The sequence below is a fragment of the Trifolium pratense genome, linkage group LG2 (genome assembly GCF_020283565.1).
Source record: "Trifolium pratense cultivar HEN17-A07 linkage group LG2, ARS_RC_1.1, whole genome shotgun sequence".
Lineage (NCBI taxonomy): Eukaryota > Viridiplantae > Streptophyta > Magnoliopsida > Fabales > Fabaceae > Trifolium > Trifolium pratense.
Genome location: NC_060060.1, coordinates 63946218 through 64050207, shown reverse-complemented (window position 1 = coordinate 64050207; position 103990 = coordinate 63946218). Strand labels below are relative to the sequence as shown.

The following is a 103990-nucleotide window of genomic DNA, read 5'->3' as shown; positions in this document are numbered from 1 at the left end:
AACTCCTCCTTTCCATTCTCATCACAATTTCAAATTTTTCTCATCCCATGATTTCATACCAATAACTTTTTATCATACCCATTTAATTTTTTCTTCAACCCATTTTCAAATTAGTATATTTTCCTTGTATTTTCCTTCCTTTTGTTTACAATTTCTGAAACACACTATTGGTTCAATATTCTTCAACTATTGTGTGTTTGCTTGAAGCTTGAGAGTCTATTATGATTTGTTTGCTTGAAGCTTTGAGAGAGAAAGAGATCAGCAGAAGAGAGAACACTGTAGAAGCTGTCGGATTTGAGATTCTAAACAATTTTTGTGTTTATTTTGTAAGCAATGTGAAAAGGGATATGGGTTTTGAAAAACTGTAGATTTAAGATATGGGTTTAAGATCTTCATGAAGAAGATGGAGAAGGAGACGGAAGAAGGTGAATGAACCTAAAATAAACTAGGTGTTGATGGTTCACCGTAAGATACAATAGTCTTGCAAGATCCAATGAGTTTCTTTCTAACAAAAAAAAATCAATGGTCAAAATTTTAAAAATTAATAAGACATTTGGTGCCCCACTTACACTGTATGACATTCCCAATTTAGTCAACAAAGACTAACGTTTTTTAACGGAAAGGACTTTTTGGCTAACGAAGATGTCTTTAAGGGACTAAATCGGACCTTTTTTTCTTTAAGGGACCATTGTGAAATCTAAAATGTCTTTAAGGGACCATTTAAGTAATTTAGCCAATATTAAAAGTGCTTATAATTTGATGCTAACAACTACATGGAAGGGCGATGAAGGCATATAACAAGAGAATTGGAATTATCTTTAGAAGATACAACAAGCGGGTTTTCACAATGAACCAAATACAACAAGCGCTGGGTGGTGTCTACGTGATCACCGGGGACAGTTTGTGACGGCTGGATCTTCTTGGAGTCAAGAAAAGTGTTCCATAATTGAAGGTAAAGCTATTGCCTTACTTGAAGCTATGAAAGAAATGAAACATAGAAGTATCAATCATGTCATATTTGAGACCGACTCGAAGAATGTAGTATATGCTATTCACAACTTACGTGTTGGCAATTCTGAATTTAGTTCCACCATTTGTATTATTAAGAATGTAATGTCCTCAAATTCAAACTTTGTGGTGAAATTCATAAAGCGACAAGCAAACATGATTGCCCACTCGATTGCTAGGGCGACCATTTCTTTGCTTCATCGTCGTAATTTGGATATGTTATCTCCTTGTATTACCTCTTTATTAATTAATGAGATGAGTTAAGCTTTTGGTGGAAAGTAGAAACAAGTGTTAGTGTAGGACCAAGATTCAGTGCGGTAATAAATTCACACGCGTGTTTAGTTTTATTTTCTTATAGCTTTGGCTAACGTGAATAAGTGTGGTAAGTGTTGCACAATGCACAAACTCTATGAATCGTCAGATTGAGCGGAATCAGAGATCTTACTGTAGATACGTGTGCATAGGATTATCCCTTCCCATTGTTAGCTTCAATTTCTTTTTTCGTTGTTTTTTTTTTCAGCTTCAATTTTGTTTCTTTGTCCCACCTTCACTACTGCACAATCGTCGGAGCACACCCTTCCACACCACCCTTAAATTCTCCGATCAAAGTCACAAACATAACACAAACACTAATTATAATCAACAACCACATGCTCTGTGAAATTCTCTAGTATACTGAATCTTCTTCATCTCAATATATATCATAAATCAAAACATTATAAAGTAATGTTAATTGTTAATATTGCATGTTAATGTTATGTTAGTTTTTCCTCCTTTGCCAAGACTTGAACCTGGACCTCCCGCTCTTTAACCCTCAGCTCAACTAGTTGAACTACTCATCCCACCCAGACCAAAACATTGGTTAATCTAACATAGTTTTATCCAGAAAATTGTCGGAATCAAAGCGATAATATTTGGTGCAGATTTTTGGGTCAAGAACCCTAAAAATATTAACTTTCATTCCTCCCTATTGGATGCTGTAATAAAAATTGATGGAGGGTTTGGAATATGTAGTTGTGTTGTCAGAGTTTGTTTGAAGTTTCACATTGCTTGGATTTCCGGGCTGTTGAGTGTATAAATATGCAAGGGCAACCTCACCTTATGAGTTAGCTTTTGAGGATGAGATCTAAGCATATTTAACATGGTATCAGAGTCGGTTTAAGGACTCCAATGTGGACATTTGAGTCAGGACCACGCTAGGCGTGATGGTAGGTGTTGGAATATGTAGTTGTGTTGTCGGAGTTTGTTTGAAGTCCCACATTAATTAGGTTCCCGTGTTGTTGAGTGTATAAATATGTGAGGGCAACCTCACCCTAAGAGTTAGCTTTTGGGGCTTGAGATTCAAGCATATTTAACACGTTCAATCTCTGCTCCATTGACATCCCTAAACACATGCACTATCTACTTCATTGTTCAAACTTCAAAACCAAACATTTATTTGGTGTTGAAATTCAGAACTGCACAAAACAAAATAGAAGGTGTTGATCATTTGGCTTTCGAGAGGAACAAAGCACAATTCGATGTGAACGATACGAAGATCGTTTGGGCTGGTTCTCATCAAGAATTTGTACTTTCCGATCAGATTTCTCGTCTTGTTGCTAGGGATCCGGTGAAATCAACTGTTTTTTAACTATAAATTTTTATTTTATTTTCTTCTGCTTCATTTCGATATATTTTTTAAACAAGTAATGATATGTTCATAAATATTTTTGCACAAAAGGTAGTGTTTTGCTTTTGGAACTATGTGAAAATGATATTACTCATAATTTATCTGCAAAAGGTTGAATTTATTTATTTATTTATTTATTTTTTCTAGTTATGCATTAGGAGATTTCAGTGCTTAGGTGACTAGTTCATGTTTTGCAGGTCACTGTTCAGCTTTAACATGTAATGTAGCTAGCTTCTGTTTCCCATATCTTACATTTTAGTTTTTTGGTGATAATGATGACTGCGGCTTCTATAAAAATTTGTAACCTTGCTTTGGCTGTTTCTCATTTCTAGGTATTCCAAAAGGATAACAGAACCGCGCTTGATAGAAAGGAGTTATTTAAGAAAACTTTGAGAAAAGCAGCTCATGCATGGAAAAGGATCATCGAGCTTCGTCTTAATGGTGACACTTCTGGCATTAGTGTTGTTTGCATTCGGTTTTTTGTTATTTTCTTCTATGGGACACAATTAGTTGCCTATTACATTTAATATCTTTCACTATTTATAATCTTACGTGTTGTATTCTTACAGAACAGGAAGCTTCTAAGGTTAGAACCTTTGTGGATCAGCCTGCTTTTACAGATATTCATTGGGTATAATTCAAATTTTTGTCCTGTTTTCTTAATCGCGAAGATATATGTAGATTGCAAAAAGAGACAAACAAACAAATAAATATGTGGATGAATCGGATATATCTTTTGTGTGCATATTATCAGGTTGTGTTAAATTTTAGTTATTCATATATTTTTTGCAGGTAATGTTTGTGCCTACTATCAAAGGACAAGGAACGGATGAGCAGCAGGAAAAGTGGTTGCCTCTGGCTAATAATATGCAAATAATTGGTTGTTATGCCCAAACCGAACTTGGTCATGGATCCAATGTTCAAGGCCTAGAAACAACTGCAACATTTGATCCAAAAACAGACGAGTTCATTATTCACAGCCCCACATTGACTTCCAGCAAAGTGAGTGAAATGGGTGATGTCCCCCGGAAACTTTTACTATTATTTTACTGTTTGGCGAGCGCAATCAGGGAAAGCAGTTGTGTTTCTCTCATCTAGCTTATTTGTCTGTATTTTGGATCTATCATCATCATGTTTTATTGTTGATTTGAAACAGTGGTGGACTGGTGGGTTGGGTAAAATATCAACGCATGCTATTGTTTATGCCCGTCTTATTACTGTTGGTCATGACCATGGAGTGCACAGTAATTACCAAATTTAATCATCCAAATTTCTTGTGTTAGACTCAAACGTAAATTTATTGACTACTATATGTCCTATTTGAAGGTTTCATTGTCTAGCTCCGGAGCTTGGATGATCACTTGCCTCTTCCAGGCATAACTGTTGGAGATATTGGAATGAAATTTGGAAATGCAGCATATAACTCCATGGATAATGGACTTCTAAGTTTTGACCACGTACGAATTCCAAGGAATCAAATGTTAATGAGGTAGTTCAGTTTTACATAATTTACCTTTCTATAGCCTCACCAACCAAAATTCCAACCATCTTAGTTGGAGGTTTAATGGTGTATAATTTGTAGTACATAAATGACCTGTGAGGGCAAAGTTACTATCAGTATGCTTTTTAGTTTTTGTCAATAGAATAATGTGATGATTCCTCTGTTTTTTCAATCTACCAGGGTTTCACAGGTCACCAGAGAAGGAAAATTTATACATTCCGGTGTTCCAAGACAGTTAATTTATGGAACTATGTTATATGTGAGGCAGGCAACTGTAGCTGATGCATCAACTGCTTTGTCACGAGCAGTTTGTATTGCTACCAGATATAGTGCTGTTCGAAGACAGTTTGGATCTCAAAAGGGTGGTCCTGAAACACAGGTAAGGTTTAAAGCTCATTGATGCAAGTATGTTGCATGTCGGAGAATTCATAGTTATTAGAAATACACTAAGGAGATATTTTTCATTAAGTAAATTCTATGAAAGGATTGAAAGCTATAAAAAAAGGTTGGACCCAAAATTACAAAACACAGCATCTTCACTGGTGCCTCTTTCTTCACAGAACCATTATAGTTTAGGTTCTGACAATGCCGATGTTGTTAGGCTGAGCATCTTTCTTCACAATAATCCAATCCATTTTAATTAAGTTGTTATTGGTTGTGTAAATTGATGGGATAGAATTGTCTTTTTATATGTTTAATGTGTGTTTTACTTTGTGCTCTCTACTTCATTTTAGGTGATTGATTACAAAACACAGCAGGCTAGACTCTTCCCATTGCTAGCTTCTGCATATGCTTTCAGATTTGTTAGTGTGTGGCTGAAATGGCTTTACACGAATGTGACTCAAAAATTACAAGCTAATGATTTTTCAACAATGCCCGAGGCCCATGCATGCATTGCAGGGTTGAAATCCTTGACTACTTCCGTAACTGCTGTATGTTAGCTGTTTAATTTAATTGTTTCTTTAGCTTCTTCAGATTGCATTTAAAACACGGTTATACGGTTTACTCATATTTGGGATTTTCTTTCTGTTGTTCTATCCTTTAGTGAGGACTTAGGGGTGATCGTATCCGAACCAATCCAAAAGTAAAACCGCAAATCGAACCAAACCAAACCGAAAACCGCAAAAACCGCATTTGGTTTGGATGTATTTGGATGGCTTTCTTACTGAACCGCAAACCGCAAAACCGCAAACCGCAAAAACCGCAAAAACCGCGGATAACCGCAAAAACCGCATTAAGTTACTATTATATATTTATATTCCAATATCGTAAAAGAAAATATATTTATATTCCAATATACATGCCCAATTACCAAGTCAGTCGACCAAATTAATCGAACTTCAAGTTGTTTTTATTTTTTGTACTGAAATTTTATTTTGGTGTTGTAATGTTATTTTAAATAAACAAATTTTATCGGTACCGTGATGTTATTTTGAAAATTCAATTTTTTTATATATTTAAAATTGTAAGTTACTATAATGTTATTTTGGATAAATAATTTTTGTTGGTACTACAATGTTATTTTGGAACTTCAATTTTTTATTTTTTTTTTTATGCTTAAAATTGTTCGGTACAATCGTTATGTTTTAAACCGCACCAACCGAACCGATCCAAACCGCATTGGTTTGGTTTGGATGACTTTTTAAAAATCAACCGAACCAAATCGAACCGCATGCATTTTTATCTCGCGGTTAGGATGAATTTTATGCTCAAAACCGAACCAAACCGCACCGCGATCACCCCTAAGTGAGGTTCCATAAGTTTTATGATAGGTCTCCTCCCTTAATCTATTTCTAAATGTTGAAACTCATATCCTCATTTCTATAGTGCTACCTTATGCGGTTCATTTTGTTAATTGAAACATGTGAATATCTATAGTGTGTTACTATACATGCATATTGTTAAGAAATCTCACATTGGTTTGCGAGATGGCCTGAACATTATGTTTATAAGTGAGGGCAATCCTCACCATCAAAGTCAGTTTTGTAGGGTTAAGTTAGGCCCAACTCCCAATTCTAAGAAGGTATCAAAGCCTCCTCCACGATCTGTTGGACCGCTTGCTATCAGGTTTCTGATCGGGCCATCCGTCATTTATATTTGTGCCCCAACCCTAGTAGTATATAGGGCGCGAGGGTGTTTGTTAAGAAGTCTGACATCAGTTGCGAGATGACTTGAATATATGTTTATAAGTGAGGATAGTCCTTACCTTACAAGCCGGTTTTGTAGAGTTGAATTAGGCCCAACTCTCAATTCTAAAACATATAATCCTTCATCCTCCTTATTATCAGTTTGGAATTTAAAGTAAAAATTAAAACTACAGGTCAGAGCATATTGTGATTTATATATTTTGCAAGAACAATTATATAATTATTCTAATAGTCTGGATTTCCATCTCAAAAAGATTCGTGTCGTGAAGTGCTGGTTATTATAATTTGTTGGTTGTTACCATTAATTTATTATTCATGCTATCTATTTGTATGAAGGATAACTAACCGGACGAGTAACCTTCTCTACTTTTAAATGATTAAAATGTTTTTGTTGCTGTCAATGTGTTATTACCCTTTAATTGTACCATGTCATATATGTGTTATTCACTTTGTAATTGTAAGCTTTTTAAGTTCAAATAAAATAAATTAACTTCCATTTGTAGAGTGGAATAGAAGAATGCCGTAAACTTTGTGGCGGTCAAGGTTATCTCTGTAGCAGTGGTCTACCTGAGTTGTTTGCAGTTTATGTTCCTGCCTGCACATATGAAGGAGACAATACTGTCCTACTTTTACAGGTTTGTTAATTTTTAAATATCTTATACATCATTCGGTTTCCCATTGTGTAATAATCTCTCTCAATTTTCTTATCTGTTTCCACGTGGGCGCGTCTAAAATCTTCAAGTTTTATATACGCCTCTTGGCATCCTTATTAGCTGTCTGATTTATGATGTTTTTAGGAAGTATCTTGGGATTTTTTTTTTTGTGAAAACATTGGGATGTTTTTGACAAATAGAAAATCTCATGTAGGTGGCAAGGTATCTTATCAAGACTATATCTCAGTTGGGTTCTGGAAATCAACCTGTTGGTACCACGGCTTATTTGGCTCACGTGGAACAATTGATGCAATATCAGTCTGATGTTAAAAGAGGTATAATGAAATTGTAATCTTTTGATATTAGTCAAATATGTTTTCATTTAATATCACGAAGCATTCCTGTGTCCTATGATTTGTGATTTTATACTCTTTTTTATTCCTTTCAGCTGAGGATTGGTTGAAGCCTAATGTAGTGATTGAAGCATTTGAAGCTAGGGCTGCCAGGATGTCTGTTGCTGTTGCTCAAAATCTCAGCAAGTTCACTGATCCTGAAGAGGGTAAATGATTCAATGTATTGTTTGAATCACAAGCTATACTGATATGTCTATGTAGTTGATTTGTTATTGTAATTTGTGCAACAAGATTGAATATTATTGTATGCTAATGATTTTTCTGATGGTAGGTTTTCAAGAACTCTCAACTGATTTAGTTGAGGCAGCAACTGCTCATTGCCAATTAATTGTTGTTTCCAAGTAAGTTTCTACTGAATTTACACATAATTTGTTTGTAATTAATGTGTCGGTGATTGTTATTCTCATGAGCTTCCTGATTGCATCTATAGATTTACAGTTACTGAATTGTCTCCAGAAAGATCAAGTCTAATTATATTCTAGAGAAACACATAATATTTGTCCCCTTTTCTCAATTACTTTTCATTTATGAGTCTAAATTTGAATTTATGGTTTGGTAGGTTGTCTTCAAGGTGAAGACAACCACAGTGGAAGTAGTCCGAAAGAAGTGCAGAATGTAGTTTAGTAAATTTGAGAATACTTGAATATATTATACATTTAAGTTGATCAAAGCCTTGTGCTGTTTAGATTTATAGAGAAGCTGCAGCAAGATATACCTGGAAATGGTGTAAAACGGCAACTAGAGGTTCTTTGCGGTGTTTATGCTTTATTTCTTCTTCATAATCATCTGGGAGATTTTCTTTCCACTGGCTGCATCACTCAAAAACAAGGATCACTTGCGAATGAGCAGTTGAGATCCTTGTATTCACAGGTTTGTCTGATACGATTTCTAGTTAATAGCATTTTCTGCTTTTTATAACTGTAATAATATAAGAAAGCTAATGATTTTGTGTGTGGTTAGGTTCGTCCTAATGCAATTGCGCTTGTTGATGCGTTTAATTACACTGATCACTTGCTTGGTTCGGTTCTTGGGCGCTATGATGGAAATGTGTACCCTAAGTTGTATGAAGAGGCTTGGAAAGATCCTTTGAACGATTCAGTTGTTCCTGATGGCTTTAAAGAACATGTTCAACCAATACTTAGGCAACAACTACGTAACGCTAGACTCTAGATTATTTTTATTGAAAATCGTCAATAAGGTTGCATGAAATTTGGATAAATAAATGTAGATGAATACATACCAGTTGAACATTCATGACAGGAAGTAGCAATTAGGTGTATCTGGAATGGAACTAGAACATCATTATTTATTTATGCATGCTTGATGACTCTTGTTTCATCGATCTTGTTTTTGTGGCATGCATGTACATTTCTTGGGACAATCCAATCATAGGCTTATGAGCTGTGATTGCAAGTTTATTTGAAGACTCTTCTGACGAGTCACTTCGGGGCACTCTTTAAGCATTCCATTTAAAGTAACTTTTTATTCAAAAAATTAAATACTACAATTTTCAAAACATTGACTTTACATATTCCCATAAAAATTCTATAAAATTTACTATTTAAGGTCTTAAAGAGTGCCCCGGAGACACTCGTCAGTCTTTGCTATTTTAAATTGTAGGTATTGCAGTTGCATTTTTCGTACAGTTGTGCATTCACTTAGAGATTAAATTAATAGTTTTTCTTGTGTAAATTTATTTTTTAAATTAATGATCACTTAGAGAATAAATTATTTTATTTTATTTTTGTAAAAAAAAAAATTAGGACCAAAGAAAAAAGCAAGATGCAGACAGGCACCTAATATCTCACATAAACATCAATCAATTTTGAATGAATTGTTAAATAGTGACATTTCATTTAATTGCAATCCAAGAGTCAGACGGACGAGCAAGCTACTACCATTGCTTTTGGATGGGCATGCAAATTTGCATAACACCAAGAAATAATGTATTAGTACAAAAATACTACTAGCACGATTAAATGGAGTAATTCAGTTTTTTTTTTTTATAAAAAAATAGTAATTCAGTTGATAACAATATTATATATGATATATAAAGAGTATAGTCCAAATCTCAGTATAGCTACTACTACTATATACTTGAAAGAAAGAAAAAAAAAAAGAATGTTTTTAATTTTAATTCAGTGTTAACGTAAAATGTTCTGTCAGCAAAATACAATTAATTATATGTATTTGCTCTTGGTTTAAATGTAAGTCAAAAGGTATTTAGTCAAATTTTGAGTAAAATTTACTCTTTTTTAGTGTCGGGTCTCAAACTAAGTATCTCTTGGTTGAAGAACAAATCCTTAACCAAGTGATCTCAGGAAACATGCTACTCTTTACTTATTGAGTTACTATGGTTTTAGCCGTTGATATTCCTTAAAACAAACATTTTTTACTACAATACAAATGATTTAATTTACATACATCATCAATATAAAATAGATCTTCAAATTATTATTATTTTGGGTGCAACATCTGCATAATTTCTATTTATTTATTTTTTTGGTACATTACATAATTTCTATTTAACATTGATTTGATGATTGAATGCACGTATAAAAAATATATATAGCAGGAGTGCATAAAAATTGATTTGAATATTTACAACTATGGCAATAAGGTTGCTAAAAAAGTAGTGTAAATTGTGTATAGAATATAGATTCTCTCAATTTCATAAGATAAATGATAATTTCTATTACTATAGTTTTTTTATAAGTATTTACTCAATGTCATCAATTTTACAAACATGTGCATTTATATATTTTGAGAATTGAAGAGGATGTTATCCAAGTAAACTAGTATAAATTACTAGGGTAAAATATCATTGGGTGTGAGGTGGTTGGGGGTGCAACAAAAAGAAAAGAAGTGGTCGAGCATGGAAGGGAGACAAAAAAAATGGAGTATATATAAAGCAATATCAAAGATCTCATATATCCATATATTTCCACGATTGCTTCTCTTTATGTCCCATTTTTTTTTTAGGCTCCTTTAGCGCGGAAAAAAATTGATTTCTAGAAATCAAAAAAAAAATTAGTGTAAAATTTACACTAAAAAACTTCGATTTTTAGAAACTGAATTTTTTACGCACTAAGAAAGTGAGAAAAAAAAAACATGGAACGAGAAGAGAAACCATCTATTTCCATATTTCAGGTTTTTATATAGGGGGCTAAAAGGTTTGGGGCCACGACATTTCTAGAAGGGAGAGAGAGGATTTGGAGGAGGAAAGAAGATAATGGTTTTTGTTCACAAGAACTAATCTAATGGTTAAAACTATATACATATTATTCCACGTGTATATTTCATTAATTCCCAACTTTTACTACTTCATCGTCCCAATTTGATTAACACAGTTGACTGTTTCACGTATGTCGATGCATAACTTTGAAGAGTAATATTTTTAATTGTATAATAGTAAAAATTATAAAAATTATATATTTTAAAAATACTCATCGAGACGAATCAAACAACATCTTATATGTTAATATTTATTTTTGTTTATTACTCACTCTGTCACAAAATTTTAGTCCTCTTGGAGTTTTGCACGGAGATTAAGAAATGATAAGTAAAATTATTTTACCCTTACTTTATTAAGAAAAAGAAAGTATATTTAATTAATGTTTTAACTTTAGTAAGGGTACAAATAGTAAAATATCATTAAATGTGCATTGGTATCTTAAAAGGACTAAAGTTTTAGGACAAAACTAAAAGGTAAAAAGACTAAAAATTTGGGACGGAGGGAGTAGTAGAAAAATAAGGTACAAGCAACATATGTGAATAGTGCACAACAGTCAACTGCATAAATCAAATTGGGACGAAGAAAATATCATTTAGAGGTCGTTCTCTGGACTTAAGATATTTATGTCTCGATTTTGTGTTTGATGAGACAATATAATATATTAAATTAATTTTAAATATGTCTCATGAGTATAACTCAGTTAGTAAAGATATTATATTATGTATGTAGGGAGTCAGAATTTGAATCACAATCAACTCACTTATTTGGTAAAATTTCTAACCAATAACTAATTGACAAAAAAAAAATTCTTTTTTTGACCAATGGTATCATATTTCTGAATAAGTTGATTAGAGAACAGTAAAATAGGATAAAAAACTAAGTTACTAATTTGTCTCTATAAAATAGAAACTTAAAATATAATAAATATAGATATAAAAAATTATATTAAATTAAAATATTAGTAAACATGACAAAAATAGATATTTTTTTTTACAAATTAAATATGATTTTTTTGTAGGGTAATTTATTCATTTATATATATATATATATATATATATATATATATATATATATATATATATATATATATATATATATATATATATATATATATATATATATAGGAGGGTTATATTGACTCCAAGAGTAAGTTTTATAACTTACTCCAAATCTTGACCTTTGATTTTAATTCCAATTAATGGCTAAGATGGATTGATAATAATTGTTAAGGTGAGACTTATTCCTTTGTTGCACTTGAAAATCAAGATTATCAAAACATACTTTAAATAGAATATATTAACTCTAGCAATTAATTGTAAGTACACAATTATTTTTTTTACGAATAAACCATTTTTTTTTGGACACTTTAATACAACATTTCTATTTCTTTTTTTTTTTTGTTGACAATACACCATTTATTTCATGTGTGCTCTTTTCTTCTCTTTGCCTATACACCTAATTTTATGTTTGTTCAATCCGCGTTTATGATGATGGTTGGACCATAGTGATGATTTTTTTGGATTTTTATATCTTTTGCTTTTGAACTTTTAGCTCTTATTATTATGCTTATGGCAAGAGTTAATGTTGGTTATTTAATTTATTTGTTTGGTACATAATATTGGTTATTTATTTGTGTTATGTGTTTTATTCATGTGTTTCTTTGCCGTTGTTATGTTGAACTATTTTAAATGGAGTTGATTATTTTATTGTATATTTTTTATAAGAAAATGTACCAATTATTGTTATTTTTATGCAATCATTTGTTTACCTTTTTTTTTGGTTTAAAATATGTTTTCTTTTTTTGTTGGTACAAATGTTATCATTTGTATTTTTATACTTTTTTTTTTGTAGAGTATTTTTATCCTTTCTACTATGCAATTTATTATGCGTATAAAAAATTAACAAAGGCGAAGAATCATTATTTTGATAATTTTGATTTTTGATAATTAATGGTTTAATTTCTTCTTTTTTTATGGTAGAAGAATTCATTAATTCATTCTATTTGAGGTATGTTTTGATCATCCTTATTTTCCAGTGCAACAAAGAAATAAGTCTCACCTTAATAATTATTATCAATCAATCTTAGCCATTAATTGGAATTAAAATTAAAGGTCAAGATTTGGAGTAAGTTATAAAACTTACTCTTGGAGTCAATATAACCCTCCTCATATATATATATATATATATATATATATATATATATATATATATATATATATATATATATATATATATATATATATATATATATATATATATATATATATATGGGGGCTGCTAATTTAGACCCAGTTGAGTCTAAATTAGCAAAGTGCACCTTTTCAGTTGGACCAAAATACCCATTCTTTTTAATTAATTAACCAAATTACCATCAATGGACGCAGATCCAGTGTAGCGCGCGTACCGCAGGACCATGGTTATAGGCCGTTGATTTTCATCAGACAGCCAAGATCTGATCTCATCAAGACTGTCTGATCAATCAGACAGCCCAGATCATCCGAATCCATCAGATTCCAGCGCGTGCACCACACTGGATTACACCCTGGAGAGAGAAGAATCTACTTTTTAAAAGCAGGACACGTGTCGCTGTCTGATTGGCTGGGCGTGATTTTTTTCCATTTAATACTTTGAACTCAATTATTTCGTTGTAAATTAATTTTTTTTTTTTATACCAAAATTCATAATTTTTTTTTCTCTACAAATAGAGACTTGGTTCGTTTGATTTGGACACAGAAAAAAAACCCAATTTTTCACTACCTTAATCTCATTTTTAACTACCTTACATCAACTCACTGAAACCATTCTACCAGGAAAATGGTTTCAGAGTACAAATCTCTGAAACCATTCTACCAGCTAAATGGTTTCAGAAGTAAATAACTAAGAATCAACTTACTGAAACCATTCTACCAGCAAAATGGTTTCAGAAGCAAACACAATTAATAAATTACTCACTGAAACCATTCTACCAGTAAAATAGTTTCAGAGTACAACTATGTGCAACCATTCTACAAGCTAAATGGTTTCAGAAGCAAATAACTAATAATCAACTTACTGAAACCATTCTACCAGCAAAATGGTTTCAGATTACAACTCTCTGAAACCATTGTACCAGATAAATGGTTTCAGAAGCAAACACAATTAATAAATTACTCATTGAAACCATTCTACCAGTAAAATGGTTTCAGAATACAACTATGTGCAACCATTCTACCAGTAAAATGGTTTCAGAAGCAAACATTAGTTTTTAATTACCGTTTTATCTCATTTAATTAACTAAAAATAGTTTCAGGTCTCCAAAAATTTCATAAAATATACCAAAAGTTCCAGAATATTATCTACTATTTTCCTGGTATAATGGTTTCAGTGAGTTGGTTGAGTGGTGCGTGTTAAATTACAACACACAAGTAACGTATTTAGTAGACAAAAAATGAGATTAAGGTAGTGAAAAATTGCATTTTTTTTTCGGTGTCCAAATCAAACGAACCAAGTCTCTATTTGTAGAAAAAAAAAATTATGAATTTTGGTATAAAAAAATAAAAATAAAAAATTAATTTACAACGAAATAATTGAGTTCAAAGTATTAAATGAACAAAAATCACGTCCAGCCAACCATTGTGTGACACGCGTCCTACTTTTAAAAAGCAAATTTTTCTCTCTCCAGCGTGTAATCCAGTGTGGCGCACGCGCTGGAATCTGATGGATCAGGATGATCTGGGCTGTCAGATTGATCAGACAGTCTTGATGAGATCAGATCTTGGCTGTCTGGTGGAAATCAACGGTCTGTAACCATGGTCCTTCGGTACGCGCGCGACACTGGATCCGCGTCTATTAATGGGTATTTTGGTTAATTAATTAAAAAGAATGGGTATTTTGGTCCAATTGAAAAGGTGCACCTTGCTAACTTAGACCTAACTAGGGTCTAAGTTAGAAAACCCCTATATATATATATATATAATGTATATTATATTTTTATTTGGCTTATTAAAGATATATAATGGAATTATTTATCTACTGATAATTTTTATAAAAAAAATAATAAGATTCTTCATTATAGTAGTGTTAAAGAGATTTTTAAAAATTATATAAATAAATATTTATTTATTTTATTACTTTATTTAATTTATAAAATTTTAAAACATTAAAACACAATTTCAAAAAGATATCTATTATTTATATGTTTAGGAGTTTCTCTCTCATAGTCTTATTTCTATATGGCACCATTTCATTGATCCATGTCTTATGTGGCATTCTAATATTTCTCCAATTCCTATGTGGCTAACTATGAAGGCCTTTGCAATTTCTCTAATACATGATGATATCATTTTACTTAGAATCTTTAGCTAATTTGGAAATTCAATCATTTCTTAATTATTGTTTATAAATCGTATTTAATGCACCTATTAAAAATAATTTTAAAAGGAAATAACTCAAATTCAAATATAAATAATTATATCTCATTAATATATATATATATATATATATATATATATATATATATATATATATATATATATATATATTAATATAATACATAATATTATACATTAATTTTTTTTTGTGAAAGTATTATATATGAAATTTTATATATACCAAACAATGGAGTTTTTTTTACGTAATATTTCTTTTATATATCCCACAAGAGTTTTTTTTATAGAAATTGCTCAATCAGGTTTTATGAACAAATGTCTATATATTAATATTTTGATACAATTGAAATTTTACGTATGGAAACTTTTGATTATTGACCAACTCATTTTTGGAATATATATTGATTAAATTAAATCAATGCTGAAATTGATGGAAATTTCAAAAAATCTACTATAGTTTCTATATATACGGGTCAACATGTAAGAGTGAGAGTCATTGAGTGTCTCAGCGCCCCTTCTCTATTTTCTCTTCTCTTCTCACCTTCACTACTCTTCTTTTTTTTTTTTGTTGACAGAATCACTACTTTTTTTTTTCTATCTATTGCTATTGTTGGTTTTTTTTTTTTAAATAAAAAATCTATTGCTATTGTTGGTTATTTCTTATTTATTTGTTCAATATAATTTTTGTTGCTCTCAAGTGGAATGAAATCTAAATTTTATTTGTTTTTCTTTGCAGGTATTTTGTTTACTTGTGTTAGACTGTTAGGCTACAATAAGAGGATTCAACATAAAAAAGAGAAATAATTTTCTTCTCTAAAGTCAATAATATTTTGTAAACTTTTTTTTTTAGTAGAAATTGTAAACTTCTTTTTAAGAAGCCAAAATATTATTCATCTATCTTTGTAACTTTTATTTACTATTTGGATTCTTGCAGAGACTGATGAAGATGACTACGAGGGATAAATAACATCTGGATTGTGAACATATGAGTGGATAAAATATTCAAGTTTAATTCTACAATCAGAAAATTGTACTAATTTTGAGTTATAAATCTTTATTTGCAGATCCATATACGGAAGAACAACATTGTTTGTTATTCAAATTAAGATTAAGTATTATCAATTGATGTTAGAGTTTTAAGTATTTATTTATATTTTTTATATTTTATTGTCATTTTTTTAATCATATGTTTACTTATTAAAAAAGAATTGTTGTTCATATTATTTTTTATTGGATTTAAATCATGCTTATAAATGTTTTTTTACTATTATTTATAAATAAATGTTGTACTGTATTTTTTTACTCATTATTTTTTTATTTGTCTAATTTTTCATGTGATATTTAACAAATACACTGATAAAATAATAGAAACTCCTCAAATGACTATTCTATAGAATGAATTGGAAAAATGTGGAATTGAGAAATTGATATGCTTAAAAAAAATTATTCTTAAACTTCATACTTATCAAGTAGAGAAAAATGTGTCATTGTCTGAAAAATAAAAGGAATGAAGTAATTGACTTCATAGATTATTTTTCTATTTCATTTTATTATTCTATTAATTATGGTTTACCTTAACGTGATTTTTCTAATAAAAAAAATACATAGTGATTTGTACCAAACAAAATATTAAAATACGAGGGTATTGATAAAAAAAAATAACCTACATGGAGGTATTAAGCAAAAAATAACTTACACGGGATGAGACATACATTTGTAGATTTTATTATATAAAAAATACGATATCAATTGAAAGCAGGGAAAGTAACAATGATCACTGTAAAATAAACAAATAAAAATAAAAACAAATAGATACAATTTTTTAAAATTTGCACATTAACAAATGAGATATGCTTAAAAAAATTATATAATTTTTTTTTGTCAAGCAAATGACAAACAATTCTACTGTTCATTACTTTTAAATAAATAATATTAAAACTAAAATCGCCCCATTTTGCTTCTCAAATGTGAAATTTTTTCACACGGGGACATGAGATAAAATACTCCTGAAGAAAATAAATGTCTAAAGGAGAGAGATGACGATTAAGAACAAATATATTAACCGTTAGATTAGTTTTTGCATAATGACATTTTTTTTTTATGAAAATAAAAGAACAAATATATGAACATGTGAGTTGGGAACGGGGAATGGAGTATCACTCTCCATTATGCCATTTAATTTCTCCTTAAAATCTCCAAAATTTGGATCTTTTATCATATTTAAATAAACTATTACATAAATATAAAATTAATTTTACAAATAATTAAAAAAATCACAATATTAAAATTTTAATAATCTATATTTTTCATGTGTGAAAAAAAATGATCTATATTTCTCATAGAACATTAATCCGGGCGATATCACGGGTAAATTATACTAGTATGTATGTGTTTTAGAAGGTTAACCTCATTATTTAACTACGACACATATCTTATCATGTCATAGTTAAAAATTAAAAACGTTACATAAACTTAAAAAATAATAAATAATATTATCGTGTTTTTTTGCTATGTGTGCACCAAACATATATTTTGTCACTATCGTATTATGGTGTAGCTTCTTATAATATTTTGTCTCTATCTTTTATATTCATTCATATAAAAGGAACCTTAATATATTTCTTTCCCTTTTGGATTGAACCAATAACTCATTTCCTTCGCATTAAAAAAAAAAACAAAAACTCATTTCCTTATATAAAATATATTTTCTTTCCCTTTTGAATTGGACGAAAATAACCCATTTAATTTCCTTATATAAAATACAAGCATTGATAAATTTTTTTACTTATTCAATAATACATAAACACCCATTTTTATACATTCAATTCGCACGATATTAGATTAATCACGTACAAAAATAGAATTATGGTTTGTAAAAAAAAAATTAACCATAATTAAAATGAACAATAATTTTAATAGCGCGATATTAAATTAATCACGTATAAAAATAGAATTAATTTAGTGAAGTAAATGATTAATTCAATTTACAACCATAATTAAAATGAACAACAATTTTAACAGAAAACGCGACATTAAATTAATCACGTACAAAAATAGAATTAATTTAGTGAAATAGGAGTAAATGATTAATTCAATTTCAATCTACAACCATAATTAAAATGAACAACAAGTTTAATGGTAAATCATGCACGTAAAATCATACACAACTGTATAAAAAAGTGGATCTACATCAAATCAAATATATATATATATATTTTTATATACACGTAAATTAAATTCCCAGTCACAATCACAACTTAAATCACCACTATATAAATAGTATCCACCACATTTTTTTCTTTGCTCCATTCCACACCACTCTCTCTTTCTCTGTCTATATCTAATATCTATTCTCTTGTCTTTTCTCCAAAAAACATGGAACAAGTTTCTGTCTCAATGGACAATGAAATTGAACTAACCACTTCAATTTCTTCTTCCATTGAAAATAACAAAACCAAACCAAAAAGTGATAATAATGGGAAACACCCTTTGTATCGTGGAGTAAGAATGCGTCATTGGGGTAAATGGGTTTCTGAAATTAGAGAGCCCAAGAAAAAATCAAGAATTTGGCTAGGTAGTTTTCCGACACCCGAAATGGCAGCTATAGCCCATGATGTTGCGGCCCAAGCCATCAAAGGAAGCTCGGCTTACCTTAATTTCCCCGAATTAGCCGAACACCTCCCACGCCCCGCCACCAATTCTCCGAAGGACATTCAAGCCGCCGCCAAAGCAGCTTCAATGGACTTTCGTCATGAAGCCCAGGCCCAAGCCCATGACTTACAAGAATCGTCAAATTCATCTTTAACTGACGAGGATGACATGTTCTATGACTTGCCGGATCTCTTACTCGATACAAATAACAATTCAACAACTGAATTATATTATTCTTCAATGCCGTGGCTCGCGGCTGGAGCTGAATATTCAAACTCAGGTTTTGGGCTGGATGAGCCTTTACCGTGGGAGCCTTAATTATTAATTTGTTCAAAGGTCAAAGGTTAAATTATTTATTTCCTTTCGTTTAGTATCTTCACAATTTGGTATCTAAATTATTTACTTCCTTTAATAAGAGACCTATCATCAATCAATATGTATATTATATTGTTACCATTTATTAAAAATAAAAGATCTTCAAAATGGGTGAAATTCTCAAAGGATTATACCTTCGAAGAAGGCTACTATGAAACAAATAATCAAAATCATGGTTAAGTATTTGGTGCATTTTTTTGGAGTTTGGCAATATTGAACCTCCATTTTTTATGTAAAATTAAGTTTATAACCTCCTTTTCTTTGTTAGTGTAGATTTAATGCTGTTTACAAAAATGAAAGAAATCAATAAAAAAATTGTCTTAACATGAAACCATTTGTTTTTTCTGTGATATTTTAATATCGACCGTCATTGTATCAATTTCATTCTCTCTTTTTTTTTTAAGGAATTTTCATTCTCTCTATTGTACCAAAAAAATGTATATTATTTCTCTATAATAAATATTTGGGCTGTTATTGGTAAAAAAATAAGTAATGTAATATTCAGCTTTGATCATTGATGAAAAATAAATAATAACATTTTTAAAATAAAAACATTTTTTTAGATCATGCTAACTAGTGTCCCGGACACTTTTTAAGATACCAAAAATAGCAATCTGGGGTTCGAAACTATATATTTTCTTTAAAATAAATTATTTTCAATAATTTTAGAATGGTCATTAATCTCCTTAGATAAAAAGGAGGAACTCTATTTTTTAAGGAACTTTTTTTATCTGATTTTATATACCAATATGAGGAATCTTGGGGCAAAGATTAATCCCTACATGTGAATTTTTCACTTGAGAGTGTGAGATCAACTTCCCCCTCTAGTTAGGTACGTAGCTTTATGAGCACAAGATCATCATATTCAATTGGCCATAAAAAAAGAAAAACAAGAAACATACAACTTTTTTATGGCTTGTTGTAAGTACAGAGCACCCAATGTACGTCTACCTATAATTGAAACTCCTATTCTTTTTGAACGATTCATTCTTAAGTAAAGTTTATTAACTATTTAAATCTAATTAATCACTTTTAATTATTAGCACATGAACTTTTTTATTTATTTATTACAAATAATCATGTTAACAAATACTTGACAAAAAAATAGTCATGTTGGCGTAGAGTAGAGGTTTGGCATTTTCGTAGATATAATAGACATGGACCATTAATGAGAGAAACAACTCAGAGTAAACATACAATACATACATCAACTTCATGCTTTAATTCTTTTGGTCAAAATAAATTTTATTCAGTTGGCAATGAAAACTACACATAAAGTGATAAAGATATCATGGCATGGTTATAGATGTTTTCTCTTTAGGCTCCATGGTTCTTTTCTTCCTTGGAATTTACTTTTTTGCCCTTCAATAAAAACTTCAGTTGCTACGAACCAATTTTTTTTTGCCTTGAATTTTAACCGAATTTTCCCTGAATTTGAACTAGAAAAAACTTTGATTTCTGCGAATCGAAGTTTTTAGCAAGGGTAAAATTGGAATTTTGGGTATAAAAGATACATGAAAGGCCTAGAGAGAAAACATCATGATCAATAAAAAGAAATATATCATATTATCATGGCATGGGAAATAGTGGAACTCAATGTTACTCACTCAATCTTACCACCACTCATTTCACCATTTTATATGAAATAAGAAAAATGTATAAGTAATTGAAAAAAGTTATGATATTTGTACTAAAATTCAGCTATAAAAATGCAATAGTATTTTCTTGAGGAAGAGTTTTGTCAATCTTTTTAATGCTACTCGAGCTGAGAGATTAATTTCTGTAGTTATTGTGTGTAGGAATATCTAGTGCATATAAAAAAAATATGACTTTTTTTTTCTTTCAAGTCTAACTTGGTTGTCTTTGGTTGAATGCATTTGGTTGAAGATAACTTGCTCAATGGAAAAGTGACAAATATCCATTGGAGGTGGTGAATTGCATAAAACGATTGTTGTGGTCAGTACATAAATATATATCAAACGTACGAATAAAAGTCTCCAATGTATTTGAGACAAATTCTTTGTAGTGAGATTTGACTACTTTTTTTTAATGGGTTTTGAGTACATTTTGTACTCATTTTTAATAAATGATGATTATCTGACGAAAAAATAAACCTTAGACAAGAATTATTAAACTCAAATAATTCTTAAACTCAAAAAAATACTTTGATTAAAATTTCACATTTGTTTTTTGAGAATATCACATAAGTGGCATTCAATTAATTAATTATTAAACTCAAATAATTTTAATGACAACTCAATCAAGAATATTCAAATTCTTTTTGTCAAGTGGATATTCAAACTTAAACTTTGACCAAAATAATGTTTTATTAGATTTATTAATCGTTTGACTCTACTTATTTTTTATTTTTTTTTCATCTCCTTAAAACTAGTAAATAGTTACTTATCAATTGAACTCCAAATTACAATGATAATTCTTTTCATAGAAATTAAAGTGGAAATAGGAGTTTACATTAGAGATTATCAAACAAATTTTGTTCTTGTAAAGACAAAATAATTCTCACCTATTATGTCGACGTCGGTTAAGCTTTGGGTCTTCTCGGTGCATTAACATGGGTTCAGGAGCTTCAACTAGATACTGTTGATTTCGAGCTTGATTCCAAAATTGTTGTTTCTAAATTCATAATACTAAAATTGATGTGTCAGAGTAGTTCTCACCTATTATAGAGACATTAGAGATGATCAAACAAGTTTTGTTCTTGCAAGGACATAGTAGTTCTCACCTATTATTCATGTCGACGTCGGTTAAGCTTTAGGTCGTCTCAATGCATTAACATGGGTTCAGAAGTTTCAAGTAGGTGCCGTTGATTTCGAGCTTGATTCTAAAACTGTTTCTAAATTTCATAATACTAGATTTGATATGTTAGAGATGGGAGACATCATTAGAGATTGTAAGCGTGTTTATAACTCTTATTTTAGGAACTCTTAGATAGAGTTTATCATAAAACAAGCTAATGTAATTGCTCATTAATTGCTCATGCTTTTGTAAGGGTGACCATGTCTTTTTCTAATTTCCATATTTTTACTTATGTATCTAATTGTATCAATAACATTATCATGAATAGAATGCTGTGAATTCTTTACCATAAAAAAGAAAAGAAACTAAAGCGTTAAGATGAAAAGTATAAGTAACACAATAGTGGAAGCGTGAGTGTCTCATCAAAACTAAAAAGAAACACGTGATAAAAGAACAAAAAAAAAAAAAAATTGTGAATGCATGATTTGGATGGATGGGTGATAATTATTGGCTTCACTTTATTTGGAAAGATTACAGAGACAGTTTAACTAGAAAAAAGTTGTGGGCACATCCCAAATTTGGCTTCATGCCCTTATGTGATGTGAGATCCTTCTTATATTTATTGCCATTGTCGTTCGTGCCACAAACTAACCGCCACACAGTGGCCACCATGCCAAATGCAATCCCATGTTGGTCTCCTCTATCATCTCAAATACCGACAACTTTTTAATTTTCGTTATGCTATCTTCTACTGAGTTCTACCGCCTCCGTTCTTACTGACAAAAATATATCATTTGTTTATCTTGTTTTGACCGTGTTTTTCTAATAATATATAAATAAATATAAATATTAGCATATAAGATCTTGTTCAATTTGTTTTGATAAGTATTTTCAAAATATTAAATTTTTACTAATAAAGAATTAAAGATATTAGTGATCAAAATTGTGCATTGGCGTACGTGATGTGGTCAATCAGGATGTTATAGTTACGGACGAAGGTAGTAATTGACTAACAATAACCTATGTTAAGATATCTAAATAAAATAAGTTTTGTATTTAATAATACAAAGAATTTAATATTTAAAAAATAAAATGTATAATTTTAAAAGAATATTTTTATATTAGTATCTTTTTAACACGTGTATTAAGAACATACGGTAATATTTTGCATTTTAAATTAATGAGAGAAAAAAGAATTTTTTTTTTTTTACTAAAAAGAGAAAAGAAGTTAAGTCCCAACAATATCATTCATTTCTGTTCCCTACTCCAAATTAATTGGTGCATAAGCATAACGTCATAAGTGAATCACGGATTCATGTGGCTTCTTAACATGTGCCTTAAGGGCACAAGTTAACCTTCTCATTTTTTTATTGGAAAATGCTAAACGGTGCCCCCGGGGCACTGTTTAAGGAACCAAATATAGTAATATCATATTGAAGTTTGTGCAGTCAATGCCTTGAAAGTCTAAAAAGTGTTATTTTCAATTTTAAAATTTCCTTTTTTGGTTTCCTTAACCGGTGCCCCGGGGCACCGGTTAGCCTGACCCTTTTTTATTTATCTTTGAACTTGTTTAAACCTTAGGACAAATTTTGTGACCGCGTAAAAGTTTTCCGCTTTATACAACATTTTTCATCTATAGTTATTCTGCTCGTTGATATACTATTTTCGTCAAGGTACTATATTATTAAATTTTGAAACAAACTCATTTCGAGTTAGTATCCAGCTATTTCTAGAAGAAAAAGAAATCATTTGTGCATCAAGTTAACAAAATTATCTCGTGTGATATTGGTGAAACTGTCACTATAATTCTATGTATTTTTTGAAAGAAAATTTTTATTTTAAAATTCTCTGTTAATCAAAATTCATTAACAAATTAATTGATAGTAGAAAAAAATTAGAAAGAAAATAATAATGAATGACCAATAGAAATTTGATTGCTAACAGCATTTGACGATTTAGCATGAAAATAAGTTTTAATTAGGAACTCCCTTTTAATTAAACGCCTTAACCATTTTTCCTCCATCAATCGTTGACCTTTGGTTCTTTAGAAATTTATAACTCATGCTAGTTCTTATACAAAGGATGGTTAGAAAAGTTTTCTTATCAGTAATCCCTGGTACCTGGACAATCAAAATGTTATAGAAAAAAGTTGACTATTAGTCAGTTTTAGCACTACTGCACGAGGGAAATTCTCAATGTATAACATTTATCTATCAATGTGAAGTTTTTTGATTAACCATTGTTTTCTTAGTCATACTAAGTTGAATATTTAATCACAAAAACTACTTTAAGTTTTAGCACATTGAATAGATCAATCTTTTTTTTGTCCTGAAAAAAGAACATTACCCTTAAACTCTAGTAAACTTCTAAGTTCTAATAGTGATGCAATGTAGTCCAGTTTTTTCCAAAATTATTCAATCTAAGGACAGTTGCATATATTGACACGAATCAGCCCATTGAAAATATTGTCCGAATGCAATTTTTAAAGCCTTTGCTTGATGCAGTATTCCTTGAGATTCCGCAAAGCTTGCCGGATTGTATCCTCATCTTGATTGGAATATTTCAGGCATAACAACCTTTGTGCAACATGATAAGCACTCTGTATTGAGTGATTCTGCAAACAGTTGACTTCCATCCTTTTCTTTTCCTGATGACAGAGTGATTCAATACGTTAGTGTCAGTGCCTGTTTATGTTTAACACTTGCCCGTTGTCCACTGCATACTTAACATGTCAATTGATATGAAAATAAAAAAGCAGCACTCAATTTCGTGCAATTTAGATGTTTTCATTGATGGCACAATCATAGTGATGACAGCTTAATGAAATTAAAATGCTAATTAACCTGTTCAGACAACGGTTTGTATGAAACTAGTAGAAGTGAACATGTTATTTAGGAATGATCTTGCCAGTGTGTTTGACTACAAACTTTATATGCATTCATGTGTGAGTTTTCACATAAAAATTTAAGCACTTGATTCTGCTGTTTGCACTGAAATTTCCTCAATGAGTATTTATAATTTAAGGAATCAAACTTGATTATCTTTTCTTTCATGGAGATTTAAAGTGTGCCTCATTTAAAATAACATCTTATTTTTGCAAGCATGATATATCACCTTTTCTGAAATTCTTGATGTGATCATTCTGGCAGTCTCAACAACCGAACTTGGTAATCCTGCCACTTCTGCTAAGAGAAGACCATAATGGGGGATGTGTTTCGGTCCTTCCTTAAGTTGAAACTAAGTAAAAAACAAGAGTATTAGTTTGCAGATATTCATCCAATGCAAGAGAAAAAACATAGAGATACCACCTTGAACTCCAAATGGTTGTTTTTTAATTCGACATGAAAGTGAAGAATTTTGACATTGGGATAGATTGTTGCTAATTCCGATATATTCTCCATATGAGTGGCAAATATGGTATACCTGAAGGAAGATTAAAAATATGGCTCAGAAGACAGGAAGGTCAGTTATATAAATATGTTCCTTTGATGTGGAAAACTTTTGCAGTCTCCAGTTGTCTTTAAAAAAAATACCAAAGCAGTCAAGAAAATTTAAGCTCCAAGTTTTTGAGTGTTTTAGTGTCTGCTATTTTTTATCCATTTATCTTCCACTGAGATAATGGGAAATCGAAAAGCTAACCAAGACCTTTGATTTATTAGTTATCAGAAACCCATGCCATTAAAGTTCGCTAAAAATGGCTATGATAAAAAAATAAGCAACACTTACGCTCTAAGTGACAAAAGATGCTCGCAGCAACTCCATGCAATTGCAAATCCATCAGATGAAGAAGTAGCCCTACCAAGTTCATCCATAACAATCAGACTCCTGCATCAAACAAAGCATTTAAAGCTGTCATGCATGCCAAGAAGAGTGAAGAAAATCAAAAGGTAGTGTTACCTCTGTGAAACATTCTGCATGATAAAAGCTGTCTCTTTCATCTCTGTCATGAACTACACTTCCAGATAACTTCATATATAATTAAAAACCATGTGATCATAGTCAAATAGCTAAAAACACATGCATCAAGAAATTTTACCGTGCTAGAGTTTGATTCAAGATTATCAACTGCACCCATCCTTGTGAAAACACGATCAACTACCCTCAGAGTTGAGAAGCGAGCAGGAACGTAACACCCAACTTGAGCAAGAATAACTATGAGACACACTTGTTGAAGGTAAGTACTCTTTCCGCTCCTGAGGAAAAGGAATATAGAAATAAATATCGAGATTATACTCTTCATCTAAACGGATAGCCATACAAAAAATAAAATTAGTTGTAGTCCACGAATAATTCATATTTAAAATGTTAAGTGACACATAATAATTTTAAAGACCGATGTTGGGTTTTAAAGCATTGTTTGCTTACATCACCTAATTAAGTCTAGTTTCTACATATAATGTTTATTGGATTTTTAAAAGCGACAACCTCGTCTAAAAAATTGTTTTATACACTCTGTGCTATGTTTTCTTATCACTAATAAGCCTATAAGCGCTTCCGCATTCTTACTAAAAGCATTTAGTCGTGACTGATGGATAGTAATTGTCTAGGTCAGTTAAAGTTCATCTAAAGTTTCACTGCCACCAATCCTATTTTCTTACATATTAGGGCCTGTCACAATCACCATGTTTGAGGCTTCAGACAGAAATATATTGTTGGCCTGCAACGCGAAAGATTAATTTACTCAATAAGAAAAGTGCAGAGATCCTTGAACATGAAAAGTGTCACTATGTTAGGGGAAATTACAGTGTTTACCGGATATGCTCATTACTTACAACAAAATCATTGTGTATGCTCTCCAAGATTGGGTGCCTACCAGAATCAATTGCCATTGGCCCACTCTCTAGTAAATAAAATAAAATATCAATAAAGAGTTTTCTCCATCGCAGTTCAAAAATGTTACAGAAATTACAAATTTTCATACCCGTAAATTCTGGTCTTGTATATTGATCGACAGGCTTAGTTGAGATCATATGAGCAAAAGAGTTCACAATCATATCTAACAAGCACAAGATCTCAGCTAGCAGTGTCAATGCAGAGACATTCTCACGAATCGCATCCATTAGTTCTGTCAAAAATTTCTATTATAATAGATACATTTATACCAAGGAAATACAATACCTGAAAGTATGAGATATTGCAAATGCAAGGAATTAAATATATAGGACCTGTATCTACATATCAGTTTGTTAATAATTAAATTTACGGTTTTAATATTTACTGAAGACAAAATCCATTTGATGTACAATTGTTGCAAGTTAAACTTGCTTAATTTAACCTTGTAAGCTTACATTAGGTAGTACCCCTGAAAGTTAGTCGGATAATACTAATAAAAGATCGCCACATCCCACCCTAAAAAAATACTTAGTTGAGAAGATGAAACAAGAAAATGGAAAGCAAAAAGGGATGGAGGGAAGAAAAGAAAAATAATGGATTGTTTTTACTATCTTCTCTTCAAAATGTTTTTTTATTGGTCCATGAGGTGTCAGCTAAGTGGTAAGACCTTGACGTTTTAATCTCGAGGGAAGGAGTTTAAATCTCCTCAGAGACAGAACCAATGTTATTTTATAATGGGAAACACTGCCAGTTAACATAACCAATATTTCTTTGAAATATGTCAACTCTTTTGTCAAAATCTTATATCAAATGCTGGAGCTAAGACCATAATATAATCCTTTCCAGGAAAACAATTCATTAAACAAACAGGTTAACACAGATAATATATTATAGTTATGGTGACTTGAGTCTCTCATTATTTCTCACGAAGACCTTCATTCTAACTTACATTTCAAGTTCAAATCCCATGGCCAAGAATGAATATAGACTATTTCAAGAAAAGTTTATTGCTCACATGGAGTAACCTGAATTTTCCAACTCAAATTGATCTTTCAATAGTTTCCTTTCTTGGAATTGCCAAAGTCAATGCAAGTTGTGTAATTCATGCACAAATGAACAAAAAAGAAAACATGCCCAAGCGGGCCCATGCAAGTTTGTATTGGAAGGTGGCACTTGGAAGTACATTAAGTACTAGTACCTTCCAGACAAAACTCTGTTCTTGTATAGCATTCTGCAGCTGCAGATTTATTCCTAGCATTCAACTGCAAGTTTCATTAAAATAAAATAAAATTGGAGTTTTCAGGAGACTAAACAAGCTTCTAAAAAACATCTTATAGTGTGGTGACATATCAAACAAATGAAGCTGCATTTATGCATTATATTTTAAAGGCTTAACTACATATTTGGTCCCTTACATTTATTTTAGGTTTCAATTTGGTCTCTTACGTTTAAAAAGTATCAATTTGGTCCCTTACGTTTATTTTAGGTTTCAAGTTAGTCCTTTCCGTTAGTTTTGTCACTAACACAGTTTGAACAGTACACATGTCACTGTGTTCAAGTGCCACGTGTCAGTCCACATATGCAAATTGGCTGCCACATGTGACAAAATTGACGGAAAGGACTAACTTGAAACCTAAAATAAACGTAAGGGACCAAATTGATACTTTTTAAACGTAAGGGACTAAATTAAAATCTAAAATAAACGTAAGGGACCAAATGTATAGTTAAGCCTATTTTAAATCAGAAGCTAGCTTGGATCATGCGTACCATTTTGTGAGTTAAAAAAATTCTTGGGCCAACCATATACAAAACAAAGATGATTTCACCAGTGAAAAGCTTAAATGTCTATTCAAATCTGACACTTATAAATTATAATTTATAAATGTCATTAGGATATGAGCCATTTATACATAATAAAGAATCTCCATTACTAGCCGGAAGTAGATGGAACAGAGGGATCATATCCTTCTGTGGTATATATCCATCAAACGTCATTATTGGGAACAATGCGGTTAGCTTGACCAAGATCTTATTCAAATTTAATGACCCACATTTAAAGCCATTTACATTTGTAGACTCCAACCAGTCATCAAACAAGTATACTCCATATTAATGCATTATGCATTTGAATAGGCCATTTTTATCTAGATATTATAATTGTAAGTCGAATAGAATTCATATGTCAATGAAATTCAAATGATCAAATTACTCACAGATGCTAGTTCCAAAGTTGAGCAATGAATGTTGTTCCCGTGTTTTACAACCTAGTACAGGTAGGGGGGAAAAATACTAGGATCAGGGAAAAGAGGCATTTAAAAGGATATTCTTAAAAATATAGCAACAAAAATTCAACCCCTAACCTGAATGAACTTGCTTGGAAGCTTTCCTTGAATATTCTTTTGTGGTATAACAAAATGAAATCCCTGCCTGTTTTTGAATGTAAGCTTTAAATTTGGCAACTTGAAATCCTCTCGATAAGTGTTTGCAAGATTGTGGATAGCTGTGCAAGAAACACCAGATGCTTTAGGATATCCTCAAATGGTGAGTTGCATTCAAAGAAATATTACACTGTTGACAGGAAAGAAAACTTAAGCAACCATATTTATAAACCTTCACTGGTTTCACAAAATGATCTTCGTGAAATATCCAAGAGACCATCAATTCCAGCCTTAACAGCAAAGCATTGCTGAGTGCAGGCAACAAAAGGAACCCGCGCATGAAGCACATCTTCGTCAATAATCTCCTCTATCCTATAACAAAATTCTCAAAGATGTGAACTGATTGGTCCTATTATTTTTTTTAAGTTGGAATTAAATGTAAATACACAGTAAAAAGCACTACTTTTTTTGGATCAATTAGTATATTGTATATTACTCATTAAATAGTTTACATTGCAGTGGGATGTTGCCATCTAGAGTATGAAGCTTTCTATCAAACATCCAAGATTTAAAAAGCAATGGGTAGAAAACAATTTTTTTGATCCAATCAACAGGGTTTAACTTATTGTGCACTGTGTGCAAAAAATTCGCTAGGATGGAGCAATTCATATTTATCAGGAACTCCGTCGCATATATTAATTTTGTCATGCAGTCGTAAACAAATCTTTGTTGAATATTGATTTAGCAATATTTTTCTCTGAATTTTCTAGTCAGTCTTTTCCCCTCATTATAGCTTCAGAACTATACTAAGTCAAGGAATAATGTTTTCATCATCTAACATGTAACAGTTGCATGTACACTTTGGCATATAAGAAAACTTTAGCATACCTTTTTTTAATGAGTTCGTATTTTTCATTTTCACAAACAGATGTGTAGATATTTGAGAGAAGGGAACTTTTAGCATCCTTAAGCGCCTGTTATGTTTATTAGAAGAAAAGATCTGTAACATCAGTTAATTATGTTTATTAGGAGTACCTAACTCTAATTAGGGTGTGTGTGTGTGTGTGTGTGTGTGTGAGAGAGAGAGAGAGAGAGAGAGAGAGAGAGAGAGAGAGAGAGTGAGAGTGAGAGAGAGAGAGAGAGAGAGGGAGGGAGAGGTACCTTAGACAATAATGGAAGGGCATCTAAAGCAGTTTTAAGGAGTATTACACTTGATACTAGCACTTGACTCTTTTTAGCACGATCAACTGACATGGCCTCAATTGTAACTTTCTTCGGCTTAAAGCAGAAGTGGCATAATACTCTATCTGAAATCATACAGTCTGTATGTATTACTATAAAAAATGCATAAACTTCATAAAGCCTAATGTCAGTTAACTATTTAGTTACCAGTCTCTTTTGGAAATTTACGCAAAACCTGACAGAGAGCAAAAAATAGCTGTTCGTTGTTCATCAGCTCATCCTAAAAAATGAAATATAAAAGGACATGCCATAATAAATAACCATGAATGAATAATGTAAAACCTCTGTCAGGCAGTTTTCAAGCTTAAAAAATTCAAATCAGACCACAGTTATGAATGGAGTTTCAGACTAGAGCACTAAAGTTTACACCAGGACTGTGATAGATAGTAACTAGTAAGGGTAGACTTGCAAAAAAAGGTGAAAATGGTAAAATTGAAAAGTTAACAGACAAAGAAACATATAGTTAAATTTGAGTAAATGTGAGTGACACTGACTAGGCAATCAAGACGAGCATTGATTGTTTTAATGTCTTTTAGAGGCTGCAACAAATTGGCGCGAAGGAGCCTAGTCCTGCAGGAAACAAATATAAAGTTAGTCAACCAATGCTGCGCCTGGAAACTTGTGTAAATCGTCACATACCCTCCAATAGTTTTAGTTGTCTTGAGCATGTGAAAAAGACTTCTCTTTTTGTTGCTTGTTCCCAGTAGGGCAGAATGAAATGGATCAATAATTTCCAAATTTTGGACGCTGCATTTAAATTTGAACCACGAAATCCATTATTCGAGACTGAACAGATATATAATGTATAATGGACGTTTTATCCAAATTTTATTACTGAGAATATATGACAAAAGTAAGGTTAGGGAATCAAGAGAGATCAAATCAGTAGAATATTATTTTAGGGAAAGCTAATGTATGTAGTTTATACTAACCCGTCACCAGTAAAGAATGGCTACAGCTCAAAAGAGCAGGCAAGCTTACCTGGTTGCATCAATATTCATGTGATCAAATGATCCATTAAAGGTGACCTGAAATAGAGAAATGCGTCACAAAAATGGGGAATTCAATCCTCCTCACACTAAGTGCAGATTGATATACATATAGAGTTGATGTGAGAGATTTGTAAACAAGAACTTAAAAGTATAGAGTTCGGGCATTGTCCAATAAAGATTTGTACTGAAAATTTTAAAGATATAGCAACAGGCTGACAGAGTATACTTCCTGCGAACATTGTATACTACTAAGCACCCTAAAGCTTATTGATTTGTATAATGAATCATGCAAAATAAATAAATAAAACAGAACTTCTTTTCTAGCTTGCATATGGGTTTTGCACATCCAAAAAAAATATAATGCATTTTCTGATATAGCATCGCAGTATGTTAGTGTCATAAGTAATCTGCAATATCCAAGAAAGAGATTTATTCATTTATTATTTTAAATGTGAATTTGTATCCATACAAATGTGTGGATGCATGCATGATGCGCCAGCATAAAATCCTATTATGCTACTTGCATGATTTTTACACATAAGATAGCATAACTTTAAAATAGGCTGCCACACTTAAAGGTCAAAAGGATCAACATATATTATTTTTGCAGGAAATGTTGACAAGATAAGCAATAGTTTTTTAACATTCCAGCTAACTAATGTAACTTCAAAAAACATCAATGAAGGAAAAATTATGCAACACATACCGACAATGAGTGATTGGTAACAACAATCCCTTTTTCTGCTTCTGTCCTGTCAAGCCGTCAAAAATGAATTTCAGTCCTGTCAAACCTCTAGTCCCATAAGGATATTTTAGTCAAAAAGGATTATTTATCCTACGGAAAGAGCATAGCATAACTAATGATTTTCTTAAGAAAGTACAAATAAATTGAGACGGCTGTAGTACCACTTTAAAGCAGCGGCAGCGGCAGCCAAGCACAGATAATACTGCTTGTAATAAGTGTCCAAACCAAGTGCTGAAGGATCCTTAGAAGCTAGGTTTTTTATTAAGATAGCGCCCTAAAACACAAAACTTCAGTGCATTTCTGAGGGAAAAAATGTTATAGCACCCTATATCTTGAAATCAATTGAAAGACAAAAAGTATGTGATAAAACCTTTGTGTCATCAAAACAACCACGGGACAACACTGCCTGCATATAAGAGGACTCCAAATGAAATGTACTTCGCAGACAGACATATAATGCACAAGAGTTTTGCATTGAAAAACACAACCACGAGAAGGGATGTAAAGACAAAGAGACATGGTCACATTACCTTCTTAACCGAACCATAATATCTATCAACCAATTCTGTAACTGTACTTGTAGAACTGTACTTGTTTGGAGGAACAATGATCACAATGGGATCATAAAAATGCAGCAACGTCTTCGTGTTTTGATATGAACTGCTTGTTTCAATATATTGTGAAAGGTGCAGTGAAGCAGACCTCAAATCAAAAGCAGCTAATCCAACCTGTCAGATCATCAATTGATTTGAACCCAGTTAGGCACTATACATTTCATTTATTTAACTTGAACCAGTTCCTTAATACGTTAGAAGTCATCAAAAATGTTATCAAACTCTAAAAAATTTACTGACCCATTCTTTTAAGTTACAAAAATACATAACATGGGAATTTCAACTGATGTACCAATTCTTTGTTAATATTCCTTTCGAACGTGTATGAACTTTCTCAGAACACCACTGAAATCCTCACAAGCAAAAGTTCCTTTGTAATGTTCATAAATTAGTTGAGGACATGTTTTCACTCTTTTCATTTACCATTTGACTTATTAGTTGTTTCAAGTTACGGATCACATTAGATTTCTTCTTCAAAATGAATTACCATGTTCAATTCAAATTTCTTTCATAGCTATTAGAAGAATGTAAGAAAAAAAATCCAGGAACGAACTACCCGGAATTATTAGTTGATCGGCATATTACTACAAAATAGAAAATTGGCTATTAACCGGAATGCCGGATATTTGGGGAAAACATTAAATTTCTACTATTAGTACCTAATTTCATTGATTTCGCTTAACAATATAATAATTAAAACAAAAACAGAATATATAGTGGTTAAAATTATTTGAACATGAAAAAGTGCATGCGATCTGGCTTGTAAGTTGTAACCTGGTAAGAATTAGGGAAAGAAAGTTAAATGATAACAGAATCTATAAACATGATAAAATGCATTTTTCACATTCAGAAGCAATCCACTAAATACAATGATCCGGAAAATAATTAAATAAATGCAAATCGTATATAACAACTATGATGTAGTATTTGACATTGCAATTTGAAAATCAAATCTAGATTTCTATTTCTAACGCTTGCTTAACTGAAAATCCTAACACTGCATGGATCGATAAGAACAATTAAAACTACAGATTAATCCTGGAAGTAATGTGAATTTCGTCTCGATTAATCAACTACAATAATCAACTTGAAGCGAAATGGAAAATAACTGAAGAGAGAAAAAGAGATGGTGAAGATAATGATTTGTTTATTGAATGGAAATGGAAGAAAGATTAACGAAGAATCGAAGATCTGAACCTCTTTAGCTCTATTTTCGATGATGCTGACTATGAAGCTTGAACCCTCTCCACCGTCGTCTTCCATTGCTGCGTGTGGTTTCAAGTTTCAGTAGATTTTGATTTTCGCGCCACCTAGAGTGTGATACTTATAAGAGAGACGGTTATTTGTCACGCGAGATTGCACTTTTGAGCGTCGTATTCGGTATTGTTAAATGTTAAGTCATGGAGGAGGCTTAAGTATGTCATAGGAAAATTAATTTAATCTACAAAAAAAAAAAAAAAATATTAATTTGAAAAATTGATCTTATTTAAAAATGTGTTGAATATAAACTAATTTTTAATTAAAAAAAGTTGAATGTAAAAATTTGTAAAAGAGATATATCTTAGAGTTTGGGCCAATCATAATTTTATTTTTTGGTTTTCACCACCAATTCATTGTACCGCCTAATATAGTTTGAAGTCAGTTCTGACATCAAATAATTTCAACCTCTCTCAATCGCAGTCACAAGCCAATTTTAATTTTAAGAAAATTACATTTTAGAGTTTTAATAAAACTACAGTGTCACCATGTAGTGTCAGCAACATGATACCAAATATGTCTTTAGTGTTGTTTAGTTCTGTAATAAAAATTGATTTTGAGCGAATTAATTTTGTAAAATTGAGATAAAATAATTTATAGTTGGATATATTAAAAGTGAGTTAAACGTGAAACCAAAACTTAGTGCGTATACTTTTCAAAAAAAAAAAAAACTTAGTGTGTATATATTTATATATGTTGATGTCAAAGCTGGAAAACTAATATGGTTTAGGTAGAATTGACATGAAATTATATCAAAAAAAGAAGAAAGAAACGGGTTTAGAATTAAATCAAGTTTAGAAACGACAATCAAACATAATTAATTTCTCGTCGAACCACATTTGATCAACTCAAACGTGAAACAAGAACCAAACATAAAGTATAATTGTACTCTAAACCATTTGTTATGCTGTGAACCAACTATTCCAATCATGAATAAGGATTGCAATGCTTATGTTAGCCTGTTTGGATCGTATATGAATCCACCTCTTCTTCGGTTAGAGTTTGACCTTTGAACACTCTCCACATCTCTATCCACTCTATCTTTCTCGTCAATTCTCCTCTCTCTTTCACTTTTCTACCACTTTAGCAATGCATGCCAAAGTGGTGCATTGATCATTCACCACTTAATAAATAATGAATAAAATAGCTCAATAGTTTATAGATCCTTCACAAATAAGTTCATGACATTGTACTCTAAAACATTAGCGTTGGGCGTTTAGTTTTGCAATTCTCAATTGATTTCACTCGAGGCACATAAGCCTACAATGGATGACAAAACTCTCCCTCAAGAATGTTAACGCTAATGCATTCCTAAAACTAAATTCAAACTAAGACATTTGATTAAGCTAAAGTGACCCGAACCATCTCAAGCAAAGTTCTTTGGTGATTAAATTCTCTCTTTTACCAAAAAGTAAAAAACTGTTCAGGTTATTCGTGAGGATCCTGTGGCGGGAAGTGTTTATAGCCCTTGCAGCAATTGGCACCATGGTTGTTAAGATCTATAGTTAAATCGTGAGATCCCACGATCTTACGTGTTGGGGGTGAGCCACCGTGCTGGAGCGCAGAGAAGATCGCAAGAATGGAGGAACGCGTGAAAGCGCAGAGAAACATCGTAAGATCGTGAAAGCAGAGATCTTCCACGCGTTGTTTTAGTTATGGGTTTATAAAGATTCAATTCAACCCGTTTCGCCCCGACCCATTTGATATGTTTTTTTTTTACCCGGTTCAAATTACACCGACCCGACCCGAAAACGAACCGCTTCACCTAAAAAGCTGCTCGTTGTGCATCTAACCCTGATTACGTGGGGAAAAGGAACAGTTTCACCTATAAACATGATTGCGTATCAAAAATATCATATGGAACTGGGAATTTTGCATCGAGCCTTGCATCCCTATCTCTATTCATCAACTGTATCACTAATTTCATTAATGGTTGCTAATTATTCAATCGTATTCCCTAGGAGTATTGAAGTTATGTTGTTTAAAGAGTTATGTTAAAGAGTATTTTGGTTATGTTAAAGAGTATTGAAGTTTTTATGTTTAAGAAAATTTGTGGGATCTTACGATCCTTGTTACGATCCTACGATCTACGATCTTTCTTTACCCCAAAGATCTTTAGTGGGATCTCGATCCTGACAACCATGATTGGCACCACAAATACTGGGTCAAATGAAGTATGTTCCTCAACAGTAGTACTCTACCATACTTGCTTTGCTAATGTACTTGTTACAAACTTACAATGCTAGTTCTATTTCAATGTTAACTAGCATATGTTTTGTACCAGTCGAATTACTCTTCTAGTTCAGAACTTGATTAGCATAGACAATTTCACTGAACAGGGCAGTCTCAATAGCAAAGAAAAACAGAGTATGTAGTCAAAATTGAGCAAGAGCAAAAATGAGATGAATAATGTATTAAATCATCATAAACCATCAAAATCCATTTGGCAAATTCTTCAGAGAGGCAAAATTCACAAGACTCATACAAAAACTTCAAATTGAAAACCGCAAATCAATGCATATTACAACTCAGTTAGCTTTCACATGTTGCAAAACAACATTATAGGCTTCATGTTCCTCCCCAAAATCCTGCAAAATGCAAACACTTCAATATACATATATATAGCGTGAAAAAAAAGACACGAGAAACATTTGCATTTCAAGTGTAGTCATACCCTGACAACCACGCAAGAGCAACCGGTAACCTTCCTAGCTTTACCTTCTGAATCAATCTTGCACAACTGCATTGAAAAAACACTCCCAAAAATCAATACAATAAAATGACGCAACAAAACTGTACAAGCATAAATAAAGAACAATAAACGAATCAAAATTCACAATCTAGATTTGGGAATTTGGAACCTATGAAGCACGGACACTCCTCGGAATAGGCGTGTCCCAGTGTTGGACACACTGGGACACGTGTCGGTGTCGGACACCGACACAACAAAACACACTTATAATTATATTGAATTGGGTCATTTTCTTAAATTCTTATTGGTGTGGACGTATCGATGTCCGTGTCATGTCGGTGCTTCATAGTTTGGAATAAAGGGACAACACAAGCAATTGGTCAAAACTAGGTTAAGAATCAAGGGCACTTACACCAGCCCATTCTCCAAGGGTCTTAGCATTTGGAACTGTCAACAGGCTAACATTATGCTCGGCGCAAAGGGCTTTCACCAGTTTGACATAATCAGGTTGGTCACAATCTTCAGCTAGAACACAAAGCTGTGCAGCATGCTTCTCAATCGCTTTTGCACCTTCATGAAGACCTCGTGCAAGACCGCCATAAGCTCGTGACTTTCTAAGCACGAGCTGTACAGCAGTCATGATGTCCATTGGCTCACCTGGAATTCCTGCAGCAACAACAGGCTCAACTGCAGCAACAACCTCTTCTTCACTGCATAACAAAGATTTTTTCAATAGTCAGCAACTAATCAAAGAATCATAAACTATTCAACAAAAAGCTATTCATGAGATGTTTTCTTATGCATATGATTAGTTCAGATGTTTTATATCAGATCCAATTATCTAACCAATCAAATTAAGTTGATTCGTTTTATTTCTAATTCATTTGAAACATTCAATATAGTAGTTCATATGATAGATGCAGGCATGCAGCAGAGGGAAGAGAAATTAGCATACCCTGACATTTTTTGTGGTTGATTTGAAAGGAATTAACTACTCCTGCATAAAACAAAAGAAAATATAATAGATGAATGAGAGAAAGAAAGTGTAGAAAGAGGAACGAAAGCGGGTCTTAAAAATGTTGAGAACTGAGGAACGAATATAGATACCAGGAAAATGCGATTTGCAGGAAGGCGGAGAGAGAGAGAGAGAGGCAGCGGTGCACAAAGGTTTCAAAAGCAAAATTAAACCCTACTTTTCCAGTTAATTAATAGCGAGGTTTTTTAGTAAATTTTCTCAAAAAAAAAAAGTTTTTTTAGTAAATAAATGGTTGATTTACTTTATTTTTGGTCAAGTATTTTTTTTTTGTTTGGTAGATAGACGAAATGGTAAGTCATTAGAAACTCATACACATAAAGCGGAGGGATCGGAGATCGAATCCCGATCAAGACGTCCGACACTAACAATTTCGACATTTCTGTCACTTAAACTAGGATTTGTGGGAAAAAAACCATGGTAACCTTTTTTTATTTAAGCAGCATGGTAATTTTTCTGGGAAAATAAACTTTATGTCTTTTGACACTCAAAGTGAAAGTGAATCCATCCAATCATTATTATTTTGTAAATAGTTTGCCGCATTTGCGCTACGATCATTGAAATAACTGATCAAGATCGAAAGATATAAGATTCAAATGAGGGTATTTTTATTTTAAAATAAATTAAAAATTATATTAAGATATGATTCATTCAATCTTTGACCTAACAATTATAAAATTCTGAATGTGTAAACTCGATAAACTTTTGACTAGGTAGAATCTAGGCTTAATTACTTAATTGGTCCCTTAAAGACATTTATGGTTTCAAATTGGTCCCTTAAAGAAAAAAAGGGTCAAATTGGTCCCTTAAAGACCTTGCCGTTAAACATTTTGGTCCTTTCCGTCCAGAAACTGTTAATTTTTACAGGTGGCGAACTGGATGCTTACGTGACTGCTCACATGGGTGCTTACATGGCTGCTTACTAGGTAAATCATTTAATTTTAAAATAAAAACTTAAAGTTAAAATTTAAAATAAAAAAAAATGGCAAATTAAAAAACAAAAGAGATAAAACAGAAAACTCAGAAAGGAAAAAAAAGAAAGAGCTTGCGTCGTCCATCCCAGCGCCGCCTGTATGATGGTATTGTTCTCTGTTTCACTTGAATTGGGGCAAACCACAACAAATTGAAATAAATTTGACAACAACCATAGAATCAAACTAAGCAAATAAAAGCCAACTATTGTGGCCTAACAAAATTAAATTTCCCAGAAGAAGTGTTATAAGCTTAGCAATTACATCCTTTAACTTCATATTCATCTTTCTATCAATTCTTTTTTGTTCTTTCACACATTCAACATCGAGATTATGAATTCTTCCATGTTTTCTTCACACCCATCTTTTATGAATTATTTTATGCCTAAAATCAACATCGCTGCTTAGAAAACAAATAGACAAAGGGTAAGCTTCGCCGGAAAACTTCTGTCTGTCGTAGATCTGATGTGGTCGCGGTTCCACGAGCTAGCCACCACCTTTTGTTTCATATCTCACCTTCCACCTAACACCCATCACAGTGGTTGTTTCCGCCATTATTGTCGTTACCCAACACCACCACCCGTCGCTATTGCTACTCAAAAGAAGAAGAAGAAGAGAATGATGAAGATGAATATGAAAGAACCCTAATTTTTTTTTTGATTAAAATCAACAAACAAAGTTAAATACACAATCACCCAATTTTTTTGTCTAGTCATAGCAGCCACATAGCAGCCACGTAAGCATCCAGTTCGCCACCTGTAAAAATTAACAGTTTCTGGACGGAAAGGACCAAAATGTTTAACGGCAAGTCTTTAAGGGACCAATTTGGCCCTTTTTTTCTTTAAGGGACCAATTTGAAACCATAAATGTCTTTATGAGACCAATTAAGTAATTAAGCCTAGAATCTAATTTTAAATCCATCAAGTGATTATCACAGTTATAAACATCATATATATGGACAAATCTATTAAAATTTCAACATATGCGGACATTCGGGGTAAATTCATCGAATGATTTAATACGTGGACATATCTATCACTATGTTCTTTCATGTCCTTGCTATTTGAATTAAGGGATCAATGTTTCATTTTTTTTATTTTGTAAACAGTCTAATTACAGAAATTTTATCTTAAAAGTGAATAAGTGGTGAGCCTGAATTGTACTGACTCCTCCACCTATAATGTAATAGTCTCTACTCTCTACCAATCGAATACAATAAATAACTATTAATTTTTCGTCTTAAAAAAACTAAAAAAATTTAAAAAATCAGTAATAATGACGAATAAATTAGTTTTAATGAAAATACATATTATCAGTAAATATATATATATATATATATATATATATATATATATATATATATATATATATATAGAGTCAGGATCCGTTGACACCAACTAGTTTGACACCAAATGTTACACCTCTCAATAACGTTTTAACCGATATAAATTTTATAAAATCCACCGTTGGATTGAAAGTTTACATCATATAGATCATTTGTGTAAAATTTCAAATAAATCCAAAATCATTTGATATGTTATTGAGATACATCAAAATTAACGGTTTTTGTATTTTTTTAAATGCCGTTAATCTTTATGTGTCTCAATAGCATATCAAATGATTTTGGATTTGTCTGAAATTTTACACAAATGATCTATATGATGTAAACTTTCAATCCAACGGTGGATTTTATAAAATTTATATCGGTTAAAACGTTATTGAGAGGTGTAACATTTGGTGTCAAACTAGTTGGTGTCAACGGATCCTGACTCATATATATATATATATATATATAAATTACATGTAATCAATAGATTTGCTATTCACCAAATCAAATATGTTTTCTTTCTAGGCCTCACATGTATCTTTTATACTCCAAATATTTCAATTTTGCCCTTGTTAAAAATTTCGGTTTGCAGAAACCGAAGTTTGTTCTAGTTCAAATTCAGGAAAAATTCGGTTAATAGAAATCAATTTTTTTTTTTAAGGTAAAAAAATTCAATTCATAGCAATCGAAATTTTTATTGAATAACAAAAAAAAAAAAATTAAAGAGGGAAAAAAGAATCCTGAGACCTAAAGAAAAAACATCCGAACACCAGAGGATGAGGAGGGCCGACGAAAAGAAGTACTAGTTCAGTATAATAGAGTCTCTCTAGAGCTTCCGAATTCGGTGTTGTCCTCTAAACTGTGAAAATGAAACCAAGGGTTCCGCATAGGTTCCCTCTATTCTATTACCACACTCGTTTTCTTAACCACTCTAAACCCTTCACTTCCTTCACCAAAAAGCTTCTTACACCTCAACCTCCTCCTTCTATCAACGCCGCCACCAATGGAGGAGGAAACTCTCAAGGTCACTTCACTTAACTAACTGCTTTTTAACTATTAACCTCATTCAATGCTCAACAATTACAAGTAGTGATCCAATATTCAACTATACAAATTGAACTAGGTTTTCAAAATAATTAGCCTAGTTGGAATGTAATATATTATGATTTTTAGTATATTACTGCTTTCATATAATCTATAAGCTATACTGAAGAGCTTATGGAAATATGTTGAAAACAACTTAGGAACATGTTATAACTTATAAGCTGTTTTTTATAAGTTCTCCCAAACAGTGTCACAACTCACAAGTACTTATGTCGGTAGATAAGCTCAAATAAGTCAATTCATATAGGTTCTTTATGTGTGTAAGTATTATTGATGTGATGTGAGAATGTGCAGGGGATTCTTCTTATTTCTTACCTGGAGCAACAGTTGCTACAATACTTATGCTTGGTGCTCTACATGCCAGACGAATGTATGATGACAAGAAGGTCCGCTTTTGACTACTCATTATGTGTAATGCCTTTTAGGGTTAGGGTCGCCGTTATATCAGTGATCTCCATTTTTCTCCATTTGTATTGTTGTAGAGTTCAACTGCATTTTCTATGATGGTAATTAGTCATTTCCATTAGGTCATTTGTGTTTACCGTTTATTTCTCATTTTTCGTATACATCCATTGCTCTATAAAATTAAAGCCTGTGTTAAGAAAAACAAGAAACACTTTGTGTGAGGCGAAGGCCTTCTGTTTGTGACTTTGTGGGACACATTGAACTGTTTCACTTATTGAATTTGTTGCTCATGTTCATTCTAAAACGGCCAAAGTCAATAATAAATTGTTAATGTTAGTATTTTCTCCTTCACTGGTCCTTTAACCCTTAGCTCAAACCAGTTGAGAATTTGTTGCTCATGTTATCTCTTGCTCAATTGCAGTTTATATTTTATAATCTCGATTAAAAAAATTGTTTACCCTTGTGGCAGCATGAAGAGATGCGAGAAAAAGGGATTGAGTTGGAGTTCCAACCCGATGCGAAGGTATAAATTTTACTTCCCCCAAGATTATTTCTTCTCCATAAAATGGGGAAGAAAGAATGTATGTTTTTTGTGTTGTATCTGAACGCTTACTAAGACCTGTGTTGTATCTAACTAGGCTTCATTTTTGAGATTACTGCCTCTACGATCGATTTCTAGATGTTGGGGACAGTTGACTAGCATGGTAAGAAGTTAACTCAACCTTTGAATATATTATTATTATTATTATTATTATTATTATTATTATTATTATTATTATTATTATTATTATATATCCATTAAACTGTTTTGTTTTCTGTTTGCAATTGTGTTCCCCTTGTATTGCCACTGGTAATAATAGTAAAGACTAAAGAGACAGTATTTGAAGTAATGCAACTATAAGAAACCTAATGAACAAATAAAAATGGCCTTTTAATATATGAAAAAAAGAGATATTATTAGAAGGAAAGAAAGTACATGATATGATGGTAAGGGAGGAAAAACAGGGCAGGGATCCTAATCAGGAAAAAGAAAGTACACTGAAATAAAAAAGTAGCACTGTACATCATAATTTTTAAGAGTTTAAAGTATATTTGTATCATTATATTTTTCAATCTCCTTTCATTCAATCCAAGTCTTATATATTCTACATGTAATATTATTTATATGATGATTTTACCTAAATTTTCAGGAAATACCAGTGTGGTTAAGGCCACATGTATACAGAGCTTGGGCTCGGGCATTCCATTCAAGTATTGTAGTTATGCCTTTCTTGTTGATGTTAACATTTTTCATTTTATTGTAATAAGCTTATATAGCCACTAAAATGGAAAAAAAAAATCGTGATAAACTATGCTTTAAAATTTGTGTCAATGTAATCCTAATTCCTAATGACATCACAGATTTAGAAGAAGCTGCTTTACCTCTGGAAGAGTATACATCTTTAAAGGAATTTTTTGCTCGTGCTTTGAAAGAAGGTTCCAGGCCTATCAATGCTGATCCACAATGTCTGGTAACTGGTAACATCTATTTGGCAATCTCAAACATATTCATTTGTACTGTTTTTAGTTGATATCTGATACATTACTTGCTTGACCATATTCATTTTCTACAGGTCAGTCCTGTTGATGGCACAGTCTTAAGATTTGGAGAGTTGAAAGGAGCGGGGGCAATGATTGAACAAGTTAAAGGGTTTTCGTATCCCGTTTTTTCCCTTCTTGGTGCAAGCTCTCTCCTTCCAACAGCTGCTGATATCAATGTGCAAGAGGAGCATACTGAATCAATAACAACTACCGAGAAGAGCAAGAAATCATGGTGGAGAGTTTCATTAGCTTCTCCAAAAGTTTGGGACCCAACTTCATCACGGTAATTTGTTGATGTAGTTCTAATTTTTTTTTTTGCTGCCAATATCTCGATTCATCTGGCTGTGAGCATTTATATTTAAATAGATCTGGTTGTTAAAGAAAGCTGTAAATGTTAATCATGCAAATCCGGTTATTTTTCCATGACGCATTTGATAGAAATTTATATATGTTTTCAAATTCAGGTAGGTTTTAAACTTATGAACCATGATTTTGTAAGCTTGCTGATTACTTATGATAGAAACCAAGGCTGATTTAACTAAACAGGATAAAGGGCCTAACGGTGCCATAAAAGCTTTATAATAAGAAAGTTTTCTTTTTCTTTTACAATTTTTAATATATTTCCTGTCATCTTGTCAAGAAGCCCTACTTCTCTTTGTGCATGGTTCTTATTATTTTAAAATTATAAAGCAAACTTAAGAGTAGTTCAAACTTCAAACTACACAAGAAAAATTGTTTTTCAGCACTTTTATTGCTTGAATACTTACATGGTTCAGAAGCTTGCATTTCACATTGGTATTTCTTATTTATATTACAATAACTGTTACTTTTTTACGCCAAGTGTATTGTTTTGCATTGATATGTAGTCCCCTAGAACCGATATTTCAGCTTAAAATTCTATTGCTACAGAAATTAAATGTAATGCATGACAGTCTATTCATCATTAAAATTTTCCATTGCAGCGCAAAGAGAGGCCTTTTCTACTGTGTGATTTACTTAAATCCTGGAGATTACCATCGGATACATTCCCCAGCTGACTGGAATATTCTTGTACGCAGACATTTTTCTGGTAAACCATCTCATGCAAATCTTACCAGTCGAACAAATTAAGAATAACACCTCATGTTAATCTGTTTTAATAGTTTAAGTTCTTAGGTAAAGACACAATGACTCATGGATGGTTTTATATTATATCTCTAACATGTCCCTTCATGCAAGATCATCTTGGGCTGGTGTGTGAACAATGCACAAACCCACATGCCTTATGCTGAAATTTAACTTTTTATAATATAAAAATGAGGATTGAGGACAGTTATGATTGAACTCTAAACCATTTGGTTATAAAGGCTCTAATTCTAATGTCATGTCATGAACCAACTATCCGAAAAACTTAAGTTATTTAGTAAAGATGCGGGAGTGATTTTATATTGTATCATAATACCGCCCTTAGTGGATGCCTAAAGTGGTCATAGCTAACACTGGCTTTTAAAAGGGTGTGCAATGTCATGTGTTTTGCAAAGTAGTAGGTTCAATGTGGTACTTAAGTCATAAGACACTTCTATTGAGTATGCTTGTTTTTCAGGATGGGCACTCATGGACTTGAATTATAACAGAAACCCTTTCTAGAAGGAATTTGGGCAAAATTCTCCTTTCCATATTAATCCATCATGTGTAATGATGTCTTTCTTTGTTTGACCTTGAGTTGAAGAAAGTTAGTACTTTATTTGGTTGTGACTTGTGAACTCAGTACTATATGATTATCATGCAGCATACTAGTTAATTTGTAATTTGTTTATTATATTCTTATTTTGGTTTACTGTTTTTGCTGCAGGCCATCTTTATCCTGTGAACGAACGTGCTACAAGAACAATTAGAAACCTCTATATTGAGAATGAGAGGGTAACTGATATCTTATTGCCATGGGCAATAAGAGTGTATTTTACCTAGCTTCTACTTGCAAGGCCTCGTGTTTTTATTTATGTAGTTTTGCAATTTAAAAAAATTAAAGTTAGGACTTTGTCAAGAAAACTTTTTCACTTGAAAGAATATGTTAGCTGAAAAATTAACAGGAACTTATTCACTAGCACAAGCAACTCTATCTAGTTTATTTTTGAAGTGCCATTTTGTATAGGTGCACTTAGTACTATATGTAAACTCCTGGGAGTTTCCCTTTTGTGTTATGCCTTTGTCTTGCTTTTATTTTGGGAGAATTACCATTGAATACCAGCATATGAACTTATTCATAAAGAATACCCCATTAATCAAGAGGGGAATCCTGTCATAAAATGGTTAATCATTCACCACTCTATAATAGGACAAACAGCTCTGTAGTTAGTAAGTTCTTTATAAGTTCATCACGATGGTGTCCTTTAATTAGAACCTTAACTAACCCACTTGGGTTGGTCTGGTGGTATTGGCTTGGGACCTGGGAGTGTGCTCCTCCTTAAGGTCTCAGGTTTGATTCTCTTTGGTGCCAATTTAGGTGGGCTAATTTAGCTTCTTCAAAAAAAAAATCAGAACATTAACCTTTATTATGCCTTGGATGTTGTTTGCTTTTATAGTTCCTGATTGGTTTAATTCAACACTGATTAAATTCTTTGACTAAAAAATTGTTCAGGTTATTCTTGAAGGTGTGTGGCAGGAAGGGTTTATGGCGCTTGCTGCAGTTGGCGCCACAAATATTGGCTCAATTGAGGTTTGTCCACAGTTCCTCAATAATCTAATAAAACTATAGAAGTACTAACATAATAAAAACATGATCAACTTCCACCAAACCCATTATCCGGGATATAGCAACCCAGCTAAATAACTAAAACTGTTGTTAGTTTTGCAAGTCCTACTTTTCCTTCCCAACAAGTTAACTAACATACTCTAGCTTGTATATATCAGCTTTGCATGGATCAAAATAAGTTTCCTTTCCTTTTTAACCAAGACATTGGACTCAAGTGGTTAATGAGCTACCCCTAGGACGGATCGTTTGGGAGAACCCGAGTTCGACTCCTGGCAGGAACAATTTTTGGCCAAACTTTACTTACCTCACGGCCGAACTCTGGATTACTGATTTCCCCTTCTCCTAAGAACCAAAGGGTTAATACAAAAAAAAAATAAAAATAAGTTTCTTTTTTAATGAACCAAAATTGAAAAATAAAAGCCAGCGGACCCAATATTAAAGATAGCCCATTGGCTTGGATGACTTGTATATACAGTTACTGGTGTCCTGTCATTACTTGCTTTTTCATTATTTCCTTCAGTTTAAACTCTATCATTTTCATGACAGCTTTTCATTGAGCCCGAACTTCAAACAAACAAGGCAATAAAGAAGTCCCTACATTCAGATCTTCCTGAAGAACGGGTCTATGATTGTGAAGGTGTTGGTAGAGTACTTAAGAAAGGAGATGAGGTTAGAAGTGTGATCTAAGTTATCTTTTAGAATGTTGTGCTTGATTCACTATTATAGAGAATGTCGAGATGCTGCTCAACTTGTTTCCTTTTATGGTACTCAAATTACTAGTGTACTATCAAGTAGATTTCACAATTCATTTTTTTTTCTTCTTGATCTCTAGTTAGGTGCTTTCAACATGGGATCAACAGTTGTGCTTATTTTCCAAGCTCCAATTTCAAAACTGCTTCAGGAAGGCGATTCATCACAAGAGTTCAATTTCAATGTCAAATGTGGGGATAGAATACGAGTTGGTGAGGCTCTAGGGAGATGGCATAGTTCGTGACCATTTTAATTTTATCCGCGGTTCGTTACATTTCGGAATGTACTCTGCCCCAGGCGCACGTTTCTAACATAAATTATTTTCAACATTCTAACTTAAAAGTATTTTATTTGCAAACTTGGCGCCATGTTTATTGTAGTGAAACTACAGATGCCGTATTTTTTATACATTGATAAATACTCGTGACCATCAATTTACATCAATAACATTTTTTTTATTTTCATTTTTCTTTTAGGTCAATTAAAAACAACTACTGTTCTAATAATTGCTGGTTTGCAATTTTGCATGACCAAAAAAAATTAGGGCTAGTTAAAAACAGTAATGTAAAACTAGTTTAAATTGACAGTGGCATTTTTCATTTTCTCTATTTCTTTTTGACAATTTTTCTAATTGTACAAATTACTATGTCAATTGTTTTGTTGTTGAGGTAACAAATATGTTGAGTTATTGTTTAATATTATTTTCATTATACATCAAGTAGACTATTTGAAACATAATGTAGGAGGCAGGACCATGAGTCCATGAGCATACGACAAAACTTGTGGGACTTATAAAGTGTGGACTTGAATTTTTTCTTGAAATTGACCATGAAAAAAATGTTCATTCTGAAAACCTAGTGGATTAAGTAGTTTTTAAAAAATAAGTTTATTGTCATGTGTTGTATTACACGTTCCAACACTTCAAATGCATCTGATATGCCATAAGATCTATAAAATTGTATAGGTTTCTTTAGAGATGTCATTAGACTCTAATTCCCAGTACATCTTTAACATATGTGCTATAACACGGGCCAAACGTCAGTACACCTTAAACATGAACTTTCTGGTTGGATGCATACGAATATATGGTAGGTATGAAGGAACTTTCAAGGTATTTAACTTAGGTTCAAGATGCTTATCTTACACCTGCATCTTTGAGACATTGTCACATGAATTTGTGTGCCTAACTTGCATGATATAAGAACCACTCTCCATCCCAAAACATGAACACATTATCATTTTGACAAATGGTTCGACAACAGCTAATCATGACAACTTTCCAAATGGCCCACTCAAAATCCTATGCCTGTTGTTGTCAAGATAACAGTTCATTAGAAGTGACATTTGCACTATTTTGCTCTATAAAAAGGGATAGTCAAAATAAAGAAAATTTGAAGTAATGTATATTATATATAGGGCTTTGTCTAATATGAATCAGTGATATAGATGCATTACTTCACAAGAAGAGTTGTATTTTTTTTTCATAATTAAAACAAATTGAGAAAATAAGACTTATGAATATTTCGAGCTTATGATGGGATGAGATGTGTAAAAATATAATATAATTTTTGTTTTATATATCTTCATTTTTCATATTGCCTCCTTGTGATTGTTTTATTTATTAATAAATACCCGACTCTTGTCTCTTGTAATATTAATATTGCAGTTGGAGGTACTTATCACCCCACATTTGATTGTCATGGAAAGCCAAGTTTATGAGATGAACCAAACTTTCCTTCTTATTTGTTTATAGGATCATGCTAATTAACACCAAGAAAAATGTTAGCATTTTTCTTGTTTATAAAAAATATTTTTTAGTCATTGTAAACTTAATTCAGTTGGTAGAGATATTACATTATATACGTATGAACCGATGTTTGAACCCCGAACACTCCACTTGTTTACTTGGATTTTTAACCACTAGATAACTTGACAGAAAAAATATTCTTATTTAAGATTTGGTCTATTCTATCATTGGCTTTTTCTTAGATTTGATCTGAAATTTCAAATCTAGCTCAGTTGGTAGGGATATTGCATTATATACGTATGAGCTGATATTTGAACCCCGAACACTCCACTTATTTACTTGGAATTTTTAATCACTAGATAACTTGACAGAAAAAATATTCTTTAAAATTTAAGATTTGGTTTATTCTATCATTGGCTTTTTCTTAGATTTGATCTGAAATTTCTTAGTATGTTATATTATGAATTGTTACTCGACTTAAATTGTGTATAATAAAGTGAAAATATGTAGGTCGAATCAAGTTTAAGTCTATATGTCTACTTTATATTTATATAACATGATAGTATTTCTTTAAGGTACTAGGGGTGCTTTTATATGACCTCTTGTGTGATACATGGTGTTTTGGTTTTGAGTGTTCTTGAGTATTTTGTGTTTGGCTGATTGAGATTTTTGATGTATCATTTGTATCCTTCCTATAATGTCTCGTGTTTAGGAAGTGGTTGATGATATAATATTTGGCTTCTATTGAAAAGTATGACCGACATGATAATCTATTTTATATTTTTTGAAAATATGATAGTAGTTTATTTTTTAATAAAACCTTAAGATAATAGTGGATAAAAATTAAAGACATTTGAAAAAAATAAACATTTTATCAGAGCCTGGTTTCGATCCAGGGATCTGTGGGTTATGGGCCCACCACGCTTCTGCTCCACCACTCTGATTTGTTATGAAGTTATTTCTAAATGAGGTTTTTTTTATAGTTTCAAGTTTTTTTTTATGTAGGCTCTCATATTTTTTGGACAATATCTCAAATCTAATATAATAATAAAAACTACAAAAATATTAATTATTAATTATATTTATTTAAATAGTTTGACTTGGTAGATTTAAAAGTCTTTTTGAGCATTGCTATACCAGTACTAAAATAATAGTTAAACTTGGTAGATTTTGTCCTGTAAATTTGGCTCAGTTGACAAAGACAATACATTATATATGTAGAGGTTGAGGTTCGAATCCTGATCATCTCACTTATCCACTTTAAGGTGGAATTTCTAGCCACTAGACTATTTGAAAAAAAAAAAATGAACGAAAATTAAAATTTATTTGCACCCCAAACCACAACACTTGTAGTTAAGATATATAAATATGTTTGTATACCAAAAAAAAATATACGTGTGTTTCTATCTTATCTTATACTATAAAAATTTGTAATATGATAAATGAAAGTTGAGTCTTGCTTAGCAACAAATAGAAGCAAATAAGTGTTGATTTCAAAAAAAATTCTTAGTTTCCACATCTGAAAAAAGGTATAGTTGTTTTTATTCAAATTATATTGGACAAGTGTCCAAACGTATGAAAGTTTCTAACATTAATTTGGGTACACTATTAATTAGGCACTCACGTTTAGTTCTTTGTATTTACATATATTTTGCCTCTTTTTAGTACACTTCCAAATTTTCAATCAATATACATTGGATTGGAATCTTATCCCTTTTAACATGCATTTCAAATTTGTGGTCATTCCATTGAGAAAGTGAGATACTACCTAGTTTGTTGCCAAAAAAATAATTGCTCATTTGGCTTGATTTTCAAATCCAAATGCCAAGTACCAAACACGTGGCAAAGACCATTGTAAGGTTTTTCTTTTGTTTTCCTTATAAAAAATGGTAAAGGAGAGAATTTAAGTTTGATTTGTGGGTTGAAAAATAAAGTAAATGTTTCGCCGTTGATTTAAAGATTAATCTTATAACCGACTCTAAAAGGAATATATCTTAATTACCATGAGCTAGAAAAAAGTATTTGAACGACTATATTGTTATTTTGGTACATGAAAATATAATTCATTGTCACATTAATTAGTAAATCTCTGTACTAAATTTATTAACAAAAAACACATTTGATGCTATATTTTATGCGTAAAAACAAATTTAAAGATCAAATTAACTAATAAAAAGAACATTTATGAAAGTATTTACAATTTTGATACACTTAAGAACCAATAAGACAATAAGACACACTTTCAAATACGCTCAACCAGACCTCTAGTCGATCCACCACACATTATTTTAGAGAAACATATTATACATAATTACTGCAATAAGTTAACACAATAATCAACATGGACTGTCCGATCATAAACGAACAGTTAAGATATGTGTGAAACTATACGAAATGAATAATAGCGGGTTTTTTTTTTGGCCGTCACCACCAGTTTAATCTGGTTCGGGGGTCAGTTATGACATCAAGTGGTTTCAGCCACTCTCAATCGTAGTTGTGGTCCTCTCTACCAAATTCAGCGTCAATCACTACTGGAACAACTAACGAATCTGTAGCCGTTTAATTACTTTGAAACCCCGCAATCCCTATTTTAAAAAGATTAATGACAGAACAGGGCGGATTGGTCCCTTTAGCAACCCTTATTTTTAAGTACACGAGGTAGAAATCAAAGATAGTGTACTAGTAAGGGAAAGTGTGGGAAACATATCCGAAACAGCACCAGCGTCCAGTTGATTGGATTGGCTGACACTTACACATAGTACTTTGTTCAAATATATTTCCAATCTCCTAAGATTAGAATTTAGAACAATCGAAAAAAGTAGTACTACGTACGAAAACGCGCTAAACCAAACCAACCAATCAAACATTGTCAAAACAAAAAGGATCGCACATCTCAATATTCCTCACCTTACTTTAGTTTTCAGTTCTTCATCGACAGACAAACAAGAACCCATACCCTCTTATCCAGGATTATGTTTTCTTAAATTCACAACCATACTTTTTTTAAGCCAAAAAACAAGTCATTTAATTATTTATTTTTTTAATTATTAACTTCCACCACAATTCAAGGATTCTGGTTCTAAACACAACACTTTCCTCACTGTTTTCTTGTTACTTCACTATTCTCTTCTGTCTCCTATATCTCACACACTAATCTCATAACAAAAACACAGGTTAAAAATCGAGATCATAAACTAGATCAACATTGGAGAGGTTAGAAGAAATTGATGGAACAAAAGAATGAAAGTGATGTGTTACAACATTGGAGAAATGGATCATGGCAATGGGAAGAGTTTGATGATGATATGAAAGAAAATGATCAACTTAAATTAATGTTATCTTTGCCGGAGATTCCTGAGCCACCAACACCTCTTGAGCCTATGGAGTTTTTGTCTAGATCCTGGAGTCTATCTGCTTCTGAGATTTCAAAAGCACTTTCTGAGAAACATAAACATACTTTTCTTGATAAGATCGCTTCTCAAACATTGCCAGAAGATGTTCCTGCACCTCAATTAACAGTAAGTTATACTATACTTTCTCATTCAAATCAACCATTCATTGAATCAATGTTGAGTACCAATACATTTTCCGTCTGTTTGGATTCGGTTATTTGAGTTTATCTAATATCATCAGCACTTGTGAGACTGTCTGAGAGAGCTTATGAAAATAATGTATGACATGTTGGTAAGTTGTTTTCAGCTTATAACTTAGGGCCCGTTTGGATTAGCTTAGTTTTAGCCTTATGCAAAACAGCTTATGCAAATAAATAAGTTTTTATGCGTTATTATAAGTTTGTTAAGATAATTTATGATAAAATAGCTTATAAAAATACAGTTTTTGTTAGTTGAAACTTATAAATTAACATAAAACTTTATTTATTTGCATAAGTTGTTTTGCATAAGCTCAAAAATAAGCTAATCCAAACAAACCCTTATTCATAAGCCATTTTCAGCTTATTTCTATAAGCTCTCCATAATTGATTATGAAAATAGCTGATAGCTTATATAAAAACAATTTGACTAGTTTATACATAAAACTTATGCTATAAGTGATTAATTAAGCTATTTATCCAAACAAGGATTTGTGAGAGCTTATAGAAACAAGTTGATTTCAGCTTATTTCCATAAGCTGATATAGCTTATAAAAACAACCTATAATAACTTACATAAAAACAGTTTGAATTTTGTCTTTTGTTATAGAAACAGCTTATATATACTCCTTCTGTGACATTTTATAAGCAAATTTCACCTTTCTAGGTTCATTGTATAATTAATGTATCTGAACTATTTATAGTCGCAGATACATTAATTATACAATGAACCTAGACAGGTGAAATTTGCATATAAAATGTCACGGAGGGGAGTAAGCAGTAAGCACTTATATGATAAGCGTTTATGCTATAAGTGCTTAATTAAATTGTTTATCCAAACAACATATTGTGGAAACTCAAGTATGGACAAAAAGTAGCATGCTTGGTTGGTGTATTATATTGTGTTTTGATTGTTTATGCAAGCTTCAAGTTTTGTGGTCCTTTTTTGCAGCCAGGAAAGATTATACCTTCTACCAACTGTCGAAGAGGTACCATTGGAAAATGGTTACATCAGAAGCAGCACGGGAATGCAAACATGTCTGTTAAGAGGAAAGATCGAGCACGTGTAGAAAATGCGCGAGTGCATTCTGCTGTTTCCATTGCCGGACTAGCCTCCGCGTTGGCTTCTGTGGCTGCTAGTAGTGACAATCACTCTAAATTGGATGTTGCTATGGCTTCAGCCACACAACTCTTAGCATCTTACTGTGTTGAAATGGCAGAGTTAGCAGGTGCTGATCATGACCGTGTCGCTTCTACTGTCAAGTCTGCAGTTGATATTCAAACACCGGGTGATCTAATAACTCTTACTGCCGCAGCTGCGACAGGTACTTGCTTAATCTTTCTATCAATGTTTAAAAAATCGAGCCAAACCAGACAATTCAACCGGTTGAACTGTGAACCAACATTATCTACAGTTCGGTTATTTAAGCAGTTCAATCGCGATTTTGTCCTGGTTCATTATAAAACATTGTTTTCTATGCTTGTAAGTTGTAAGATTTTCTATGCAACAATATTGATGGTTCTGTCTAATGCATTTTTTTTTCCTTGCGTTGTAAGCTTTAAGAGGTGAAGCAGCTTTGAGAGCGAGATTTCCAAAAGAAGCAAAGAAGAATGCATCAATAAGTCCCTATGATAAGGGAATAGCAGAAACACAATGTCCTCCTACTTTTGAGGGTCAGATGTTGGAAAACCTTTTTCCATGTGTGGGTGATTTGTTGCAGGTTACTGAAAAAGGTAATTAATTGTTAAAGATCGCTCTTAGCTCTTTCTCAATAAGATTAAGGAATTCACAACATTGTAGTATTTGATTTGATTTTGTTATCATTATTTATAGTTTATGGTTATTGATGTACTCTATTATAGGTGCGTTACGATGGAAACATGTGTCTGTTTACATCAACAAGAAATATCAGGTACCCTATTTCATGCCTAAAAGCAAATATATTTTGGAGATATGAAAATTTATCTAATATTTAACATAATTTTCAGGTCAAAATTAAGATCAAAAGCAAGCACATTGGAGGAACTTTCTCCAAAAAGAATAAATGTAAGCAAAATATATTTTGTCATTGTAAAAATCATTTCCTTCAGAAATTTTGTTTCTCCTTTCTTTTGACTCTAGATTGATTCAAGCAATTAGGCACTTTCTAATTACATGTAACACAAATATTGTAGGTGTGGTTTACGGAGTGTGTAATGAAGACTCGGCATGGCCATATCAAAAAGAAAGGGAAGCTTCTGAAGAGCTCTATTTTGGCCTCAAAACTGCACAAGGTCTTCTAGAATTTAAGTCTGAGAGCAAACTCCAAAAGCAAAAATGGGTTGATGGGATAGAATTTCTACTTGGTCGAGTTAACTCTGCTGAAGCGACAGAAAAATCTATGAATTTTTTAAATATTAGTACCAGCACTTGATTTGTTTGGATTTTGTATATGCCTCATTAGAGTAGGATATATAAATTTTTGCCAGACAATGAAACTCATAAGAATGTTACATTATACCTCTTACGACACAAAATGCAAACACGAAAGTGAAGCAATAATGTTCGCTACAGAAGCTGCTTATGACCATGTTTGTTAATACTTAATAATGTTACTGCAGTATCATGGTTTTCGACATCATTGTGACTATGATTGAAATTTGAGGCAGTGTCAATGTCATTTAAACATGATTTTGTGAAATATCAAATATTGCGACGCGGAAATTGCAACAATCATGAATTAAAACCTTAGTAATACCTTTAAGTACTGAATGTGCAGCACAAAAATATCAATGCATTCAACATCAACCTTTTTATTTGTTTATTAAAAATTCTAGGATTGTTGCGACTTGTGGTTTAGTAGCAAATGGAATATGAACATACAATATAATAGTACATCGACATCATATTTGCTTCCTATCCATGACATCCACAATGACACTTAGCCTCGAGACAGCTTCTAATGTTGCAATCAGATGGACAAAGCTTTGAGCAATTATCATCAATGGTGCAAGTTGAATTTAGCAAAGTTTTTGTAGCAGTGTGTTCTGGACCAAAGGGGCAGGCACATTGGCCATTGAAGCACCTACTAGGCAACTCGAGGCAGTTCCTTTTGCAAACTCCCGCATCACATTTGTTTTCACAATCTGCATCTGTTTCACACTTATTACCATTAGTTTGTTGTTCTTGTGCTTCTACCATAACCAACCTTCTAAATTGTACACCTGCAAGCCAAAAAGATATACTAGATGCAAGAATAAAGAAGATTATCCATAAAACAAACTTGGATGAAGCTTCTTTCATGATGTGATGAGGTATGTGCATTGAAGTTTAATATATATTATGAGAAGAAATTTTTCACTACAATAGAAAAACTAATAGAAACAATTGTGTTTTATTTCTTCCTTTAACTTTTATAGATATCAAATATCATGTATATTTCGATTGTGTGATTGGTAGTTTGGTGTTAGGTCAAACACACGTTATTGGCTATCAAAATCACACCTTGAATGATATATTTACATTTTGGTCAAATTATTTTAAGATATTGTGTTGGAAAATATTTAGTTTCCTAGTTTGTTATTTCTAGGAGATTCTAAGCTTATCTATTATTTCATTTTATGTTTGTACTCTTCCTATTTAAACCATCCTTGAGCTGAGGAATAACACACAACAGTATTCACTTATTATTTTCTACATGGTATCGAGAGCTCCCGATTTTGGGGGTCTCGCTTCCGCAAAACCCTAGCCGCCGTCGTGTTTACAATCTGACTACGACAACTGATTTTGTGTGCGGCACTGTTCACCCGTGATACTGTTCAAACGCACTGTTCATCACGTGATACTGTTCTGGTGGTACTGTTCACCGACGGCACTGTTCATTACGTGATTACTGGTCACGAGTACTGTTCACCGCGCTACTTTTCCTTTGCTCCTTCCGGTACTACTTGGCTAAGATTATTAATTATGACGTTTTTTTATTCTCGACGACGATCATCCACTTTCAAATACCGTCGTGAATGCAAATAGAATATGCTAGCAACACACTCTTTAACAAACACACTCTAACACACTCTTTTTTATTGGTTGAAATTCACATGGGTCCCATAAAAAAATATGGACCCATATAACTTTTATAGGAACCATATAAATTTTAACCAATAAAAGAGAGTGTGTTAGAGTGTGTTTGTTAAAGAGTGTGTTGCTAGCACTCCTCCAAATAGAATATGCTAGCAACACACTCTTTAACAAACACATATTGTCATCGTTTGGGACATACTATTTTTCAATTTTGGAAATTACATGGTCTTCCGCGACCTTCAAATCAAAAGAACAAAGGTGGAGGGGAGGGTCATACATTCCAAGCCAGTAATTCTGATCAAGAACATCAGTTTTATTTCAATTCAGCTTTCATTCACGATGGAACAACTAGACAAACTGTACAAAATTCTTGAATCTAACACTCTTTCTGGCTCTGGTGCCCCCAAAGGTACTTCTGCCCTTTTTAGTGTCAGTCCCAGTCGTGCTTGGATAGTAGATTCAGGTGCAAGTGATCACATGATAGGTGATTCTACTCTGTTTTCTTCTTATAGTCCATGTGCAGGTAACCATAAAATAAAAATTGCGGATGGATCCTTTTCAGCCATTGCGGGTAAAGGTTCGGTTGTGTTGTCTCCAAGTCTAACCCTTAAAGATGTTCTTCATGTCCCAAATCTATCTTGTTGTCTCATGTCTATCAGTAAATTAGCCCAAGATAGAAATTGTCAAACTAATTTTTTCCGTACTCATTGCGTTTTTCAGGATTTGAACTCGGGGAAGATGATTGGTAGTGCTAAGGAGAGTGGAGGACTCTACTACTTCGACATTGAACCTGAATCACAACTACCTTCCAAACCAATAAGTTCATGCTTTGAATCCTTTTTAGTTCTGAATAATAATAATGATGATGTTATGTTATGGCATTCACGATTAGGTCATCCTAGTTTTCCTTATTTAAAACACTTATTTCCTGAGTTATTTCGTAATAAGGATTTATCTTTGTTTAAATGTGAAGCATGTGAATTTGCAAAACATCATCGTTCTCATTTTCCATTACAGCCCTACAAACCATCAAAACCTTTTTATGTTATTCACAGTGATGTTTGGGGTCCTAACCGAACGAGTACACTTTCTCATAAAAAATGGTTTATCACATTTATAGATGATCACTCAAGAGTTTGTTGGGTGTACTTGTTAAAGGGGAAATCTGACGTTTGTTAGGCCGTAAAAGATTTTGTTAAGATGGTGCAAAATCAATTTCAAACAAATATTCAAGTATTTAGAAGTGATAACGGCAAAGAATATTTTAACACAATGTTGAGTGATTTTTTTCGTGAAAATGGAATTGTGCATCAAAGTTCATGTCCTAACACTCCCCAACAAAATGGAGTTGCAGAAAGAAAAAATAGGCACTTGTTGGAGGTGGCTAGAGCTTTACTTTTCGCAAGTAAAGTACCAAATTATTTGTGGGGTGAAGCAGTTTTAACTGCTGCATACTTAATTAACAGAGTGCCCTCCAAAGTTCTTAATTTTAAAACTCCAATTCATATTTTCAAAGAATGTTTTCCTAATGATCGTGTTTCAAACGATTTGACCTTAAAAATCTTTGGTTGCACTGCATTTGTTCATGAACATAAGAATATTAGCAAACTCGAACTGCATGCTATAAAATGTGTTTTTGTTGGGTATTCTCCAACCCATAAAGGATATAAATGTTTTGATCCAAAAAACCAGAAAATGTTTGTCACCATGGATGTTACATTCTTTGAAAACAAACCTTTTTTTGACACGCATCTTCAGGGGGGAAATTTAAATGAAGATTCGTCTCAAACTGAGGACATGAGTTTTTTTAACTCGTTTCAAACTGAGGACATGAGTTTTTTTAATAATTTATCTTTGCCGGTATCACAAAGTTCTAAGACTTATACTTCTGCACCAACGAAAAATGACCATGATTCTTTATCTAATCCTACTCCTGTTATGAGTAGTGAGCTTGGTGAATCCGAGCCTACATTTTCTCATGAAGAAAACAATGAGAATCTTGAAAACAATGATAATGATGATCTAATTGAAATGCCACAAAATAATGAGTCATATAAAGATAATAGGTTTGAAGCAGGAAACAAGACTTGGAAAGAAAAGGTTTTTGTGAGAAAGAATCACAAAGAAAGTGATGAGTCCACATCTCAACACTGTCATGAATCTGAACCGGAGGATGATCAACTTCCTAAAAAAAGAAAAGGTAAGTCTATCTCTGTTTCTGAGAGTCGTATTTTGTATCCTGATATTGATGATCCTGTGGCTGTTAGAAAACCTGTTAGATCTTGCACTAAATACCCATTGTCCAATTTTATATCATATTCAAATTTGTCTTCATCTTTTTCTGCCTTTACCTCAAAATTGTCTAGTGTAGAGATTCCAAAAAATGTACAGGTTGCTCTAGAAGTTCCAAAGTGGAGGGAAGCTGTACTTGAGGAGATGAAAGCTCTTGAAAAGAACAAAACCTGGAGTGTTATGACACTACCGGATGGCAAGAAGATGGTTGGATGCAAATGGGTGTTTACTGTGAAGTATAATTCAGATGGGTCAATCGAAAGGTACAAGGCTCGATTGGTGGCTAAGGGTTTTACTCAAACCTATGGTATAGACTACTCAGAGACTTTTGCTCCTGTTGCAAAATTGAACACTATCAAAATTCTTTTGTCTCTTGCTGCTAACTTAGATTGGCCCCTACATCAGTTGGATGTTAAGAATGTTTTTCTCAATGGTAATTTAGAAGAAGAAGTATATATGGACATTCCTCCTGGTTTTGAAGACAAGTTTGGATCAAATGTATGCAAACTAAATAAGTATTTGTATGGATTAAAGCAGTCTCCTAGAGCTTGGTTTGAAAAGTTCACTTATTCCATGAAGAAACAAGGGTACATTCAAGGACAAGCTGACCACACCTTGTTCACAAAGTTCTCCCAAGATGGAAAAATTGCTGTCCTAATTGTTTATGTTGATGATATCGTCCTTACTGGAGATGATATAGTTGAAATGGCATTAGACTTTGAAATCAAGGACTTGGGATCCATGAGATATTTTCTTGGTATGGAGGTTGCTCGATCAAAAGATGGTATTGTAGTTTCCCAGCAAAAATACATTCTAGATTTATTGAAAGAAACAGGAATGAGTGGATGTCGACCAGCAGATACTCCCATGGATCCTAATGCAAAACTTTGGGAAGAAGGTAGTGTTCCTGTTGATACTGGAAGGTACCAGAGATTGGTTGGGAAACTAATTTATTTGTCACACACTAGACCTGACATTGCTTTCTCGGTTAGTGTAGTAAGTCAGTTTATGCATTCTCCTTTTGAGGAACATCTTGAGGCAGTCTATAGGATACTGCGATATTTGAAAGCAAATCCGGGAAAGGGATTATTTTTTAAGAAGACAAGTGAAAGAAATGTGTCTATCTTTACCGATGCTGATTGGGCAGGTTCAGTCACTGACAGAAGATCAACCTCCGGATATTGTACCTATGTTTAGGGTAATCTTGTGACATGGAGGAGCAAGAAACAAGGAGTTGTAGCAAGAAGTAGTGCAGAAGCTGAGTTTAGAGCTATGGCTCAAGGTATTTGTGAAGGATTATGGATCCACATAGTCCTAGAAGAGCTTAAGATGAAAATTGAGCTTCCATTGAAATTATACTCTGATAGTAAAGCCGCTATTAGCATAGCTCATAACCCAGTTCAACATGACAGAACCAAGCATATTGAGATCGATCGACATTTCATAAAAGAGAAGTTAGATGCCGGAATCATATGTCTACCTTTTGTAACTTCGAGTCAGCAAACTGCAGATATCTTGACCAAAAGCTTAGCAAGACTCACCTTTGAGCATTTGATCGGCAAGTTGGGCATGATAGATATCTATGCACCAACTTGAGGGGGGGTGTTGGAAAATATTTAGTTTCCTAGTTTGTTATTTCTAGGAGATTCTAAGCTTATCTATTATTTCCTTTTATGTTTGTACTCTTCTTATTTAAACCAGCCTTGAGCTGAGGAATAACACACAACAGTATTCACTTATTATTTTCTACATATTGGATCAGAACCAGAAAGAAAACAGAAGCAATTTGTTTAGAGATCACAAACTCACTTTGACTTCTAATGCTTGAATGCTCCCAAGTATATTAGGAAATCGTATTTATAGGAGAAGAAGAACTACGAGGCTTACATGCAAGAAGAAAAGTGTCAAAAGAAATACATGCAACAAGACAAGTGTTAAAGGAACTACGTGCAACAAGACACTGTGAAACATACAATAAACCAAATGTATCTCATATAATAAGCCAAGTGTATCGCATGGAACATGTCAATGTGTCAATGGATGAATTCTAAAATAGATGGGCTTGGATCACATTAGACGGGCTTATGTTTTTGGCCTTGATCACATATTTTTTATATAACCATGTTAGAGGGGTACAAGGTATACCATCATTTAAGAGTGATTTTTCATCGAATAACCTATTGGGCACATAAAGAATGTTCTCCCTCTCAGCTAAATTTTCTCCATGCGCAAAAACTAGAGATCAAATTACCTAAGCCAGACAAAAACATAACATTATTTTGCAGTTGTACTTAGGTATAAAAATTTGACAGGTTAAAAGTGTATATCTCTAAAAGTCTCATTACTAAAGTGGAATATAATGTGAGTAGTTCGATTACATATTTTGGTACATTATTACAGTATATATATATATATAGTTGATGTTTGCCCTTAAAATACAACAGTACTCTTTTCTTCATATGGTAATACTCGAAGCTCGCAATAAGATCTGATTGCCATTGACAGACATTGTTTCTCAAGATTCTCCGATTTCTGTACAAAGCTCTGCAAGTCATCTCTATGAGAAACTCTTTCAACCTGCAGTTGAAATTCAACCATTTTACTCCAAAAATGAAAAAGTTGTATCACGATTTATGAATAACCAATTTGCAAAGTTAAAAGTTTTGGTCACCATTTGTTCAATAATAGGTCCAGCATCAACTCCTTCAGTCACAAAATGACTTGTTGCACCAATTAGTTTCACACCTGCATCATAGGCCTGCCAAGATAATATGTCATATTAAACGCATTTACACGCTCTTTGGATAAACAACTCAATTAAGTGCTTATAGCATAAGTACTTATTATTATACATGTACTTGCACAATCTATGCATGAGATTACCTGTTTACATGGATTGCCACCTCGAAATGATGGCAACAGGCAATGGTGAATGTTAATTATATCCTTCCCGTAACTTCTTAAAAAGTCGGTTGACATTATCTACACAAATAAATCAATCGCCACAATATCTTACTCTTAAAAAAATGATATTGGAATAGTACTTAACATTAAGAGAGCATAAATTCCAATAAGTTAATTACCTGCATATACCTTGCAAGTACTAAAAAATCAGTATTCTGAACTAGCTTTAAGATATCCTCTTCTCTTTTATTCTCTGTCGTTGTTCTTAAATAATGAAAAGGAATGCCGTGTCTTTCAAGAAAGCGAATCACTTCGCTTTCTGGACCTCTATCATGGTTACTATTAAATGTATCATATAAGACAATGAGTAAGATTGAAAAATGATATCAAAAAAGATTAGTAGTTTCTGAAATTTCACCTAATTACACAAGTTATATCCACTGGAAGTCTTCCATCCTGCCATCCATGTAATGAATCAATCAGACAGTGGTCCTGGAATGTATTTGGTGATTCATAAGATTTGATTCAAGATTCGAAAAAATGGTCTTCTGATTGACGATATGAATCTTAACGATAGTAACAAAGCGCTGCTCTATATTATTATGAAGATAACATGAGAAGAACATTAATAATGTATAGGTACATACTTGGTTTGATGCTAGAACAACAATCTTATATTTAGGATCAAGAGCAGGCACCCTTAGAATAGATCTCACAGCATTAAAATTTTTAGAGATCTTTAAGAAATCATCTTCCATTTGTGATCGAGGCCATTTAACATGATCAAAAACAAAATCACTGTAATGATATGAGTAACATATATAACATTATTTATTTGAATATAAAAGACAACTAATTAGTACGTACGTTCTAGAGTAAAAAAGTCCTTTATTTTGTGGTACGAAAACATCAGCAGCAAGAATGTTACCACCATTAGAAGCAATACAATCTGATAGTTTTGCTACAATTCCAATTGCATCCTATAAAAAATAAAAAAAATTCACTCGTGACATTGGATTATGATAATTCAAATATTCAATGGATGGAGAATATGAATGTGATGACTTACAGGGCATTGAAAGACATGGATACCATGTGTGAGGAAAGAACTGGAAACAGAATTGTGACTGTAATTTCTGTATGAAAATCTGACAAGTTTGGAGCTGAAAGCAGAACACAATCTTCGGATGTTGTTCATTTCATTTGTTTTTGGTTGTTCATTCACACACCACCACATGTACTAGTTTTATTATTTGGATATTCTTTTTATAGATATGAGGATTTGGATTGGATATATTAAATTAAAGGTCACATACATTTTCCTATATATGGTCTAAAACATTTGAAAATGACTTATCTATGCTATATATGTGGTCTGTCTTAAACAATAGAAAAACAAATACTCACGAACAAGATATGTATACCTATATCTTTAAGATTATTATCTTAGAATTTGAATGTACGTTGCAAACATCTTCATACTTATATCTAAAATACGATAATTTTATACTCTTGATAGTGAAATTCTTTTTGAAGAATTGATAGTTAATATGGAGCTATAATACTACTTGAATCAAAATCAAGATCTACGGTTCGAGTTATTTGAAAATATTTGATTTAAAATTTTTGTTTAAGACGAAGTAGTAAATATTACTTCAACTCAAACACAACTGTGAGGTCTTGAATTCGACATCTGAGTGAGAATATCTAACTTAATAATATCAACATTGTTTGTTGAGTTAAGACCGAGAGAGGATTCTCTCAATTGAATTGAGAGTCTAGTGAATTTGTGATGTTTGGTTGAAGTAAGTTAGCAAAGAGAGAGTGAGCAAATGAGTCGATGAAGGATAAATTAGTAAATCATTTTATTTCTTAAATAAAACCAAAAAAATTATTAAAATTGACTATCATTCATTTTATTTTATTTGAATTACTTATACTTTCTTTGTTTGTAAATATAAGATCAATCTTTATGAGCAAACAACATATATTACAAAAAAAATAAGTCAAAAAATATTTATTTTATTTTATGTACTAGCATTTTAATAATTTTTAATTTTATTTTTTAAATAATCCGGAACCCATGCCCTCACTCACACTATTTGTTTGTTAACTCAACTCATTCTTTGTCTCTTTCTCTTTCCTCTGTGTGTCTCGTACACACGGAAACCCTAATTTGCTACCGTCCCCCATCCCATCGCCACCACCCTTTCCCTTCCGTCGACTCTAACCCTTCGTCATCCACTGATACTCCCATCTCCACTTCTTCCCATAGGTACGCTTTCACTATTTCAGTTTTTCTCTTTTTACTTTTCACTATTTCAGATTCTGTTTCATATAACCAATTGCTTGTTTATTTTCTTAATCATCTGTATCATTCAAATTAAACTGCTAATTTATCATCTTTTCATCGCAAATTTCCAAATGCTTGTGTTAATTGCTTTTATTTATTTTTTTCGTATTAATTAGGAGTAATATAGTGTTCCTTGTGTTTTTTGCTTCTTTATTTCTGTAGAATATTTTAGTTTGAAATACAGATTTTTTTTTTGTTGGTCAATTAACCTAGTATTAGAATTCTACACTTAAAAGGTGAATAAGTGGAGTGTCTGAATTTCGAACCCAGACGCGACCCCTGTATATGTACCTATCAACCGAGTTAAGCTCAGGAGGGAACAAATTCAAAAATCTTATTTATGTACCATTCTAATCATGTAGAATTTTATTCGGTTAGAAAAGTGGTTTTACTCTCTCATGCTTTTATAGGGTGATTTTGGAGTGATGAGGATCAGGAAGAAGCAAAAGGGTGTTGTAGAGGCCGTTGATGCTGGTCAAGATTTGGAGTCTGTGATTAAAGAGAATGCCAAATTTTTTGACAAATTGACTGACCTCATTCCAGCGAAGTTTTATCTGCCAACTGATGATGAGAAGCCATGGTTTCAGGGTATGAACAAGAAAAAGAAAGCTGAGGCAAAGAAACAAACTAGAAACAACATTAAGGAGTCACGGAAGAACCGTTTCGACCCTGATAAGTCTTCTGCAACCACAGTTGACATAATCAAGGAAAGGTTTGAAAAAGAAAAAGTCAAGGAAAGGATTGAAAAAGAAAAAGCCAAGGAAAGGATTGAAAAAGAAAAAGCCAAGGAAAGGATTGAAAATGAAAAAGTCAAGGAAAGGTTTGAAAAAGAAAAAGTGAATGACGGTGATGAAGAAAAGGATGTCCTTAAGCCTTTTGAGGGTCTGGAAGATGATCGGTCTGTGACCTATGAAGAACTTCGTGAAAGGTTTCATCGCAAGCTTAAAGGGTTTAAGTCAAGTCGTAACTGTGCAGATCCGGAAAAGGCTGCTAAGAAGAGGGAAGAGAGAGATGCTAGGAGAGGGTATCATTTTGATAAGAAACGCAAGAGGGATAATGAGACGGAGGAAAGTAAGCCTGCACCTGAGGAGACAGAAGAGAAGGCGAAGAAGGATGCTGCTGAGGCTTCAACGGAGCTTATGTTTGGCCATGTTAAACTTGCAAATGATGAAATGCAAGGGAAGAAGAGAAAACTTTCAAAGCACAAGGAACTTGAAAGAGCTAAGAAGTTGGAGGAAGTGAAGAAGAATGATCCTGAGAAGGGTGAAGCTATTGCTAAAAAGGAAGCATGGAAAGCGGCGATGGATAGATCTTCAGGAATTAAGGTCCATGATGATCCCAAACTGATAAAGAAAAGCATCCATAAGGGGAAGAAGAGGCAGGAGAAAAATGCAGAAAAATGGGAAGAGAGAGTTCAATCAAGAGAACAGTTGAAGGCAGAGAAGCAAAAGAAAAGGTCAACTAATATAGCTGAGAGGATTAATGATAAGAAAATGAGGAAGATTGCTAAGAGAGAGAAAAAGCTATTACGGCCTGGCTTTGAAGGTCGCAGGGAAGGTTTTATTAATGGTGCTTCCGGTTAACACTGCTACTAAAATGATTGACTTGTGCCTTTTCTTTGCATTGTTATCAGAGGCAAAAAATACTTCTATCAATTTCAACGCAGGGTTTATTAGATTTCTTTAATTTTGAACTATTTTTGTTTACATATTATTAACCTGATGTTATATTTTGGCGATTATGTAGCCTGTTTTTGTTGATCTCCATTTCACCGGAGTACAACCATTTTGATAAATGGTAGTTAATTACATATTGTTGGTTTGCATCATATCATCATGGCAGTTTACCTGTTCACTAGATTATGTTATCTGGAATTATTTGGTTGAGATTTTGATTCATCCCCCCTCATCCAGTGACGGTTGCGGTTATTTCACCAAGAATTATTTACTTTCTGTTAACTGTTACTTCACCAAATAATGTTTCTGTTTGTTTAATCCCACTTTGAAAGGGTTTAACAAAATCACGGTACAGTGTAATTTTGTTTGAAGCTATAAAGTGTAGTTTTTCAAAATCACGGTGTACTGGTGTATGCACCAGTGTTCTTTGTTTGATTTCAATTAGTGTCTACCGTGAATAACACTACCAAGTGAACACTGGTTCTACTTTTCCTTTGGTAGGTTATTCCAAGGTAGGCTATTCTGTAGTGTACACAGTACATTACTCCAATTTATCGAATATTTTGGTTTAACACTTCGGTGGTAGGCGAGTTAGTACAGTGCTCTGTATGTAGAAGCTAGTGATTACTACTAAAACTGGGCAATAGTTTGTTAGTTTCTAGTAGTTGAGTAGTGTTTGAGAATGTAACAATATTTCAGATCAAAACAAAGGGACCTTCATTCATACTTTTATAGTTTACAAATTTATTACAAACAGTGCGGATTGATGATAGAAGTTACAGCTTTCTTTTTTTGAAAGAAAAAACCCAAGAGGTTCAAAACAGCAAGCAAACAGTGAACAAAGTTTAAGCTTGAAAGGACCAACGACAACAATTGCTCATTCTAAGGGTATGTTTCAGTTGATGGTGCTGGGGCATATGAACCAATGAAGATGTCACCATAAATCAACCCAGCCAAGCCTCCTCCTATCAATGGGCCAACCCAGTAGATCCAGTTATCAGCAAAGTTTCCATTAACCACAGCTGGACCGAATGAGCGAGCCGGGTTCATTGAACCGCCACTGAATGGACCGGCCGCTAAGATGTTGGCACCCACAACGAACCCAATAGCAATAGGTGCAATGGTACCCAATGAACCCTTTTTAGGGTCAGCTGCTGTGGCATAAACAGTGTAAACCAACCCAAATGTTATAACAATCTCAAACACTAATCCTGCAATAGGGTTCAATCCAGCAGCCACTCCATGGGTTGGAACACTCTGCAAATATACATCCAACAGTTAACTAATCGTTTGTAAGAATTCGAAATCAAGTTTTGACTGAAACAATCATTTATTACACTATATTCATCTCTCGATTGAACTCTGAATCCTTGTTGTTTTAGGATTAAGAGTAAAAGAACTTATTAATGTGTAACATATTTTTTAATAAGCGAAGTCTACTGTGCAAGAGTAAGTTAAGTCTTGCACCGTGCAAGACTTGTTATGTCCATTGGATCAAATTAACCTATAACATTGTTACATGTACCGTAGTATCATATTATTTAGTTTTTTTATTCAATTTTTTATTAATTAGTTAAAGAATTAATTTTTCGTTCTCTCTCCTCTGTCACTTGAAAAGTTCATCTCTTCATTCTGAAACTCTTGTTATCCTTTTCTCAAAAAAAAAAATTTGCACAAATAAATTCGGAAGGTATAATCGAAATTATGACCAACATTGAAACAAATTAATTTGTACGCAGCCACGAGCGGGAAAATAGAAAATTAAAACAAATAATTCTTAAAATTATGTTATCATTAGTTTTACAATCGCAAGATGGTATGATAGATCTTGATGCATCTAACGAATAAAATAATGTCTTGCATGGTGTAAGACTTAAGTCACTCTTGCACATTAGACAAAGCCTTTTTAATATACCTTAGAGGTGACATAGCTGAGGAGGAGAGATGCAACAATTGAACCAAGCAATTGGGCAATCCAATAGAAGAAACCAGTTAGGATGGTGATGTTGCCTCCAATAGCTAATCCAAAAGTGACAGCGGGGTTCAAATGTCCACCTGAGATGTTGGCCGCGATGGCGACACCAACAAATAGTGCAAATCCATGAGCCACAGCTACTGCCACTAAACCTGCTGGATCCAAGGCTGCATCTGATGTAAGCTCATCTGCATAATACAAAACCACCACATTTCATCATTCCTTGTACACTTGTACCAACTATAAGCTTATGTTTTTGCCAATATTGCAATATTTTGACTTAATGAAAAAGCAAAATAAGTCTTTTAGTCCTTTAAGTTGTTTGATTATATCAGATTATTCCTTCACAACAACATTTATATCGCATAGGTCCTTTAAGTCTTATTACGTGCACATCAGGTCAATACCATTGTTCAAATATTTCGTGACAAAAACACGTGCCTGTTATGTTATTGACGTGACATGAACAATGTTGGTGACTTATTAAGTGTACTCATTTCTCATATTCTATGTGTGACTTGAACGATTTGAGACAAATATTATGTGAGACGGAAAAAAAAATTATAAACCTCTGGAGACTACGCAACCTATTCCTCTTATCTCTTGACAAAAAATAAAAGTCACACTTTAACACTACTTACTGTAAGCAATGGCTGATCCAACTCCCGCAAACACAAAAATCAGAGTGGCAATGAACTCTGAGAGATATGCCTTAATGGAAGCAATGCTAAAAGAGTCGTCAAATGTACCAAAAGTTATCTTCACCATTTTGGCAAATCACTTGAAAACTAAGGAGAGCTAGCTTAATTAACTCAAGACTAAGGTGTTTTGAACTTATCTAATCAACTATTAATTGATGTCTTGCATAAGAATTCTTTGCTATGGTATTATATATGAAGAGTTTACAATAATAAAATGAATGTGATTGTGAAAGAGGCCATTCTTTGTTGTCATGGCACCGACCATGGGCCACATTAGTTTTAAGATAATGCTTGATTAATATGCTAGGACCTAACTAACCACCCTTAACCTTTTCTTTATTTCAAAAGTTATAGGATTCCTATACATATTTTATTCATTAAGAGCGTAATGACAACGGGTGCAGGTTCCCTCCATTTGAGGATGCCTCCATTTAGCTCATAGATTAAATGGGTGAGTGCCATGTGGAAAAAAAACATCTAATGGTTGAGATCAAACTTTTCCTTACAATATTATAATAGTCTTCACTGCACATGATTTTTTTCTCTCACTCACCCAATTCATTCTCTCGTCATGCTTCAATGGAGTTTTCAAGCCATGACCGATTCTGTCAAAGCTTAGAGGACAAGACCATGGCCGTCATACAAGTAACATCCATCGTCGTCGGATTGGGTCAAGTCCTTAAAATTAAATCTTACCATCATCTTTGAAAAACAAATAAGTCGGATCTGGAAGCAAAGTTTCTCATAGATTTAAGTTTTCTTGTAACTGATTTCGAATTAAACATGGTCTGGTTATACTTGATTTGAGGTATTAATTTTTACGATGGAGCTCTGCTAGGGTTTCTATAACGACTTTCTTTGCCCAGACTCCGTTGGACCTTCCTTCTGTTTGGTAAGATTGGACCTTTCTCTGCGATCTGATGCAGCCATCTGAATCTTTTTCCTGATTCTTTCAAGCCCTGGTCTGGTTCTTTGCGGCCATGGATGTTATTTGCCCGTGATCCGCACTTTTGGTCATTACGCACGAATTTTGGTGGATATGGACCTTTCACGTCGCATCTTTGACGAAGTTACGGTGGAAAGGGAAGGCTCCGCCTTAAGGATTGAAGTGAGAAATGCTTTGTTACAGAACCTGCACAACAAGAAACGCAGCATAATAATAATAATTAGGAGAATGTTAACTTGTACCCTTAAGGGCACATGTTAAGAAGATAAATGTAGAAAACATTTATTGAACTTGTGGTGTATTCAATTTTCTAAACATTAAATGTTTTCTACCATTAAATGCTCTATTTCTATTTTTAGGTAGCTTTGATATGGTTTTTTGTGTTTTTGTATTGCGGAATTTGGTGAGATATAAATTTAGGGAGAAAACTCTCCTCAAATATAGGGTTATATGAAGAATACTAAAGTTCTTATTTTATTCATCATGCTTATGGCTCTATATATAGAGCTACATAAAAACAAATCATATATTTTTAAAACAAAACTAATCCTATAATAAATTCTAAACAAATCTTAAATATTCTAAATAGAAATATAAATCATAAAACCTAATATTATCATATTTTAAATATAAATCTAAATAATATTTAAATCTAAGATCTTCCAAAAAAGATATTTAGGCATTATTCCCAACACTCCTCCTTGACTGAATATCTTTTTGTTGTATCCAATCTGAGATTTGCACTGAAATTTTATTGTATTTTTTGTTTATCAAGTCTCTCCTCTTTGACCGAATATCTTTGTGTTGTATCCGACCTGAGATTTGAGTTGAAATTTTTTTTTTTGAACACTCCTCCTCGACTGAATATCTTTGTGTTGTATCCAGCATGAGATTCATGTTGATTTTTGTTGTTGTTGTTGTTGTTGTTCATCCACATTCTTTGTTGCTGTTTTTGTTTAACACTCCTCCCTGACTGAATATTTTTATGTTGTATTCTGCCCGAGATTCATGTTGATTTTTGTTTTTGTTGTCTACATCTTCATATGAGACTTGAGCTTTTTTCATGTATTTGTTATGGTTATACATGAAACTATCTCGCATATAACATATGAAAGATGCAGGTTATGGTTATGGTTTTTCTACAACTTCATATGAGACTTGAGCTTTTTTCATGTATTTGTTATGGTTATGGGTTATATAATACATGAAACCATCTCGCATATAACGTATGAAAGGTGTAGGTTATGGTTATGGTTTTTGGCTATGGGTTGTTTTTCTCTTCTTTTTCACATCTTCATAATAAAGATGCAATCAAGGTTATGAGTTGTTGATTTCATGGTTTCTTCTTTTTTCTTCGTCTTCATCATCTTCTTCCATCTTCACAGATCTGAACCTTAGCGCTCTGATGCCACTGATATGGTTTTTTGTGTTTTTGTATTGCGGAATTTGGTGAGATATAAATTTAGGGAGAAAACTCTCCTCAAATATAGGGTTATATGAAGAATACTAAAGTTCTTATTTTATTCATCATGCTTATGGCTCTATATATAGAGCTACATAAAAACAAATCATATATTTTTAAAACAAAACTAATCCTATAATAAATTCTAAACAAATCTTAAATATTCTAAATAGAAATATAAATCATAAAACCTAATATTATCATATTTTAAATATAAATCTAAATAATATTTAAATCTAAGATCTTCCAAAAAAGATATTTAGGCATTATTCCCAACAAGCTTAACATGTGCTCTTAGGGCACAAGTTAACATAACCCTAATAATTATGTTGTTGCTGATATTGAGTCTGAGATCGTTGTGGAGCAAATTGTTACAAATTACATTGTTACTGAAACTGCACAACAAGAAACTGATGAAGCTATTCATGATGTCAAGGACCTGCATAATAATAACAATAGTAATAATATGGATGCTACAGCGGAGATCGTTGTGGAGCCAATTGTTACATATTCCATTGTTACTGAAACTGCACAACAAGAAACTGATGAAGCTATTCATGATGTCAAGGACCTGCATAATAATAATAATAGTAATAATATGGATGCTACGACGGAGATCGTTGTGGAGCCAATTGTTACATATTCCATTGTTACTGAAACTGCACAACAAGAAACTGATGAAGCTATTCATGATGTCAAGGACCTGCATAATAATAATAATAGTAATAAACTAATAATATGGATGTTGCGGCAGAGATCGTTGTGGAGCCAATTGTTACATATTCCATTGTTACTGAAACTGCACAACAAGAAACTGATGAAGCTATTCATGATGTCAAGGTTATATAGTTATGTTTGCACTTGGTCTCGCCAGCTCGAAATCATTTCGCCGCCCTCTTCTCTGTCATTACTTTGATATATCCTAACCGTTCTTTAGTTAATATATTTTAAAACTGTTTTTTTAGCCTGATTCCTTTGAGCTTGGTTATTTTGATGAAATTGACTTAATTGTCAACATACTTAGTGTTGCCAATTGAAACCATCCAGATAGAACAAAAACAAAATGTCATTTTCATTGTAATAATTCTATAAACCAGTAAACCAGTCATTTGTCATTTGTGATGCCATTGAATCAAATATCTCTAAAAAAACCATAAACATAAAGGACATATCATTGACATAATTCATAAACTAACAAACCATAAACATAAAAGATATCTCATTGTCATAATTCATAAACCAGTTAAACATAAACAAGTGATGATCATATTACAAAATGTCTCCCAAAAAGTTAAAATCAAAATACTTAGACATTAAATGTCTAAAAGAAGTTGTGAAACTCGCTTAATTGTGTCCCTTGAATTGTAACTTGATGTTGAGTTCCACCGTCAACTTGGCTTGATTGTGTCCCTTGTGTCCCTTAAATTGTAACTTGATGTTGAGTTTCATTGTAAACTTGGCTTGATTGTGTCCCTTGAATTGTAACTTGATGTTGAGTTCCATTGTCAACTTGGCTTGATTGTGTCCCTTGAATTGTAACTTGATGTTGAGTTTCATTGTCAACTTGGCTTGATTGTGTCCCCTGAATTGTAGCTTGTTGCTGCATAATATAACAAAATCCCCACAAAATCGTGAACTCTGTTGATATAAATGATTCACATGCCTCAAAGAGTTATGTCTTATATGCCAAGTGCACAATCCATTAAATGTTTCCGGCATAACTATAGAAAGTGCCCTAGCCATAGCAGGATCTTGATCGGTTAACATAGTTTTAGGCTTTGCTCCACCCATCGCTTTGAGGAAGGTTTCAAATAACCACTGAAAAGAAGGTATTGTTTCATCATATAACAATGCTGCCCCAAAAATGACTGTTTGCCTGTGATTATTAAGTCCAACAAATACTCCTAATGGCCAACAATCCTTATTTGTCTTGTATGTGGTATCAAATGTTATGACATCACCAAAGTACCCATAATCATTTATCATTTGTGCATCCGCCCAAAATATGTTAGTTATTAGCTCGTCCACATCCATTTGAAAGTCATAAAAGAACGAGGGATTTTCACTTTCTTGTTTGAAATACATCATCAATGCACCTACTTCACCATACTTTAGTGATTGCTTCCTTTTGGTTTTAAGGTAATTCTTAAGGTCTTCTCTTGTAAAACCAACAGTCTCTATCCCACCAGCTTGTTTGGATATATATTCGTGCAAATCTTTTGGTGTTAATCCTGATTCATCTCCTAAGACAATTTGTGATGCTTGTGCCTCAGATATGCGTCGATGAGAGCGAATCATGTGAACATGCTCTGGCGGTTGAAGAGGGTGGTTATGTTTAGCTATAAAGTCAACAACCTTGTATTTCCCTATCTTTCGATCAAGTGAAATAGCCATACGCGCTTGACACCCTGTTCTAGTTTCTGCTCTAGGCTCCGCTGTCGAGTGACATCTTTTGTCAACACTTCGTATACCCTCTTTGAAACATGTGAATCTTCTTGAAGTCAAAACTCCATCTACTCTGCTTTTATTTCCATATTCTCGACGAATACCAAATCCAATTGTTTTACTATACGCATTATAAAAATCATAAGTCGATGCCTCAGATTCAAACTCCATTTCCAAGTGAGGTTCACTGTTGGCAATACTTTGTTGCACATTTTGTTCCTGGATATTGTTCACCAAACTATCGACACAATTTGGTAATGATGAATTCATGTTTTCTGAAAAATATAGAGGGATGATGTTAGTGATTGTAAAAAACAATAACAAACACACAGGCTGTAGCACAACCACATATGAACAATGCAGCAACATAGACAATTAAACTGATTACTGAAGCAAATATTACAAAACAATCTCAGTAAAAAAATACAGCAACATAGACAATCAGCTAAGTCTATTCATGGGAGAAAGGAATTACAACAAGAACGATTAACAACATAAAATTATTTTGTTTCAATGAATAACAAAAAAGAATCTAATTCTGTTATAGCAATAATAAAGAAGACCAAGAACATGTAACCAAAAAAAAAAAAAAAAAAAAAAAAAGAAGACCAAGAACATTCACCAAAAAAAAATAAACACCAAGAATAACAAAGTACAGTTTCAAAAAGAAATAATACCTTGACCATTAACAGTAGTAGAAACGTTGTGTTGGCTCGTTACGACGGTGGTAGCGACGGCGTAATTGCTCATGTCGATGACGGCGAGACGGCGTCACGGCGAAGTACGTGCGTGGATAAAAGATTAGGGAAGACAGACAGGGCCAATGCAGGACTGGCGGCTGAACCGGCGGCGAGTGAAAGAGGAAGAAGTAGATCCGGCGGCGAGTGAAAGTGAAGATTGTGTTAAGAAGAAGAAGAAGAAAAGACGCAGATGAGAAAAAGAAGATGAGAAAAAGAAGAAAAGACGCGCGCTTAAGGGTTTTGTTTTGATTTTTTATTAAAAAAATATTAATATTTTGAGACCTAATCTCAACCATTAGATGTTTTTTTTTCACATGGCACTCACCCATTTAATCTATGGGCTAAATAGAGGCATCCTCAAATGAGGGAACCTATGTTAACTACTCCCTCCATCACATTTTATAAGAGCTAATTTGACTAAATGACACTATTCATTTATCTTGCTTTGGCCATATTTTTTTAATAATATATAGATATAAATATTAGCATATAAGATATTGTTTGATTCGTTTTGATGAGTATTTTCAAAATATCAAGTTTTTATAATTTTTACTAATACGGAATTAAAAATATTAGCAATCAAAATTATGCGTTGGCATATATGCATTAGACAAACTAGCTCTTATATTTTGGGACGGAGGGAAGAGTAATCTATGCAAAAGGAAACTTCGGGTGTTTAGAAAATAGGGTATGGATAGATAAGCATAAAAATTGTAAGGGTATGATAATTTTTTTTTGTTTTTGGTTTTCAATTTTCACTACCAATATTTGGTTCACCAGAACCGCCTAATCTAACATCAAGTAGTTATAGTCACTCCTGATCACAGTTGCGGGGATCGAATCAAAATGTTAATTTAATTTAATCATTATGAAAGTAAACTCCATTATCATTAGAAATAATTTGTGTCGTCATTTTCGAGGTTACAAAAAGAACAAAATTCTTTAAAAAAAAATGATGATGATGATAACAAGGGTGGCAATAAATATGGTTATCGGGCATTATATTTTCCACTATGACAATGAGAGATGAACAGTCCCCTTATCATCTTCAATGGTTCATAAAGTCCAATGATTGTCCAACAATTATTATATACTCACGTTCATAAATTGACTATTGATAATTAAGACTATTTGTTTGTGCGTAGATGTAGTTATAAACGCCGCTTAAAATTTTATAAGAAAAAAAAAACCGGTTAAAAGAGAGTGGAGAATTCACATTGGTGATTAGTGGATTCGTGAAGCAGTGTTTTAAAAACCGGACCGGCCGGTCAGACCGAGAACCGGAGAGTTTCTAGTCTGGTTCAGTTGTTGGATCGGACGTGTAGTTGAACCGGCGCGAACCGCTCGAAACCAGGAAAACCGGCGGTTTCCCCAAACCGCCGGTTGATTGCAAGTCCTTTTTTTCAAGTGAAAGAGAAGAAAGAAAAAAAGATAGGAGAAAGAAAGAAACACGGTTGGCGGCGAGAAAGAGAAGACGAGTGGTTAGTTGGCAACTATATATGAAGCTTTTGTAGTGTGAAAATATTATTCTGGTTTTTCTGTGGAAATCATGAAATTTATTTATTATTTGTGTTTAGATCTGATTTTTCTTGTAGTGTGGAACCCATGAAGATGACGGTGGCATGGTGGTTGGTGGCAACCATAGAAGCTTATTTGTGTTCAGATCTGTTTTTGTGAGAAAGAAGAGAAATTTTTTTAATCACCAAATAAGAGAAATTGTTTTTGTGAAAAATGAGAGATATTGTTTTTAGTTGTGACAGAAAAAAAAAACAATATGAAAACCTTGTTTTGTTCAGATCCGTTCCATTCATTTTCTTTTTTTTTTGACACACCATTCCATCTTCTCTTTTTTTTTAAACTTGTTTGCGGCCCATGACTCATAACGCGATTGTCAGAATTTTTGAAAAATTGTGCCACTTCTTGGCGGCTTAGGGACTTCAATAATAGATTTTGTAACTTATTTTGAGGGCTTAAACTCCAAAAAATTTTGTCAACATATGATGTTTTCTTGTAGCGCGAGTCATCCGGTTCAATCGATTTAATAACTATATAATTTTATTATAGAGATCGGTTCATTCCACCGATTTATCCGGTTTAATCCGGTTTAGTCATGCGGTTCGACCAGTGACCCGGTGGTTCGACCAGTGAACTAGTGAACCAGTGCCCTCGCTGGTTCGATGTCCGATCCGGTTTTTAAAACACTGTGTGAAAGTCAGTATAATCTCGAGGTCGAAGTTAGAGTAACAAATACCTTAAGAGGTGGTAAAAAGTTGTATATATAGGCCAATTAATGGATGTGGTATGGGGCCGACGAATGTGACATTGAACTTTGTTCGGTCCAAAAGTTTGATCATAATAATTTATAGTATAACCGTGAAATATTGTGTCTAATTCGGGTAAAAATATTTAATCTATTAATATCAATATTGTCAATTAAATTAGACCTTATTAGTACATACTTCTTCCGGTCGTATATATAAGAAAACATTTATATTTTAGATTCATCGTAAAGTTAATGTATCTAGACAATATTATAGTCCAAATACATCAACTTTACGATGAATCTAAAAAATAAATTTTCTATTATATAGAGAACGGTGAAGTATTAAGTCGGATTCTTTTCTCTCTTTTATTTTTCCTATGAATGGTGAGGCCAACATTAAAATATAATGTTTGTTAGGATAATGCCCAATTTCAATGTATTTTTTAAGGAGAATGTTAACTTGTGCCCTTAAGGGCACATGTTAAGAAGATAAATGTGGAAAAAATTTATTAAACTTGTGGTATATTCAATTATCTAAACATTAAATTATTTGTATCATTAAATGTCATATTTCTATTTTTAGGTAGCTTAACATGTGCCCTTAGGGCACAAGTTAACATGACTTTTTTTAATTGTTAAAAAATGCCATGATTATTGAAACTGATCATGAGTGGTTGGACGGCTTAGTGGAATAGCTCAACTTTGATCGGCAAGTTATGCATGCACTTTAAAATAAATAAATAAATAAATAAATACTTAATTTGTCTCATTATTAAAAATGCATTTTTTTTTAACAAACAATGCATACTTTTTCAAAAAATACAATGAAACATTGCTATGGGACAAGCAAACAATGCATACTTTTTAACAAACATTGCATACTTTTTAATTAAGAGGTGATTATCCGAAGAAGCTCCAAGCTTGGTAAAAAAATCATTGCATTGATTCTTTTTTCTAATGATGTGACAATTTGAGATTAATATCTTGAATCAAAATTGCATGGACATGAAATTGAGGAGAGAGATCTTTAATGAGACTTGCTTCTTTTCCCATTCCGATGTCGCTCAAGTTGACAAATTTATCTAGAAGAACAATAATAATTACTCTTGTGTCATTCTTAATGTAGATAAAAATTGACTCAGTTCCCCTTTTAGAGCTGGCTTTGGAGGAATTATATGAAACAACTCAATCTATTACTTATGGGGATTCTCTGGCTTCATCCAAGACTCTTCTGACATCTTGCATACGGTGTTTTATGCTATATTCCAAAGTCTCACCTTAGCCAAATACATTGACATCGACGAGCGTGTCTGTTATTCTGACTGTTTACATTGTATCAATCTCATTAAAGGTCTATCTCCTCAGTTTCACGTCTATATGCAGTTTTGATTCAAGATATTAAGCAGTTGTTCTCTCATAGCAATGTACAATTTATCATACCCTTAGAGAAGAAACTCAATGCGCTTATTTATTTATTTATTGCCAAATTTAGAGATTCTTTAGACAATGACCTCTTAATTCATGCTTTCCCTCAAAAGGCATTCAAAATCTCCTCCAAAGCGATGCGGCCGAAATCTTTTTCCTTCATGAATAGTTTCTTCTCTTTTGTCCGGTTTACTTTTTTCTTGTTTTGCTTAGTAACAAAAAAACTACTTTACAAAAAATAAATAAATTAGAGTAATTGAAATTGTAGTAGTTATTAGAAAGTTGAAACAAGGTTACAACAAACAATGGTGCCGATTTGTCAGTGATGTCTCAAATTCAGGTCAAACACTTAGTCAAAATCATTACGATGGTTTAAATGCTAAGTTTCTTTATTTGGATAGTTTATCATGTGCCCTAAGGATATATGTTAACATTACCCTAAGAACAAAGTCATGGAATAAGTGAAGGGTCATTTCATTCGTTTTCAAGAAGAATCATATGTTAGGCGTGATCATAATATATTGCCTCATAGAACGGAAGAAAATTCATGTGATGATATGACCGGTGGTGGTAGTAGCAGATGTCGAACTAGTTGTAGTAAAAGTAGAAAGCATATGAAGAAGCTACTCGATGGGATGATTTTGGTTTTGTTGAACCATTTGAAGGTAATCAAGATAATTAATATGTATCCATCGTATTACCAACATTCTTCTTATATGTCTAAGCCAGATACATCAATCATATATTCAATAAAATTATTATTATTATTATTATTATTATTATTATTATTATTATTATTATTATTATTATTATTATTATTATTTTGTTTGTTTATAGTAAGAATGTATATGAAAGTATAAATAATTTTGTTGGAACAAGTTAACAACTTGTATGATGAACTTGGTATTGAAATAAACACAAGTGAAAGAGTTAGAGTGTGTGAATTTGAAAATTTTCACATTGAGTCCCACATTGGTTAGGACACACACTTTAATAGTGTTTATATACTAGAAGGTCACTACTTGGGGTACGCCCCAAGGGGTACCTAGTTTTGTAAACGGGACACTCCATGCTAAATATCACACACGCGAGCGCCGCCGTCCGTCTGGCTCGGATCGGGCTTGGCATATATTATTTTTTAATACCAGAAAGAAAAAATTAATTATCTTTTCGTGTGCTGATGTGACCGTTTCAAAAATTAATTCGCACATGTTTTATGTGCTTCGACCAAGTCTTGAAACGGCTATATGATGAGTCATCATAACCGTTATGTTGGAACTGAATGGGCCAAATTTCTTGGCCACGTTTTGCTTTGCTGGCTCCCACTTTTTCCTCCTTTCTAGTTCAATTCTTTGCTCTATAAATACTCTTCAGTTATCACAATGTTTTGATATTCCGATTTCACAATCCGAAGTCTTCCTTCTTCTCTCTCGCTGCTTCCTTCTTACTTAAAAATTTATTTTTCGTTGTTTCAAAGAAAGTGGTTGTTGCCACTTCGAATTGATAATTCGATTATCAATATTAGACTGACCATCGAAGGTGTTTTTCTGCCCGTTTTCTACAGTGCAATAGAGAACGGTATTTTCAGTGAATTGGCTGTTTTATCTTGGGGACTTCACGATTGATAGTCTACCTTGCACACTTTGGGTAGTGTCGTGAAATGTCTTAAAGAAAGCGTATCGAACCGCGACTCGGCCAGTAATTTCTTTGTTGCTATTTTTAATCGATTTTCCAAACCGAAAAATAACAATTTTTAATAAGATTTGTAAAACTGTGTGATTAATTCACACATATTTTAATCTACAATGCAACATTCATAAATAACAGTTGAAATCATAAAATCCTCTACACGACCATCACCGATAAAACTCATATATGTGGATACACGTCCGGATCCTCTCCGCTTTAACGGAGAAAATCTGAATTGAATAGATTTAGATTCGGGTTTGAGTTTTTTCCAATTTCAAAAGACAGAGATGGGGCAGGACGTGAACCCCATGACCCCATCGGGTATGAGTTTGGAGATCCCTCAAAATTTGGATATGTATAGGGATATTTGAACTTTATGATTTTGAGTTTGGCAAGGGCAAAACGTCTTAGCCCCATCATGATGCCATGCCTAAAATGAGTAAACATAATTTAACTCATTGGCGGGGAATTAACAATCAAACACTACAGTAAAAGAAACCAGAAATGCACAGAAACCAATACCAGTAGAACTAGCTTCTGTTTCAAAATGAAGAATTATTACTGGCAACAAACATTGAATGCTCTCAACTACTCATCACTCATAGAATTCAATTCTTTGTGACCACCACAGCAGCTACTTTGTCCAGTACCGCAGTCTTTAGGTAACAATTACAGTAGCATTTATTTCAATTAATTTACTTCTCTTACTTCATGCTCACACTCTTCCTTCAATTCAACCTACAATATATTTTTCTCATCATTCATGTTAAGTAGAAAAAGAATAGTTAAGAATTAATAATGAGTGGGTTTCGTCATGTATTTGAAAATCACAGTGATGCAGAACCGGCTAATTCTCGACACAGACGATCTAACAGGTTTTGTTTTAACAATACTTTCTTCAAATTCTTGTACATGTATTGTTCATAGTGTTTTTTTAGGAGCAAGTTGTTTGGTATCGCAGTGAGTTTAATAAAATTACAGTGAGTTATCGTGATTTTGCAAAAGCTAAACTCTGTAACTTCAACAAAATCACGGTGCCAAAGTTATTTTGTCCGGCCTATTGTGATACCAAACATGCACTTAGACAAATTGCGGTTATCATTTAATCCCGTTATATGACAAAGCATTTGTGTATGTATGTTTTTGTGAATTTTTCAGTGCTTCTGATAAGAACTTGAAATTCTCAAGAGGTGCTTCTAGTATAGGGAAAGACAATGATGAAGTTTTGGTGAGTGTGACTTGTTTTTAGACTGCAGTTTTTAACTTTGATTTTTCAAAATTGTGAAAAAACAATGATTGTATGACATGTGCATTGTGTGTTGGCCTTGAAGTTTTGAATGTGTGAGTTGAGATGATTAATCGGTTTTGCTATGACTTGAACAGGCATTGCCGCTGAGGGATTTGAGGATACGAACTCCATTGCACGAGAACCTCAATTGTATAAACAAGAAAGCTTCTTCAAATCATAGAGCATCCTTGGAACAAGATGTAAGTGATATATATGGATCTCTCATTTTGTTTTGGTCTATCAATGGATATGGAACTTATCTCTGGATTTCTTGATTCTTAACTGCAATATTTCCTTTGAAGAATTTTGATGAATTTTGCATACACGGAGATAACTCAGAATGAGTTAAATTTTGGTTCTTGGTAGTCTCATTTTAATCTCAACAAAATTGGTTATGAAAATTGACTTTATTTTTACAATTTTAAGGCATAACTTAAGTTCAATTTTAGGTCTAGCAGAAAATATCAGTTGCCCAACGTGACGAATCACTGTTCAAATTCCCACTGGGATAAGCACCTAGATTTAGTGGCCAACAACTTCTCGAGCAAGATTGATATTGGTAGAAAGAGGCATATGGTTTCGACTCAAAAAATGAAATTAAAACTCTTGAAGTAGCCTAGAAGAGGCCTTAATAAGGGAGAGAAATTGAATATATCTATCTACTTGGAATTTATTGTATCATGTGTATCACTAAATCAATTTGGCATACTCTTTTCACGTAATAATAAGTCTGAAAATTCTTTATTGTGGGATCAGAGAGGCAATTCCTTAAACAGCTTATATCAATCATGCAAACATTTAGATGCATCTTAAGTAAAATCACAATGGAAAAAACCAGATAACAGTTAAGAAACCATATTCTGTCATTTTGGGAGATGCATGCACATTCTGTGTTTTATCTTTTCCATGTGACCACATGGGAAGAAACATGCTGGGCTTTGATTCCGTAAAGATAACTCTAAATGGTGTAGGTTCTTATTTTCCTGTACCATGACCACGACATAGTATTTTACTGATTCCTGGAATCATATAATGATGTGCAGGTTGAGCAACTACAATTATGCCTGCAGCAGGAGAAATCCATGCGTATCTTGCTTGAGAGAGCAATTGGCCGAGCCTCGAGTACTTTATCACCTGGACACAGAAACTTTGCTTCTCAGGTAATTTGACATTTGTTGTTCAGGTAATCGCCAATGGGCCTGTGCTATGTTCACATTTGAAGTTGTTAAGATAGGAGTAGACATGATTGAGACGTGAATTATTCTTGGGAACTCGCCAAAAAATGCATAAGCTTTCAGTTTAATCTGGTTCTTCATTGATAAACTGGACTAAATAATGAATAAGACATTCACAACTAGGTTGTTAGGAGTTAGGACCAAAGGAGCTAATTCAAATGTAAAGGGTGGTAGTTTGATGATAACTGATAATCATAAAGAGACTCTTTCCTTAAATTTTAAATGGCATGCAAATACACAGCATAATATTTCTCATGAAAGTTATGGTTCCTCCTATAAGTTTTTGTTGTGTGGAAATTAACTATTTCCAATTTTCCCCTTTTTAGACAAAAGACTTAATTGCTGAAATTGAGTTACTGGAAGATGAGGTTACAACCCGTGAGCAGCATGTTCTTGATATGTACAGGAGTATTTTTGAACAGTGTGTTAGCCGGCCACCTTCTGAACAAAACTCTAGTGTGGCTTCACCTGCTCATACAAAATACGAATCAAGGAAGCACCCAAGCATAATTTCAAGCGCGTTTTGTTCATCAAAAAACTTCCCCTTGCGACCCCTGCAAGCTCTTATTTCAAATAATGAATTAAAGAATAGAATCTTTGGGTCAAGTCACGCTCCTTTATCGAGTGGAAAAGGCAAAGCTTATTTTGGAAGGACTTGTCCTGATTCCGCCACCAAGGTAGGATGTTTGATGTTTCATTTGCATTAGCTTAAATTGTACTACAGATGGAACTAGTATAGTAAAGATGCTGTTCTGATGTTTGTCCTATCCAACATTCTCACCTTAATCCTATGTTAGGTTCATGAGAAGTTTTTTCCGGTAGAGAAAGCCCCAGTATTGCGAACTTTAAAAGACCATCTACACCAATGCCCAATCAGACTTTCTGAGGAGATGGTAAAGTGTATGGCAACTATATATTGCTGGCTCCGTAGTGCAAAATCTGAAAATGCTGAAAAAAGTAGGTCACCGATATTGTCAAGGTCCTCCACCAATGTGATACAGCCTCGACATAGTATTGTAGAGGATCAAGTCTGTTCTTGCAAATCTGCAGTGGAAATATCTTGGATAGCTACACGAAAACGTCATTCTTCTCATGCTTCTTACGCCATGGACAACTACAGGTTGGTTCTTTGCATATAATTTCAAAACTGACGTTCTTTTTGAACTGTTGACTTAAAACATTTATCTTGTTTCCTTCAGAACTCTAGTCGATCAGCTCGAAAAGGTGAATATCAGTCAAATGGAATGTGATGGGAAAATTGCGTTCTGGATCAACATTCATAATGCTCTTGTGATGCATGTAATATTCACACTCCTAAGAATAGCCATGGTTTTGAATTTTGATTTACCAGTTTTCGGCACAAATAACATTTTGTGATGTTGACAGGCATATTTAGCATATGGAATTCCCCAAAGCTCTCTAAGGAGGTTGACCTTGTTTCACAAGGTAGTAATTTCTTTATTGGATTGTATGTATTATAATAAATTAGAAGCAAATTCTTTAAGCCTTTTATGAAGTGATTATCTAACACATTGATGTTATTGAAACTTTTAGAAGGGTTATTTATATACTTTCTCCAAAGTGCTCTTGACAAGCGAATCATTGTTTTACTGTTACAAAAATCCAGCATCAGAATCATTATTTATATACTGTGACGAATGTTTCTATCAGTCGGATTATAAAAAAATGCTGCATTTACATAAAAAAACAACTAATGTTATCCCTAAGCTCTTGTATCTTCTATTAATTACTTGTAGGACATTTAACCTTTGTTCCAAGGTAACTTGCTTTGACATGTGATGTCATAGTCATACACTTATTTTTCTCATATGTACAGTTTTATTCTTGATAACATCCTTGTTTAAAAAAACAATTATATCGATAACATCACAATTCACACACCAAAATGAATTAACGATTACAGTTGTGTAGTGCAGGCTGCTTACAACATTGGAGGTCATATTATAAGTGCAAATACCATAGAGCAAGCAATATTTTGCTTCCGTACACCTCGCCTTGGACGGGTACTCACTTGTTCTTAATGTTAAACCATGGCATCCATAAATGTTCCTAACAGTTCATGTTTTTATCAAATGCAGTGGCTTGAAAGCGTTGTGTCAGCTGCCCTTAGGAAGAAAAGTGGTGAAGAAAGACAACTCATCAACTCAAAATTGGGTATTACTGATTGCCAACCCCTTGTCTGCTTTGCCCTATGCACCGGATCATTGTCCGATCCTATGGTAATTTTTCTCTCATTTACTTCTTTGTAGTTTGAATATCACAAGGAAATTTGAAACTGTAAATGTGAGTTATGTAGGTGTTTACATGGAAATTTGGTAAACCGTTAGTTTAAGTATTTAAACTTGCGAGATCAACTAGTAAATCTCAGGACAATTTTGTGTTTGATTTATTTAAGAAAATGTTTGATTGTTCGTTTACAAGAAAAACAAACAATTAAGAGTAAAATCTTTTGCAAACAGTTATTGAAATAGCTACTTCGAATCGCCTCGAAACAGCTGTTTCAAGAGTAAACATCAATGAAAACTAAAGAACATTGCTGAAAAGTAAATTGCATTGAATGAAAAAGCAATTACAAATAAAGATGGTTCACAAAACATACATTTCTCCTCGCAATTCCTTTCGTTCGATCGCTGAGTACTTAGAATTTTAGAGAGAGTGTTTTGTATAAATTTTTGTGACCCCAGTTCTGAATGAAAAACTGCTATATATACTAAAACAAAGTGGTAACTGCTTCTTGATCATTTGGACGTTCTTCGATCTGCCACGTCGACCCACGTTCTCCACTTTCAGTCCTCATTTCTTCAGCGCGCGCCAATATTTATTGGGCCGTTGTTGCTTCTTTTGGGCCTGACCCAACTTGCCCTTTGACTTGTTCTGCGATTTCGACAGGTTCTTGACAAACTAACCACAAGCACGCCTTTCAAAAGCCTTCGAGACTCCCTTCTGTTTCGACATGATAGGAACTTCGACATTATATTTGAAAGTTTTATTTTAACAATATAACCTTCAAATAAATATTGGACCCACCAATTATATTTAATTGATAAATACCAAATTTATGTCCAACAAATTGCCCCCTAAAAATGCCATTTTCGACTGTGTCTATCGAAGGAGGAGGTGGCATTTTTGAAAGTACTAATGGATATCTCTCTTTTCCAATTATTTCTCTTATCTCTTAGGCTGATATCCAAAATTTTGGATTGGCTCCAAAACTTACTTTCTTTTCCACTTGTCAAGGGATTTGGGCACTTGTCAGCACAGGAAGTTGAAGAAGTTGTTATTTTCCTTTTTGGATTATTTTAATTCTACGATCACGCGCCCCTATAAATAGGTAAATCCTCTCTTCATTGTTCTTTTTCCAAACTCTTTCTTTCAACTGTTCATCTTCTTCCTCAACTCTGAGAATTCTTTGCTGAATCTCTTGCTTCCAAACACCTTCAACTTTGAAACTTTACTTATCATCACATCACCGATCTTTTCTTCTCTCAGCTTCTTTCTAAATTGCTCCAACAACTCGCAAATTCCCAATCTCAACCCTAATCATCAATTTTTCGCAGAACTCTTGAACTTCAACAATGGCGTCTAGTTCAAACATTACGAAGTTACTTCCCTACGCTGGCAAGTGGACCACCAACACACTCTCTTCTTATGAAGAAGATACCGTTCCAGAACCTTCGTTGCGAACGGATTTGCAAAAAGTTTGGGAAAATCAGGTAATCTTCCCATACTCCATTAATAATCTGGTGCATGCATTTGGGGGACCTAAACCAGATGAGAGAAATCGTAATTCCAACACCATACCTATTTTTCCTGTTTATATGCTTTGCATCCCTAGGGTTTTCCTCAGTGAACCCTATAACTTTAGTTATATTAAAGCGCCTAATAGGGTCTTTCGATCAGCTCCTTCTCTAAATGACCAATACCTTAAGTGGTTAGATAGAATACAACAAGATAAGGCTGATATTTGGTAAGCTTGTGGTATTTATGACCTTATTCAACTCTCTAGGACAAGTCTTAAATACCAACAGGAAATGATTGTTGCTGCTCTACATTTCTTTGAGTCTTCTACCAACACTTTCCACTTCGAATGTGGCATGATGACTCCTACATTACTTGATGTTGCTGCTATTACTGGTTTATCACCCCTTGGGGACACTTATGATCCTTTTAAGGCTTCTGACACCATCAAATTCGATTTTCGCAACAAATCTTACTCCAAGTATATCATTGAGAATCAAAAGACTGATGATGAGGTAAGTGCTGAGGAACATGTTGCTTTCTTAACCCTCTGGCTGTCTCAGTATGTTTTCTGCACTCAATCTCTCCAAGTGGCCAAAAAGTTCATTCCTATGGCCATTCAACTGCATGAATGTCAGCAATTTAGCTTTGCTCGACTCATCCTTGGATGTCTTTATGAATCCATGAGGGATGCTTGTGAGCACCTTAATAAGACAGGTGATGGATCCACCTTTTTAGGAGCTGGCCCCTTCTGGTTGCTGCAATTGTGGCTAAACGCTACGTTCCATGCAGAACTTGACCTTTTCTTGCCTGAGCAATTTTATGATGAGTCGCTCGCGCGCCAAGTCGAAGGCACGAGGCTAGCAAGACTAGCTCCCAGGGTGAGAGGCCTTACCTATGATGTAGCCTTCCAACAATATTTCAATGTTTTTCTAAACTTGAAAAAATTCAAGCCCAGCTTCGCTCCCTTTGTGGATAGGCCACTTGGCCCTCCTTGGTTCACTCAACACTTTCCTTCTCCACCGGACTTCGAAGAGGTGATCACCAACATTTGGAGTGCCTATCTGATGCCCACAGTCCTTTCGTGTCGAATTGGGTTGACTGCTAGGGAGTTTGGGCTAGTTGGTTACTTCCCAAACTTGGTGTCTCGCCAATTTGGCTTAACCCAAATACTCCCAAAGAGCATATACTTGGAGGAAAGGGAAGTTTGCTTAGGCAAATATGGCATGACGGAGCCACAATACCATTCGTTTTTGAAGCATTTCAACAAACCATCCTATGAGCTTACTCCATTCGAGTTTGCTCCTTCTCATGCTTGCACCAGGGAATTCTCCAAATGGTGGTCTCTCCACTATGAAGGGCGTTTGGTCAATAGGACTGTCTTGCTTACTGCTATCTCTGATGGAATCGACTCATCCATTTTGAACAAGATTAAATCAAAATTGAACACCAGAGGTAACCTCTTATTTCGAATCCTACTTACACAGTCTTTTAATTTGCATACTTTTCTCTTATGTGCACCTCTTTTATGCAGGGAGTAAGTCGAAAGCAGGTTCTAGCAGTTCTAACAAACCTCCTCTTCCACCACCAAAGGTTGAGCTAGGGGTAAGCATTTACCTTTTACTATCTTTCACACCTTCTATGGAATCTTCTGTGTTAACCTTTGCTATGCCCTTTTTTCATATTACCTCACGCAAAAGGTTGCACCCAAGTGAGGCTCCCTCTTCTTCGAAGAAACAAAAGCCTGCTCCAACTGCTCATTCGAGTGCTGCAGATAAGGTAATCCCTTAACCAAAGCTTTCTTTCTTTTCCCTTTGGCTTGAATATAAACCAATCAAAATGTGGCTTATAGGACACACCTACTCTTTCCACCATCAATGAACAGCCAAACACTACCATCATACAAGATCCTCCCCATAATGATTAGCCCACCAAGGACAAGAAGAAGAAGAAAAAGAAGGACAAGAAGTCTAGCCAACTGGCTACTTCTGAAAACCAACCATCTGAGGTTGAGGCACAAAAAGACACTTCCACGCCTCCTGAAAATCCTCCTCCAGAACACTCAGAAAAGAAAAAGAAGAAAAAGAAGAAGCATAGAGAGTCTCCCATTTTGACCACTGCTATTGAGATTCCGGCTGTCACAACAGAAGCGCCTCAAGTGCTTGAAGCTACTCTTGATAATCAAGCCCAAGTAAGCCATCTCTTCTAGTTCTTACCATTTTCTTGGCTTTTTGGTTTGTTGTTTATCTTATGGTCTTATTATATTTCAGCCACAAAATTCTCCACAAGCTATTCCTCAAGATAATCCTTCTCCCAGCAAAATGGCTAAGGAAGTGGTCGAAGAACCAGTTGCTGCGCAACATGAAACTGTGCTAGAAAGGGCTCCATCCCCTCAGCCTGCCGAAACTGCTATCCTCACCAGGTCACCATCACCTAAACCCACTGGTTCACCACATCATGGCGCAGAGGACAGCACTCTTAAGCCTAACAACGAAGAAGCCAATTTCGATCAAGGGCCACCACATGAGAATCCTCTGCCAGATCAAACTCAAGTGTTGAATGCCAACGAACCTCCAATCAATGTTCAATCTGGTCACAATGTGGAGGTTGATACTGAGCACAAGCCAACTTTTGATGGCGAACATTCTACTACCAATCAACCCCAACCAAGTGAACCAAGCCATGGCTCTGGCTCTATGAATGCCAACACCTTCGACTCTGATGACAATGACTCCCAAACTAGAGATTCTTTTGGTGAATAAGGTACTTCTGTTTCGAAACCGCCTCCTTCCATTGTTCTGCCAGCTGAACTTGCTAGGGAGTTAAAGGATTTGACTCCAGCAGATGCCCTCAATAAACTCCTTTCGAGTCATGGTGCCTCCAATCCTAATGCTGAAGACAAGGAAGACCTGCTCGAGCAAGAACAATTCGATCATGAGCTGAGGTTTAAAAGAGAAATTCTGGAAGGGGATATGTTAGGGTTGCTTGAGCGTGATTCCTCGATTTATTTTAATATCAAAGCCTTATTCAACAAGCTCCAAAATCCAAGGACGAATGAAACAACTTTCCTCCTGGTTACCCAAGCAGAGGCTTATTTGGAACAATTTGTCAGCCAATCCCAACTCCTAACCAGAACTACTGAGCTTTTGACATCCCAACTTTTTGCACAACAGCGCCTTTTCGACCATGCATCTAGTTGCAATGCAGAAGTTACGAGGGTCAAAGCCGCCTTTTCCGATGCTCTCCATCAAATTGTAACTTGTGAAAATAACATTGCCAAATGGCAGTCTGAGATCGAGGCGCTACAGGAGAAAATTCGACAATAAGGAATCAAAATGGAGCAACTTGGTGCAATAGCTGTCGAAGCTCATAGGGCCAAGATTGATGAGCTAGCCCGTGAGGGAATCCAACACTATAGCGATGGTTTAGCTGTTCAAAGGCAGGTTGAGCGCCTCACCAATGACAAAGAAATGCTGCAACTTAAGTTGGTTTCCATTCGAAATCAATATTACCAGTTTCAAGCAGCTAATCGAATGCCACCTCCTTCATCACAGCAGCAACCTTAGGACCTTTGTAATTTAAACCATATTTGCATTTTGGTTTTTCTTTTTGTAAATTTTGAACAACTGCCTTTAGTTATCAGTCGAACAATCTAGGCATGCCTTTTTAATATATGCCTCCTTTTGGTTTTAAATGTTGCATGCTCTTGTTTTGCCTAAGTTATTTTATTCTTAGGTTCTACCACTATTTGCTTTCCTTCTTTTGGTTAATATCCCAAGTCTATTTAATGACTTCTCTGGAAGGATAAAGTAAACAGGTTCCCAAGGCAGTCAAACATAACTGATTACACCCGTTTGAGCATTCATTGAAACAACATTTCCCCATGAGAAACTAATTATGGTTAGTTGTAACCACCTGAGCATTAAACGCGTATCTCTTCACCCTTTATGAGTTCATCTATAAATACTGCATTTAGTGCCCTTCTATTCCATTCTCACAATCAATCACACAAAAGAAAGTATAACCTTTGAAAATGAATAGAGGCAAAGATCAATCTCACACTACCAAAGATTCCAAAGTCCTACGTTCCCTTGGAATGGGGAGAATCAAGAAACAAGCCTTCAAACCTGCCTACACCAGACTTCCTCTCTCTGAGAAGTCCCAAGATAAGGAGGTGGAAACCATCGTCCTCTCCTCTGATTCCTCAAGTTCAGATGATACTGATGAAGATTATGCTGAATTCCTTAGAACCTGGGAGCCTGATGATGAAGAATTTCCAAGATCCCCTTCGTCTGAGAAAGAAGAATCCCATGCATCTGAGCTCTCCAGTGCTGATTCGAAGGATGAAGGAACTAAAGAATAGGGTAAACCCTAAATGGTTATCCTGCAACATTCAACCCTTCTTGTATTTTCTTGAACATTCTTGAATGCTTGGTTGTAATGTTGATTTTAATGAACAAGAGCCTATTTTCCTGGCAATTTTCTTTGCCATCTCGCATCTTTCATTCTTGAACTATTCGTTCTTTTTTTTTGAAGAAGCTAAATTAGCCCACCCAAATTGGCGCAGAGAGAATCGAACCTCAGACCTCAAGAGGAGCACACTCCCAGGTCCCAAGCCAATACCAATGCACCAACCCAAGTGAGTTTTAGAACTATTCATTCTTTATGCATACTTCTTGTAACATTGGCTTATATTTCTTTAAATATTTGCCATTCATGTTTACTGCACGTTGTTCAGGCGTTAATTCTTCAATTTCATAAGCCCCATTGGATAACACCTGAGAAATCTTGAATGGTCCTTCCCAGTTAGGCGACCATTTCCCAAAGACTCTATCTCTTCTATCCATGGGAAGGATAACTTTCCATACCAAATCCCCTAAGTTAAAAGTTTTAGGTTTAACTTTCTTGTTGTAGGCTTTAGCAATTCTCTCCTTCTGTCGAACTAACACGTCTAATGCTTGCAATCTTTCTTCATCTACATCTACTAACTCTTCTAACATCAAATTCCAATAATGGTCAGTAGGCAATTCCAATTGTCTTTGCACTCGCATCGATTGCATCATAACCTCCACTGGCAATACATCATCATGGCCATATGTCAGTCGAAAAGGAGTTGAACATGTTGACTCCTTAGGAGAATTTCTATATGCCCATAGGACTTGATCCAAAGTCTTGTGCCAATTCTTTGGCTTATGAGCAATATGTTTTTTAATTAGACCAATTATGACCTTGTTGGCTGCCTCGACTTGCCCATTTGCTTGAGCATAGTAAGGTGTCGAAGTCATTAATTTAAAACCTGCTTGTTCAGCAAAGTTTTGCATTTTCCGTCCAACAAACACTGTTCCTTGGTCTGTGGTAATAGTTTCAGGAAGCCCAAACCTATAAATGATATGATTTTGGATGAAATCAATCACAGCTTCCTGGTCCACATTTGTTAGAGCCACAACTTCTATCCACTTGGTGAAATAATCAATTCCGACCAATATATAACGCTGACTCTTTGATGAGGCAGGCCTAATTTCACCAATTAGATCTAAGGCCCAACCCCTAAAAGGCCAAGGCTTGACAATCGAATGCAATTCGCTTGCGGGAACATGTTGTATCCCTGTATGTTTTTGACATTCTTGACATCCTTTTGCATACTCTATACAATCCTTAAGCATGGAAGGCCAGTATAACCCTTGTCGAAACAACAACCATTTCATTTTGTGGCCTGCTTGGTGGGCGCCACAGGCCCCACTATGAACATTGGAAATTGCTACATATGCCTCATTTTCACTAAGACATTTCAACAAAACTCCCTCAGGTGTTTTCTTAAATAACTCATTTCCAATGATTGTGTAGCTTAAGGCTCTATATTTGACCTTTCTTTCAGTTGTGCCTACTGGATTTTCCAGATATTTGACAATAGGTTGTCTCCAATCATTGTCAGCTAAGTTATCAATGACAAAAATTTCTGCCATCGCCTCATCAAAATGTGCATCCACTATTTCGAAATTGGTTTCGACACTTTGGTCATTTGCCCCCAGCTTTTCAAATGTTGTTGACATATTTGGCATTGATTCACATGAAATTAACTTTTCTTTTATTTCAACTAACTCCTCTAGTTTTCCTTTTGTTAACCTGTAACCAAAGGCAATTTGAGCGAGATCATTTGCCTCTTGATTTTCAATTCGAGGTACATGTTGAATATCACATGAATCGAAACGTTTTAGTAAAGAAAATGCAATAACAAAGTACTTCATCAAATGCTCTTGAATGCACTTATACTCTTTTGTTAATTGCTTTATTACTAATTCAGAGTCCCCTCTGACTTTAACATGTTTTGCCCCCAGGTCTAAAAGAATTCTTAGGCCTGCAATTAAAGCCCCATACTCAGCCTCATTGTTGGAGCAAGATCCATTAATCTTATACTTAAACTTTGTTGGAATTCTCAAAGGAGAAATAATCAAGATTCCAATTCCTGTACCATGTTTATGTCTTGAGCCATCGAAATATAAAGTCCAAGGCTCAGAATCTATATAGGTTACTGAAACTTCGACTACTGAATGATCAGCAATGAAATCAGCAACTATTTGACCTTTGACAGCCCTCAAAGGCTGATAGGTCAATGAGTATTCAGTCAAAGCCAAAGCCCACTTTCCAATTCTACTATGCAAAATTGGTTTTAATAACATGTGCTTAATGACATCAAAGTGAGAATAGACATAAACATTAACTGGCTTGATATATTGCTTAAGTTTGGTACAAGAGAAATACAAACATAGACAAAGCTTTTCAATTGAACTATATCTAGTTTCAGCATCATTCAAAATTCTACTTAGATAATAAATAGCCTTTTCTACGCCATTTTCATCCTCTTGAGCGAGCATGCTTCCAATAGTTGAATCTGATGCTGCAATATACAACTTCATTGCTTTGTTTGGAATAGGAGGCATTAAAGTAGGAGGCTTCGACAAATATGTCTTAATCTCATCAAATGCCTTTTGCTGTTCTCTTCCCCATTCGAATACATCATCTTTCTTGAGCCTTAGCAATGGAGAGAATGGTTGAGCTTTACCACTTAGGTTTGAAATAAACCTTCTCAAGAAGTTGATTTTACCTAACAAAGATTGAAGCTGTTTCTTTGTTCCTGGAGGCTTCGTCTCCATGATAGCTTTTGTCTTGTTTTGATTAATTTCTATGCCCTTTTTATGCACAACAAAGCCAAGGAAATCTCCTGCATGTACACAAAAAGCACATTTTAGTGGATTCATTTTTAATCCACATTTTCTCATTCTTTCGAATGATTTTCTAAGATGATCGATGTGTTCATCCTGAGATGAAGATTTCACCACAATGTCATCAATATAAACTTGCATAAATATTTCAATGAAATCATGAAAAATTAAGTTCATGGCCCTTTGATATGTTGCTCCAGCATTTTTCAAACCAAAGGGCATTACTACCCATTCGTAAGTGCCTAAGGCACCAGGGCAACGAAATGCAGTCTTTGACACATCATCCTCATCAATAAAAATTTGATTATAGCTTGAATAGCCATCTAACATGCTTAAATATTCATGTCCTGCTGCTGAATCAACTAGCATTTCTGCTACAGGCATAGAATATTCATCGTTTAGTGTAGCATTGTTTAAATCCCTAAAGTCTATACAAACTCTAAGTGATCCATTTTTCTTAATAACAGGAAAAATATTGGCTAACCATTCTACATACCTGGCTGTTCGAATGAACTTGCACTTGAGCAACCTTTCAATTTCTGCTTTGATCTTTGTCATGACTTCTGGTGCAAACCTCCTAGGAAGCTGCTTCACAGGTTTCTTGTCTGGTCGAAGGGGTAGCCTATGTTCTACCAAATTTCTGCTTAGCCCAGGCATCTCACTATAGTCTCATGCAAAGCAATCTTTGTAGTACTTAAGCAATTCAACCATTCTTTCTCTTAAGCTTGGGTCAATATTGGCACTAATGTAAGTCAGCCTTTTAACAGAGTCATCTCCAATATCAATCTCCTGCAAAGGATCTTGAGCTTGCATTCTTTGAATCGAACTGTGTGGATCTTTTTCAAAACCCAAAGGTTCATCATCATAGATGCAATCTAGCCTTTGCTTTTCGCCATTATTCAAGTCATTAGCCTCTAAGGCCAATTTATCTTCTAAGTTAACATTGGCTTCGACAACCATATCTCTTTGTGAACTAATGGCTTCGAGAGCCATTTTGATTCTATTTTCGGCTGCGTAAGCTGTAATTCGATCTCATGCTGGGGACTTAATCACCATACTCGTTGAAATTAACCCATCCAGAAGCTGGTGGGTAGGCATCCTCAGACAAGGGCTTTTCTATGTCTTCCCTTTCCCAACAAAAACCATGGGTTGGATGCAGTTTGACTGAGTGGTACACATTCTTCGACACCACCTCATTTGGATCGAAGGCAACATCTTGCTCACCACAAGGAGCGATTGAAGCTAGGTTCTTATCGAAATTCTGGAGGGTTACAATGCATGTGTCTGAAACATATGCACTCTGGTCTGCCTCTACATTTTCGACCAAACCATCTTCTCTCCAGATAATTAATCTCTGATGCATGGTTGAGGGGACAACCCCAACACCATGAATCCATTCCCTTCCCAATAACAAATTATAATTGGGTATGGCAGCAATGACCATAAAGAGGGTCTTTCGAACTATGCTTCCAACACACACTTCTAATTGCACTGCCCCTAGGGAATGACCAGTTTTACCCTCATAATTGGCTAACACCACGTTGTGTGAATGAAGGTCTGTGTCATAAAGACCTAATTTCCTCAACATGAAGTGGGGCATAATGTTAACTACAGCTCCACCATCAACTAGGACCTTGTTTCACTACAAGAAAACACATTTTTCGCAACGAAAAAAGTCGTTGGGAAATGTCAAAAGTTGTTGCAAAAGAGCTTTACCTCAACAACCAAAAAGTCGCTGCTGGTTGTTGCGATAAGTTCCGTTACAAAAAGTTTTGCAGCGAAATTTAATATTGTTGCCGTTTATAGGTTTTTTGCAACAATATTATTTGTTGCCATTTTTTAAAATTTTGTTGGGATAAGTTAACTTTTCCAACAAAAATTGTTGTTATATCTAACTTATCTTAACGACTAAAGTTGTTGCGATAACATTTTTTTCAACAATTTGTAATCTTTGTTATTATATATTTTTTTTCTTTTCCCCATAATAAAAGTTGTAGCCATAGAGTTTGACATTTAAATATAAATTATTTTCGTAACGGAAAAAAAAATGAACACAATATAAATAAATTTAATTAACATAAATAAATAAATATCATAAATTTGGTTTACATAAGAGTTATGTTTGTTTCCCTTCAAAGAAACACAAGAATTTCTCTACCAAACTTAAAAAGAAAACAGAAACACAAGAAAATGATAAAAAATATAAAATAAGATTACAACATATATTAATTAAATCTCCTAACTTTATCTTGACCCTCTCTTCGTAAAGTAGTTGAAGCTTCCATGGTTTCCCTGCAAATTTTAGCCAATTTTTTTTTTTACAAGTTTAGTATGTCAATGAATAATGTATAAAAGTAAATATATATAAAAAAAAAGGTCAGCTACCAAAAACAATTAAATTATTAAATAACATAATTATAGAACTCAACTTATGCACTTATTAATACAAATTAAGAGTAATATAAAAAATGTACCAAAAAAAAGAGTAAAATAAGAAAATAAGAATACCTTTGTGCCCATATGGAGTAAACTGTCACTTTGGTCCCTGAAAGTGGCACTCGCTGTCATACTAGTCCCTGAATCATCAAAAAACAATTTAAGGTCCCTGAAAGTAACTTCCGTTAATCAGAATAGTCCCCGACGTTAGTTTGCATCAAAGAACCGTTTGGTAGTGCTGATGTGGCCATTTTGTTGACTTTATTGACCAATACGTGTCATTTCTTTTTAAAAATTGAAGCCACGTAGGCAGGGACCAAATTGAAAGTAAAAAAATAAAAAAAAGGTAGATGGATTTTTTTTTTTTTTTTACGGTAGATGGTTCTATTTGGTTTCATCTCTCTATCTCCTCTCATTTTCATTCTTCCTTTCTCAAAGTGACAAAGCAATTGTCACTCATCTTTCTTCATCAATCACCCTTCCTCCATTGTGAACAACCATATACAAAAGTTGAATCACAATACAAGCAAATACAAAGTATTTTATAAGCTTCATGTCAACAACCAACATATCCAACTTTGAGTTTACATCTCTCTTGAACTTATCATTTTCATAATTGTTGTCAACACTAGTTTTCATTTCATCATCTTTTACTCCTTCTTTTCTTTCTACTCTTCTTAAAGATTCATTTGCAAGATAGTCTTCCCACTCATCAACCCACATGAAGTATTTGCAATTTGCACTATCTTCCTGCAAATTAACATAACATAGCATCATACACAAGCACAAAACTATAAACAAACATAAATTAAACACAACCACAAAAATGACATACTTTGTTTAGTGGGCATGTGTAGAATTGTCTCCCTGGATTCTTCAATGTTTTTGCTCTAAGCATCACTGTCTTTCTCTCACAAAAACAGTCAGGCCTCCAATCAAAACGTGAGGATGATGATTGACTTCCAATTTGGGTAGTTGAAGCTTCTCTTTGCTGTGAAATTGGTGGAACTCCTTTCATCTTTCAACTAATCGAAAATGGTTATGGAGATGAGAAGAGGAAGAAGATGGAGATGAGAAGAGGAAGAAATGGAGATTGATTTAGGGTTTTATAATTGGGGGTTATTTTCTATTTTCGTCAATTTAGTCCCTCAACGGTTATCTACCTTTTTGATTTTTTTTTTACCTTCAATTTGGTCCCTGCCTACGTGGCTTCAATTTTTAAAAAGAAATGACACGTATTGGTCAATAAAGTCAACAAAACGGCCACATCAACACTACCAAACGGTTTTTTGACGCAAACTAACGACGGGGACTATTCTGACTAACGGAAGTCACTTTCAGGGATCTTAAATTGTTTTTGATGATTCGGGGACTATTATGACAGCGAGTGCCACTTTCAGGGACGAAAGTGACAGTTTACTCTGCCCATATGTTACTAGTACTTTCAACTCTATGCTCATGGTATGCTGCATTGTTCCTAACACTAGAAAATTGTCCAGCCTATATAAATGTTCAAATCAAAACACAAAGATCAATGAAAGATTAAAAATACTAAACTAATAAACTTTTAAAAAAATGTTGATTTATTATTATTTTTTACTATTTAATCCATACTTACAGTAAAAGGATTCCTTCTAAAAAAATTATGTGCCAATTTTTCCTCAAGTTGCTTCTCCATGCGGTTCTTCAAGCTGTCTTTGGGTCTCTTCGAATTGTGTTTCCATTTCTTCTCTTTTGTGACGCTCTTCTTGAAGTTGAGCTTCAACCTCTTTCAATTTCATTTTTATATCATGTCTCTTTTTACGTTCACTTGCTAACTCTTGATTTAAAGCTGAAGATTTTCCTCTTGTTGGTTTAATTCCAACTCCAAGACCGCGACAATACCCAATTCGCTTTCCCACAATTGATTGGAAAGCCTCATTAATAATTTGGTCTTCATCAACATCTTCATTAATGTCTTGCAATATCTCAGAAGTTACTTCTTGGACCTTCAACTATTAAAGGAAAGTAAATCAAAATTATAATTCATAATTGAAAATAAAAGTTCATTGAAACCATTAATAAATATAATAATTAAGTCATACATAAACTTCTCTAGTTCCATCTATCCATTCTCCACTATTCTTCATGTGAGTCGTTTGCCATAAATCTTGAAAATTAGGCTCTTTTCCAATCTCAGGATCTCTCTAAAAATACAAACACAAAACATTATATTAATACATTATAATATAATAGAAAATTAGTAATAAATTGTCATCTTTTAATATATTATTACCGCATCATAGCTAATAGCTTGAAAAGATTTTCGTCCACATATATGATTGATGACTTGTTTTGCTTTGTTTGATTTGTTCCTTTCACTCATTGCCTAAGATAATACAAAAAAAAACTTTAATTTATATTGCATTATACATCTTAATTAGTAAATCTATAATAACTTTAATTTATATTGCATTATCGGCCGGAATAAAAACATCTAATTTTCCTGTAGCACTCTTCCTCTTTTTCTTTGCAACACCTAAACCTGCAGTTTTACCTCTTCCATTTTTTTTTGGTACATTCTTTTTATTTATATCAAGAACATAAAAAGAAGTTAAGATAGACACAAAGAAGCATGGTTAAAAAAAAGAAGGAAATTAACATAAAAAGAAGTCAAATTATTCTATCTTTTTGAAGTAAATCCATATTAGCACTTGGAAGGGTTTGGATGAATTGAATTTGATTGATGATTTGGATGCTCCATTATGAGATTCTCATGGTGTAAGTAAGTGGAGTTTGCAGAGCATATTTAGATTCATGACAGAATGTTTATAAATGAGTAGAGGTTTGAAATGGTTTCCTATATTGGCAGTTTCCAAAAAAAGTGCAGCACATATGATTAGTGGGAACATTTGATTTTTCATCTTAGAATGAAAGTAAATTCAGCCGCTAAATTTTACAATTCATTTAGCGCCTAAAAAATTATACAGTGAGAAAACTGCAATGTAAGTTCATATGGCTTCCAGCATTTTCTCACCACTAAGTGAGTCACTAAGCAAGAAAAAGTGATTTATAAATTAATACGGTGGATTAGTCTGATGCAAAAAAAAAGGGTGAATTAGTTACCTGATTGATAGGCATGAATTTTTTTTGGTTTACACGATAGACATGAATTACTTACTTAGTGATAGGCATGAAATTTTTTTTTTTTATAAGCACTAATAGGCATGAATTGGTTACCTGATTGATATAATTTTTTTTTTGTCTTCAATGTTTTTTTTTTGAACTTATTGTGGATAAATTAAATATTAAATACTGCAGCACGTATGTAATTTATTTATTTTTTTAATCCACAATATTATTTATGTGTAAACGTAATGAGCTATATGAAAAATCATATGCATCCTCCATGGCACAAAACAAGTACTGATTTATTTATTTATTTTCCGTAAGAGGAAGTTCATTTCTTTTATTATTTTTTTAAGCATTTTTTTTAAGCACAAGCATTATTATTATTATTATTATTATTATTATTATTATTATTATTATTATTATTATTATTATTTCTTGGGTTTAATATAGTTTTATCCTGTAAAATTATCAAATTTTGTATTTAATTCCTATAAAAAATGGAATATTGAATTACTAAGAGAACTGAGTTAAATTATAGCAAATTAGAGTTAAATTATTGAATTATTAGGAAGTTGTTTCTTTAAGTATTTAATTATTTTAAATTTAAATAAAATTACCACCCACTACCTAAAATTAAGGATGTGATTGTTGTTTTTAGCAACGATCTCGTTACAATATTGCTGCTAATGTATTATACTTCCCAACAACACTTAAATTGTTGCAAAAAAGTCGCAGCAAAAACTATCAATTCTTGTAGTGTTTACCCCCACATCATTCACTTTTGCTCTGATGAATAGAGCTTTCAGGTGGTTCTGCATTCCCAAATCTGGCTTTTCGAAAACGGCTTTTTGTTCTTCGACACAGCCATTCTGCATGACATAGTAACACATTGGCTTATGATCAGACAAATTGAGAGCCTCGAAGTCTTCTTCCACCTCATTGACTTCTGTAGGCACATCATATTCCAAAGGCAAGATAGACACCACATTAACCATTACGTCGAAGTCTGATCCCTCATCTAAGAGGTCATCATCATCCATGTCATCCTCACCTTCCACCACTTCTTTAACAGTTTCAGCTGTTGGCTCTTCCAATACTATGGAAAGCCTTTCTTTCACTGGCCTTTTGGCCACTTCAGCTTTCTGGGCCACAACAGTCTTGCCCCCAGCCTCAGCATCCTTACCTGCCAATTTCTTCTTCCTTTGAAACCTTCGCCACTGAGTGCGAGTCATAGGATTTTTTCCCTTATAGTTGTTTCTATAAGAGTACTTATTGGCTTCTGTGGCAGCATTCACTGTTTCTTTTCCAGCCACCACTTTCGAACCCTTAGGTTCAGACACAATGTTCACATTCACGTTGCTAGAACTACCATTTTCCATCATCCTTTTATTAAAAGTCACATATTGCCCACTTACCCACTGGTTAATGGGTGCTCTTCCAGATGGTTTGAAAGTGTTTTGGGGGCCTAGCCTTTGCTGAATTGAAAGACATTTAGTAATAGGCTTTCCCCAATTGGCTCCTTTATATGGCCAAGCTTTTTGATTTGGCTTAGCTTTTGGCCATTTTCTCTTGTTCTCAGCATAAGGTACAACACTTTGAAGGCTTGCAGTGGCCTCTTTGTCACACACAGCACTGCACCTAGGGCAAAGCATCACTTCAGAATTCTTGAGCTTGCACCTGTTCAGGAAGTCCACCAATTCTTCCTCAGCATTGGGATACACTTCACGCACCCTCTTTTCATACTCTTCTTCGGGCACAGCCTCAATCTGAGCAGCAACATCTACAACTTCAACCATGTTGCAGTCATACACTTCGACATAGGTGGCATCAGCAGTTGGCAGAGGATCTGCATCCACCTTCATTGGAGGCTTTGCCTTATCGGCATATTTTAGCCTTCCTTCATTTAGCGCTTTTTGCACCAAGTCCCTGAAAACAACACATTGATAAGTCTTGTGTCCCAAATAATTATGAAACTTACAATAACCCCTTTTCTTTCTTTGTTCTATTGGTGGTATTTTTATGTCTTTTGGCACAACAATTTGGCCATCAGCTACCAATAAATCAAAAATTTCATCACACTTTGTAATATCAAAGGTGTAGGTTTTTGTGACAAACTTATCATTTTTGGGTTCGACTGGATTTTTTCCATTCGAAGGCCTTAACAACTTACATGTGTAAGGAGGCCCAGGCTTTAATTCAGCCACATTAATATCACTATCCTCAAATTCTAAGTATTCGTCATCAATTTCATAATCAATTTCATTATCATAAGAATCAATAAAACCAATTTCTTTCTTTTTCTGAAACTTAGAATTTCTAGCTTTTTCAGCTTTTAGCCTTTCGATTTGTCTCACTCTGTCAGCTAACTGTGACATGTCTCGAAGGTATTGTGTATCCAATTTCTTTCGAATCGAATAATCTAGGCCACCAGCAGCCATTTCTACTAGCTCATGTTCAGGCACTTGGGTAAAGCACCTGGATTTCAATAAACGAAACCTATTTAAGTAGTCGTCAATTGACTCTTGGTTTTTTCTTTTTACACTGGCTAGCTCTTTGAGACTTATCTTGGTTTGGCCCATATAGAATTGCTCATGGAAAACTCTTTCCAATTGGGCCCAACTATGAATCGAATTGGGAGGCAAGGTTGTTAACCAAGTAAAAGCATTCTTGGTAAGCGAATTAGGAAAATACTTCATTCGTAGATTTTCATTATTTGCCAAATTCCCAGATTCAGCTAAGTACCTAGCAATGTGCTCCACAGTGGACTCACTAGTATCACCAGTAAACTTAGTATATTTAGGGACTTTCCATCCTCTTGGCAACTCTGTTTGTAACACATATTCAGTGAAAGCATAAACAAAATTTGGCATTCGACAACCTGTGTTTAGGCCATTTTGCGCCAAAATTGCTTCGACCATGTTAGTCAAGTTATTTTGGCCAAGTAAATTATTATTCTGAACCTCTCGAACTACCTCATCAGCATCTTGATTCCTCCTAACCATCACCACTGGAGGGTTTTGGTGAACCACTTGAGGATTTGGATTAAACACTGGTGGATTTTGATTTACTACTTGAGGATTTTGATTAACCTCGTAAGGGTAATAAGTCTCCTCTTGTACAACTGGTGTAGGTGTTGGGTTCGGAACTGTTTCATTGGGCACATAAGTTGGCCTTTGTTGCACTGGAGTTGCAGACATTGCAGGTAATATTACTTGTGGAGTAACAGGATTTACTCTCGGAGGTGGAGGGGGTGTACCCAAAAAATCAGCAATTCGACTCATTTGGAATGCTAACATTTGGTAACTTTCATTGGTGTTTTGAATTAATGGATTAAACACAGTACCAATTTGTTGCGTCAAGAGATTAACAATTTCATGATTACTCTAATCCATTTGCTGTCTTAAGGACAGTACAGACGCAATAGTTAAGGGTGTAGAAGTTACCCTCGATGAAGTATACCTATCAGATTCGAAAACTGACATCCCAAGGCCAAGAGTAGGGGGAGACCCGTACATGGGATTAAAAATTGACGATACTATTGGACGTCCATGACCGGCAGTCATAGACGGGATTGCCATAGTTGTTATTGGCATAGTTGGAATGACATCATGAACATTTGAGATTGTTGGACTAGAAACTATTGGAACATATACCAGACCAGAAGAGCTCAAATTCTGTGGGGGTGGATCGACTCCACCACTAGAACTTGCCTCACTACTCATTGCACTAGAACTTTGATTTTTACTAGAGTTATATCTTTGAGTAGTTCTAACCATAACCTATCGAAAGTTATAAACAGACAACAAGTTTCTCATTCCACAATACACAAAATATTTTAAACAAACACAAAACCAGTCCCACCGAGCGTGCCAATTTGTTTACGTGGAAATTTGGTAAACAACCGCTAGGTTAAGTATTTAAACTCGCGAGATCAACTAGTAAATCTCAAGACAATTTTGTGTTTGATTTATTTAAGAAAATGTTTGATTGTTCGTTTACAAGGAAAACAAACAATTAAGAGTAAAATCTTTTGCAAACAGTTATTGAAATAGCTACTTCGAATCGCCTCGAAACAGCAGTTTCAAGAGTAAACATCAATGAAAACTAAAGAACATTGCTGGAAAGTAAATCGCATTGAATGAAAAAGCAATTACAAATAAAGATGGTTCACAAAACATACATTTCTCCTCGCAATTCCTTTCGTTCGATCGCTGAGTACTTAGAATTTTAGAGAGAGTGTTTTGTATAAATTTTTGTGACCCCAGTTCTGAATGAAAAACTGCTATATATACTAAAACAAAGTGGTAACTGCTTCTTGATCATCTGGACGTTCTTCGATCTGCCACGTCGACCCACGTTCTCCACTTTCAATCCTCATTTCTTCAGCGCGCGCCAATATTTATTGGGCCTTTGTTGCTTCTTTTGGGCGTGACCCAACTTGCCCTTTGACTTGTTCTGCGATTTCGACAGGTTCTTGACAAACTAACCACAAGCACGCCTTTCAAAGCCTTTGAGACTCCCTTCCGTTTCGACATGATAGGAACTTTGACAGTATATTTGAAAGTTTTATTTTAACAATATAACCTTCAAATAAATATTGGACCCACCAATTATATTTAATTGATAAATACCAAATTTATGTCCAACAGTAGGACTTTATTCTTATTGAGTATATAGCATATACATAATTCATCTAGCTCAATCTGGTGCACTGATGAAGCACACGAAATGATATTTACAATTTCATCGATAATACTTCGTGCTCTCTGAGGCCCTAATAGTTTATCAATAATTTAGTTGGTACAATGTTGCAGCTAAAAGTTTACTCAGCTTCAAATCTAAGAGAAGAGCTAAATGCTGCCAAGAAAGAGTTTCTACAAACAAATGTAGTTGTGAAGAAGTCTAGTAAAGTATTTCTCCCTAAATTGGTCGAAAGATTTTCCAGAGAAGCATCAATCCGCATCGATGATATCCTTGGATGGATCATGGAAAATGTTGATAAGAAACTGCGTGATTCGATACAGAAATGCCTTGATCATAAGTCCAACAAAAAGTCGTCTCAGATCATAGAATGGCGGTCTTACAGTTCTAGATTCAGGTACATGTTCTCCAAGGATCTAATCGACAAGCCATGGTGGGTATGACATGTTACATTACAGCTCTGAAGAGGTTGTTATTGGCCCCGGAACATAGCTGGTATGAGGAAGAAAGGAAGTTAGTTATAGATGCTTAAAGAAATTTCGTGTACATTATAACATAATATGATCTTTGCTTTCATTTGATAACATATACTCTAACTATCATTCCTATAAATAATTTGATAAACGAATAAGTGCACCTAATTAACATGTAAGAATAAACTAGACCCTTACCCGTGCGATGCACGGGTGTGATGAAATTATTTTTATTTTACAATTGCATAAAACTGAAACATTACATATTATCAAAATAATAATAATAATAAAATAGAGAATCCGAAATTCAAAAGATTTATTTTCTAAGGAGAAGTGGTGTGGCATTGTAAGTGAGTGGTTAAATGAAGAAATATTATTGGTTTAAGGATTATGATTTACTTTACATGAGTAACAAAATGACTATCTAAAATTTATATATACAGGAGTAATAAAATTAAAGGGTACATACCTTTTAAAAATATTCCAAAGGGACATATGTGAAGAGCATCAACCTCACAGTTCAGTTCGTTTGAGTAAGAGATGATGACCCAAAGCCTAAAATCAAAAATTATAAAAATAAGTATATCAATAAAAAAAAATGAATAAATAAAAAAGTAAAGAAAAGGAAAGTAAAACAACTATTACATAATTCAATTAAAAATAAAGTATATATTATTTAATTTGTATCATAATAGAATATAAATACACATATACAGTAACAATTAACTAAACCTATAAATGATGTGCAACACAAAAGTTGAATGTATGATCTGCAAGAAACAAAAAATGTCAAATTCTCTTAATTTTATTTGTTATGCAAAAAGTTAATTTTTGCAAAAAATAAAATAACTACAACAAATCATGGTTTTAGAAAATAACATAAGTATTTATACCTGATGCACAAAAGATGAAGAGGCAAGATAATGGAAAGAGAAATTGCACATTATAAGATATGAAAAAATCTATTCTCACATTCAACCGGAAAAACAAATGGTAATCTTATTAAGCACATGATTGAGCACAAGGGGATGAAAATATTTGTTTCTAACATTCGTAATGGTTAGTTAGG

At 33.6% G+C, this 103990-nt stretch overlaps 12 protein-coding genes and 1 pseudogene across 15 annotated transcripts; 7 read left to right on the top strand and 6 right to left on the bottom strand.

Annotated features, from left to right (window-relative positions):
• The first annotated feature begins 2108 nt into the window (after positions 1–2108).
• Positions 2109–8729, top strand: LOC123911399 (annotated as a pseudogene).
• A 9583-nt stretch (positions 8730–18312) lies between these two features.
• On the top strand, positions 18313–19268 carry LOC123911398 (ethylene-responsive transcription factor ERF039-like). Its single transcript, XM_045962801.1, has one exon. It carries the CDS (start codon positions 18369–18371, stop codon positions 18960–18962), a length of 594 nt encoding a protein of 197 aa, XP_045818757.1. The 5' UTR covers positions 18313–18368; the 3' UTR covers positions 18963–19268.
• A 4697-nt stretch (positions 19269–23965) lies between these two features.
• Positions 23966–33968, bottom strand: LOC123911396 (DNA mismatch repair protein MSH4). Its single transcript, XM_045962800.1, has 24 exons — positions 33778–33968; positions 32497–32694; positions 32337–32372; positions 32128–32240; positions 31928–31973; positions 31211–31257; positions 30869–30976; positions 30724–30799; positions 30377–30449; positions 30149–30294; positions 29876–29961; positions 29220–29359; positions 28970–29109; positions 28823–28873; positions 27808–27871; positions 26698–26841; positions 26549–26616; positions 26375–26433; positions 25813–25969; positions 25674–25726; positions 25503–25601; positions 25085–25199; positions 24891–25013; positions 23966–24423 (listed from the first exon to the last, which is right to left on the bottom strand). The coding sequence occupies exons 1-24, from the start codon at positions 33841–33843 to the stop codon at positions 24259–24261; spliced, it is 2373 nt and encodes a 790-aa protein (XP_045818756.1). The 5' UTR covers positions 33844–33968; the 3' UTR covers positions 23966–24258.
• A 2250-nt stretch (positions 33969–36218) lies between these two features.
• LOC123911395 (40S ribosomal protein S12-like) lies at positions 36219–37727 on the bottom strand. The gene is made up of 5 exons (XM_045962799.1): positions 37637–37727; positions 37485–37526; positions 36942–37239; positions 36512–36577; positions 36219–36425 (listed from the first exon to the last, which is right to left on the bottom strand). The coding sequence occupies exons 2-5, from the start codon at positions 37490–37492 to the stop codon at positions 36366–36368; spliced, it is 432 nt and encodes a 143-aa protein (XP_045818755.1). The 5' UTR covers positions 37493–37526; positions 37637–37727; the 3' UTR covers positions 36219–36365.
• A 2887-nt stretch (positions 37728–40614) lies between these two features.
• Positions 40615–46895, top strand: LOC123911394 (phosphatidylserine decarboxylase proenzyme 1, mitochondrial). 2 transcript variants are annotated; one of them, XM_045962797.1, is made up of 12 exons: positions 40615–40884; positions 41259–41350; positions 41839–41892; positions 42008–42073; positions 42560–42620; positions 42771–42880; positions 42983–43233; positions 43913–44019; positions 44782–44849; positions 45568–45645; positions 46228–46350; positions 46514–46895. In XM_045962797.1, exons 1-12 carry the CDS (start codon positions 40728–40730, stop codon positions 46673–46675), a joined length of 1329 nt encoding a protein of 442 aa, XP_045818753.1. In that variant the 5' UTR covers positions 40615–40727; the 3' UTR covers positions 46676–46895. The 2 variants fall into 2 exon arrangements, with proteins under 2 accessions (XP_045818753.1, XP_045818754.1); XM_045962798.1 differs by lacking the exon at positions 46228–46350.
• A 3905-nt stretch (positions 46896–50800) lies between these two features.
• On the top strand, positions 50801–54370 carry LOC123911393 (VAN3-binding protein). Its single transcript, XM_045962796.1, has 6 exons — positions 50801–51696; positions 52720–53092; positions 53325–53501; positions 53631–53680; positions 53757–53814; positions 53943–54370. The coding sequence occupies exons 1-6, from the start codon at positions 51406–51408 to the stop codon at positions 54179–54181; spliced, it is 1188 nt and encodes a 395-aa protein (XP_045818752.1). The 5' UTR covers positions 50801–51405; the 3' UTR covers positions 54182–54370.
• A 6069-nt stretch (positions 54371–60439) lies between these two features.
• Positions 60440–62298, bottom strand: LOC123911391 (formyltetrahydrofolate deformylase 1, mitochondrial-like). 2 transcript variants are annotated; one of them, XM_045962794.1, is made up of 8 exons: positions 62093–62298; positions 61891–62003; positions 61671–61821; positions 61442–61479; positions 61203–61362; positions 61003–61101; positions 60791–60877; positions 60440–60696 (listed from the first exon to the last, which is right to left on the bottom strand). In XM_045962794.1, exons 1-8 carry the CDS (start codon positions 62258–62260, stop codon positions 60550–60552), a joined length of 963 nt encoding a protein of 320 aa, XP_045818750.1. In that variant the 5' UTR covers positions 62261–62298; the 3' UTR covers positions 60440–60549. The 2 variants fall into 2 exon arrangements, with proteins under 2 accessions (XP_045818750.1, XP_045818749.1); XM_045962793.1 differs by having other exon boundaries at positions 61442–61515; positions 62093–62297.
• Positions 62299–63113: 815 nt separating this feature from the next.
• LOC123911390 (ribosomal RNA-processing protein 14) lies at positions 63114–65204 on the top strand. Its single transcript, XM_045962791.1, has 2 exons — positions 63114–63298; positions 63787–65204. The coding sequence occupies exon 2, from the start codon at positions 63802–63804 to the stop codon at positions 64957–64959; it is 1158 nt and encodes a 385-aa protein (XP_045818747.1). The 5' UTR covers positions 63114–63298; positions 63787–63801; the 3' UTR covers positions 64960–65204.
• Positions 65205–65745: 541 nt separating this feature from the next.
• LOC123911392 (probable aquaporin TIP2-2) lies at positions 65746–67900 on the bottom strand. The gene is made up of 3 exons (XM_045962795.1): positions 67669–67900; positions 66968–67215; positions 65746–66309 (listed from the first exon to the last, which is right to left on the bottom strand). Exons 1-3 carry the CDS (start codon positions 67793–67795, stop codon positions 65935–65937), a joined length of 750 nt encoding a protein of 249 aa, XP_045818751.1. The 5' UTR covers positions 67796–67900; the 3' UTR covers positions 65746–65934.
• A 3580-nt stretch (positions 67901–71480) lies between these two features.
• Positions 71481–73419, bottom strand: LOC123905213 (protein FAR1-RELATED SEQUENCE 5-like). Its single transcript, XM_045954840.1, has 2 exons — positions 73259–73419; positions 71481–72856 (listed from the first exon to the last, which is right to left on the bottom strand). The coding sequence occupies exons 1-2, from the start codon at positions 73329–73331 to the stop codon at positions 71481–71483; spliced, it is 1449 nt and encodes a 482-aa protein (XP_045810796.1). The 5' UTR covers positions 73332–73419.
• Positions 73420–79395: 5976 nt separating this feature from the next.
• Positions 79396–103162, top strand: LOC123911387. 2 transcript variants are annotated; one of them, XM_045962786.1, is made up of 11 exons: positions 79396–79573; positions 79857–79926; positions 80082–80186; positions 81030–81146; positions 81548–81898; positions 82019–82341; positions 82421–82520; positions 82608–82667; positions 83159–83245; positions 83321–83461; positions 102562–103162. In XM_045962786.1, the coding sequence occupies exons 1-11, from the start codon at positions 79497–79499 to the stop codon at positions 102889–102891; spliced, it is 1761 nt and encodes a 586-aa protein (XP_045818742.1). In that variant the 5' UTR covers positions 79396–79496; the 3' UTR covers positions 102892–103162. The 2 variants fall into 2 exon arrangements, with proteins under 2 accessions (XP_045818742.1, XP_045818743.1); XM_045962787.1 differs by lacking the exon at positions 102562–103162 and adding an exon at positions 92668–92791.
• On the top strand, positions 84034–87428 carry LOC123911388. The gene is made up of 2 exons (XM_045962789.1): positions 84034–87171; positions 87251–87428. The coding sequence occupies exon 1, from the start codon at positions 85274–85276 to the stop codon at positions 86519–86521; it is 1248 nt and encodes a 415-aa protein (XP_045818745.1). The 5' UTR covers positions 84034–85273; the 3' UTR covers positions 86522–87171; positions 87251–87428.
• Positions 95038–95952, bottom strand: LOC123911389 (uncharacterized protein At4g04775-like). The gene is made up of 2 exons (XM_045962790.1): positions 95472–95952; positions 95038–95386 (listed from the first exon to the last, which is right to left on the bottom strand). Exons 1-2 carry the CDS (start codon positions 95652–95654, stop codon positions 95093–95095), a joined length of 477 nt encoding a protein of 158 aa, XP_045818746.1. The 5' UTR covers positions 95655–95952; the 3' UTR covers positions 95038–95092.
• Positions 103163–103990: the final 828 nt, after the last annotated feature.

Bases quoted from the DNA above. Each gene is read 5' to 3' on its own strand.
- LOC123911398 (XM_045962801.1), top strand. From the start codon at position 18,369: ATGGAACAAGTTTCTGTCTCAATGGACAATGAAATTGAACTAACCACT.
- LOC123911396 (XM_045962800.1), bottom strand. From the start codon at position 33,843: ATGGAAGACGACGGTGGAGAGGGTTCAAGCTTCATAGTCAGCATCATC. The intron at 28,874-28,969 runs GTTAGGGGTTGA...TACCTGTACTAG, and splicing joins TTCCAAGCAAGTTCATTCAG to GTTGTAAAACACGGGAACAA. The intron at 24,424-24,890 runs GTGATATATCAT...CTCTGTCATCAG, and splicing joins CATCAAGAATTTCAGAAAAG to GAAAAGAAAAGGATGGAAGT.
- LOC123911395 (XM_045962799.1), bottom strand. The intron at 36,578-36,941 runs GTAAGTGCCCTT...TTTTCAATGCAG, and splicing joins CCCTTGGAGAATGGGCTGGT to TTGTGCAAGATTGATTCAGA. The intron at 36,426-36,511 runs GTATGACTACAC...TGCATTTTGCAG, and splicing joins GCTCTTGCGTGGTTGTCAGG to GATTTTGGGGAGGAACATGA.
- LOC123911394 (XM_045962797.1), top strand. From the start codon at position 40,728: ATGAAACCAAGGGTTCCGCATAGGTTCCCTCTATTCTATTACCACACT. The intron at 42,074-42,559 runs GTAAGAAGTTAA...CTAAATTTTCAG, and splicing joins GGGGACAGTTGACTAGCATG to GAAATACCAGTGTGGTTAAG. The intron at 45,646-46,227 runs GTTTGTCCACAG...TTTTCATGACAG, and splicing joins CAAATATTGGCTCAATTGAG to CTTTTCATTGAGCCCGAACT.
- LOC123911393 (XM_045962796.1), top strand. From the start codon at position 51,406: ATGGAACAAAAGAATGAAAGTGATGTGTTACAACATTGGAGAAATGGA. The intron at 51,697-52,719 runs GTAAGTTATACT...CCTTTTTTGCAG, and splicing joins TTCCTGCACCTCAATTAACA to CCAGGAAAGATTATACCTTC. The intron at 53,093-53,324 runs GTACTTGCTTAA...TTGCGTTGTAAG, and splicing joins TACTGCCGCAGCTGCGACAG to CTTTAAGAGGTGAAGCAGCT.
- LOC123911391 (XM_045962793.1), bottom strand. From the start codon at position 62,260: ATGTGGTGGTGTGTGAATGAACAACCAAAAACAAATGAAATGAACAAC. The intron at 61,516-61,670 runs GTATGTACCTAT...AATACATTCCAG, and splicing joins TTGTTCTAGCATCAAACCAA to GACCACTGTCTGATTGATTC. The intron at 61,102-61,202 runs GTAATTAACTTA...TTATTTGTGTAG, and splicing joins TACTTGCAAGGTATATGCAG to ATAATGTCAACCGACTTTTT.
- LOC123911390 (XM_045962791.1), top strand. From the start codon at position 63,802: ATGAGGATCAGGAAGAAGCAAAAGGGTGTTGTAGAGGCCGTTGATGCT.
- LOC123911392 (XM_045962795.1), bottom strand. From the start codon at position 67,795: ATGGTGAAGATAACTTTTGGTACATTTGACGACTCTTTTAGCATTGCT. The intron at 67,216-67,668 runs GTAAGTAGTGTT...TGTATTATGCAG, and splicing joins TGGATCAGCCATTGCTTACA to ATGAGCTTACATCAGATGCA. The intron at 66,310-66,967 runs GTATATTAAAAA...GTATATTTGCAG, and splicing joins TCAGCTATGTCACCTCTAAG to AGTGTTCCAACCCATGGAGT.
- LOC123905213 (XM_045954840.1), bottom strand. From the start codon at position 73,331: ATGAGCAATTACGCCGTCGCTACCACCGTCGTAACGAGCCAACACAAC. The intron at 72,857-73,258 runs GTATTATTTCTT...TATATTTTTCAG, and splicing joins TACTACTGTTAATGGTCAAG to AAAACATGAATTCATCATTA.
- LOC123911387 (XM_045962786.1), top strand. From the start codon at position 79,497: ATGAGTGGGTTTCGTCATGTATTTGAAAATCACAGTGATGCAGAACCG. The intron at 80,187-81,029 runs GTAAGTGATATA...AATGATGTGCAG, and splicing joins GAGCATCCTTGGAACAAGAT to GTTGAGCAACTACAATTATG. The intron at 81,899-82,018 runs GTAGGATGTTTG...ATCCTATGTTAG, and splicing joins GTCCTGATTCCGCCACCAAG to GTTCATGAGAAGTTTTTTCC.
- LOC123911388 (XM_045962789.1), top strand. From the start codon at position 85,274: ATGATTGTTGCTGCTCTACATTTCTTTGAGTCTTCTACCAACACTTTC.
- LOC123911389 (XM_045962790.1), bottom strand. From the start codon at position 95,654: ATGAAAGGAGTTCCACCAATTTCACAGCAAAGAGAAGCTTCAACTACC. The intron at 95,387-95,471 runs GTATGTCATTTT...GTTAATTTGCAG, and splicing joins ACACATGCCCACTAAACAAA to GAAGATAGTGCAAATTGCAA.